This window comes from Cornus florida, unplaced genomic scaffold (genome assembly GCF_030987335.1).
Source record: "Cornus florida cultivar Cherokee Brave unplaced genomic scaffold, ASM3098733v1 CherokeeBrave_3.0.0_Hap2_Chr02, whole genome shotgun sequence".
NCBI classification, from domain to species: Eukaryota; Viridiplantae; Streptophyta; class Magnoliopsida; order Cornales; family Cornaceae; genus Cornus; species Cornus florida.
Window position 1 is genome coordinate 36,914,776 of NW_026775572.1, and position 144,179 is coordinate 37,058,954.

A 144,179-nucleotide genomic window follows, 5' to 3' on the forward strand; every position below is an offset into this window, starting at 1 on the left:
GTTTAATCATAATTACTCCATAATAAATTCAAACATCCACATAAAGAGATTCATGAGTACTAAAAGTAGTGGCACCAAATATGTGTACACCTAACAATCATAATTAAAATATCAAGCTTCAATCACTTAATTAATAATCACACTTAGCAACAAATCGAATTTGGCTTTAGCAAAACAATTAATTAATCTACAATTGAATCAGTCACATCAAGCTAGCATATATATGGGAAGATATTAATAATGACTAATTAAAGTAAAAGAAAGGAAGAGAAACAAATGATAAACACTAACAAAAGGTCAGAAGCAAAGTCTAAATTAAAGATGCATTATCCTTGTACAAAGAAGATTGATAAAATAAAGTAATATGTAACGAAAATATTATTCTTTTTCAACTTTTAGTACCAAGACAAATTTTAAAAGTGAATCTGCGTTATCAATGACGACACATGATAGGTTGTCGAGATTTATATGGACAGTTTGTATTAGTAAAAGATCAAACAAGAAAATTGACACGAATTTTGATACAGTTTCGACGAGTCTCTATCATCGTCTTGTGAGGAGGTAGTAGTTATTTTATTGATTAAATTTTTTTAGAGATTGTGTCATAATTAGACTTGTGTTTAAAATTTTATCATCGACATAAATAGTAATATCTTCTTGCAGCAGAATTCGTTTCCTTCTTTTCCAATTTTAGTGAATTATGAGACTCCTTTTAAATACCCCTTTTAATTTAACTGTAGTTTCCTCAAATTAGACTCTCAGTATCACGAAGTATCTTATTATCTTATTACGCTTTCTTTTATAGTGGTAACTAACAATTTGAATCTTTGTCGAGACAAATGAGTGTTAAGAGTTTATTATCATATAAAAAACAATGTAGTGTTGAAGACAAATATTTATTGACTTTTTTTTTTTTTTTAGTCTGACTTTGGCATTGTCTGTCCCAAAATAATTGAATGTTTTGAGATCGGTGACTTTAACATACACCTCGGTCCCAAAATAAAATCCATGCATATATCATCAAATCATTCACATTAACGTGTTATACACGTTTGTTTATGCGAGTTATACATGCGTAATAATTAGGACTATTGAGTTATTATATATATAGCTAGCTAGTATGTGTATGTGTGTGTGTGTATAATTGGGGTATGAAGCAACAGGTGCCTAACGATCCCACACAAATGCATGAAACTTTCAACGATGGTGACACCACTTTCAGCTAAGCAAAGCCTTTTAAAGGAAACGCGACACAAATCTCTGCCACTATCTTTCCCATTGAATGGGCACTTGACACACACAAAAGCCATTAATTGAAGAACCAGCATTTTCACCTTTTTTTTTTCTCTTTTCTTTTCTTTTCTTGCTTTCTTTCTTTCTTAGACACCACCAAAAAGGAGATACCATAATTGTGTCATCAAAGGAAAGGAAAGAGAGGAGAGAAAGGAAAATTTAATAATATTGGGTTGGTTGGAATTCTATTTCACTACTCCAAGGTGGTGGATATATCACCATTATAACCTTCACTTAACCACATTATTTCCTCTCATATCACATTAATACTATATATATATATATATACACAACATATTTTATATTAATATATTATTATATATATATGATTAATTACTATATATTATGCACAAAGAATATTAAGAAGAAGAATATGAGCCTAATGAAGCAAGATATTATTCTCCATGGAAGGCTTTTTTGCTGTCGATGTGGTATAAATATGGAACCCATTCACATCTATACCTCTTGCTGGCCTAATTATAATTAAAATCAGTGCTTAAAGTTCAAATTCCACAAATGATTAAAATTTGTATTCCAATCAAAAGATTGGGTACATAAATTTGTGGTGTTTAGGGGCACTAGCTTCCTCTACTATGTGCCCTCAGTGAATATTCCACAAAACGATGGTTATCATCATATTATAATTTTCCCTACTTATAATATTTTACTAATAATTTAAAGTAATGTTTGACTAAATATATATATATATATATATATATATATATATATATATAAATATATGATAAAAAGTGAAAAAACAAAAAAGGAGGACGCGTCATTAATACATTATACATCTCCTCTAGACACTCTAGTACTTGTACGTGGTCTCTAGCTTTGTACAGTAGTTTTTAAGGCTATATCATGACTCACACAATGTGCTTGGCCTTCTCGTGCCTTCTTCACTTTAAAGCTCACATTGCTTGTTTATGCATGTGAACCCTTCTCTTCCCATTTAAAACCAACTCATTCAACTCTCTTTACTTATTCACTTCCATTTCATCTCTAGCTTCCTCCTCTCTTTCTCTCTCTTTCTTTCTTTCTTTCTTTCTCTCTCTCTCTAACTTCTTGAAATGATGCCTCCTGAGCATGAGACTCGCATCACCGGCTGTCCAGCCATTGTTCTTGCAAATAATCGGACCGATAACATTTCAGTCTACGCTGAGTCCATCGGCTCAGCTAGTAACGTGAGCCCTTGTTTAGATGATGAAATGCCAATTCAAGAAAAACCAACCCCAGTTCGTTTCTCAGTTCTACGTGAATCGTTACGCCCCGTGACACTAAGGGTACGTGCCATTAATTGTTTTCATACAAATATATGTTTGTTATGTGACTTGTGTGTCCTGTTATCATATGATCACTATTAATTGTTTTCATACAAACATATATTTCTTAGGCTAATAAAACATACCATTAATATTGTTGTACTTAAGTATAAGTTTTTTTTTTTTTTATATATGTCCAATTATCATATGATCCCTATTTATGATGTTGATACGATATGTATATGTTGCAGTTTGAAGACGTGGCATATAGTATTAACTTGAGAACTACAAAAGACAGTTTTCTTTGTACGTCAGCTGCTGAGGCCAAGCCAACTCGAACCATACTCACCGGTGTGAGTGGCATAGTTCGACCCGGTGAGTTATTATCAATGCTCGGTCCATCCGGTAGTGGCAAGACCACCCTACTCACCGCCCTTGCAGGAAGACTACCCGGGAAAGTCTCCGGCACTATAACATACAATGGACAACCATTTTCTAGCTCCATGAAGCGAAAAACCGGCTTTGTTTCCCAAGATGATGTGTTATACCCTCACCTCACCGTGCTCGAAACCCTAACCTTTGCAGCTTTGTTAAGGCTGCCAAAAAAGCTCACTAAAGAAGAGAAGATTGAGCAAGCTGAGCTGATCATAATTGAGCTTGGACTAACAAGGTGCCGGAACAGTGTAGTTGGTGGCCCACTTTTTGGGGGTGTTTCGGGTGGTGAGCGGAAAAGGGTTAGTATAGGGCAGGAGATGCTGGTGAACCCTAGCTTGTTATTGCTCGATGAGCCAACGTCCGGGCTCGACTCGACCACGGCTCAGAGGATTGTGGCGACGCTGCGAGGGCTGGCTCATGGGGGTAGAACGGTCATTATGACTATTCACCAGCCCTCCAGTAGGCTGTACAGGATGTTTGACAAGGTGGTGGTGCTATCGGAGGGTTGTCCTATTTACAGCGGCAATGCGGGTCGGGTCATCGAGTATTTCGGATCGCTCGGGTTCGTGCCCGGGTTTAATTTTATGAACCCTGCTGATTTTCTTCTTGATCTTGCTAATGGTATGAAGTTTCTTCTAAATCACTTTTGTACTTCAATACATTGATGCTGACTTTCTACTCAGTAAGTAGCATATCGTTACGTGTAGTAACTAATAACTAAATTTATTAATATGCGAATTGTCTCATTCAAAGTCACGAGAGTCTTTTAATAAAAAAATATATCTTTGGCTGATTCAATTAAAGTCGAACGCCAAACTTGATGCAGGAATCATCATAGTTGGTGGACACCTCATCATTTTTGTTTCGACACCAGCCAAAATCAGCCCAAAAAACATGGTTGTTTATAATACAATGTTTAAATAAAAAAATCAATCACATAATCAGATATTCAACCAAGCATTAGAGTCAGTTGAAGCTTGTCCATATATATTAAATCTTAAGTTGTTCAATCAACTGAATTAATTTTTTGTCAGCCAAAATTGCATCAAATTAAAGATTGTTTAGAAAGCTATTATAGTCGTTAATATTGAATTAATTGTGCTCTACTCTGTGAATTCTCTATCACTTGAAGATGCCTATGTAAAATTATGAGGTAATTTGTAAGATAAGTTCTTTTCCATGAGTTAGAACACACGTTTATCTACTGTCACACACAAAAGAAAAACTTATATGTATTTAGTTATCCTCAAATTTAATTAAGAATTGTAACAAAAAGACTAGAAATGAAGGAATTAATTAATTAGGCTAAGTCGACTAGTTATACAGAATATATTGGATGACTAACCCTTTTTTTTTTTCTTTATTGATGGAAAATCTATGTAAAAAGTGTAAAAGAGAGTCAATCAACTTTAATGGCTAGCCAGAATTTTAGTTTTTTTTTCTCCTTTTCATTTAGCCTCTTTCTCTGACCAGTAATTAAAGCTCTATAGATTGATAGCAGCATTACACCTTTTGAATTATTCAACTTACTTTTTTTTGGACCCATTAAACTTCATTATTAGTTGTTTTATGCAGATCCAGTTAATCTTTAGATATCCAACTGTTTAATGTATGGTTTGAAAATGACATCAAATTACTAATTTTTTTCATAATATTATGTTTCTTTAATTACAATAGACTGTTACATTATATTTTATATCCTTTTTTAAGACTTGTAATTGCTATGAATAAATAGGTGTGGCTCCTGATACAAAACATGATGACCAACATGAGTCCCATGGAAGACCAGACCACCATGAAGATCAAAACTCAATCAAACAGTCCCTAATATCATCATACAGAAAGAACCTGTATCCTGCAGTGAAGGATGAGATTCACCGAAGTTGTCGCGACGCGGTTCGCCCTGCAACTGGTCCATCACCATCAAGAAGTTAGTGAGAAAAAAAAAAAAAAGAAAAAAAAAAAAATCTCTGTCCTTCTCCAGTTTCATCTGCCTGAGTGTTACACACTGCTCATGAAGTGCCCGTGGTGTCGCGTTACGCCACATTAAATGAGCAAATCACTTTTCTGCTAATTTTTTCATGCAGCTATATTGAAATAATTTGTTACTGACCACTAATTTGGTGTTTGAAGCTTGTGAGAATCAATGGACCACAAGTTGGTGGATGCAATTTAAAGTTTTGCTGGAAAGGGGACTTAAAGAAAGAAAGCACGAGTCCTACTCTTGTCTAAGAATTTTTCAAGTCATGTCTGTTTCAATCCTTTCTGGACTTTTATGGTGGCATTCTGATACATCACACATACAAGATCAGGTATCTCTGGTTCTGCTCTGCCTCTCAATACTTTAAAAAAAATACTTCGCTTGAAGAATAAATTCCAGGGGCCACTACATTTGCTTGAAATAGTCAAAAGTAGAGGTCCGAGCAATCATCCAATAGATGAGATGGTGCCACGTACGTCACCAACTCAAGTTCGTGCGATATGACACTATCTTATCCGTTGGATGAATGCTTAAACTCTTCGAAACTGCAGGGACTTGGATCCTCCTCCATTGGAGGTCCGAGCAATTATCCAACGGATGAAATGGTGCAACGTCATCAACTCAAGTTGATGATCTGACACTTAGCTATGATATAACATGTACTATCTTATCCGTTGGATGAATGCTTAGATCTCTTGGAGGATATAGGGATTTGGATCCTATTTATTAAATGAGAGGTCTGAACAATGGTGCCACATCACCACTTCTAATTGATGATATTACACTGAGATGTGGTATGACACTATCTTATCCGTTGGATGAATGCTTGAATCTCTTGGAGGCTACAGGGATTTGGATCCCTCTCTATTAAAAGAGAGGACCGAGCAATCATCCAACGGTTGAGATAGTGTCACACCACCAGCTCAAGTTGATGATATGATGCTGAACCGTAGTATGACATTCTCTTATCCGTTGAATGAATGCTTAGACCTCTCCTTTAGTGAAGATAATCCCAATCCGAGGATGCTGACAATGTTTTGGTCTTAATATAGTGATTTCAGGACTTAGAATTGTAATTTTTCTGGTTAATTACTTGAAAAATGTACATTTTGGTTTTTGTTGTAAATTTTTTTTTTTTTTAACAAGAATGGACTTTCCAACAGGTGGGACTTTTGTTCTTCTTCTCCATATTTTGGGGCTTCTTCCCTATGTTCAGTGCCATATTTACATTCCCTCAAGAAAGGCCAATGCTAACAAGGGAACGTTCCTCGGGCATGTACAAGCTCTCCTCCTACTACTTTGCTCGAATGGCTGGTGACTTACCAATGGAGCTTGTGCTCCCAACAATCTTTGTAATCGTCACGTATTGGATGGGAGGTCTCAAGCCTTCAATTGTCAATTTCACCCTGACTCTCTTGATCATCCTTTTCAATGTGCTAGTCGCTCAGGGACTAGGGCTAGCCCTTGGTGCCATTCTAATGGAAGTGAAGCAGGCCACAACCCTTGCATCCGTGACCATGCTCGTGTTCTTGCTAGCCAGTGGATACTACATTCAGCACATACCACCTTTCATAGCTTGGTTGAAGTACATCTCATTCAGTCACTACTGTTACAAGCTCTTGGTGGGAGTTCAGTACTCAGAAAATGAGCTTTATGAGTGTGGACGAGGGGGTCACTGCAGGGTGTTAGATTTTCCAGCAATAAATTATCTAGGTATTGATAATATGGTTTGGGATGTGGTTGCTTTGGCTGTAATGTTTGTGGGGTATAGGGTTTTGGCTTATGTAGCCCTGAGGATGGGGCAGCCAAAATGACCATGTGATGGTACAAGACTAGAGGCTGGGATATATATTTATTGAAGCTAAAGAAACTGATCAAGATGTGAAAAATTGATAGTACAATGACAGATCTTGTTCACCAGCTTTTCTAAATGTAAATAAATTCTAATTATCTGAATTTTATTTTATCCAGTTGTTAGGAACTGGACAATATATATGCAGATTCATATGATAGGACTATTTGGTTTGTACATTTCCAGTCCAAATCTCTACCGGTGACAACTTTCAAGTTTCAACTCTAGCAAGATCAAGGAATCAAAAGGCTAGCAGGCAAGAAAATTCAGCAAAATGTGAATGCATGAGCAGAAAGAAAGTGATATTAATCTCTATGGTTTCATTAGGCCTTAAAATGACAATCATTCCAAATCCAGGCAAATTGCTGCTGTTTTTTAGTGAAAAGTTCATAACTAGATGGTTTCAGTAGGCCTAGAAATGATATCAATCACTAGCTGAAATCATTTCAGTATTCATCACCGACGAAACTGCATAGAAAAATTTGCTGTCTGCTTCAAACTTGGTGAAGGTATGATATTACAATTAAATTGAATCATAGACTCTATTTTACAAGTGGCCATCAACTTTATTCACCTTAGCCTTATCAGACTTGCATAAGGTTGGACTTGAATCCAATTTTCCCATTTCATTCTTATGGCGAAATATATTAGGACTTGAAATTTTTTCCCCTCACATTCGCCATTAGCCTAATAGAACCCGAATAAACTGAGGTTTTTGACCTAGAAGTTAGGATGTTTAAGTATTAGTTTTAGATATTTCCTGAAATGAAAAACAAAAGGGTTTTTGTACCCTTTTCTTTGTAGTCAGACAAAAACTAATCTGCTTGATCAAATAGGCCATTGATAATTTGAAGTGAATGTAAATTAGATGGGAAATATGGAACTCACCAAAAAGAAAGGGTTAATTAATTCATAGTTACCGAAGAAATATGATTAATTTCCTAACAAGGGAAAAACACTAGGGAGTATTAACCGAAAGCCCTTAAAAATTCTCATACTTCCACATCAAATTGTGTCTTGAAACTATGCCGAAAGATATGACTCAACAATATCTATAGATGCTTTAAAGATTGGCCACATATGAGGTCATTTGGACCATTCCTAAGCACATAGTATATGGTTCAGCATCTCCCAAGAGGCCACTAGTTCACATATTCCATTCCCTTGAATAGATCATGATCTGTCTATTTCAATCTAGTGTAAGCAATAATTCCAGTTCCTTGAGCTGGTTTCGGGCTCAAGTATAAATAATAGTGTTTTGATGGAGCTCATACTCAAGGCCAGCAAAGTACACACAAGTTCAAATCTCTTTTTTGTGAAACATAATCAGAAGAATGGCATCACTCAAGGCTGATAAACCTGTTAGCTCTCAACCAACTGTGCAGGTCAAGAAAGAGCCTGCCAAAACTCCGGCCCCCAAGCAGGCCACTGCGAAGCCTGAGCAAAAGCCCCGTGAGCCTAGGAGGAAGGTACATGCTTGCATATATACATATATACATGATCGATATTTTTATTGCATTCTAGACATTTTTGCAACTTAATGTTGGACATGTAGTTTTCTTTGAAACTGAATTCTTTGCTTATAATCTGTATAATTCATTTGATTGGAAATTTTTATGTTGTTTCAGCCATCCGGTGGCAAGCCAGCAGCAAAGAACTAAGAGGAACGCGGACGAGTAGCAAGGAACTAAGATGCTGCAGATTTTAGTTGGTCCTTGTTATTTTTATCGATAGGATGCAGGCACTGCCTTGTAATTTACATCTATGTAACCCTAACTAGGCTTGCTTAATATTATAATAAAAGATACATAAAACTTTGAAATATGATTGTCATTTCCTCTTATAATTTTCTGCTTTATTCACATATTTAAGCCTTGGAACTCGAGTGCTAATTCATTGTGATGGGCAATATCAATTTGAACGATGATCCGAGTAATCATTCAGAGTTGCTTAATTAGTTCTGAAAGGAAATAGGAGTGACAAGAAAATGTTCCAATCTCAAGTAGTTGCAAAAACTTGGAAAAATATTGAAATGCATCAGAAACTCTTCTGACAGACCTTACATAGAACTGTAATATCATGTTTTTATTTCTCCAAACATTCTTTTATCAAACCTCACAATGTATTCTCTGTTTTCTGGTTAATTATTTTATCATTTATTACTCAATTCAAACATGATCCAAATCCAGCATCTTCCATTGATCATGTTATGTAAATTTGATCAAAACTAAGCTATCATCAAAATGTCTGCTTCATATTGTATTCCATCATGAGTTCAATTCAAGTTTTGGAAATAACACACTTGAAAATCTAATTGATGCCGATTTGTCACTGTTTCTTTAACTTCAAAAACATGAGATGTCTTTTTATCATTCTTTTCCGGAAATCTAAATATTTCTCTAGATTTTCTCTTCAACATTGAATTGGACCATCTCGCATACCTATGAAAATTCTGAAGGAAAAAGAAATGATTTCTTCTTTGATTCATCTTCGACTTGAGCATGAATGCCTTTCATTGATCGATAAGGCTTTTGTGAACATCTAAGCAGCCCTATGTCCAGCTAGAAAGGTGGCAAAGTGAACTCCCCTGTAACCATTTTTAATTGGAAGAAGTGAGTTGATTGAATGAGTAATCGGATGTATAATGAAGAATTATACACCAGTCTTAGCAAGCAGTGGCAGTTTTTTTTTTTTTTCATCTGATTGTTTGTCAAAATTCTATTCAACACAAAAGCTAAGTTTAGAAGTAAGCAGCGCCAGTTGCTTAATTAGTTAAGTGGGCTGCTTGGGTTAGAATAGATTTGATCAAAAACATGAATTTTTGGAATTTTCCCAATGATTGCTAGCTCTCGGACATGGAAAAATCTGTTGAGACACAGAGAATAATTCAGAATGTAGTTCATACATAAAATTGGCAATGGGATTGGCCTTTCACTGTCTCAAGCCGAAGTCGCAACTATTATAAGCAATTGCCATTGGAATTGGCCTTTCACTGGCTCTACTAATCCTGCAAATTTCAAACTCAATCAAGGTGAGGACAGTGTAATTTGAACTACTACTGAAGGAAAAAAAAAATTTCTATCAATTCAGATTGGAATCTCATAAGGCCGAAAGCTCCAGAAGTCGGTAGGTGGGACATAGTTTGGTTTCAAGGTGCTATTTAAAAGCAATCTTCTGTTCTGTAGACAGCTATTCCAAACAAGGTTCCAACCCAATCTAGATTGTGTCAATGGGGTATTCTTGTTCAATCAAAATGTGTGTTTTGCAGAGCTCATAGTGAATGTAGAGACCACCTTTTCTTTAATTGTCCAGTTACTAACAGATTATGGAGGTGTATTTCTTCTAAGGGTACCTTTTCTTTTTTCAGTTGGCAAAAAAACACACTCACACACCAAAATTCCGGCCCTAAGGGACTTGGACCCTTGACCTTCTACTTTGGAAGGCGAGGATGTACCACTAGGCTACAGCCTACTTTGTTATGGCCTAATACTGGCATCATCTTATAAATTGGGCTGCTACAACTCTCAGAGGAAAAAAATTGATATCTGTTATTGACAAATTGATCCTGGCTACTGTGGTCTACTCTATTTGGAGGGAAAGGAACCTCAGAATTTTTCAAAATGAGTACATGGTGAGCATTAAAGAACATATTGTGGAGTTGATTAGGAATAAAGCTTTCTCATTGAAGAAATTTGAAACTTCCCAATCAAACCAATGGATTGTTAAGGAAGAAAGTTCCTCCGACAAGTTTGGAAGAATCATATATGTTTAAAAGTGAAAATCACATTTTATATTCATGATTAGTGACAAATTAATATGTTATTTTGTACCTGTTTAAGATGCTATGATCATATATTCTTGTAATATTTCCTCTCCCCTTTTTAAATGCAATGGTTGATTAGACACCTAAGTTTCTTATACCTTGACTTGACAGTGGTAAAGAATATCAAATTTGAGTGTCAACTTCATCCTAATGGTAGTTTTTCCTCTGGTTTTTACTTTTTACAGTTTGTAAGTATTGGACCAACTTCATCTTAATAACATTTGTTCAGATTAGATATCTTAATCTCACCAAGAATGCACCTAATCCAACTATTATCTCATCAACAGTTCAAAGACAATTAAACTACATCAGATTTCCATTAATTACTTTCCTTGTGTAAGGAAGAGATGATTGTTTCAAAATGGTAATCTTTACTCATATATGAGCCAAAAAAACAGTGAAAATGAATTGTGATGCCAAAGAATTATAAAATTTAATTCCAATTCCTCTGATGAGCTATGTATTGCTGTGTGTTTTAATGGCCATTTTTCATTTTAAATTACATTAACATTCTTACATCAATTAAATAGATTGAATGAATCAATTGCCATTAACTTCTCTGTTGTCACTTCTTTATATTTCAAAAGTTCTGTAAAAAAAAAAAAAAAAAAAGGGGGAAAACACAAACAAAAACAAAACTTTAGCTTAGGTAAATATCTAATATATATATTTTGTGATTGTAGCAAATATGTTATATTGCACTATTTAAAAGTAAAATGATAATAATCATAATATATATAAAGTCATCAAGTAGTGCAAGAAATAAATTTAGAAGCATCATTTTTTCAAAAGAATGAAGTTCTCTGCATAATTGCATAGCATATGCTTCAAGATTGGCCTGTAATAATCCAGAAGAGAATGCTGAGCAAAGCATCTGATACCATATCCCTCAAGTGCTATCCTAATCAGTTATTCCAATTCTCTTCTATTGCCACCATCTCTCCATTTCACAGACGTCGTGTCGAACAACTCTCTATAAATAGATTTGGTACTAGCACAGATGGTAATCGAAGCCAACAAGTTAGATAAGCATTTTGCATAGCTATATTTTAAGAGCTTCAATCAGAAAAATGGCATCATTGAAAGCTGAAAAGGCTGTTGGCACACAACTGTTTGGGCAGGCCAAGAAGGAGCCTGCCAAAACTAGTGATGGTGCATCCAAAGGTTCCGGCTCCAAGTCGGCAACAAAGAAGTCTGCAGCAAAGACTCAAGAGGCGGCGCCCAAGAAGAAGGTAGGCCATGCATGAACAACATGTGTGTGTATGTGTGTGTACATGAGTTCATTTTTGTTGATTATGGGCATGTCTAATTACCATTTTTTCTATTGATTTTGTAGGGCAAGGGTGGAAAGTCAGCAGCGAAGCACTAACAGTAATGCTGAACGCATGAAGGTTCGCGAAAGGAGCTAAGCTACGTATATGAATTTAAGGGATGAATTATTATTTGGCTTGTTATGTTATTTTGAATATTAATTAGTGTGACCATGGTCATGGGACCTTGGTGTGTTTATGTATGTTGGCTTGCTTTTATGGAGTAATAAAATAAATTAATACATATATTTCTGCATCATGTGAATGTATTTTTGAGTATTACAGAGTAGGAAGAGGGACTGCAGTCACCTCAAGAGTGCAATCAAGAGTTAAAATTCGAAATGGTGGTATTATGAACTGATTTGAGTTTCTGATGAGAATAAAATATAAGAATTCCATGGTGAACAACCAGAGCCTTGTTGAGCCAAGATGGTCCTTTGATCAATGGGGTCAATTAAGACTCTCACCTCACATCGGAGAGGACAAGAGCTCAATTTCTTTGGGGTCATTCCTCGAGAATTTTTTAAGTAACTCATTACTACATGTCAAGGGGCTCACGCCCCGTTAAAAGAGGTAGGGCCACATGGGCAACACGCAAGCATTGAGGAGAACTCTGGCATCTGATTTGTATGTTTAGGAAATACGGTTCTAGTGTCTTCCTTGTGTAGAGAACTATGAAGTGAAGTAGTATATATACATTAGGCTCCAAATGTTATTTTGAATATTAATTAGTGGCCATGGGACCTTGGTATGTTTACGTATGTTGGCTTGCTTTGTTGGCCTAATAAAATAAATTAATACATATATTTCTGCTGTTGGGAAACGTGCTAGTTTTTAAAACTTTTCGAGGGATTTAAATTCATAGATCTTGATTCATCACATAGAGACAAGTTTTATGCAAAAAAATAAAATAAAATATGATGTATTATTCAACTAAAAGATTGAATACTTACATCAAGGTTTGAGTAAACCTCAGATCTCTCCTCTAAAGTGAATGTTCTCACTTATTGTAGATTCCTTTTGCTAGACATCTTTTCCATGGATCTCCATCTTCTTGGTAATGGTCTTGCCTTTAGGAATCACTCATAAGCCTCCTTGAATGACCTTGGAAAACTAGGCTTGTGGGAGCCTCCATCAGATGAGAACATAAACCCTAATTTTCTAGAGAGAGAAAATTTATTCCTTTTTCCTTCTCATAAAAATCACCCCCTAAAATATACATAGACCATGTATATTTATAGGCAACATAAAAATAAAGAAAAGGAAACAACAAATCATTCTCCATCTCTAATTCATATGTCTCAAATCTAATATGATTCCAATATCAAGTTGGGCTATGAGTGAGAATCCATTGGGCCTATTATTTTATTGGCTACAATGAATTAATAATTGGCCCGGTCCATGGACCCAATTCAATTAATTCATAAATTAATTTCTACTCCACTAAAAGAAATTAATTGAACTCCAATTAAATAATAAATAACCTATAAGTCAATATTGCACTTTGACCCCTCTATTCATAATTAGTTATCGGATAAATATAGTCATCAATCCGACTACTTAATTAATATATTTATTTTGGTACCTTTGATTATTTCTGGCTCGATCACAATAAAACATTTGTTTGACAAAAATAATAATTTAAATAAATAAATATATAATAAATCATTTTGTCTAAAAACACACGAAGGCCTTCGAATTTACTTTGTGATCAACCATAATCAATACAAAATAAATACAAGTAGCAATGATGCAAATATTGAAAATATAACCCTCTAACTATTAATTACATAACTACCCAAAGTGTCGGTCTAAGGATCCCGAAGAATCCGCCGAACAAATCAAAGTAATTATTAATTAATAAAAGAGTTTATACTTTTCTCATGCTTAAGAGTCAAATGCCATGACGGTGATAGGGAGTAATTGCATACGACGGCTCTCACAATATATCTCAACCTAACGCGGATCCAGTTCAAGTCTTAATTAATTATGAGTCCATCCATAATTACCGACTATGAACAATTTATAATTACTATTTATATATCATGCATTGATTGCCATCACATACATATATGTAAATATTTCTTGTAATTACATGGACACTATCAATTTCATAGTGAATCGAAATATAATACATTGAATTCACCAATTATATAAATCATAAATATTTCAGATATGTCAGGAACATATGTCAATACAATCCAGATAGGAATTTGCTATGCCAGGGCATATAAATCCCAACAGCTCCCACTTGCCCTCATAGCCAATTCAAATTGCACCTAACTCCAATGTTATCCAGATGATGATCAAAATTATTGATCAATGACACCTTTGATAATGGATCAACAAAGTTGTGTTCCAATGCAATGTTTTAACTACAAGTGCATTTTCTTGCCGGACAATATCATGTCGAACATGATACTTCCTCTCAGTGTATCTTGTTCCTCTATGGAACCTTGGGTCATTGGTTTGGACTACTTCTGCACTATTGTCACAATATAGCTCGATAGGCAGGCTAGTATGTTCCACAACCTCTAAATCAGTGAGATCAAACCAATAGGCTTATATTGCAACCTTTAAGGCTGCAATATGTTCCACCTGCAGGTTTGAGTCAACAGTTGAAATCTGCTTGACAATCTACCAACTGATTTCCCTTCCATTAAGTGAACATACACTAAGTCATGAACCTCATAGTATCTACTTCTGATTGAAAATCAGAACTAGCATACCTGACTAGGACCATATCATCACATCCATAAATGAGTATGATATCATTGATTCTCCTTAGGTACTTAATGATATTTTTCACAATAGACCAGTTGTCAAGTCCAGTATTGGACTGATCTCTACTGACTATCCCTACCATGTAGCAGATGTCCTGTTTGGTATAGACCATGGCATATATGAGACTCTCATATGCCGAAACATATTGTTCCAGTCTCATTTGCTCAATCTCCTCTGCTAGTCTTGAAAAACTACTTACTAGAGAGAGCGATCCATATCAATAAAGCAAGAACTCATTCTTTGAGTTATGCATACCAAACCTAGTCAAAACTTTATCAATGTAGGATTATTAAGATAAGCCTATTTTCCTTTTAACCTGATCTTGCAAAAGCTTGATCCTAGGAATATAGCTTACATCTTGAAAATCCTTCATTTAAAAGTAATTGAACAATTACCTTATAATTGATGACAAAACTTCCACGTCATTATAAATGAGTAGGATGTCATCAATATATAGAATTAAGAAAAATAATGACATTCCCTTGTACACTCATGATTTATTCACTAAGAAATCTTCTGGTATCTTTTTGTAGATTAACTTGCCTTCCATAGGAATCACCCTACTAGAAAGTTCTACAAGATCCCAGAATTTATTAGAATACATAGATTCCAACTCTGATTTCATAGTAACTCACCAAAACGATCTGTATCCACATCGGTTCACGCTTCCGTGTAGCTTACTGGGTCCAACTCATGTTTAACAGGGATGTCCATAATGGTCTCACCTAAAAACATGATTCTGTCGAATTGGATGATAATCCTCCCACTACATCAATGTACCGATGCAAGAATCTGTGTAGTAGATGATGCTAACGCATCAATAGGGAATTCATATATTATTCTCAATCTCTATAATAAGTGTGTTCACATGTGGTACATCTGGTACTCATACCAAATTCTCTAACATTATGCTACTAGGTATGTGATTCATAATATGATTCTCCTATAGATAAACAGTGAGTGAAAACAATCAACTTTTATCTTTGAGATCATAAAATAATCCATCCTAGTGACATTTAGAGTAGCTATCAAATCTAGCATGCCTATGATCTGATTCCAACTTACTTGTCCATATCAAACGCACGTGTGTAAGACTACCCCATATGTGCATATGATTCAAACTAATATTTAGTCTAAAACACAGTTCAACGGTATCCTTAAGACAGACTAAGATGGAATGCAGTTCATAATGCGCATCGATGTCATTAACGCTAAACTCTTAAATGAAAGAGATAATGTGGCATTACTGATCATAGATCTAACCATGTTAAGTGGAATTCTGTTATTCGACACCTAAATTAATTTAGCGTCAATTGCGGAAAACTGGTACACAACACCCTCATTGACCATATAGTCTTTGCACTATCCCAAGAAATACTCAAATACTCGATCAGATCGAAAGTGTCTTGATAAGTTTACCTAATCTGAGCTCCACATCAGTCTTGACCCTCTCAGAATATACCAAAAGTATAAGACTTGTGTCGCAACAGGTAAATTTATCCAAAACGTGAGTAATCTTGATTGGATGTTCATAAGACTACACGTGTACGTGTGTACCGACTCCAATTGTTCTTTATGTCTATTTCATTTGGCTGATTAAGCCCTTAGAGTTATCTATCCTTCAAAACAAGATTCACAAGTTTGGTTTAGGCTCCTCTGCCTCACTAGGTAATAAACCTTCTTTAACCAATCTTTAAATCTCATTTTGATTGATTACAACCCAAAAATAGACACCAAAAATACAATGAGTCAGGAATAACAAATTTTCTCTTAACATTCAATCTAGAAGATGCAACATTAGTTTCTACATCCTGCAAATCTTAAGAGCTTGTGATTATAGTATATTAACCATCTTTCAATACACCAGAAGCAATCACATATCTATTCAATTTTATAAAACCAGTTTTACAAAATAACGATCTAGTTTTTATAAGCCAAAAGTGAAATAAGAATGAGATTGCGTTTCACTTCTGTGCATAAAGATAATTCTCTAATACAAATATCCTCATACTCTCTAATTTCAGATGTAATACTCCCACTGACTTAGTTACAACCTTGGCATCAGGTCAAAAGATAAATATATACCCATATCATCAAGGCTTCTGGATTCCTGAAATCCTTACAATAAATTGCAAACATGTTTAGTGGCTCCAGAATCTATCCATCAGGAATCAATAGATACAACCACATAACATGGCTCAATGATTAAATATATATTTTCCTATGCCACGTCATTGCTTAGACAGTTTGTCCTTTAGTGTCTTAGTTAACGGCAAAAGAAACAGTTTCATTCGCCATCCACATACACTGCCTTATTCCTTTTAACCTTTTAGATACCTATGTTTTGTGCTAGCCTAGTCCTATTATCATCCTTCTTCTTTGCTTTGCCCATCCACTTGGGCCTAGAAGAAGATGGTATAGACTAGGTTAGATTGATAGGAACGCCCATACTCTTGATTATCCCTTCTTCTGTTACCAATTCTATAAGAATATCAGCGAGTGTGAACTCAAACTGATTCCTTATTTAGTTCACTCTAACAGAGTCGAATGAGTTTGGTAACAAGGCAATAATCATGTCAACTTGAAACTTACCACCCAAGTCAGCCTTATTGATCTCCAGCTAATTTTTAAATAATAAACAATCATTTTCCAAAATTTGATTTCCAACTGGAGTTCATGAGGCTATCTTGATGGTATTTAAATTTGACACAGTACTTAGGCATATGCTCTATCTAATCTCACCAAAATATCTCATTGACATTTAATATGATGCTTGAAGAAAATAAAATAATACAAATGTTAGCTTTGGAGTATATTCGAGCTAAACTCTAGAATATTGCACCAAGTCATATCATTTGCCTTATCTAATTTATTAAAAGCATTAATGTCAAAATTTGGTATCTCAAAGTAAAAGAGATAGGTATAGGAGTAATAAACACATTTTGTACCCTTACGTTGTGAATAAAATATCTAAGTTCATTTTCCAGTCATTATAAATAAGGTCCAATATCATAGAATATGTAAGCAAGTAGATAAACTGGATTAGACATAATTAATCTGAATATAAATGCATTCATACAATATGCAAGGTGAATTATTAATTCTGTCATGCATATTTAAAATTAAAATGAGTTTGTTAACCACATAATATAATAAATCTCAATCGAACAAGAGATCATTATCATTATTGGTGAACAATCCCTTTTAATTAATGCGGGTCCCTCAACTCTGTAGCATAATAAATCAACCAATCAATATGTCAATAACTTATCCTGTTGGAGGAGTTCATTATTACTATTGTTGAGATTCATTTACTATTAGGTGAGCACTTCCATTAAAATAGTATGTGGGTCCCTTAACCACTGCATGAAAAATCGGATAACCAATACACCAATAACTTATTCGGTTGGCGAAGTTCATTATTGCTATTGGCGGGCAAATCCCATCATCTCCATATCTCTTAAGACAATGCCTTGTCTATCTATATGAAATGACTCCCGATTATGTTTAGCCTTTCTAAAATCACCTAGTGTAGACCACTCCGTTGGGGAGCTAACACTATTGATTTTAGATTGAGTGTATAACATTATTAATGCTCTAATGAAAAATAAAACATTAAATATGTTGTCATTATAATCTAGACTCTTTAAATCATGCGTAGGGCCTTATTTTTAAAGATCTAATTATAATGAACATTTAATATTTTTATTTTCATGAGACAACCATTCTTGTAATATTAAGACTCTTCAAATCATGCGTGGGGCCTTATTTTTGAAGATCTAATTACAATGGTTTTAATAACGAAGGCCATGGGGCAATGTATAAAAATCCCCGCTCCCACTCAATTTTTAATCATTCATAATCAGGGTTTTCATTTTATTCATTTACATGATATAATGCATGCAAAACGTCTTGATTTTAATCCAATTAAATTTAGAAAATATTTGGACTTTAAACGATTCACTAATATTTAACTTGAGGTACACTTCAAAAATAATTTATAAAAATAATTTTTCGTTTCCCAATAAGTGCCCTCTAATTAATTAGTAATATCAAGCCATTTAAACAAATATCATGGATCCAATGCATGAACAATAATAATTAGCAATTAATTATTTCATGCATCTCATACAACAATAAATAACAGATAAAGCAAATAAAATGGCCAATGGAATCAGCTTTTAACATTTAATTGCTCTAATCACTGCGCGAAGATCTTCCATCAGCTTGCAAACACCCACATAAGGTTGGTACGCACCAGGAGAAGCAAAACACGGCTTGGAACGCGACTGGAGGGCCCCACACGCGCTCACACGCGCCTGGGGCATGCTGCAGGTGAAGCCACGCGCCCCCACGCGCTGGCACGCGCCTGGGGCGCGTGGGACGCGCCCCCACGCGCTGGCACGCGCATGGGGCGCGTGGGACGCACCTCCACGCGCCTGCACGCGCGTGGAGGCCATACACATTTGGCTGGCGCGTGCAATGCACGCGCCAGCAGATGTCACCTCCTGGCGCGTGTTCCTCACGCGCCAGGCTCACCCCAGATGCACTACACTTGATTCTAGCCTCCTCCGACGTCTCTTCTCGCCGCCGGTGATGCTCCGGCCACCGGAAAAACGCCGAAAAATCCAGAAAAATTAATAAAAATTTCCAGAAATTAAATTAGGCCTTAAAAAATTCCAGAAAAATTCCGGAAAATTGCTAAAAAATCCCAGAAAATTTCTGAAGCCTAATTTAACCCTCTTGGACCTTCTTGAAGCTTCATAGCATCCTTTGACGAAGATTACATGGCTTTAAAAATATTTACAATTTGAAATACAATGGAAAAAATTAAATTACATCATTGAACTTTCAAACGGCTAAATCAAAGCCTTAATTACATTCATCCAAAGATAAAATTACATTAATTTAACCTATAAACTTCATCCATGGCCCAACCATACATCATCATTCATTCACAATCATTCATACATCATTATGTATCAATATATATCAACATATTAAATCATACATCAACATACATCAATAAAAATATATATGAATATAATTTTGGATCCATGAATGATGATTTTCATAAAATCATGATCTCTAATAATGAATCAAACCATGCTCTGATACCACTGTTGGGAAACGTGCTAGTTTTTAAAACTTTTCGAGGGATTTAAATTCATAGATCTTGATTCATCACATAGAGACAAGTTTTATGCAAAAAAATAAAATAAAATATGATGTATTATTCAACTAAAAGATTGAATACTTATATCAAGGTTTGAGTAAACCTCAGATCTCTCCTCTAAAGTGAATGTTCTCACTTATTGTAGATCCCTTTTGCTAGACATCTTTTCCATGGATCTCCATCTTCTTGGTAATGGTCTTGCCTTTAGGAATCACTCATAAGCCTCCTTGAATGACCTTGGAAAACTAGGCTTGTGGGAGCCTCCATCAGATGAGAACATAAACCCTAATTTTCTAGAGAGAGAAAATTTATTCCTTTTTCCTTCTCATAAAAATCACCCCCTAAAATATACATAGACCATGTATATTTATAGGCAACATAAAAATAAAGAAAAGGAAATAACAAATCCTTCTCCATCTCTAATTCATATGTCTCAAATCTAATATGATTCCAATATCAAGTTGGGCTATGAGTGAGAATCCATTGGGCCTATTATTTTATTGGCTACAATGAATTAATAATTGGCCCGGTCCATGGCCCCAAATCAATTAATTCATAAATTAATTTCTACTCCACTAAAAGAAATTAATTGAACTCCAATTAAATAATAAATAACCTCTAAGTCAATATTGCACTTTGACCCCTCTATTCATAATTAGTTATCGGATAAATATAGCCATCAATCCGACTACTTAATTAATATATTTATTTTGGTACCTTTGATTATTTTTGGCTCGATCACAATAAAACATTTGTTTGACAAAAATAATAATTTAAATAAATAAATATATAATAAATCATTTTGTCTAAAAACACACGAAGGCCTTCGAATTTACTTTGTGATCAACCATAATCAATACAAAATAAATACAAGTAGCAATGATGCAAATATTGAAAATATAACCCTCTAACTATTAATTACATAACTACCCAAAGTGTCGGTCTAAGGATCCCGAAGAATCCGCCGAACAAATCAAAGTAATTATTAATTAATAAAAGAGTCTATACTTTTCTCATGCTTAAGAGTCAAATGCCATGACGGTGATAGGGAGTAATTGCATACGACGGCTCTCACAATATATCTCAACCTAACGCGGATCCAGTTCAAGTCTTAATTAATTATGAGTCCATCCATAATTACCGACTATGAACAATTTATAATTACTATTTATATATCATGCATTGATTGCCATCACATACATATATGTAAATATTTCTTGTAATTACATGGACACTATCAATTTCATAGTGAATCGAAATATAATACATTGAATTCACCAATTATATAAATCATAAATATTTCAGATATGTCAGGAACATATGTCAATACAATCCAGATAGGAATTTGCTATGCCAGGGCATATAAATCCCAACATCTGCATCATATGGAATGTATTTTTGAGTATGGCAAAGAAGAAGAGACTGCAGTCACCTCAGAATGCTGTCAAGAGTTAAAATTTGAAATGGTGGTCATCTGAACTGATTTGAATTTCTGGAGACCAAAAAAATTGAAATAAATGTAAGAAAACATGGTAAAAACCTTTATTATTTACCTTTTTGTACAATTGTCTTTATATATATGTATATATATGCTCATGTTGATGGATTCTTTAGTTTTCACCATTATTAAGTTATAATTGAAGTAAAGTAAATTGAGTTTTAATTGAATTAAAATTATAGAATTTAAGTTTTAGTTAATGTGTAAAAGAGAAATAAGAATGGTTTAATATATGGTTAACTATATGTTTGTGTGTGTGTGTATATATATATATATATCCATAAACAAAGGAAAGAAAATTTTTGAAAAAAAAAAAGAAAAAAGAAATGGAATAATCCATTCACATGAGTGTTTTTTTTTTTTTTTTTCTTCTTCTTTCTGAATCGTTCACAAACTTCACATAATATTGACGGCACAAGTATATATATGTATGAATAAACAGTTTTTTATTTTTATTTTTAACCAATATGAATAAACAGTTAAGAACTATTAAAAAAAATTTAAAAAAATAAATGCTAGAGCCAATATGAATAAACAGTTAAGAACCATTAAAAAAAATAATAATAAAATAAACATTTTTTTTTTTTTTTTTTTTTTTCTTCTTTCATGTTTCTCTCATATTTTTTATTTTTATTTTAATTAAAAAAAAATCCTAATAATGCTCCCCTGAATCAAATTCATGAAGTGCATGATGAGATTCCATCCAGTCTGCAGAAATTCAAAATTACCACATAGTTAAATACCCGACTTTCCCGACCCGCTCAACCCTAATTATTGAAATAATTGATTCAGAAATCAAAAACAAAAGAAAACAGAGAACAAAATGGGTATCCATTGTGACAAATAACACTAAAAGTTTATTATTAAAAAACAGAGAACAATCTTTTATAAAATTGACAATATTATTCAGACCTATTGTATACAAACTACAAAAACATGAAAAAAAAAAAAAAAAAAAAAAAAAAAACATACTGTTCATATCCTGTTCTCCAACTTATCACCGGCACAGAGTGGATTTTGCTTGGCCAAAGCAACGCGACCGGCACACTTGTAGTCGAAAGTGCAGGAATGTGTTTCCGGGTATCTGTGCATACCACAGAACATGCCTCCACACCTACACCCGAATCCTGTCACTCCAACTCGTTTCTGACAACACTGACATCGATTCTTCTTCTTCTTCTTCTCTGCTCTCAAATCACCCACCGAGTTATTCACAGTACCATCATGATCATGAGGACATAAACATAGTTGTGCTGTTGATGAGGAGGTGGCGGAGGAGAGCTTTGGTTTTTCCATGCATATTATGTTGCCTGACTTAGCCAACTCTTCTTTGAGGTAATCTTTGTAGCACTTGGAACAGAGGTTGTGAGTCGCCGATGATCCGAAGAACCCACAGCCATTAGCACACATCTGCGGAGTTTCTGGTTGATTCATTGATCCTTTCTGTCTAGCTTGTTACTTCTTCTTCGTCTTCTTGATACTGCTTCAAAATTTTTAGATAACCACGTACAAGATTGTCTCTCATGCATACTTTATATAAAGGCCGGGGGAGGCTGACAGTTATAGCCCTACTTAGTGTCAGATTTGGAATAGTCCGGATACATCCCCATACAATGTCATCTCTTACAAATAGTTCTAGAACTTTCTTAGCTAATTATTTATCATTTTTCTTTGAAATATAATACATCTTGGTGTGATTATGCGAGTGAATAATTAATGACCACATCATTAAATATTATGATATCATAATGATATTATTTCTTATTTATATCAAAATAAAATAAATAATTAAATAGAATGTGCCCAACTACTTTTTTATTTTTAACCTCTCATATAAACATATCAGGCAGATGCCTCGATAGCCCAGTGGGTAATGCCTTCGGTGAATTTTGAGAGTGTCAGACTTTGACTCTTTACAGCTATTAAACCCTTCTTGCCTTGTAAAAAATATATATATATATATATATATATATATATATAAACATATCATTAATTAAAGTAGGGGTGCACAAAAAATCGATTGAAGTGATAGACACCAGTAAGTTTGATTTAATTTTAAAATATGGAATCGTTTATAAACCGTTCCATATGTTTTGAAGTTTTATAAGACTAAATTGAACCAAATCGTTTTATAAATTGCATATATATTTATATATTTTGTATTATATTTTTGTAATAATTTATATTTTATATTATATAAATAATAAAATAATAATATTAGTCTTTTAACCACACAACTATATATCTTAATATATAATAAAAAAATCACTGTTTGAACCTAGTTAACATTTTCATCCCATATGTAACTAAAATTAAACATATTAATTTACTCCGTATATTTTATGTATACACACGTGGAATCCACGTCATACATGTCTAGACACGTGTATACATGATGTACATCTTACTTTCGATATGAAAACAGGGCACCTCCGTCGGCATCAAAATTTACTTTACCCCACTACCACTTTCGCATTCATCACCAATGGCTGCTACTGCACGCGCCACCTTTCCTGCTATTTCTTCTCTCTCCTGCTCCTCATCCGCCACCACCGTCAAAGCTCGTGGACCCATTCGTTCCTCTCCTTGTCCCAATTTCTTCATCCCCAATTGCGGTTACAAACCTGCTATCAAACCCTTGAGGTCATCAAATCATTTACCCTCTCTTGGGCTTTTTCAATTTTTCTTTTATAATTTTATCTAGGTTTCCTTTAGATTTTCATGTCTTCCATATATTGAATTTTATATAATTAATAAAAATGTAACCTCTACTCTCTCTTTTTTTTTTTTTTTTTTTTTTTTCCAGACTCGGTGTTTCTCGAAGAAATATAGCTCCGAAGCTTGTGTTCCGGGTATCAATAGTTTCTTGTATTGATTTTAATCCTTCTGACGCAAACCCAGATTCGAAACTTTCTATTTCGGATGATTTTAACTCGGTTTGTGATACCATTGATTTTTATTATTTTTATTAATTTTTTTCGCTTTTTCGTATTAGAATAACTATTTGTATGCTTATTGCTATTGGGTTTTAATTATTCATTCATATTGAATGTCAAATATATGCTCTTTATATCTGCTATGTAATCAGTTGTAGATTATGTGAAATTGCTTTTCCATTAATGAAGAATATGGGGCTTTTTTTTTCATTAGGTGACTTGGATTTTAGATTCCCTAATAAGACTATCATGAACAATTTGATGAACTTCAAGGAAAATTTTGAGTGCGCAAGTAATGATGCAATATTAGGAACGTTTGATTCGATGTGTATGCATCCACCCCTTTACAATGAGTAAACTAGTAAGTGCTTTCGAGATTATAAAGAGTGGCAGCATAAGTGTATGCCTTGTAATCATGTGATTTTTTCTCATTTTCCTTTTCTTAATGTGGCTTGTAATATTTTGATATTATTTAGTATGGAGGCCTGGTGGTTTCTAAACTGAATATAGACTCGTTGTTAGAAGCTAGAACATTTGTGACTTATCTTCTTGTTCTAGCGGAAATTGAGTGTGTTGTGTCCTTAGAGACTCTAATCTGGAGTGTATGCACGCACGTGTGTGCGCCATTACGTCCACAATGTATGTTTTACCACATTTATAAGTTGCATGAAATTATTTGCCATGTTTCGCTTTGATAAGCATGTGCCTTGGTCAAAATGATTGGTTTATTTGGTGTGGAGCGGTGGTGGCTTTCACATTGAATCTGGACTCATTCAAAGAAAAGCAATGGGATGATTCTAGTACTATTGCGGAACTTTTGGATGTCCTGTGAATATTAAATGGCGTCATTGTGTTTCACATAGAAACTGAATATACAGTTCCATCAATTATTGTAACAACTATTCCATAGACCCAGTATTAGAATTACTAGAAGTGCGCCAGTACTAGTTTCACCATCTTTTGTGATAATGGTTGTCATTTTTTTCTTATGGCCCTATTTACAAAACTTGGACTTGTAGATAACATTTAATGTAAGCACAATCACCTTCTTTTTGTGGGAGATTCAAATGAACTATTAAGTGTTCCAAATAATTTAATAATTGTAAGTAACTTTGGTAATTTCATCGATAAGTTTGGAATCATTGAATTTTATTCAACAAATTCAAACTTTTCTTTGCTCGACAGAGTAGTTTTTATCTTGAAACTAGGCCAAAAAAATATGCACTTCTATAGATTCATATTCCGTATGCTCAAAACTTCCATCTTTTTTTGATAAATCTAAGAACCTTTACCCACGGTTCAATTAGACTTAGAGAGGGTGAATAGGATTTATGAATATTAATTTTTATATAGCTAACTATTCAAATTTCCATTAATCCTTTTTCAATTTTTGGTTAGTTAGTTAATCACGTGTCAAAATAAACCATACAAAGGCATAAAGCAACAAACAAAATAAAGCAGAGACACAGAGATATTTACATGAAAATGGAAAAACCAAAGGACCTAGTCCAGTCATGAACAATCCACTGTGAAAGAGTTTACAACTAGGTGACACTGATTACCAACCGTAGAAATTCTCTAGTTTCCTCTTGACTCAAACTTATGCTAGATGCTTCCTCTAAGTTCCTTGATGCTGTCAGTTAACAAGCTTGATCGCCCACAAGCTTGCTCTCTATGGTTGTTGACTCCTCAATCTTCTAGTTTGCTTTATTGATGCTTTGTTATATGATTAATCAATGTTCTCCTTACTTTGAATCTCTCAACCACATAAATTAGATGGTCTGTGGAAACTCTAGATAAATTTCAAAGTTCTCTCTCTCTAAAAATGAAATTTTTCATTAAGTTGTAGAAATGTTCGAAATATTACTGTAGACTGACTGTAACCTCATAGTTATTGCCAATATAGGAATCCATATAAAATAGGAACAGAGTTCCTTTTAAAAATCTAATTTGAGAGAGTTTACAGAAAAATGGTTTTGCACAGTTTGATCGATCGAGAAATCGATCAAATCTGGTTTTGATTCGATCAATCAAGCATTCAGCCAGGACATCGATCGAGCATTTAGCTGGAGCCAGGTTTTGGTCAATTGAGTTTTTGATTGAGGCATTCTAAAATCGACCTAACCATTTTGGTTTTTCAAATATCCCCTATTTAAAAACTCTTTTGAATTCTTTGAAAAATCTTAGGTCATAAACGGTCTATCGATCTCAAGTCTCAACTTACCTTACCTTTAGATATGTGATTGAGATTGGGAGATTTTTTGTTTGTTCTATGCTGATCTTCAGCTCTATCATCTTCTTTCGGTGGTAGACAAATGACTCAAGACGTTTGACACACTACAGTTAAAGTTTTGAGTAGGAATTTGCCAACACATTATGACTCGTTAAATTCTTTAGTACAATAGGGGAAGATATGAATGATACGAGAGTTTAACTCCTTTAAGAAAGCTATCAGAATACTACAAGGCAGGCAAAAGTGCTGATCACATCAAAGAGTTGCATGAGCTGCACTTGGATTTCTATTGGTTATTGCACGAATCACTCATCATTTTTTTTTTTTTTTGATAAGTATCACACGAGTGTACTCGTGTAGAAGAAACAATAAAATGCATTCTTAATCTACTGGTATGTTTGGACATCCCATAAAAATTGACATCCAGTTTGTTTCACATAGCATTGTCGTTGCATCATCCATCTTGAATGGGGCTGGGGAAGAAAACTGAAGGCATCATCATCATTTATTCTCTAAGATCAGTTTTAGGACTTAATGATGCCATTGGTTTAAATTTTCCTCTCATTGGCACCTATGGCTTCCATTTCTTCAAGTGTCCCAATTCACAAGGTTCTAAACATGAGATACATAAAACATGATGGGACAATTTTGATATTATTAAGAATATTGTTAGTCCTATCATTAATTCTGGAATTTTTATATTGTTTAGGACAAATTCAGGTTTCCTTTACTTGATAGAAAATTCAATAAATGATGTCGGGAAGAGAAAACAACTATTACACTTTCACTGGGGAAAAAAAAAATTTCTTTTGCTGCACAAATATTTTGCAGTGATTTGACCCTAGATAGATCCAAATTGTGGAAAAAGATCTACGGAGTCAACCGCAAGTAGTTCGGAATTAGTTCTATGTTGAGTTCATTTATGTGTTGATTATGTTGAATGAGAATTATAGGTCACGAAACATATAGATGTATTTATTTTAAGGGTCGTGGGCAATAAACACCCATATAGTATGCATATAGGGTATATAACCCGCTGTAGGTTCTTAAAAGTCCCTAACCTTTACTTTTGGTGCGAACAAGGGCCTGCTGTCACTGAAGTGATTAAAAGACAAAAGTGCCCTTATTTATTTGAAAAAAAGGTGAAAAACTAAGTAAATGTGAAATGACTAAAATGCCCTTATGGGTTTGTAAAATGAGAGGGAAATGTGATTTATATATAAAATGGTATAAGGGGCATTTTGGGGAGAGCAAAAGGGTGTTTTAGGAATTTTATAACTTAAAATAATCATGTGCCACACACATGACTTCTTAAAGGTCATAATCTGACAAAATATAGACATTAAGCGATTCGTTGCCACATTTTTCAAACTTAACGGACTTATATACCCAACATAAAGGATAGAGGTGTTTTTTGCCCAAAATGTAAACATTAAGGGTATTTTTCTCACTTTGCCCTTATTTTAATTATGTAACAGTAGACTTCGTGACATGTATTGTCCGTTACTTATATCGTAAATGTTCACTTTCTTATTTTAACTTGATTCTGTTTACCACATGTTCATTCTGCAGGAAGCAACTATTGACCTACAACTCCCTAGAAGAAGCTTGTTAGTGCATTTTACTTGTGATGCGTGTGGTGAAAGAACGCAAAAACTCATAAACAGATTAGCCTATGAACGGGGGACTGTTTTTGTGCAGGTATATATATATATATACACATATATTTCGATTTAATGTAAATGGCAGGTACAATTTTGTTAATTATCATGGTAAATTTCTTTTGTTATGATTTTCAATAATGACACAGGTATATCTACCCAATAAAAAAAAAATGGTGTCTTTATTTTAGTAACTAGGAAATGTTTTCTAGTTTCTTCCAAGGATATTTAACATAATGTTTCATATTTTATGTTCATAAAAAATTGACACCAGTAATATAAAATAGATCCAAGTGGTAGGTCCTGCATACTGATCAATATGTGAATTCAATATTTCTACCTTTTAGGGAATCTGTAACCCAGAATTTGGCTCTGTATAAGAAGTGATTATAAGCATCTTCTTTTTCCCTATGTGAATATAGTTTGTTTCCTTGTCATAAAGAAATTATTAGTTTGTGATGGACAAAACATTTACAATTGTCTTGAGTTGATAGCTGCCGCATTATTTCTATTGAACTCTGTTCAGTAGACAGACTGTAAAGTGCTGCAAAAACCAATACAATGGTCTTTTCCTCATTTTTAAAGGAACTTTTTAATAGCAAGGACAGACAAATGACGGAGTGTAATGTCAAAATCTTATTTGTATTCATAATTTGTAATACATGAAAACCAATTTGAATATTTAAGATTTAGGTGCACAATATGTTATACCATAAATATAGCATTCTTGTCCATGGATCCAAGTTGTTCAGTTGCTTGAAAACATTCTCTGCCCCCTGACAGTCCCACTGACCTATCAGAGTTGTTTCTCCTTCAAAGCCTTCTAGTTCTGCCATGGTTTCTTGTTTTTCCTTATTATCATTTTTCTGCTACTTTATGTGTATAACCTAATCATTTTCTTGTATGTGATATGGAATTTTTTTGGTCCCCATTGCTTGCTTTATTCGTTTTGATTTGAATTTCTCTCTTTTGCGTAAGAGTTATGGTTATTCACTTATTTTGTATACATGTAGTTAATCTAGATTTGATCACAAGAATTCACGACTTCTATGTAGCATGCCAATCATTTCAATTGCACTCATGTCCAATACTTTGATTTGATGTTTACAAACATCCTCTCTTTAGTTTCTTCACATACTTGTCCCATCAACCCTCTTCCTATATGTGTTCTGTACATTCTCCTACTTGATGGATATGCCCAAATGCCCAATAAGCACCCTGCTGCCAGCAATTCCTTTGGCTGTCTCATGCATCAAAACCACAGACGTGGGATTTGCTACATAATGCTGTTTACTAGATTGTTGGACAATTATCAATTAGGACATAAGTTAATTAACTAGATCTCCAGCTTCATGGGAGAGGATAAGCTTGTCCCCTCACCTCAATTCAACAAAGCATTTTCCTATCTACTTTGGGTCGGCTGCATGAATCCTATTTTTCCTTCTATTCTATCCAATACTATAGTCTCAGTCAAACTACATGTTGTCATATCTTTCCTTACTTTCTCAAGCTTGTTCCCTCACGTGTTTAACCAAAAATAACCCTGTTATTTGAGTTTTAGCAAAACCAACTATGAGGCTATCGATGTAATTTAATAGGATCCCACTTAGAATTAATTAATAGACAAATATGTCCCTAAATTATCACCACAAAGTCTTTTGATAAGGGGAGTAATTTGTCATTTTACATTTTCAAAAACTAACTTCTGAGTTTTAGGGTGAAATTCCCTTTCCTAGCTTGTGTCATTTATGGTAGGCAGCATACTTCCAAATTTTGATCTGTGATGGAGGGATGACCCTCCTGCGGTGACCAATGTGGTCTATAGTTCTAGTCAAGGCAATGAAGCACCCATTAATCTTGATCTTTAGGTCAAACAATTAGATAATTTCAAACCCTTTCTGCTTTAGATGAGTAATCTAGGTACCCACTTTTGGCCAGTAATGGACACAGTGGGCCTGGGCGGCCGTATTGTCTGTCACCTAGTTTTTTTTATTTTTTATTTTTTATTTTTATTGTTTTCGGTAAATAAATTATGACACCATTTTGTTGCACCTTGGATTTGAACTTGGGACCTCCTGGATGATAATTTGCACACAACACTTCTCTGTCACCTAGTTCCATGAACACTAACAATTCCCCATATCTCTCGGTTCCTTCACTTTCCAATTGCTCTTCCTTATGCACCTACCTTTGCCTTATGCTGCTTGTGTATGCATCTGTGATATTGGTTGAAATCAAAGTTCCCTTAGAAGAACAAGCGAGAAAATTGAATGTAATAGTAGGAGTGTTTGGAACAAAATAGTTGGCAAAGAGAGTATGACTTCATCGATTATTATATAATTTATGCGGGGAAATCAAAGTTCTCATAAAAGAATAGGAGAGAAAATTGAGAATAGTAGTTTTGTTTGGAACACAATTGTTGGAGATGTGAGTGATGAAGTGGGTTTTATATTACATGAATGACCTCACACTCTTTCCCCCGGCCTCTTATAGGTACTCTCTCACACATGAACCCAATCGGGCTTGAACCCCTAACTTTCCCTTTGGGGAAGTGGAGGAAATACCACTCAAGCCAAGGCTCTGGTGGTTGAATGACCTTCTTGTTCATTAAATAGGAGGGTTATTATAGGATTTTAATTAATATTTGGATATACATGGTCATTCTTATGTGTTCTTTGATATATATATATATATATATATATATATATATATATATATATGGATGTGTACTAATGTCTGAAACCTTGAGGATAAGTTTTCAAGCATTTACTTGGCGCAAAAAAAAGGGTTTTCAAGCATTGCATGTCTACCACACCATGCTGGATTTTATTTGAAATTTTCTTGATTAGGAATATCTTCGGCCTGTATAAATTTGAATGGTTACACTTTAATTTCTTACATACTGCAAAGTTGTTAATAATTCTCAAAGCTTAATATCACTGAAATTTTTAAGTTCAGCCTCACCAACTGCTGGTACCTCTTGCTAGTGTGCAGGGTGTTTCCAGCATCACAAATTAGTTGACAATCTTGGCCTTGTGGTTGAGCATGACTTTCGGGAGGATAGCGGAATGGAACAAAACTGAAGGTCAAGTTTGACATGTGAAATTGAAGTTTAGTTGTTTTTCTAGATTTTATGCTTGAAAATTAATGTTGTTGTGCGATTGTGATCATAGTTTAAATTTCTTGTTCATTAGTGTTTTTTTTTTTTTTTTTTTTTTTTTTTTTTTTTTTTTCTAATGTATATTTTTCATTAGGTGTTGATCATGCAAGAAATAGTAAAAAGAACATGAATATGACTAAAATATTGAAAGTTTTTGAATCATCTTTTGTTTTATTCTTTTCTATATCTACAAACAGTTTGAATCATTTTCATGTATAAATCATCTCTTCAAGTAGAACCAAGTAGAGCTTTAAGATCATAACTCATCCAATAGTTTCTAAATAGTGTAGCCCATGAAAGCCAGCAGAATGGCAATAGCCACTCCCGTCCTCATCCACATTCTGGATCTTTCTCCATGCTGCGGGATCCCTCCATTCTGTAACCAAAAGGAGGCAAAGGTCAGTGATAATATAAAATTGATTCCATGCCTTGCACAAACTTATTCTGCATTTAGAAAAAAATAGTTTGATTAGAATTTAGAAAATAGTTGGACATATACCAAATTCTGAGATGGTGATGGTGCTGGTGTTGTATCATCTGTTGTAACTGTAGGTGGTGCTGGGGGGCTTAGGAGAGTTGTCGTTGGTGCTGGTGCTGGTGCGTGATGATGATGCTTCTTGTGCTTGTGTTTCTTATGTTTGTGCTTGCCCGGAGCTGGAGCAGTTGAGGGTACTTCTGGTGTTGGGGCTGGGGGCGGGATAACCGGTGCGGGTGCAGGTGTAGGTGGCGGTGATGTAGGCACTGGTGCCGGTGCAGGTGTCGCTTTTGTAGGGGCAGGTGCTGGTGGCAGTTGGACTGGTGTTGGCGATACCTGCGGTGGAGGTAAAGCAGGTGGCAGTGGCGGTGGTGTTGGTGAAACAGCTGGTGGTGGCGGTGGTTTTGGTGAAGCGACTGGTGGTGGCGGCAATGCTGGTGGTAGGGAAGGACTTGAGATAGGTGGACTTGGTGGTGGGACTTTAGGGGGTGGAACAGGTGGGCTTGAGGATGGTGTAATTTTAGGCGATGGTGATGATATAGGAGGAGGGGTTGCGGAAGGGGTTGCTGCTGCAGTCGTGGGTGGCGTTGCTGCTGCAGTTGTGGGTGGCAGTGTTGCTGCTGCCGGTGGTTTAGAGGACGGCGTTGCTGGCGTCGGCAAAATAGAAGGCGAGGCAGCCGGTGATTGTGCATTGGCAATGGCTAGTAGAAGGCAGAGGTAAGCCAAAATACAACCCCATAATAGTGATGCCATTTTGTGGTGATGGGAATTGGTTGGATATGATTGGTGGTTATATACAGATTAGTGTCCAGAGAGAGAGTTTTGAAGTTACAAATTTAAAAGGGCTGTTTAAATTTTGGTAGGAGAAACGTAATCTTCAGCTGAATGCTACATCTCTTCTAATGGTTTGGCGAGTGAGATTATTAGAATGAGGAATCGGGGGTCAAATGGGCTCGAGGCTTAACTAAATTGTCATAATTTCGACTTCATATATGTTGGCCCGCAAGCTACAAATCATCCGTTGCTCTCACCTGTCACCTGTTTCTGGATTTGGGGATGAGAGGCCTCTTCCTCGGAGTCTCGAGGACGCAATCTGGGTGAGCTCAGAGGTCAATTGAAGGTGTGAAATCTTATTACCACCGTCTGTGCCCTAGTGGTAACTCTTTTCAAACTAACTAGTAGAGGCTTTGAGTCTCTCCAAAAAAATTGTGTGTCAACCCGAGCATCGTTCAAATTTGGAGACTGGGTTGATCTCGGTTAAGCCCCAAGTTGGATTCATTTTAGATTGTGAACTCAACTTTTAAGTGATTATTTTCCCAAAAAAATTAGATTGGAGTTATTTTCGGATTTAAATTTTTAAATGCAAGTCCAACCCTTGCTAAAAAGTCGTAGTTGGTCCATTCAAATTATATATTTTTTTAGCATTGCAGATAAAATGCTGGACTTAATACATGACGGAGTTCGATCACGATCACGTTTGATTATATTATACGTATGAATAATCATAATCATTCAGTGATTGCACTTAATCAAATCTTTACATGACAACTGTGGTCCCTCTGTTGCACCTTACGGTTAAGGTTGAAATGATCAGCCAAACAATCATTTCTCAAATCAATTTTAGTATAGAGATGCATGTACAAGAAATGGGTGCAACTCACATGTGAGATATAATTTTAAAAAAAACATGTACTTATCTTGGAAGGGAAAGAGGAAGGAAAGTATTCATTTTCCCTCGCAAAGAAGTGAAAATCATTTTTAGAATTAAAAAATGAAGTGAAATTGAGATGGATGTGATGGGAATACTAACGCCAACAAACTCAACTACTCTTAGGTGGGCCACAATATTGGTTGATCTAAATGCAAGACCTAATCATTGGTGCGACGTCTCAATCAATTTGTACAAGAAAACGGCAACGTTGAGTTCTATCTGGTGGCTTCTCATATACAGTACTAAATATTTTTGTTTGTGACCATTTACTATTCTTTGATGCTTCTAAGTCTCACTCATCGTATCGAATGTGGGTCATACCTAGTACTGAATTTAATGATAAAATGTTTGAGCCTCACCCGTCACATTCTTCCTACTATTTACAAATACTATTTTTAACAGGATCGAACACACTCGATATCTCACTTGAAATTTTAAAATCAATTTTTTCTGAGTACGAGTTTATCTTATTTTTTTAAAGTTGTAAAATAAAATTAATAAAAAAAAAGAGGGAAAAAAACAAACAAGCACATAAACATAGTATATAGTTGCATATTTGGCCATGGAAATTAATTGCAAAAAAAGTCCTTATACTATATAAGTTTTGGCAAGAATAGCATATCACATGCTTCAATTATAAGAAATTGTTTCAAGATAAGAGGGTGTCTTGCAACACTTTCAATACTTGAAGGGATCCAATGGCACAATTTTTAAAACTTGTAAAATAACATGGAAGAGACATTTTTTAAACACAATTTTTTTTTTTGGTCCCATCAAATAACTGATGAACCCACTTTTTGACCTGTAAGATAGAAAAGGTACCATTGGGTTACCACTTTTCGTTTTTAAGAAACAGCACTCTTCGATTCTTCAAATGTTCTAGTTCAGTCATTTCTTCATTTTATAGTTACATTATAAATTTATAAGTTATTTTATTATTAAATTTTTTTCTAAAAAATATTTTACACCCAAACAAATCAGTCTTATTTCGAAAAATATTACGTAATTTATTGAATTTTTAAATTTTTTATTTTTTGTTGGCACAGAGACAAACGGCCCAGCGTCGTGTTATTAACGGGCATGCCGGCATTATTTGGCCTGGGCCAGAAGCATGCCAGCCCAAGTATTGCTATCCCACCATACATGAACCCACAATACAATCTTTGAGCAATCGTTTCATGTGTACAAAGTTGTTGTTTGGTTTTTCATTTTGCATATTTGGGCCCACTAATTTGAAATAAAGCCCCTTAAGTTTGCACTAATTGGGCCCACTAATTTGCATTAATGGGGCTTTCTTTCAAATATCAATTAATCATTGGGTTTTGGGCCTTTGTGGGTGTTAGGCCGTTCAGCCCTTTTTGGGTCATCAGTCCAACACACCCAAATATTAATTGAACTTTGAAAGAAAGCCCCTTAAGTTTTCAAGATCTTTAAAAATATATATATAGGTGCATGCAGCTCATGGTTCACCGTATCGTCCGATACACGACGTATCGGTCGAAACGCAACATATCAGTCAAAACGCGACTCTTTTTTAAGTCCGATACGAGATTCGTATCGTTCAATTTACACTGACTATGTCCGAGTCCGTTACGCCGCAACGTGACCGATACTGCAAACCATGATGCCGACTGATAAACATTGTTTTTCAGAATTTTGCACAATCTCTTAACCATTTGTTCATCGTAGTTGAGTCGAGCAAATATTTATGATCCTTTGCTGTGTAAATTATTAATCATTTCTTAAGATTCTGATAGTATAAGCTCTCCGTTTTTTTTTTTTGGAGAGGTTGATTGTTTGAGTCTTGATAAAAACAAAAATAAATAGTGAATGTGTATTAGCCTGAACTTTGAAAAAAAAAAAAAAAAAATGCCATTGTAAGATCTCCCGAGAAAGGGAGGGCATCACAGTGAAAGCACCACTTTAACAACTTCACTAAATGCAAAATTAATGAAATTGTGAGACACGCCACAGAAATAATAAAGTTGGACTTTTTTAAACACAGTATACCAACCCAAAAAAAGGAAGGCTAGTTTATTTCCAAATAGAAGTTTGTATTATCAACTCAACCAAACAAAGCCTTGCTTTGAGATTCTACAAAAGCAAATTGAGCTCACCCTTTCAAGAAATCCAAAATTAGTTGCATGTTTGTGGTGATAATTGAAATATCTTTTATATATTATATTGATTGAATTGTATGAAAAAAAAAAAAAAAAAAACAGTTGATATTACCTACCATTATTCTATGTCTTGTACCAGTATTCTATGTCTTGCCGTTACGCTTGTTCGATCGAGACTCGGAGAGAGGTCAATTCCTTAATTTTCATAGTGTGAGCAGATAGACGTGTAGGGCTGTCTCATACACCATTTGATGTGGTTAGGTTACTACTATAATCAAAATCTGATTGCAACTAAACCACCAACAAACCCCCGTAATCGTAATTTTCTCCAACCATGCATAAAATAAATTAAAACTTCAACATACATCAAACACTAAAAATAACAAAATAAGACAAGAACATCTATATTTACATAGTTCACTCAATCTAAGATAGTGTCTATAAAGGCAATAATAAAAACAAAAGAAATTATAAAAAGCTCAACATCAACGAAGATGCACACTGTATTTACACATTTTTAGGGTTGCGTTAACAAATGCAAAATTATCATAACCCTCAATAAATATTCAAGGGCGTGTCCCAGAACCCCCACTTTAGAGAGAAGAGAACACTACTTTGTAACTCATCTCCAACAGAGAGTCAGAGACGGATTCAGAGAAATACATGAGTGGAGCAACTTTTAACAATATATATATTTATATTGTGAGGGCAATAATAAAAATTTCTATAACAAATTTTAAATTTTATAGGTATATAAATAAATAACAAAATTAGTAGGTATATAACACAAAAGGCAAAAAAATTCAGCGGAGAGAATTGCTCCCCACCGAGCCTACATTGGGTATGTGCCTGGTCACCTTACTGTATGTGAAACTAATTGGATTCACGAACATGAAATAAAAAATTATAATATTTACAAAGTTCTTATTTTCAAGTTATAGACACAATAATTTTTGAGAAAAAATAAATAAATAAAATCACATGAAAGCTAACCAAAAGTCTTGGTCTAGGGCTAGAAGCCTAAAAAATATCAACTTTGTACCTTCTTGAATATGTCCAAATTAAATCATAATTATTTTTTTTGTATATCTGTCCCTCTTTCTCAATTTGATTTAATTAGTGGGTTCGTTGGCATGTCTTACTTGTTTGAAATTTCTAAAGTTGACCATCTTTATTAGGTGACTAGATTGGGTTAGTTTGCGTCACACACACTTTTATTTTTAAAAAGAATTTAATAAAAATATATAAAATAAAAAAGACCTTAGGTTGTAATTTTCCTAGTACGTACGGAATGGTTTGTTAATAATTTTGTTTTCTACTGTGATGATACACAATCATCAAAATATCACATTTGTCTAAATGTGCCTTTGTTTTCCAAAATCCAAAATCACTCTACGACAGTTGGAATATGTTAAAAAATAATAATAATAATAATAATTGTGTATATATAGCATAATTACACTGCCTGTCTTATTCATTCAAAATTTACTTTTTAACATATTTGAGTGTTGGCCCCAGGCCCAACACATTTTTTCATTATTTTGCTTTCTAATCTTGAAATATGTAACCACTCAATGATATTAATTGTTAAATATATAAAAATATTTAAATATGCTTTGAGAGGATGAAGTACTAACCACCCAAATCAAAACATTGTTAAAAAATTAATAAACACCTTAAAATTTGCACAAATTTTAAGGACGGTGAATGTAATTTATCCTAAAATTTATGTACAATATATTTACCAACTAAATCTTACTTGCTAGTTTGTACTAACTATGTAAAAAATACACTCACAGGCCTATAATATTTTTATGAATACTTGAACCCTCGACTTTCTTTTTTAAAATACGAGAAAGTATCACTAAATAAAAGCTTGTAGGCCCATCGAACTGGGCTGGGCCTAACATTTTTGTCCGACCCGATCCATTTAATTGAAGCACAGCTAGTCCAAAACCCGAGAATGCCAAATGGGTGACACTCAAACAAATATCTAAGACCTGCTTGGTTCAATCTTATGTTTTTTGGTAGAGGAGGTTACAAGGTAGAATGGGATACATGCAATCACCACCCATATCTTACATGAAGGACTCTGTACGTTCTCAATTAGTCAGTGCAATTATATATATTATCCAAATTTTATAATTTTAAATATGAAACCACTTATGCTTTCCTAAAGTATCGACCACACTAGTGGATTGTTTGATTCAATCCTCAACATTACTAACCCAAAAAGAATATATTAATTATAAGAATATTACTAACCCCAAAAGAATATATATATATATATATATATATATATATATGAAAAAACACTAAAAAGAATTTGGATGTATTCATTGATGGCATGGCCCCTACGTAAAGTTAGGGGAACTAGTCAAAATGCATGATGTTTCATTTGTCAGTATATTATGGTCTATGATGTTTTAATTTAGATTTTTAATAGTGAGGGAGACATCCTCTATACCTTTACTTTTTATATTAATTAAATTACTATAATACCCCTCCCCAACATGTTTTATGGTGAAGTGTTTGTATCAAAGGTTGTATTGTTATAATTTATCCACTTTTGGAACTTCGACAAGCCAATCTCAACTCAAATTTAATTTTTCACTAGTAAGTTCATCATGTTTGCTCGGTTGAAACACTTGATCTAAATTATAGTCAATTTGGGCAACTCTTTTGTTAACAAAATTACTATCTATAAATTTTTTTTCCCTAATTTGAACCTATTAATCCAAAATTAACCTACCCTAATTAAAAATTGAGTGGGTGATTTGAATTATTGGAATATGAACATTGACAGGCGCTAATGTTTCAGTTGGGTTGCTTTTAAGGTGGGATTTGATTTCAAGTAATAAGCGTGTATTAGGAATATTAACGTCTTGAAAGGAGCAAATGAGGTATTATTCCATGCATTTTGTCTTTGCCCTTTTGTGGACATCAGACTCTTCACATATATATTCTTTTTGCATCCTTTTCAAATTACACATTAATTTTCAAATAATGTTCGCTGTACGGTTGTTCACATTATCAATTGCGGTCGCGATTGTAATATAATAGACTCAGTCAAAATCAATGTATTATTCCATACATTTTGTCTTTGCCCTTTTGTGGACATTAGACTTTTCACATATATATTCCTTTTGCATCCTTTTCAAATTACACATTAATTTTCAAATAATATTAGCGTATACAGTTGTTCACATTATCAGTTGCTGTCGCGATTGTAATATAATGGACTCAGTCAAAATTAATGTAAACTAATTTATACAAGTCGCATATAGAACGATATTAAGAACTGTACCATCACCTTCTTATCTATTTATCCTTTTTGTAAAAAAAAAAAAGGATTCCTTTATTCCATTCGGTTTTTCTTTATGGTATCAGGGATATCTTCATCCTTTAGAATCAATCGAGGACCATTTTCTAGGGTTACATGTCTACATTTGTCATATAAATCAAGAACAAATAAATAAAATATTCAATATATCCAATTACTTCAGTCCCCTACGTTATTATTTTAAGGATTAGTTGCAGATAATTACTTTTGTATTATTATTCATTTTTGGCACTTAAGGCTGCTGCACCATTAACAGTCATACTATATAATAAGCGTAAATAAATATATAGGAGTATTAAATTATATATTTAATTATAATTTATTAAATATTATTAAATTATATTTAATCTGATCAATTTATTTTTACTTAATTTCATACTTAGTGTGAAAAACCGTTACAGTTGTTATTCTTTATAATATTGTGTGTGTGTGTGTGAGTGAGTGAGACTTTTGGAGAAGCTTTTATCTCTCTATTCTATTATTTATAAGTTTTTCTTCTACATCTCCTTCTTACTTATTGAGTTTATGGGTAAGGAGACTTATATAAATTTTGATGTAGTTTTTTTGTGATTGTGCATATAAAGGAGACGTAAGCTGATTGTGTTGTTTCTTTGAGCTGACTAATTTTGTCAATATCATCAGCCTTAAGTAATGTAATTACACATGCATCCTTTATCAGGTTAGCATTTTCTTACTTATTTTATTATTATCAATTTTTTCAAATTTTTATTATTATATTAATTTTCTATTGGATGAGATTGAGTGATTATAAAAGGTGTAATTGTGGTATATATAATACATGAACTTGTCTACTTTTATAATCAAACATGCATGTCATATGGTCATTGCATGATTCTGGTACAAAAGGTTATCTATCCTAGTGAGGCCACGTGCATGTATGGGTTGTTTTCTTCCTTATTCTGGTACATGGTTTTTTTATTTTACTCCATCATGACATTTTGAAGTGGTCCAAAAAATGGATCGGTGCCAAATTTTTTGTAATGGGAAAGAACCATTTGGCCAAATTGTAAAATGAGCTTAATTTTAGGAACTTAAAACATAGTGTTTGAGGATATACATATAATTAATTTACAATCTCTATAATTAGAAGATATATATGTATATACACAAGTATACATATCTAATGAAGCTATAGGGTTTTTGATTTTGATTTGCCTCTTTGTATGCAGGACAGTGTGATCACTTATGTTGTGTAAGGTTTGGTCTAGGGAACTTAATATTAACTAATTACTAACGAGCCAGTGGTCTAGTGGTATCAGTCTCTTACCTTCCAAAGAGAGGTCGGTTTTCAAGTCTCAAAAGAAACAAGTGTGTGTGAGTACCAACTAGAAAAGAAAAAAATATATATATTGACTAATTTGAAAGTGTAATTCAAAACTATTTTTTGAAAAATATAATTTATTTATTTATTTATTATTATTTTTTTTTAATGTTTGACCAACTTGTCCCAAATTTTTAAAATTGAGCCTAAGGTTTCAATTTTTTGGCCAAAAAGTTAGCAAATGATATTAGATCGAATAAATTCCTACTTTCAGTTTTTTCTAAATTTTATTGAACATTATGAAATTTTAACCAAATCTTTGTTAATTTTTTGAACTCGAATTTTGGTTGTTTAGTTGAAATATAAGCAGAGCTAAACAGGATTAATTTTGGAACCAAAGTCCCAACCATGTCTCACATGAGATCCCTCCATTTGTATTAGTAAAAATTATCCTAACTCCTACACCTACAATGTGCAAATCAGAAGAGAGGAGTGTTTTTTTACTTCTTCCGTTTTGTTTGTTTTTTTTTGTTTGTTTGTTTTTTTTTTATTTTAAGAGACGAGCATTATCAACAAGTGATCAATGAAAATTAAATCGGATAATATCATCTCTAAAACAGAGGTTGAGTGTGACACGCACATGTGTTACACGGTATTATCATTTTCCAATTAAAAAAAAAACGATATATTAGTCTTAGTATTAAAGTGAATTTATTTATATTGATTTGACGTAAACCAAAATCCATTATGAAGAAGAATAATAACCTAACCAGCAAGAGTAAATAGGTTGTCTCTTCACATTTATGTATAGAAATTGAATTGAAAATTTACGGAGACCATTAAAGAGAGATTGACTAATTTGTGCTATAAAAAGGTAAGGCCTCAATGCTCAACATATGGGTTTCAATTGTCTCAATTATCACAGTTAATTATTCTATACATTATTATGATTCGTTGTATTACCCTATCATTTAGTTCGTAATTCTTTTTTCAAGTCCGAATATATTATATTACTATCACGAATAATTCTCATGATTGAGATACGATTGAATCGTAAACTTCCATTAACATAAAATCAGTAAAATCGTTCCACCTAAATCATTTTCCTTAGAAGTTGTATCACTTCAGTGCAAATTGCGCACACACACTCTCTCTATGTGTGTGTGTGTGTATATACACACACACGTATAGACGATGGAGCTTATTTATGATGAGTTATGAAGAGGTGGCAGAGGATGAATGGTATTGGTATGTAACACAGAGATGGCCTGCCATTTCAATACTTTCAGTTGACTCAATCGTCCTCTGTTTCTTTCACGAAACTAGACGGCTATTCATTCAACTTGTTCAGAGCTTGACACGTGGGTTCACTGAGGTCACGTGAACTTATGCTCCAATGGTCCAATGTCCATCAACCAACTGCTCATCGATCACTTTTAATGTTTCTCTTCTCCAATTTTTGGATCCTATAATTTTGCTTAAGCTTTCAAGGCTCGACTACATTTACTAGGCATTTGGCACAAAATACCTCAACTCTTTTTTATTTTTTATTTTTTAAATAAGGAGAAATATTAGCACTCTTAGAAAATAAAATAAAATATGTATACGAAAAAGAGAGACCTGGTCTGTTGTCCTCTTCAACTTCAAGCAATTCATATGGGATGGAGATGTTTATTTGGAGGGTTACAAAAATAATGAACTTACTGTTGTTATTTTTGTTTTACAAGATTTGAGTTTTTAAAAATATGACTAAAAGGGTTCAAATTGATATTTTTTTATAAGTTTCAAGAGAACACAAGTTAAATTTATTTTTTAACTCTCCCAAACCCCCTAGTTGCTCTTGTGAAAAAGATGTAAAAGAGAGAAAAAGAGCGAGTAGTAAATTTTCAAGAAACTGTCATCGTGACAAGAGTCATTACCCCTTTTTGTTTAAATATTGGATTGTGATAACTTTTGAAGATATATTATAGACGCTTTATTCTGCCTTCTCATAAAAAGTTAAGTCTACTCAATAGGTATATCAAGGACGGATGTAGAAAGTTGTGGACAGTGGACAGGGGCAAACGTAAATTTAATGTAAATTTTTTTTGTAATTTTAGGAGGGACAAATTGAAAACTTTATAGGTATATAATAAAATATATATATATATAGCTGTATATAATGGTTAAAAACAATAAAAAATTCAGTGATGACAATTACCCCACTCATTGTGAAGTGGCTCAGTCCCTGGTATAATTGGATACTTAGAGTTTTGTTTGAAGAAATAGAAGTAACGCAAAATGTGTTAAAATATGGTATGAATATTCTACCATAATAGGTATTCAAGAATAAATGAAATTTTAATGAATTTGAAAGAAATTATATTGAAAATTAATCGATCTATATGGAAACCACAACAAAAGTCATATGAAATATTTTATAATTTTTTTAATTAAAGGGTTAAATAAAGAGGGTCATAAATCTTATTATGAGAACTTAGAAAGTAAAAATACTTTTATGAAGTAATCGTCTTCGTGTCTGATATCGACACTCCTCGAATATGTGTCTAATACTTTATATGTTTATAAATAAATAAATAAAATTCTAATCTTAGACTGACAATTTCAAATATTTCTAAAACAAGATTGCCCTGTAAACTTGAAAATAATATGAACACGTTCTAAATTTTAAAATGTCTAATTTTTTTTTTTAAAATAAACGTTGGCATTACATACATGATCACAAGTGAAGTATAAAATTGATTTCAGATCAAGCAACTCTTAGTATAAAAATTAGAAATCAATTAAAGTTTTATAATACCATTAATCAATAGATGTATATAAATAAAAATTAATATTTATATATAATAGTGTTCATATTATACTTGTATCCTAAGTTTTTTAAATTTGGCATATTAATGCAGCCGTGTTAATGAGAAGGCTCTTAATAATATTACACTTCAACACGCTTTACACAAAAAAGGACAGCTTTGAATTTCACCACCAAATTATGGCACAACTATTTTATAATGTTAGAAGATTAAAGAGATGAATGTGTTCATTGCATTAATATAACATAATTTCTTATTTACTTTTATAATCATATTTCTGTTTATAAACTTCATAAACATCATTTCCCTTTCTAGAATTTTGGAACAAAATAGTTTATTATAATCTTTAAACCGCGTGATTTAATTGTATTGATTAGACTTCTTGATTTTGCGAACGCCTCAAATCATTCCTTCCTTCTCGAACCTCATGTCAAAGTGTGCTTCTTGTATAGAAACTTCCAAAATATGAAGATAGTTATTATCTAGTAGATGGGATCAAAACAGTATTTGATCTCTCTTAATACTCCATAAAACACAATATACATATAGTCATATCAAAACAGTATTTGATCTCTCTTAATAGTCCATAAAAGACAATATACATATAGTCATATGTGTATCTATATATCTATGTATCTATTATTAGTTGTTACTACGTGAGAGGGACATACTTTTAAACGTTGGTCCCTCCTCCCAATTTTGGTGATATCTTATTGGCCCCAATTAAATACTACCCATCTCTTATTTAACTTTACCCAATTAAATTATAATTAAATTACTAATGTTTCTTTTCTTTATCTACGAAGCATGAATGTTTTAAAAAATATAACTGTATTTGTGTCGTGTCGAATACCGATACTTATGGGATATTCTTTAAACACGTGTTCGACACTTTATATATGCATTCGTAAATAAAAGTAAATTTTTATTATTTTGTACACTTTTCCGATTAGATATTTCGTCGACATTTCTTAGACACTTAAGTCGACACTTCAAATTTTCTAACACAAGTTTAACCGGTAATCTTGAAAATAATATTAATACATTATAAAGTATTTAACTTTTTTTTTTCGAAAAAAAATTTACATTATATACATATGATCAAAAGCAAAACATTAAATGATATTTGTTCATTTAAAATAAAAATACTATTATGACAAAGTAATGTAATAACGGTGTGTGTGTGTGTATATATATATATATATATATATGATATAAAAATCATTATAATTTTTAATATAAAAATTAGAAATGAATTAAGTTTTTATTTTAAATTTTTTATAATACTATTACTCAATACATATATATAAATAAAAGTTCATATTTAAATATTACCGTATCTAAGTTGAACTCGTGTCTTATTTTTTAAAAATTTAACGTGTCGACGTATCTGTGTCTATGCTAAGTAGATAATTATCTATCAAACTTTTAGTATATTGATAATTTGATATATGCAATGACTTTGTTTTTATCTTCCTTCCCAATTTTCTATAAAGAGAATTTTCTATATTCAACGCACACAAACACATATAATCATTTTATTTACTGTTAATACTGAAATATGCAAAGCTTTTGCCTCTTCTTATTCCTTGCTGCTTCTGTGAAGCTTCGTACAGCAATGAAGACAAGCCCCAGAAGACAGCAACACACGCCATTGAAACATTCTTGAAAACTTCCCGCGAAAAAAAAAAAAAAAAAAAAAGACCTTTGTGAGTGTGAATCGATTCAACTGAGAAAACCCATTGACCTTCTCTGCTTCAGCTTCTATTGTTGATTTTGTTTTTTTTAGAAATTTCAATCTCAACGTTGGGTTTTGATTTTAAACACGAAGCTTTTGGGGTTGTTTACATGTTCTGAAATGTTCAGCAGTTGAAATTTAAACCCTTATTGAAGCCAATGCGCGTGGGACATACGACGTTTCGTGAAGTCAAAATATGAAAGAGAGAGATCCAAGTCTACGTTCAAAGCTTCAGGGCCAAGAGAAAAATCAAATACCAGATTATTTCTAAGTATGTGTTCTCTGTTCTATATGGGCTATATATATGCGAATTTGTATGTTCTGTGATTATCATTATAGTTTTAGCTGATTGTGTGGAATTTTTGTTTCTGGGTATATTTCATTTGGAAAAATTTTTTTAGTTTTGACTGAAAAATTTGTAGATTTTAGAAGCTGGATTTGAGGGTTGTGAGTGTCATTTGTCTTGTCTGAACCTGTGAAACCCTTCTTTTTCTGTGTCTGTCTGTTTATACTCCTTCAAGCTTTATTTAGTGAAATATAACTTCTACCTCATTTTTATTTTTAATTTAATTCAAAAATTTTGGGGGTTATATATCGTTAATTTCCGGAATTACTGGGTTTATGTTCTTTGAAATTATTTACTTTTCCTGGGTGTTTTAAGGTTTTTGTACTTTTGGGGTGTTTTTGGTTCAGGATTCTTGAAGAAATTGCATTTATCAGTGAGAATTTGCTATTAGGAGTAACAAGATTTTGTTATTGGTACTGGGTTCATTTGGGGTTTAGAATTGGGACTATTTTGGGGGCAATAGTGATACTAGTTGGAGAGAATGAAGACTGGAAGAAGAAGGAAGCTTCATTTTAGCAAGCTTTACTCTTTCAGATGTGGGAAAGCATCTCTCGTGGATGATCATTCACAGATTGGGGGACCGGGATTTTCGAGGGTAGTTTATTGCAATGAACCACTCTGCCCTGAGGCCGGATTTCGGAATTATGCAGACAATTATGTGAGGACTACAAAGTATACACCTGCATCTTTCTTTCCAAAGGCCTTGTATGAGCAGTTTAGGAGGGTAGCCAATTTTTACTTCCTCGTCACTGGCATCTTGGCCTTTACAGATCTTGCTCCTTATAATGCTGTCAGTGCTGTATTCCCTCTAATTGTTGTGGTTGGGGCGACAATGGTGAAAGAGGGTATCGAAGACTGGCGACGAAAACTGCAGGTATTTTCCCCATTTAACTAAATTGCTTCGATGGATAAATCTAGGATCTTTACTTTTGTTCTTAATTCTCTAAACTATAACATAGATTCTATATTTGCAGAGGACTTCCTGCAATTTTTTGTTGCTTATTAACTTGGGAATTATCTGGGAAATTTATGAATATAGATGTTTCAATTAATTATAAGACCTCAAACAATTGTTAGGTTCAGATAACAGAATGGGTATGAGGGAAACTTTTAGCCATCCAATTAAATTGTTAGCATTCAATCACTCACAACTGCCAAGGTTAATTCTGAATCGTATGAGTTGTTTAGGATGTTAATATTCCACACTTGAATGTAATTGGTTTGTCATATAGTAAGCTCAAATCACAAAAACTTTTGAAAAATGGCAGTTCAATTTATGATTTGCAAATAGAGATCCAGTATACTAGGAATCACTTCAATGTTCTGTTCTTTCAATTTCATTGTGATACTATGCCATATTCTCTTGCTTTCTCTGAAGTTATGCTATGAACAATTTTAATTTTATGAACTAAATTGATAATTAATTTACATATTGCCCACTGTTCTTTAGCAAGTTGTTGCCCTTAGCTATAATTTTATTTCCTGGCAAATAACTCACCCCCCCACTTTGCCCTATGGGGACCTGAACCCCTGCAATCTATTTTGGGAAGTAGAAGAGTTTTTTAGGTTAAAGCCCTTGGTCTCAGCTACATAATTTATGTTAGGATAATGCCAAATTCTATCTTTTCTATTTTTAGAGTCGTGTCTTATTGTGTAATTTTTCTGATAACTCTTGGCAATCCTTGTTGAACAAGGAGTTGAGTATTGGGCTCTATAAATAGTTACATAGGTTATTGTTGAGAGTTATGACTTATGAGTGGAGAGATATGTAGTCCGTAAGGTCAACCTCGTGAGGGTGTGAGTACAATGGGTAGAGAGAGTTTACCAGTCTCTACATTGATATAGTGAAATATCCTCGTCCTTGAGTTTGGGTGAACCATGTAAATCTTGTGTTGTGGTTTGGAATTACTTTTCTTTATTCTTTTTTAATTTTGCTTCCGCAATGTGTGGAATTTTTCAGGATATGGAGGTGAACAATAGAAAGGTTAATGTACATCATGGTAATGGAGTTTTCAGTCGTACTGAATGGAAGAATTTGAAAGTGGGAGATGTAGTGAAGGTGGAGAAGGATGAATTCTTTCCAGCAGACCTTCTCTTGATTTCCTCCAGTTATGATGATGCAATCTGCTATGTTGAGACCATGAACCTTGATGGGGAGACAAATTTGAAACTAAAACAAGCATTGGAGGCAACTTCAATCTTACACGAGAACGCTTGCTTCAGGGATTTTAAGGCCATTGTTAAATGCGAAGATCCAAATGCAAATTTGTACTCTTTCGTTGGGGGTATGGAATTTGAAGAGCAACAGCATCCTCTTAACCCTCAACAACTTCTCCTTAGAGACTCTAAACTCAGGAATACAGACTACATATTTGGGGCTGTTATCTTCACCGGTTATGACACAAAGGTTATTCAAAACTCTACTGATCCCCCCTCAAAGAGAAGCAAAATTGAGAAGAAAATGGATAAAATTGTCTACTTCTTATTTTGTCTCTTGTTTACGATGGCTTTTGTTGGATCAGTTTACTTTGGCATTACAACTAAAGATGACCTAGATAGTGGCAGAATGAAGAGGTGGTATCTGAGGCCTGACAATTCTAGAATTTTCTTTGACCCGCAAAGATCCGTAGCTGCCGCAATTTATCATTTTCTGACAGCAGTTATGTTGTTTTCTTACTTGATCCCAATCTCCTTGTATGTGTCAATCGAAATTGTTAAAGTTCTTCAGACCATCTTCATCAATCAAGATATTCATATGTACTATGAGGAAGCTGACAAACCAGCTCATGCCCGCACCTCAAATTTAACTGAGGAACTTGGCCAAGTCGACACAATTCTTTCTGATAAGACAGGAACATTGACTTGCAATTCTATGGAGTTCATCAAGTGCTCTGTGGCTGGAACAGCTTATGGCTGTGGTGTTACAGAAGTTGAGAAGGTTATGGCTAAAAGAAAAGGATCTCCTTTGGTTCATGAAATGGAAAATGGTGGAAGCCAGGTTCAGGATTCTCCTGATACAAAATCACTCATCAAGGGTTTCAATTTCAAGGATGAAAGGATCATGAATGGGAATTGGGTTAACGAGCCCCACGCAGATGTCTTACAGAAATTTCTTCGTTTATTGGCAATCTGTCATACTGCCATACCTGAAGTGGATGAAGATACCAGGAAAGTCTCATATGAAGCTGAGTCGCCAGATGAGGCGGCTTTCGTGATTGCTGCAAGAGAACTTGGCTTTGAATTCTACAATAGGACGCAAACAAGTGTCTCACTGCATGAGTTGGATCCCTTGTCTGGAAGAAAGGTTGAAAGGTCAGTATCTCTATAATGTCCACAGAAAAAGTTTCCTGATTTCGTGCTCTCTCTCTTTTCTTTTCCTTTTTTTGATTAAAGAATTCTGTGCTGCACTCTTTAGCTGCCACTTGCATGTATGCATAATCATCTGGACAGGTCAAAGACCAGTCCACAAGCCCCCTTTATAGGCAACATCTAGAAAGACGCTTCACTCTGGTGCAGAGTATTCATGAATTGTACCTTTTGATATGATTGATGGGAAAACAATATAAAAAACAACAAGAGCTCTGCTCCCTTGTTTTCTTTACTAAGCCTATAATTTTTCCACTAATGATGCTGTTGAAGTAGTTGAATATTTCATATCCTGCCATTATTTCAATTTTAAAAGTATGTGTCTATAAAAGTTCAAAGTGTGCTCTAGTAGATGTTATCACTTTTTAGATGATGTCTTTAACATCCTGATTATGTGTGTTGTGATGTGATGTTTGATGATGTGAATACCATGGTGATTAAGATGGTGCATCCGTGTACAAACATGTGCGTGCACAGGCACATATTTCTATGTATTTGTGTGTGTGCTTTCCTACATAACATTGATTTTGTTTTCTAAAATTTGAAGTTATAAACAAATATGTTTATATATTGGAAATGAAAATCTTCCATTTTTGCAGGTTGTATAAACTTTTGAACGTTTTAGAGTTCAATAGCTCAAGAAAGCGGATGTCCGTGATAGTAAGAAATGATGAGGGAAAGCTATTATTACTATGTAAAGGTGCTGACAGGTTTGTAATTTTGCAACACAATTATCCTAAAACCTCACATTCATGAAGAACTATTTGTTTCTATTTTCGGTGTATTCTAAACCACCATAGTTTTTTCCCCTTGCTTTTTTCTTTGCAGTGTCTTGTTTGAGAGGCTTGCCAAAAATGGTAGGGAATATGAAGAGGAAACCAGGGACCATGTGAATGACTATGCTGATGCAGGCTTGAGGACATTGCTACTTGCTTATCGTGAACTCAGCGAGGAAGAATACAAAGAGTTTAATGAGAAATTCACAGAGGCCAAGAACTCACTTAATGCAGATCGGGAGACAATGATTGATGAAGTGACAGAGGAGATTGAGAAGGATTTGATTCTTCTTGGTGCTACTGCTGTTGAGGACAAACTCCAAAATGGGGTAGGTCGATAAATTTTAAGCAGAACTCTTGAACCTTCTTAGAGACTGTAAAAGGGAACTGGAATTGATTTTTCTTCTGTTGTGCCTGATAGGTTCCTGAGTGCATTGACAAACTTGCCCAAGCAGGAATAAAAATATGGGTCTTGACTGGAGATAAGATGGAGACTGCCATCAATATTGGGTATAATTTATTGTCTGGCTTGTGATAGTTATTTTTCTGAGGTGTGGTTTACTGCTCTAAGAAATTCTGACTCAAAAGTTAAATTTTGCAGATTTTCGTGTAGTTTGCTTAGACAAGGAATGAAGCAAATAATAATAAATTTAGAGACACCAGAAATTAAAGCACTGGAGAAGGCAGGGGATAAGGATGCTATTGCTAAGGTGCATCTCTATTCTGTTTTGCGTGCTAGTTAGTCGTTTGGGATAATTTATTTGTTATGAATGATAAAGATAGTTCAGTTAGATGAGCATGGAAGTACAGACTGAAAGTATGATGGCTTTATGTGCTCTTAAAATTAAATGATAGTAGCGTGACTATATACCATGCAACATACTATGTTAATTGTTGATTAGTTTAAGATGGATAATGTTCATCAAATAAAAGCCCTGTGGTATATTTAATTAAGAATTATTGGTGGATTTTAGCTCTTATGGAATACATTCTTTTTGTTTTTTGAATTTTACTTTTATTCTTCCTTATTGAGACATTAGTACGACAGAAAATTGAGATTATTTGCCAAGACTTCAAATACCATGAAGTGAATATCTACTGACTCTTTTGCTCCTCATTTCTACCAAGACATTAGTACCAATTTTGTAAAATGTTCACCAATATTCTGTTCTCTCTCATGTGGTGGGATGTTGTGGATATGTCTTTATAGACTTCAAAGGAGAGTGTTCGCCTCCAATTAAGTGAAGGGAAGGCTCAGCTTACTGCATCAAGTGGAAGCTCTGAGGTGTTTGCGTTGATCATTGATGGGAAATCTCTTGTATATGCTCTAGAGGATGACATGAAGAAAATGTTTCTAGAACTAGCAGTTGACTGTGCATCTGTTATTTGCTGCCGTTCATCACCAAAACAGAAGGCTCTGGTGAGTTTTCAATCACTCCTAGATTTTAGCCCATATCTGCTCCTTGAATTCTCTTTTTATTTTTGAAGCTTTCTTAAGAATAGTTAATTTAAAAAAACTGCAACCTGGAATACACAGGTAACCAGACTTGTTAAAGCTGGAACAGGAAAGACCACATTAGCAATTGGCGATGGGGCCAATGACGTTGGGATGCTACAAGAAGCTGATATTGGTATCGGAATCAGTGGTGTTGAAGGAATGCAGGTGCTCAACCAATAGCTGAATACATTTATCATTTCTTAAATATTTTTCTTGTTAACAAATTTTTACTTCATTTCATCTGAACCTCTGTGTTTTACAAATATCAGGCAGTCATGTCTAGTGATATTGCAATAGCTCAGTTCCGATTTTTGGAGCGCTTGCTTCTGGTGCATGGACACTGGTGTTACAGAAGGATCTCAACAATGGTAATGACTTTTATGTGCTTAAATTTAAATATACTCAAGGTGTGAGATTTTCTTTTTCGTTGTGGTTCCTTCCCTTCACGCCTATTTGAATCCTTGTAAAGATCAAAATGAAATCCCTAAAATTTTAAAATTTTTCTTGGTTTGAAATTTCTAAATGGTTTAAAATCTAAATGGTGTATCTACACTTTCAATATTCCATCAATTGACTTTCTCCTATTTGCAACTTGGCAGATATGCTACTTCTTCTATAAGAATGTCACCTTCGGTTTCACGGTTTTCTTATTCGAGGCAGCTGCATCATTCTCTGGGAAGCCTGCATACAATGATTGGTTCCTGGCCCTCTTTAACGTCTTTTTCTCAACACTTCCTGTGATTGCTCTGGGTATTTTTGACCAGGATGTATCAGAACAGTTTTGTCTCAAGGTATGCCTTTTATCAAATCCTAGTTGCAGCTGTTTTTGATTTTTATTAGTGGTAGGGCGGCAAAAAAAATTACAGCTACCACTATGTTAGCATCTGCTGAACATAAAGTCTGAAAATTTGTGAATAAAGCTAAATCGTGAAAAATAATTTGTTGGCACAGCTACAAGAATTATAACAAGCCTTTGTTGGGTTCAGTTGAATTCTAAACCTGCTTTTCTCTAACTTAAGCTTTGCTTTTTAACTGACAAATAACTATTAAACTTGCTTGCTCTCATTATTTTAATTTCAATGAAGATACTAATTGACACGTTTTGGGTTTTTGTGCTAAATGCTTATTCTGATTACTTCTCATTCTTTGTGGCAGTTCCCTTTACTATACCAACAAGGTGTGCAGAATATCCTCTTCAGGTGGCGTCGTATACTCGGCTGGATGTTCAATGGGCTTTGCCAAGCCATCATTATCTTCTTCTTTTGCACAAAAGCGTTAGAGCCTCATGCCTTCAATGAGGACGGAAAAGTTGCTGGATTGGACATCTTCGGGGCAACAATGTATACATGTGTTGTTTGGACAGTGAACCTCCAGATGGCCCTCACTGTTAGTTACTTCACCTTGGTACAACATCTCTTCATCTGGGGTAGCATTGCTTTCTGGTTTCTTTTCCTCTTGACATTCGGAGCCTTGTCTCCCAGCATTTCCACCACTGCTTACAAAGTCTTCATCGAATCTCTTGCCCCATCCCCCACTTTCTGGCTTGTCACGCTCTTCGTGGTGATCTCAGCCCTGATCCCGAATTTCTCATTCGCAGTACTTCAAATGCGGTTCTTCCCAATGTACCATAATGTGCTACAGCGGATGAGGCTTAATGGGCAATCCTATGACCCTGAATATTGCAGTATGGTACATCAGAGATCCGTAAAACCGACAAATGTGGGTTTTACAGCACGTTCAGAGGCAAGAAAAAATCGCCCAAAAGACAGGATTCACACCCACAGATGAAGCTCGCGTCACTTTTTGATGGTTAGTCATCAAAGAGTGTGGACTTGTGTACATCTGCTGCAGTATCAGAAATCTTCCCATTGTATATGATTAGATTGAAATTGGCACTGCTTCTACTTGAATCCAGAGTTTGCCCCGGGATTAAAACTCAATTACACATCTTGTGTATGGATATATTATTATTCTTCTGTGCCAGTTAGATGGGTAGAAAAGGCCCCCAAAAGGTTGTAAATCTTGATATTGGGGATGTATAGGGCAACATATATAATTTATCTTTCATCAGGTTTCTAGTTTTATTGCCGAATTTTTCTGTACAGAAGTGAGATGGGTAGTGTTCCTTCTTCTGACATGAAAGAGGATAGATTTCTTCTATGTTTAATACAGAACTTTCTTTTTGTAATGTGTTAATTGTTTTCTTAAATTTTACTATATCAAGTTATTTTTGTGTAAACAATAATGCAATAGTAGATTTGATCCTTCAAAGAATGAGTACAAAGCAGTGTTCAGAATAAAGTTGAGTTCAAAGGAATTAACCTAAAAACAGTGTCCGGTACTTCTCATGCTAATAAGAGAGACTTACTCTACCTTCGATGGTAGGATCACTGTTAGTTCCTTCATTTTCTCACGGTCCTTCCCGCCGGGCATCACCGAAATCCTTCATCAGCTCAGATAGAATCAAATGGAGGCCTAGCTTCCCCATCAATGTGAATTTACCATTGCAGTACTCACCTCGAAATTCCTCTCCCAACACATTCCATCACTCCCATGGCCTCACCTTTTATGGTCCAATCCTTTCCGTTACCAAACATTTCATTCATTCAATTAGACTTAATTGTTACCTTGAATAGAAGAAGATGCACATCCTACTTGAATAAATATTCCAGATGTATGCAAATTGTGTAATTCAGAGCTAGAGACAGACACATGAGTTCATCTTTTTTCAGGCTTCCCGGGCTTTGTTGAGGGGCCAAATGAACTCGGATTTCGACGAGCCACCTACCATTGAAAAGCTTGTTGAGTCTACTTACTAGGGTTGGTTGTTTTTTTTTTTTTTTAGTATGTATAATTGTGCGTGATCGTTATATATATATATATAGTTATACACAGACACACACACGTACAACCGCTGCTATCACTATTCAATACTTAGGTACACCACATATCAAGCTAGGGTTAAATTTGAGCAAACCACTTCAGATGTCAAATATATATATATATATATATATATATATATAATTGTATCTTTAATATTCTAAATGGAAAGTTCGCAAACTTAATTCATAAGGATATCATATTTTACATTTGAAATATTCACCAATTCACACATTCTTCACCCACGCAGGGTTTTCATTTGCTTTAGATGCAAGCTACAAATAGTTACTACAAACCCAATATATATATATCTGTATACAATCTACAAAATCGACAAATATGCTATCTCTAAACACTAGCTTTCCTTTATATAAACATACAACCACCACCAATACATATATATGCCATATATCTATCTCCCACGTACGTACATTGAAACCCCAACCCGGCCAACAACCTACCCTCTTCTCTCTGCTATCCTATCTATCTCCCACTCCTTGAAACCCTAGCCTTCTCTGTTTATAAATATACAATTAACCACCACCTATATATGCTATATGTCTCCCACTCAACCCTTGTCTCTCTAGTCCATCTTTCTTCTCCTTTTTGTTCTTCTTCTTCTTCACACTTGCGAGAAGAACAGGAAGGGCAAGAAGAAAGCAATATGGCATGATCCGGAACCACCAACAGATCGACATGCCTTTAATCACCGATCAGATGCATGGTTCTGAGATACTACTAGTCATACAGAAGGTCTTGTTAATTTCAAACTAGTTGAAGCAAGCTGATCACAATTGTTTGTCGATACATGTACATGTACATGTACATGATGTTGTTTCTGATAGAAGATGAGATGGCCTACTTGAAGACGCGACACGGAGGAGGGAAAAAATATATGCACCGGAATAGAAGCTTTGCTGAGTGATCCAGAACTGAAGGAATTTAAAAAAAAAAAAAGGAGTTGAAGAGGTGGGACATGCCGAAGAATTTGGTCATTCTGAGTTTGTTCAGAGCTTCGCTTCCCTGCCACTAAAGTAGCCAAAACTCAGCCAGAGGAAGATAGTGCAAAGCTGCAGCAGATAGATTTGGATTACACAGAAAGTATGGTGGAAGCAGCTAGCAGACATGGAACATGGCCCAATACATGGCTTTTGATATGCAAGAATACGGTTCTTGATTTATTTTTATTTTTATTTTCTGAATTATTGGGATCTTGAGTTATTCCACTTTGATGATTTTTACATATATAATCCTATATATATGTAAGCATATAAACCATCTTACCACAAGGTAATTTGTTTCTTTCTAATTTGTTGATTGTTATTCCTGATCTTTCTAATTTGTTTATTTAATGGAATTTTTTACTAATTTAATGGAATTTCCAGTTAATTGATTTAATATGATTATTACGTATAGAGAGAGTAATCCGTAGGAAGAGTCTTGCCTTCATTAGTATAATAGATGGTTTGTTTGTGGCAAGAGTTCCACAAAATTTAACCCCCTTGTTAGCTCAAGTGCTAAGTAGCCTCATGAAGTAACACAATTAAAGTACTTCTTTGGTGTAAACAATTTTTTGGGGCAGAAGAAAAGGCTTGAGCTTTATTTTATTAGTGTGAAAGACACTTTGCACGTTGTCTCAGAGAATAGTTGGGGCAAAGCTAGCCTCGGACGTTAAAAAAAAATAAAAATAAAAAATTGTTCCATACAAGGGGAGGTTGGGTGGACAAGCCCGATTTTTATTTTTTATTTTTCTACCGAGAAAGTCTACAACACACCGTTGGAAATTTTATGAAAAATTCATTAATTCATATACAATGGAATAAAATATTTTATTTCGCTAGAATATGAAACATAATACAAAGGTAATTTATCATTTAATGAAATATCATCAAGAGACTAAAATTACAACATGAAGTTTAAAAGATACAATTAACAAAGAGTATAACTTGAACACCAATAATAAGATGAATAATACATCAATTTGAATCAGTAGAATGAACATCATTTTTCACTACAAGAAAAAAGGTCTTTTACGAGTGCCCAAACACCTCGTGAGAACATATACACGGCGCACATGACTCCCTTGTCTATTATGCCCTTATAAATGCACTTAGGTTTTTTACGGGGACTAAAAGTTCTCGCAAAATAGGTACGAGACACCAGGCGTCTCGTTAATAACTAATTCACGAAGAGTAACTGACCTCGTTAATAATTAATTTACGATGTTACTAGCCTCTCGTGAATAATGAATTTACGAGTAACTAGCCTCTCATTAATAATTAATTTACGGTGTTCGTAGCCACTAGTTAATACATATTTACGAGATACGCTGCAAGTCGTAAAACACTTTTCTACAGGAAAATTCTCTCCTTGTAAATAATGTAAAAACTTTTATTCCCAGGTTGTGAATGACCCATAAATAACATATTTATTTATTTATATTTAATAAAAACACATTCAATTAATGCTACCCAATCATTCACATATAATCTGTATATTGGTCATAATTTTAAATAAACGGTACTTCATAAAGTTAACACTTTCCACTTAATATCAATAGCCAAATATACCATTAAATATATCAAAAGACAATTTTACAATTCACCAATTCATACACCATTAAACATATCAAAAGACAATTCATCATAGTTCAATGTGCCAACTTGCAAAAGAAAATTCAATGTTTGTCAAAAACATATCAATAAGTCAATCTTCACATTGTTCTTTAATCATGGGCACAAGTTGACTTTCAATTATTCACACTTCCTCCACCTCATTGTCCATGGTACAAAATCCAAGCAGGTACCTACATAAAAAAATAAATAAAAAAAAAAAAAGATGATGATGAATGAGGTGAAATTAGAAAAAAAAAATATATATATATATGATTACTACTACAGTATAGCCGCTGAAATGCCTATGATCAATCAAATGAGACTTAAAAAAAATAATAATAATAATAATAATAATAATTATTCTCAATTTCATATCTTCAAAATGTGACCGCTAATAGTCTACTAGCATAGCCTTGTGCCAATCTAGTTTGTAACACACTCACATGTATCATTACTTTAATTTCAAAAGTAAAAACATGCTCATCAATTTTATTCCTTCAACAATTTTTTGTTCTTTAACTATTACCAGTTCAAGTACTACCACTAACTCTTTCTTAGTTATCAAAAGGTGAGGGCCTTACATATATAACACTGCATCAAGCCTTCACTTATATACTGTTTTGGAGTTCAGAAAATTAGAGAGCAAGAAGAAGTACTGTGTTATCTATAACAATGGTGTTGAATAATCTTATTTGGAAGTTGATTTTATCTAAGTAGTTTGGCTTTTAAACATGGTACTGTATTCCTGCTTGGACCATCTCTCTTAGAACATAAGATGCTGTAATTGTTTTATCGGATTGTGGCAACTAGAGTCAATAAAATTGCAAGGCAAACTGATAGCCACTAATAAGGCGCAATAACATATCAAAATTTACAGCACCAGCTTCTATATCTTCTTTAATAATCCTTAATGATGTTATGATATGTATCCTTTTGACTCTGCTATATGTAACACGCCCTTCCCAGGTAAAAAAAAAAAGAAAAATAAGAAGGCACATTCATACTCTCTTTTAACGGATGCAAAACGGAGAATATTGACACTCCAAATTCTTATTTGATGAGAAAAATTGGTTAACAACACATCAGATGAGACAGCTGATTGGACATAGTTATCATCGAAAGCCATAATAGAAAATGAAAATTGCATATCTGTAATATTCAAAGTATAAGCAGGTAAGGCAGTTGGCAGGGTGGGAAATTTTTTTTCTAGACGGTACAAACAAATGCCATGTTAGGGAGATATGAGCATCTATATAATATGTGGTGCAAGTGGTGGAAGAACAGAATGGAACATACTTGATCTGTATCTCCTTCAAAGTCAAGAGATATGTCCGAGCATCTAGAATACCTTGTGTTTGTGTTTGAATGGTGTATGAATTCGTTGAGATTCCGAGAACAATTCTGCCCTGAAAAGACAAAAAATTTCAATAAATTAAATAATTAACTAAAGGTACCAATTTTTAATATTTTACCTAACCTCTTTGCTCTTTTCTTTTGTAACATAGACAATTTTTAATATTTTACCTAACCTCTTTGCAAAGAATTGTCGAGCCTACTCTGTATTTTACCACTATAGATTACTTATCAGGAAAAAAGGTAAAAAAACATACATTCTTATTTCTCAAAATTAAACAAAAGAGCTCCAATTTCTCATCAAGGAATGATTTTCAATTTCGACCCCATTACTGGTGTAGTGCCAAAGTGGCAGCAATGTCAGGATTATGTGGATGTCAATGCCTAGTAGAAGACCAAGGGGTTGTCTTGAATTAAGGCTTAGAATGGAAGACTTTTCATTCAACTACCCATTTATATGTTTTAGTAGTTTGTGTCTGGTAAGTTGTGTTGCTTTAAATTTATATTGATCTTTGTGCTTTGTGTTTGAATTGGAAGCTGTATCCGTATATAATGTATAGAAGAAGTTAAAGTAACATATGTTGAGAGATGGAGGATGAAGTTGTAGCTTAACTTTTGTTTATCCTTCTCCTTCTCTTTGTTGTCTCTTTTTGTTCTATATTCTTCTTCCTCGCTCTTCTCCACCCACGTCAATACATACCAGTGAGTGAATTCTAAGGTATGAGCATCACTATCTTTAGAATATCATATTTTGTACATAATAGATCATTATTTGTAGTCTATTTCGAACCCCTTTAATCAATTCATTGTATTACTGTTTCACAAGTAACTATAGTGTAATAAGGTGTGGCGATGTTGCAAAAGATATTGTTGAAGCTTCTCCAAATTGTAACCTTCGTTTACATAGTCATCTAAAAATATTTCATAGGCTGAAGAGTTGTATATTAATGACAATAAGATTTTGCGCATTTTTTCATTTATTTGTTAAATGTATTTTTTTCATTTATGATTTATTTGTTATTTTACTTTAGTTGCCTATCAAGTGTTAAAAGAAGAGAGAACATCAGGCAATTTTGGTCTTCCTTTTTTCAGCTCTCTTATGGCGATTGATGCGTTCTCCAGCTTCTAAACAACTTTGAGATTTTAATATAAAGAATTGAAATTCTATAAAATAGTTTAACATAGACAAAAGAGGTTAGGTTCGACAATTTTCTGCCTATTCCATGACTCAAAAAAGAACGAGACAGTAGACAAAAAAATAGTAGAAAAGATATTCCAATTTTCATTGTTAAACTCTTATGTAGTGGTATCCCATTTCATGTTACCAACTTACCACATAAAAGGATTCAAGCTATAATCTCCAAATTTAAGATATTCCTATGATATTTTACACTGAAATATTTAATCTTATCACGCGGGTTTTAGAAAAAAAAAATTATAACATACGATAAATCTATGACTAAAAAAATCTTGCACCAAAGTTCAAACTCTAACATTGTCGGACTTTAATCTTAAACTCACAAGGATTAATTTGATTGCATTGTTCGAGTTCATGTTCCAATGTGGACCCAAAATCACAATTTATGAGAAGATGGTCTATTTATGCACATTATGTGAAAATGGTCACTTTAAGGCACTTGACCCCTAATACACCGCAAAATTGGTCACTTTAGGCATGTGACCCCCTATACACCGCAAAAGTGGTCACTTTAGGCATGTGACCCCCTATACACCACAAAATTGGTCACTTTAAGGCATGTGATCCCCTTAACATGAGTACAACATGGAGGTAGAAATATATAATCCATCCAAATATATAATTGACAATTTATAAAGAAAAAAAAAAGACAACAATGAAAAAATGGAACCTATGAGTTAAATATATTACCTTTGAGCATGCTCCTAATGACTTTGTGAAAATTAATCTTGTGAGGAAAAAAAAAATTACAAATGTAATGCCAACAAATCTAAAAATAACATAAAATCATATAATAATGACTACTTAAAAAAAAAAAAAAAAAGGTACTTACTGATCACCTCTACAATTTTCACAAATTTTCTAGGCCAAACAACTGCACTTGTGTGAGCATCACGAAGATAATACATTCCAGATAGGTTTTATCGATATATTTTAGAACTTTACTAAAGTGTTCAAATTAAGACGAACAAGAAGCGGAATCCAATAAATTACAAGGTTATACAAAATTTTGTAGCACTGCAAAAATTACTTTTCTTGGTGTCGTATAATAACCACTGTCAACTCCAGTATCCCGACTCACTAGAATGAAATAAAGTAATATAACTTCTTTTGCCAGCTAATTCAATTGGGATCAAGGATTATGATGATGATATTACATAGTACATAGTGATTTGTTAAATCATGTAAGCGGTTCAACAGAAGACATCACAATTAGTTACAAGTGAATGTACCTCTATTTGGTACTACTATAGAAAAACCAATTCAAAGGCAGAAAAAATGAAATAGAAGGGGAAAGAAGGAGGGGGAGGAGGAGGGGGAGAAAGAGACAGAGTATCAACACTGAAACTCAAACAACTACAAATTCTAACTAATTCACAATTTGATCATTAATTTAGACTCTAGAATGCATGGAACGTGTGCACTTGTTTCAATTAGTTCAATACTTTCTTATATAATCTGATTGATTGCTTAGAAGAAATAGAAATAGGCTAAGAAATTATATCCTAGAATCCTATAGAAAGTTGGATTTCTGCAAATGTTGTAAGTTTCCAAAATTTTATTTTCTCTTGTTAGACCTTTTTAGATCATTGGTGAAATTTTTTGTCAGATGTTTCTTGAAAGGGTGCCTCTATATAATTCTATAAAGATTAATTCTTACAACGTTTCTAGAATACGTGCATACCATAATAAATTTTGAACCAGAAGTATAAAGATATAATTTAGATTTATAAGAATAAAAACACATATAATTTTTCAATAAAACAACATGCTTGTTGATTCATACAGAAAGAAACCTACTCACTAATCACAAAAAACTGCTAAATAAAAAAAGGAAAGCAAATCGAATACAAAAATCCCTAAATACGGGTAAAAAATCTTCAGTTAGGGGAGTCAAAACAAAGTGACGTTAGTGTTGGCTCGGCGAGGTCCTTTGTATTCAAGGCGCAGACAGAGGTTAAAAACGTTTGAGAAAGAGAGATTGAAAAAAACCCTAAAAATGTTTGAGAAAGAGAGATTGAAAAAAGCCCTAAAAATGTTACAGAAATAAAGATTAAAGAAAGCCCTAAAAATGTTTGAGAAAAAGAGATTCAAAAAAGCCCTAAAAATGTTAGAGAAAGAAGGATTGAAGATTACCTAAAGAATAAATGTGTGTTCAGATCCTTGGAGGGTAGAGAGAAGGTTGAAGATATAGCTTTGCCTTAGTTTGGGTCGGAACAGGTTGAGATGGTTTCTCCCTCAATTCTCTGACTTCAAGCCTCCTCAGCAGAAATCAAGGAAGAAAGAAACTGATTAGAGCCTTGATCTGGGTTGACAGTTGTTTGACCTCAAATGGAAGCTCAATTTCTCCGGTGGGCGTGGAAGGTTCAGAGGCTGCTGCTGTGAAAAAGAGACAAAGGCAGAAAAAGGCCGGCTAGGGTTTGGGAATGAAAATGGAATTCTATTTTTTCCCTCATGCGCTTTGGTTGACTATTAAGTTTGGCGCGTGCGGGAGTGGGAAATTCTATCGGCGGGAAAATGATAGTGAAATTTTATCCCGTGAAATTGGGTGGGAAAATTTTAGCCCCCTTCATTGCCGAGGCGTTTAACTCCTGTTAAAGTTTACCTTCATTGACGAGGCACTTATCTCTCGTTAAAGTTGACCCATTGATGAGGCACTTATCTCCCGTTAAAGTTGATATTCATTGACAAGTCGCTAATATCTCGTTAAAGTTGACAAATGCCTCGTTAATATATACATATATTAACGAGTACTTTTGACATCTCGTGAAAGCATTGTTTTACGAGGATTCTATGCCAAGCCTCATGAAGCGTGTGACAACTACAAGGAATATTATTTTGCCTCGTCAAATGTAGTTTTTACAAGGTAAAATAAATAAACTTCGTAAATATTGGTCGTAAAAACCCACTTTTCTTGTAGTGTTTCAATAATAAATGAAAGAATTGCATCGAATATTATTTGATCGACAATGGTACAATGTGTATCAACTCCACCATGTGTATCCTCTGTAACACTGAATTGGAATCTCATAACCACCTATTCTTCACATGCTCTTTTGTCAAACCCTTATGGCTCTTTTTACAAGCACGTTGTGGGTATCATATCCAAACTTCTTCCTGGGCAGGGCTTATTGTTTGGGCATCCCATCATTGGAGAGGCAACTCTGAATTCCACAGCAATACAATCTCCAAATTGGGATTGGTATCCTTAGTCTATCACATTTGGAATGAGCGGAATAGAATGATCTTCAAAAAGAAATCTTTCAATGCCAACTCAGTGCTGCACCTCACTTTGGAAACGATCAGAACCAAACTGCTGTCTTCTTCTATATCAGACTCCCTCAATGCTAGAAGAATTGCAATGGAATGGGAAATTCCTAAATCAGTAATCCGTCCACCAGAGAAACCACCAAATTCAAGGCGCTAAGACATAGCATTTGATGGAAATTTACTCCATGAACATCGGACTACTAGTGTTGATTTATTACAATCAAACACATCTGTTTCTTGGGATTTTTTCCCATTGAGCCTCCATGTTTATAGTAGTTAGCATTGGGCTAATTCCTTTTGGGCTGTACTATGTTATCCTTTATTCAATTGAAAAAAAAAAAAAAAAAATACAATGGTACAAGGAAATTGAACTCGAACATGATAAATAATATATTATAATCATATAAATAAATTAAAGTTAAATTAGATAAGAGTAAAGAAAAACTGGTCTTTGAGATTACGTCTCATTGCCCATAAACACATCAAATATTAAAAGTAAAAATTTGTAGAGAAGTGTAGAGATTGAACAGCCACACTTATGTGAAAAAAAATCGATTATACATCCTTCTCCTTCTCATATTGACCATATATATATAATATTGTATTTGTAACCGCTATTGGTCATAATATGATATAATTAACTCACTAATAATATAAGTGATAATGTATAATAACATACACTAATAAAATGGATAATAAAATATAATAGATAATAATTTTTATTAAAATATCTTCAATAATCCCCATCTATTTTAATAAAAATTAAAGTATATATAATCGGACAACTTTATACCATGCAATGGGTTTACCTTCTAGGTTTGAACCTAGACTTAGTGTTGATAGTCTCCAGTGAACAATGTCTTGAACCCTATTCCTTGAGCTAAATTTTAACATATCACTCACACGGTATTGATGATAGACTTCGGTTGCAGGATAACTATTAATAGCCATGCCCTTATATCTTGCTTGTCATGAGAGCTCTAGAGATTAAACCAAATCCCATAGTCAAGGCCTCGTGACACGGAGAAGGGAAAAAATGCAACCGAATAGAAGGTTTTATTGATTGATCCTGGAGGAATTTTTTTTAAAAAAAAATAGTTAAAGGGGTGGGACATGCCGAAGAAGAGAAACTAGCTCAGTGTATGTACTCGTAAACCCTTGAAAAAAGTTGTTGAGAAAAACAATTTTCCTGAATATATATGTGGTTGTGGAAGTTTGGTCATTCCGAGTTGGTTCAAAGCTTCAGTCCCTGTCGTTAAAGTGGCGGAAACTCAGCCAGAGATGCAACCATGCAAGCTGCAGTAGACGTGGCTTAGACACAGAGACAAAAACTATGTTGGAAGTAGCAGACATGGCGTAGACATGACCCAATACATGGCTTTTGATATGTAAGAAGGGTTCTTGATTTACTTCACTTAGATGATTTTTAAATTTTTGTCTTTCTAATTTGTTGATTTAATAGCATTCTAGTTTGTTGATTTAGTATGATTTCGCCACAAGTGTTTTTCCCCATCTTTCTAATTTGTTGATTTAATGAAATTTCCAGTTAGCTGATTTAATATGATTTTTACATGTAGAGAGAGCAATCCATAGGAAGAGTCTTGCCTTAATTAGTACTATAATAAATGGTTTGTTTATGGCATGAGTTCCATAAAATTTAATCCCCTTATTAGCTCAAGTGCTAAGTCACTTGGGCATAATGTCTCGTGAAGTATCATGTTTAAAGCTTGACTCCTCTTGAGTGCCAATAATTTTTTTAGAGCACGCTCGATGATGAAAAGCCCGAGATTTATTTGAATCGTGTGAAATAGGCACTTTGGCACTTTGCACATTGTCCCAGAGAATAATTGGGGCAAAGCCTCGGATTCCCTGGTGAACCAAAAAAAAAAAAAGTTACATAAAGGAGCGGTTGCGTGATTGAGCCTCGGTTGTATTTTTGCTTTATCAAAAAAGTCTACAATACCCTAAGATGGTACCCTTTCAATGACTACTCTCTATGTATCTTATAAATTATCCTTTATTATTAATGAAAACAGAGAACATTAATTGGGAGCAGTGTTAAATATATGACTCAAATTGAGGTTGCATACTTCAGCTGGGGACCACTAATTTGTGTGATCAATAAGCATTTTTCATCACCACTTACCTCAGCACCTTGGCAGCTAAGGAGTGTAATCAACAAGCTATGTATGTGTGGTCACCAAGAAGTAGTTTTATACGTGGACAACAAGTATGCTTGATGAGCAAGATATATTGATGTTTTCTTAGCTATAAATAGCCTATGACCATGGCAATCCGAATCATCCAAGATCATCATCAGTTTGAGCATTTTTGTAATATCAGTTAGAGTGAGAGAGCTTGTGGGTGTAATTGGATTTTGGGTGTGAGCCACTTTGCCTTGTGTCTCTTTATTTTCACAGTGAAATATTGTTCTGTCTTCTCCCCGTGGATGTAGGCATAGCCGAACCACGTAAATTCTTGTCTCGTTTGTGTGTGTGCCTATTTATTTTCTTGTCATTTATTTTTCTCTTGATCTCATAAACTCCTATTCGATCCTTATTTCATAACAAACTGGTATCAGAGCTCGGGTTCGTGTATTGTGTACAGATACTGTTCACACATATGGTACTGTTCACAGATACTTTTCGGGTACTGTTCATAAATACGGTACTATTCACCGAGAAATTTTTGGGGGAGTTTTTTGAGATGTCGACCAGATATGAAATTGAGAAATTTGATGGCAAGATTAGTTTCAGTCTTTGGCGCATCAAGATGCAGGGGTCTAAAAAATGTGTTGTTCGGGAAGAACAAGTTGCCAACAACTATGTCCGATGAAGACAAGGATGAGGTCGATGAAAAGGCGCGTAGTGCGATTATTCTGAATCTAGCTGATAAGGTGCTGTATGAAGTTATTGATGAAGACACAGCGGCAAAGTTGTGGCTGAAATTGGAGAGTCTGTATATAACGAAATCTCTCACCAACAGACTTTACTTGAAACAGAGACTCTGCACCCTTCGTATGAAGGAATGTATGCCTCTTAAGGAGTATATTGATAATTTCAATTCTATTATTATGGATTTGAAAAATACTGATATTAATATTGATGACGAGGATCAAGCCCTTATTTTGTTATGTTCTTTGCCTCCTTCCTATGAGCATTTTGTTACCATATTGCTCTATGGAAAAGACACTATTAGTATGGAGGATATTAAATCCTCATTGAACTCTCAGGAGTTGAGGAAAAAGGTGTCTGGGAATATTGAAGATGAACAAGCCGAGGGTCTATTTGTAAGAGGCAAAGTGAGACAAAGGGTTTTGGTAGTAGGGGCAAATATAGATCTCATAAAAATGTGAAATGTTATTACTGTCACGAGATAGGGCACATCATCAAGCACTGTCCCAAACTAAAGGCAAAGAATGGGAATGGCAAAGAGAAGGTTCAGGACGCAGCTTCCGTGGTAACTGCTACAACGAGTGATTCGGAAAGTGACGATTATGTTCTCGTGACAACCTTGTGTTCAGGTATGTCATTTAATGACAGTTGGATTCTTGATTCTGGTTGTTCCGTTCATATATGTCCCAGTAGGGATTTTTGCTCTTCCTATAAAGAGGTGAAAGGTGGTTCGATTTTGACGGCGGACAGGAAAGCTTTCAAAATTTTGGGAATTGGAAAATCAAGATCAAGACGTACAATGGGTTGGTGAGAACATTGTCAGATGTGCAACATGTACCGGATCTGAAGATGAATCTTATTTCAGTGGGTGTGCTAGACTCCAAAGGTTACAAGGTTGTAACAGAGGGTGGAGCAATGATGGTCATGATGGATTCTCTTGTAGTGCTACAGGGCACCAAGGTGAAAATTTTGTATCTTCTCCAAGGGAATACAGTAACAGGTGGAGCTTTTACAGGGTCTTCTACAGTTAGCAGAAATCTGCATTCAGGTCTTGGCAAAAGAAGAGTTCGAAAGATGAGTTACGATCCTAGTTCTCAAAAGAGTTGTGAGGGGACTACACAACATGGTGGGATAATGAAATCAATTTTCAGATGGCAACCGAAATTGCAGCAGTCCTTACAGGGAGGCAAACCCATGAGGACATGTGTGATATTGACTTGCAATAATCTTGGTGGCAATGAGATTGTTTATTCGAGTGCCATTAAGATGTGTGGGAGGTAAGTAGTTGGTCACAACAGAGATGCGAGGAAAAGTCAAGGACGTCCTATTCTCCAAAAAGGTGAGAAGATGACTTTTCATTACCAGCCGGTGGTTTGTGGGCGGTTGGAGAAGGTTGCTGAAAGAGATGTCAAACTTAGAGTTTCTGATGATATTTTTGGTAAGCGCTTAAAGTTTGATAGAAATACTGGAGGTATGCTTATGGCTGCGCAAGACATGCATAGGTTGAAGAATGAGAGCCCGAGGGTTAAGTTTGAGGATGACTCAAACTTAACTAAAATTCTTAATTAATTTGTTTTGTGGAGAAGACAGGTTGTTTGGTAGAGATACAGTAGCTCATTTGAATTTTCGCCAAGGTGGAGATTTGTTGAATATATGGCTCAAATTGAGGTTGCATACTTCAGCTAGGGACCACTAATTTGTGTGATCAGCAAACATTTTTCATCACCACTTACCTCAGCACCTTGGCAGCTCAGGAGTGTAATCAACAAACTGTGTATGTGTAGTCACCAAGTAGCAGTTTTATACGTGGACAACAAGTATGCTTGATGAGCAAGATATATTGATGTTTTCTTGGCTATAAATATCCTATGACCATGGCAATCCGAATCATCCAAGATCATCATCAGTTTGAGCATTTTTGTAATATCAGTTAGAGTGAGAGAGTTTGTGGGTGTAATTGAGTTTTGAGTGTGGGCCACTTTGCCTTGTATCTCTTTATTTCCACAGTGAAATATTATTCTGTCTTCTCCCTGTGGATGTAGACATAGCCAAACCACGTAAATTCTTGTCTCGTTTGTGTGTGTACCTATTTATTTTTTCATCATTTATTTTTCTTTTGTTCTTATAAACTCCTATTCGATCCTTATTTCATAACAAGGAGTATTATGTATCAACGTACCCACTTGGGGTATTATAGAGTACTTTTTCTGCTTTACCATATAAAAATAAATAAGATATTTTTTTTTTTGAAAAGAATAAATAAGAGTTCATACAAGTAGTATTGTCTTAAGAGTTTCATGGTCGAGACAATTCAATATATTTCTTTCACAATAGGTTAATTGTTACAGGGATGTGGGGGCTTGGCGGCACCTGTTAATAACTAATTTTGTACCAAATGGGCATCGGCCCGGTTAGTACAAACCCACTTTCCCAAAAGGGAGTTCCCGTCTCCTAGAGGCATGTGAAGTTGATAATTATGGTAAGTTTGCTATAGCATGTCATTGTTTCATTTATATTTATAATTATAATATACACATATATGATGGAGTAAAAAAAAAATAAAGATATATGTACTTTTCTTCTCAGCCATTTTTGTTAGATGGTTTTTAGAGGAAAAATTATCTTAAATTATATATTTAATCTCCATTTGTAAGTTTTTGGGGGTAAAAAAGGGGAAAATTAAAGTTTTATGATACTAATATAACAAAAATAACAACAATGATATCATATATATATATATATATATATATATATATATATATTGTTAGTTATTATTTGTTAAATAAAATTTTATAATTACTTCTTGTATCAGTTATTAAAGTAACTATAAACATACAAATTTTTTTAAAAGCATACAATTGAGAGAGCCAAAGTATTACTTTTTTATTGTAAAAGAGGGGAAAAAAAAATAGTGTAGTAGACCTTGGATGCTAAACGAAAGAGACATACTTGCTTGAAACCAAAGAGACGTTGCTGCCTGTCTTGTCATTTTCAAAGTTTCATTAAATCCTTAGACAACTTCTCTTTTTCAAAAATACTCAACTTCTCCAAAACGCTAAAAACGTTTTGTGGATTTATATGCCGTTTTAAAGAGTTTGGGTAATCTTATACAAGAACTTTTGACTTTTAGAAGAACGTTTTAGACAAGCCCACACTCGAAGCTTTCCAAAACGCAATTTAATGAAATTTCAAAATGTTGCGTGTACCTTTTCTTTAGGCAGTGAAAAAAAATATACAACCTATGTAATTATAAAAGACGCAATTTTATTCTTTAACGTTAACTGAACAACAATTTTAACGGGTAACAAGGATCCTATCTTTCTTTTCACACCAGGACTGTCTTTTTTGTTTAGCAGCCTATCCAGTAAGTAATGCTGGTTGCTTCATAGGTGTGATACTCTCTCAATTCTATGTTTATAGTTGCAATATTTTATGCACTCTTATATACCGTTCTATGTTTATAGTTGCAATATTTTATATACCATTGATGCATAGTAGTAATCACCAATGTTGATTATATTTTTGTATGTGAATGTTGGATTGAATCTATATAAATATGATCCCCAATGTTAATGTAGCAAACTGCACGTGGTGTGTAGTTTTAAGTGCCCACCTAACGTGGTGTGTAGTTTTAAGTGCCCACCTATTTTTTATTTATGCCCTAATCACATTTATGTTGGGTCGTTCATTTAAATAGCATGATACATTAAACAACTAATATTTTTGCATTCTATGTAAATAGCATGATGAATTAAACAATCATGCATTTTTGCATTAACAACAATTTTTGCATGAAATATGCTGACATATACCTATAAACAAAAAGAAATTCTTACAACATTTTTATAATCAATGTATACTTTTTATACTGTTACTTGAGATATTGGAAAAAACTTAAATAATAATTCAAATATGATCTTTTGTTTTTCTATTGTGCGAGTGCACTGCATTATTGATATTAATGTCAATTCCATTTTTATATATAAATGCTCGATTCAATCTTTATTTTTTTATATTGCTTATATATGAATGTTTAATTCAATCTCTATCTCTTTATATTGCTAATAGCATTATGATATTTATATTATAACCCATATCCTATTTGATAACAATACATTTAAAAAAAAAATAGAAGATCAACACTAAGGTAAAAGATTAATATACTGTTATCCTCTAAATGTTAATCTTCCGATGGTTGTAATAGATGGAGTTGTTATCTTGTATGATATAAAAATGTGGTGCCCTTTGAAAGGGATACATATCTAACTCATTAAAAAAAAAAAAAGTTAGGGTGGTTTCTAAGTTCTAATGGTTATACTATACGAGTTGTAGCTTATTGTTGAATTTGGTAATATATACTACAACACAAATAAATATTTAACAAATAATTTGCCAATGCCTCGGGAAAGAAAGGCAAGTGGTAGCTTGCCCTTCTCTTTCTCTTTATAGTTGGAAGATAAAGAAACTCTAATCTTGGTATCTTCCATCTCTGGTATCTTTTATTTGTTTGCTCTGTTTTTTTAGGATTATGCATTCTCTTATTTGGGGTGCTCTGATTAATCTTTCACATCAGATAGGTCTCTTTAACTATAATATTATTAGGTTTGGTTTCATCTAGATTTGGAAGAAATGTGTTTTACTGACTTTTATGACATATAGGAGAAAATTCAAGAATGAAAATTAATTTTGAAACATATATTTCATAATTTTAAAATTTGGTTGTCAAAACTTTAAAAATTCAGTAGAACTATGCCTGATTAAGTTGAGTGGTCTAAGCGATTGGCTATTTAAATATGGAAAGCTGACATGGATAATACCAAAAGGAGGGATATTGTTTTGCACTTGAGAACAATTTGGAGCAATTTCAAACATTTAGGCCCTTTGGGGCAGCTTTCACTTTCTAAAATTCCTTCCACTGAATAGCTTTGAAAAATGTATTTTGATGAAAAAAATTTAAAACAAAAAAGTTGTTTGGTGGATAAATTTTTTGAAGCTCTTTTAACTATTACTATAATTTAACTTGACAATTATATCCTTAATAAATCATGAATAATAGTAAAGAGTTAAATTGGAATGTACAAAGAAGGGAAGAAAAAAAAAATCATAATTAAAGTAATGGAGTGAAATTGCTAATGATGCAGCAACAATTAATTGGCATAGTGAAGATCTGGCTATACAAATTTAACCTAATCTACATCGTAGAATTTTTTTTTTCTTTGACTACAAGATAGAAGTTGAAAGAGATGAAAAAAAAAAGAAAAGAAAAATAAAACGAAAGAGAAAGATAGTAACAAAAATATTTTATTTTTGTTCTTATTTATAACTATAAATCACTTTAATAGCGGAGAAAAAAGAAATTATATATATATATATATATATATTTTGTGTGTGGGTGTGTGTATATATATATATATATATTTTAGAGACAAAGAAAAATTATTTAGAATTCTACATAGGATTGAATTTTCGATGAGAGTTCATAAATCTTAGAACTCTTCAGACTTTGAAGTCAAATATGATTCAATAGTATTTTTTTTCCTGCAACTCCTCAATATTTTTCTTCTTCTTTTGTTGAATCGTTTTTCAACAATATTTTTATTTTAATAAAGTTCTGTGAAATTTTGCTCAGCATTATTATTATTTTTTAATTTTTTGGGTAGAGAACAAAGGAAAAAGATGATACAAAAATAGAAAGATAAAAGTTTGCAATGAAATTTAGAAATGGAATAGGTTAAATAATAGACAATATAGGAATTTTATATTTATTAATTAAAAAAGTGCGTAGCTTGCGGAAAGTTGATTAAGAAGCATGTTTTATTGGCTTTGGTCAATCGGACTTTAGAAATTTTACTAAATGCTCTTTATTATTGGCGAAGGACTTTTTGGACTTGGAAGCCCGTTTTGAGACTACAGGAAGCCCAACCAAACAGGGCCTTAATTAAGGACTTAATTATGTTTCTTGCTAAGGGTCATTGTTGATCTTGATGTTAAATTATACATCGGTTTTATTGATTGCCTCCTAGATTAAATAGATTCAAAACAAATGATTTTTCATGGTTTCTGGTTTCATAGTAATAATTTTTTTTTTTTTTTTTTGCACGAATTAAAATATAAATTGAGGAAGTATCATATGGATTTTTGCTTTCGGGTGGTTGATACTCTGATATAATTGCCTTTTATTTTTTATTTTCAGGATTGTTGATTAGTATTAATAAATTTACAATAGAACGTTATCAGAAATTGAAAATCACAACAGTTTGCTTTTGCAAATACTGGAGGTCTTCCCCACTTGTAAACAACTGAAATGCTTCCCACCTCGCATGTTTAACTGATTTTATAGGAAGTTTCATGTATATTGAATATTTGAAATTGATACTTCTAATTTCAAATTCTTAATCATAAATGGTGTATTCGAATTTATTTATTTAAAAAATGCTCTAACATCTAAAATGATAGATGTTTTTGGTTGTTTACCACAATCAAAAAATTGTTTTCACCTCCAATCATAAATGAAACTTCCATAGAAAATTTTATAGAAAAAATTTTGGATAAATAAGATTCGAGGTATCCTTTTTAACTGATAGACAAAAGAATTGATAGAACAAAATTTTTGAAAATTTTGCAATTGGGATGTCGTTTTGTGAAGGTGAGGTAGTTTTAGAGAATTTATTAATTGCGAAGAAAATCATGTCTCTCAAGTCTTAATCGCCTTTTGTTTAGTTATTCGGAATTGCTTTTTCTTTAAGCTTTAGAAGCCTTCTTCAAATGCCTGAACTGAGGGAGGATGCTTTGTCTGACCAGAAGCTCTTCCTCTTAATAAGGTGTCTGTGAGTCCAATTAACCCAAAGGTTGTCTTCTTTTTTGCTGAAGAGTTTCCAAATATGGTTCAGATAAAGACTTACCAAGGTTACCTTGAATTTAAGTCTGCGCACAGACTGCCATGCAACTTTTGCCCCTGAATATTTTAGAGCATGTCCAGACCATAAGAAGCATCCGAAAACAAGATTCACTACACTTGATCCAACACTTTCTTAGGTAGCACAAATGTTTGGGACCAGTATGATTGAATAGCTGCTAAGATTGATTTGATCAATCTACTTGCAAATGATAAAAATCTTGCAGTCCAGCTCTTCACGTACTCTAGCAGTTATTCTCTCTACTAGAGATTTGCAATCTCTTGGTACGTGTGATGTGATAGAAAACTAAAACTACAGATGACGGAAATTAGTTGGTCAGAAAGTAACACATCAATTGACAAAGCTATCAACTGAAAAGGTTCAGGAGTCCATGAGCTATATTTGACCATATGCAATTTGAGAACCCCTGCAGTATTAGATTGTTGAGCTCCTTATTACTCCCCATTTGCCCAAGGATGTGAATAGAAGCTAGCCTGCATCTGATGGTCTTTCTATCTGATCAATGATGCTTCGAGAATGGAGGGTGAGAGTTTTTCCCTATAAAGGCTCTAGCATTTATCTCCCTCCAATTGAAATAAATAGTTGAAGTGAGGATGAATGAACCAGGAAAGCATTTGACTTCGAGTCGAGTAAACAACAGTTGACAAGTTCAGGCCGGTTGGTAGGGGGTCAAATGAAAGCCTGCAATAGCAATATTCTTGAAGTGATCGATTCCAAATTGTGGAGGTGAAATAGCATTGAAAGAAAATATAGATGATGAATGGACTCCAGCCCTTGATGAGCAAATATGACAAGCATTGGGAATATGCCAATAGACAACAACAGGGCTATCAAGAGTTTTTAACCTCTCTCTCAAAGCCAACCAAGAAATGAAGCTAAATTTGGGAACATGGAATTCGAACCAAATTAGGTGAGGCCGGATAAAGGTAGTAGAGAGTGTGAGAAAGTGAAAAGGAAGAGGATGGTGACGGAGTCCAGGAGACCGAGTTGTCTTCATCTGTGGTGGGAGAGGCAATGGAGCTGAACTGATCGATGAAGATTGGATTGTTAAGAAATGGAATGGGGTGAGGCGTCAGAATTGCCCATTGATAATTGAAAATTAGGCTATCAACTTTAACATACAAGTTTGGATGAAGAATTCCCATATGAGTGAGCGGTATTTGGTTTATTAGTGGACCATATGTGAGCCAGTAATCAAGCCACCCCACTTTGTGGCTCGTTGGTGAAAAACCCGTACTTTACGTGACCCATGTGGAAGGGTTTCGGGGTTACGTTGATACATATATCCTTTCATTTAATGCCTCCTAATAGAGAGAGGTACTATGCCTCCTAATGGAGAGAGGTACTATGTGTCAACGTATCTCAAGAGTATTGTAGACTTTATTTGCTTTAGCATTCAAAAATAAATAAGAGTTCATAAAAGGAGTCATGTCTTATGAGTCTTATGGAGACAATTCAATATGTATATATCTCTGTCACAATAAATTGATTATTGCTGCAACATATTATTTTTACATTTATATTTAAATAATATACACACATATGATATTAAAAATAAATAAAAATACATGAACTTTCTTTCTTATGCATTTTTGTTACATAGTGCTGTGACATATTATTTTTACATTTATATTTAAATAATATACACACATATGATATTAAAAATAAATAAAAATACATGAACTTTCTTTCTTATGCATTTTTGTTAAAGTTTTGTGAAGTCAATACAATAAAAATAATAACATGCTAATATTCTTAGTTATTATTTGTTAAATGAAAATTCTATAACAAGCTACTTCTTGTTTGTAATGTTACCGATTTTTCCTATTTTCTAATTTCTGGAATTTATTTGATTTTCTGGATTATTTTAATCCTTAGCTTGTTTTGCGTGCCACGCGGGCCCTGAGGGGCGTTTTGGTCATTCATCGAGTCAAGGGTTAAGTCAATTACAAGTGACATCATTATTTTTAGAATTTTTTAGAAGTCGGGACGATTTCCGGACTCGGGAACTTCTCCCGATTTTGTCATTTTAAGAAAGGAGCATAATGGACTTTTCTCATATATGTGTATACATCTATATCTATATATTAGAGGTAGGTATTTGTGGGTAAGAATGGCATTTCATTGAAAGATGAGGGGCATTATAGTAACTTAGATTGAATTAGAAATCACTCAAATTGTGACACTTGGCACAACCTTGGCCATAGAAGATGCAAAACCACCACTTTACCCCTTTCTCCTTCTCATTTCGGGCACCATTTCTTTGTCTCTATCACTTTCTCTATCTCTTTCTATATTGATACACAAGCACACATTTATGTCTTCTAAAGAAAATGCTTTGATTTGGAGAGTTTAAAGTGGGATTTTGAAGGAGAGGAGGAAGAGAGGTTGGAGAGCTTGGCATGAGCTTCAAATTGAGGCCAATATTGTTAGGGTTTTAAAGGATTTCAAAATTTGGGGCTTGCTAAGGGCTTGTTTGGCTAATCATCTTGAGGTAGGGAAAGTCTAAATTACGAATTTCCTATGATTTTAGTGAATTTTATGAATTTTCTTACATGAATATCTTGATATTGTGAAACATGCTTGGTTGTATATTTTTGGTTGTGATGTTAAGCATGAGATAGTTTTGATCTAATTACTTGAGTTGAGAATATGATGGTTTTTCTTGTATTTGTGCCAAGCATGCTATTTCTTTTATGAGAAAATGTGAAAGTATGATTTATGTGATCAATTTTTGTGTTTGAATGTTTTAATATAATTATGATGTAAACCATGACTTGTATATTGATGAATGGTTGTATGACATACATATTCTTGGAATGGTGGTGAGTTGAGAGGATGAAGGTTGATATGGGAAGGAAGGTTAGAAAATGAAACGGTGGTTTGTGTGGTAAGTCAAGGTGATAGTTAAGAAGGTTTTAGTGAGGTTGGGTTGGAAAGAAAGAAGGGAATATTTGCATTTCATTTTTAATGGTATGGTTAATGAATTTGTGAAATTCATGTATGATTGATATGGCTTATAATCCCATGATCTCTTTTCGTTGATTTCTCTTTCTTTGGTTGTGGCTCACGGGATTTTTAGGAATGTACTTTAGGCTTTCTCTACTGAGTTGTTGAGCTCACCCTATCATTATTAATATTTTTTAGGAACTCGGAGATGAGCCGGTGAATGATAGGCATCAATGGATAATGATGTAATTATTATTTTAATTCATTTTTATTAAAGCTATGTAATTTTGGCAATAAAGGCCTCAGTTTTGTATTTAAATCTTTTCAAATTGTATAAAATGAGACTTGTGTAATTCGGTCTTCAAACGATGTATTGGACTTGTATTCGGTTTAATTGAAGGCACGGGGGTTTAATTATGTTTTTACACTATTAATTGCATGATTTGGGATAGGTTTGGATGATAGGTCCGGTCACCAAGGGACCAAATGGGTGCCTATAGGCACAAATGTACATTTTTAAGCTTTCTAGGCTGATTTTAAGGTTTTGGCCATTTTGAACCAGTTCAGCCCCATTGAATCGGTTCAAAGGGGGTGCTTTTGGTTCTTGAATGGGCACACTGCCCATCTTGAACCGGTATAGCCTCACTGAACCGGTTCAAGTCTCCCAGTGTGTATTTTTCTCTTGTCAGCTTATCAACTTTGATTACTTAATTTCGAATGGTTATAACTTCTTCATTTCAAACCCAAATTAGGTCATTCTTGAGTCCATTTTTAAGGATTTTGAGTTCGTTTTCTAATGAGACCAACCTCATCTTCAAATTCCATTCATGTTGAGAGTTATGGTGGTTTTAGTAGAACAGTATCGGAATTAACCTTGAACCGAGTAAGTGCGCTTTTGGAAATTCATAACCGAAGACCGTAGATCTTACTAAATGTCATGGAATGACTAGAATGATTGTTTAAACTTCATTTGACTAGTTTAAGGGCATATTAACCTCTCATATTGTAAAATGACCATTTTACCTCTAGTGTGTCCTTGAGTTTGGGTAAGGACCCGGTTAATGATCCGAAACCCTAGTTTGGGTTGTTATATTGTATAAATTATTAAATTATTTCTCCATTTTTGTTCAAAACAATCGCGTTTAATTAAAATTTTTGGGATTTTATTCGAGTAGTATGTTTTTATTTTTAATCCTTCATCAACGTTATAAATTGTTATTTTTTTAAAAAAAATTAACATTTAATTACAAAAATTAATGTGCATTAACAGAAAATGTATAATTTCTCTTTTTAAAGAGTACGATGAATTTTAGAGCCCTCTTAAAGGTAATATTGCAGGTAATGATATATTTGTCGGAATTTTGAGAAAAAACAAAAAGTGTTTTTTTTTAATGGTAACAATCAATCAAATTAATCAATTGAAACAGCAGGTAAAATAAATTGACTATTTATTAAAATAACTTGAGACACAGCCGAAACTTGTTCAAAACTTCAAATAATAAGAGAAGTGTCTTCTATTCTCGTTAAATTCGCATCTCTCAACAGAAAATCCATTGCCCCTTCTCTCTCTCGTCCGGCGAAAGATAGTTTTGACAGTAAACGAGCTTGGTCTCTTCGATTTCTGGTATCTTTTACTCCGTATTTGTTTGCTTGGTTTTTCATACTACCAAATTAGGGTTTACGTATGTTTATGTCAGCTTATGCATTCTCTTATTGGGGTGATCTGATTAATTTTTCAAATGGGTTTGATCTCTTAATCTATAATATTGTTGGGTTTCATTTAGATTTTGAAGGAATGTGTTTTACTGGGTTTTATGACATATAGAAGAATTCAAGAACAAAATTAAATTTGACAAATACTTCATTTTCTTGTATTAATTCAGTAGAACTATGCCTAATTAATGCATTAAGTTCAGTGCTCTAGGCGATTGACTATTTAAATAAGAAAAGCTGCCATGGATGATTGTTTAAGAATGGCATGTTGTTTTGTCTTCTTAGCTTCTCTTTCCTACCAAAATTAGGGATATTGTTTTGCAATTCAGAACTATTTGGAGCAATTTTAAACATTCAATTGAGTTTCTTGCCTGGTCATTGTTGATCTTGATGTTACTTTATAGATGAATTTCTTTAATTGCCTCCTAGATTAGATTAAATAGATTGATGAGAAATGGGCTTTCTTGCAATGGGTTTCTCGCTCGGCTTGTGAATTTGAAAAAACAGAATGGAACAATGGCATGATAATTGATTGCTTGAACAAATAGTTATTCTGAAATAAATCTGTGTGTATTTTTTCTTTTAGTACTGCAGAGTTGCAGAATCTGGTTGATCACGGTGTTAGTTAGAGTGTTGTAACTATATCAAATAGATATTATGAATAACTCTCTGTGTGAATATTTTCTTCTTGATACTGTAAATATTTTCTTTCAAATATTATGTCTTACTGTTCCTTTGATTTGTGCTACAAAGTATAATAGAAGTTAGAGGTAGTATTATATAGACTCCTGCTGTCGGGTGGCTTGATTTGTGTATTTTGATTTTCAGGATTGTTGATAATTGTTACTAAATGGCCGATCGAAGTGAAAAGAAAGATAATCATCCGAAGATTGCTAGAAGTTCAGCCACTGATATAATGAGTAACCTTCCAAGCGAGGTAACGGAAAACATACTAATGTTGTTGCCGTTGCGAGATGCTGTGAGGACAAGTATTTTGTCAAGGAAATGGAGGTATAAGTGGGTCAACCTCCCACAGCTTGTCTTTGATGATACATTGGTCAAAGATTCAATGGAAAACGACGATCCGTTACTCCATAGCAAACTTTTCAAGATTATATTTCAAGTGTTATTACTTCATAATGGACCAATAGTGAAGTTCACCCTCTCTATTTCTGCACTAAAAATCTGTTCTGAGATTCACCCGTTGATGGTTTTCCTGTCAAAGAATGGCATTAGGGAACTTGCTATAGATATTTGTGATCTCAATGGCTATAGGTTTCCTTCGTCACTCTTTTCATGTGAAGAACTAAGACAATTGTATCTCAGTAATTGTTCATTTGACCCTCCTCTTACATTTAAAGGATTTAGTAGGATCACAAGTCTAGAGTTTATCTTAGTGGACTTTGGTGATGGTGTACTTGAAAAGTTGGTTTCTAGTTGCCCACTACTTGAACGGCTGAAACTGGAAGGGCCCATGTATTATGACAACCTTGAAATTGACGCTCCAAATCTCAAGTTCTTAAGCTCAAATGCCAGATTCAAATATATTCATTTCCAAAATGCCCCTCTTCTTGCAGTAGTTTTGATTACTTCAGATGATGATGAAGAAGACGGAAAGGCGTATCAAATGATTGATGTTTTTGGTTGCTTACCTGTAATTGAGACTTTGCAATTGGGACGTCGTTTTTTGAAGGTAAGTTAGCTTTAGAGCTTTTATTTCGTGAGTTTGAAATTGCAAAGAAAATCATGTTTCTTAAGTCTTTATCTGCTTTTGTTTAGTTCTTGACTGTGGGTGGTGTACCTGAGAGGCTCCTGTTTACCTTAGACCACCTCAAAGTTCTTCAACTAGATGAAGTATATTGTCGAGAAATTGCAGAGGTCTCCTTTGTTCTGTGCTTGATTAAAAGCGCCCCCAACTTGAAAAAACTTGAAATTGAGGTAAGCTATTACAGTTCATTGTTGCAAAAGTTCTTATATTGTATGTATAATATTTGATTGAGGTGTTTCCACTTTCTTTCTAGATGTTTACCAGCAAAGATGATGATACAGGACCTGTTTTAGAATTTTTAGAAATGCAACTCTACTCAGATGTCTCTTTCAATCAACTTCGAGAAGTGAAGATGCAATTCTACTCTGGCACAAGGCCCGAATTGGAGTTTATAAAGCTTATATTAGCAAAATCCCCGATGCTAGAGACGATGCTTATTGAGTCCTCAAAGGAGGTTGCTGATAATGGAGAGTTGACACGATTTCCACATGTCGCACCTAAAGTAGAAATTATCCGCAAAGATGCAGATAAAAATCGTGTCACATATCTGGCAAAAGGCCTGAATTGGAGTTTGACAGAGGGTGGCGGCTGAATTGGAGTTTATAAATCTTATATTAGCTAAATCCCCAATGCATATTGAGTCCATCTCAAAGAAGGTTGCTGATAATGGAGTGGTAATACTTAGAGAGTTGACATGATTTTGACGTGTCTCACCTAAGGCAGAAATTATCGATGCAGATGAAAATCATGCTTAGCGTATGGGTTTATATCCATTTTGATCATTTTAAGGCCTTTAAAAGGGATTACATATAATCATATTGATGGGTTTTTCGTTTCTTTTTTTTTTTCCCCTTCAGGAGGCCTAATGTGTCTGTTTTTTTCTTAATTAGAGGTGTTAATAGATAATTGATTCTGTTAACTAGAGAATACAATGAGTTCTTTTTTTAAGTAATCAAATGACATTGTTAGAAGTTGTACAAGTAAAAAGATGGGATTATGTGTTTTTGTCCTTGTTGAATGTGATGTTATTTTTGTTTGAGGGTATTCTTTTTTTTTTGTGGTACTTATGCCTCTCTTACAAATTCACAGAACTTATCTTTGAGATTGTACATATTCAACAACTCACATAAACAAAATGGAGATGGTTTGCACTGCCAATCTTTAGGGAAGAGTAAGTCTTTATCACAAGGACCTCTCACAATGAGTTCATTCATAAGAATGTAATTTCATTCAGAGCATCTTCATGAAAGCTCTCTTTTAACACTTGTAAGTCGATATTGTTTCAAGGTTTAGCTTTTACTCTTCACATTAGAGCACCTTAGTGATTCATGGGTCTGATTCACATGAATCACTAAGAATGCAGGTGCTCAACCAATAACTGAATACATTTGTCATTTCTTATAAAAGGTGCTTGTTTACAATGTTTTACTTCATTTCTTTGAACTCTATGTTTTACAAATATCAGGCAGTCATGTGTAGTGATATTGCAATAGCTCAGTTCCGATTTTTGGAGCGCGCGCTTCTGGTGCATGGACACTGGTGTTACAGAAGGATCTCAACAAAAATGGTACTGAATTTTATATAATTAAATTTAAATATACTTGAGGTGCGAGATTTTCTTTATCATTCTAGTTCCTTCCCTTCACACCTGTTTGAATTTGTCAAGATCAAAATGAAATCCCTAAATTTCAAAAAAATTATTGGTTTGAAATTTCTAAATGGTTTAAAATCTAAATGGTGTATTTACATTTTCAATACTTCATCAGTTGATTTGCTCCTATTGCCAACTTGGCAGATTTGCTACTTCTTCTGTAAGAATGTCACATTCGGTTTTACGGTCATCTTATATGAGGCAAATGTATCAATCTCCGGGAAGCCTGCATACAATGATAGGCTTCTGCCCCTCTATAACGTCTTCTTCTCATCACTTGCTGTGATTTCCCTCGGTGTTTTTTGACAAGGATTTATCAGCACGGTTTTGTCTCAAGGTATGCCTTTTATCTAATAGAATATATGGTTGAAATCCTAGCTGCAACTGTATATGATGTTTTATCAGTGGTAGCAGTATGTTGGCATCAGCTGAATCTGAATTATGTAAAATCATGAATAGAGCCAAATCATGTAAAAACAATATAGCGGCACAGCTACAAGAATTGTAACATGCCCTTGTTGGCTTCAGCTGAATTTTAAACCTGCTTTTCTCTGACTTAAGCTTTGATTTTTTACTAACAAATAACTATTAAACTTGCTTCTCTCTCACTATTTTAATTTCAGTGAAGAAACTAATTGGCATGCTTTGGGTTTATGTGCTAAACGCTTATTTTGAATTTTTTTTAATAGCTAAATGTGGTAAGTTGTATTGAATAAAAGAGGACTTTACAAAAAAGTTTCTCTAGGGAGACAAACAAGGCCTATAAGGCATGCATCAACAATAAAACTAAAACTACAAATGACCAACATTAGTTGGTCAAAAAGTAACACATCAATTGACAAAGCTTTGTGCTTGATTAAGTTTCTAGCCATGCCTCTAAGCTTTAGAAGCTTTCTCCACATACCTGAACTGAGTGAGGATGCTTTGACTGACCAGAAGCTCTTCCTCTTAGTAAGGTATCTGTCAGTCCAATTAACCCACATGTTGTCTTCCTTTTTGTTGAAGAGTTTCCAAATATGCTTCGAGATTTGCAACTTTGTTGACAAATTCTAGATCAGGAAGTTCAAACCCACCTTGAACTTTAGGTCTGCGCATGGATTTCCATGCAACTTTTGCCCCTAAAGATTTTAGAGCATGACTAGGCCATTAGAAGCATCTGAGAACTTGATCCAACACTTACTTAGGTAGCACAAATGTAAGAGACCAGTATGATTGAATACCTGTTAATATTGATTTTATCAATACTGATCTACCTGCAGATGATAGAAATCTTGCAGTCCAGTTTTTTTTTTTTTTCCTAGTTCAGTCCAGTTCTTCACTCTAGCTGTTATTCTTTCCACTAGGGATTTGTAATCTGTTGGTGAGAGAGGAGACGTTAGAGGGAGTCCTAGGTAAGTGATTGGCAACGAGCCAGGTTCAAACTGGTACAAGTTTAAAATATCTTACTTTGTTTGGGTATCAACTTCTGCAAAGAAAGCTAGGCTTTTTGAGTGGTTAAGGCTCAGGCCAGAAAGAGTGAAAGACTGGTTCAAAGTCTCATGAGGGTTTGGACAAAATCAAGGTTGCAAAAGAATGTCATCAGCAAAAGGCCTGACAATTACACCCAAGCTTTATCTAGGTCATGGATAGATCACTCGGGTTGAGGTCTATAAAAAATGACAATTACCCTATGGGTATGTTTGGCAGCACCGGATTGGAGCTTTGGTATTGTGATTGAAAGTCCCAATACCAAATCCGTTGTTTGGATATCATAAACTTAGAATTGGGATTGCATTGTAATCGCAAACATTCCAAATCAGCGATTTGAATCCTATGGTTCAACTAAAGATTTCCAACCAAAACACGCCCAATCGCAAACCTCTCTCCCCGTCGATCTCGACCGCCATGATTGATAATAGCTCTCTTTCTCTCTCTCTCTTCATCGCTCACTCAGACCAACATGATATACTTCTCCATGGCTCGCATTCGGATCTTTGATCGTATCATCTCAATGGAACCTTACAAACCCTAGGTCAAGCTCAGGTCTCTCTCTTTCCTTCTCTCTCTATATCTGTGTATTGATTTATTTATTTATATATATATATATATATATATATATATATATATATATGAATTTATATGTTGATTTACACTGGTAGTAGTTACTTATCAAAAAAAAGAAAAAAATTTACACTGGTAGTAGTTATTTCCAGGTTAAAAACGGCAATTTTGAAAGCTTTATTTTCGCTTGAAATTCTATACATAATTTGTGGTGTTGGCTAGTTTTTGGGTTTAATGATTAATTGGAGTTTAACTATCCATATATATATAAATATATATAATATGTTTAGTGGTTTGTGTGAATCAGTTTATATATGTAATATTCTTAATTTTAAAAGGATAGTCTCGATATTTATTTATTTGTTTTAATTATATTTTTAATTGTTTAATTAATTATTTGACTAATTGTTTATGTGTTTAATTGAATTAAGTGTTATTTGATTAATTGGCTATTTGTCTAGGTGTTATTTGTATTATTTGTTTATTAGATTGTGTGCTTAAATGATATATTTGATTAATTGTAATTAATTATAAATTAAATGATTAAATGTTTTATTTTATTTTATTTTATGATTATAGTTAGTAGTAATGGGCCAACCAATTAGGTTCTATGGATTACTTGGATAGGAGGTTTAATGGGTATGGATAATTACCTATGAATAGTTGTATATATATATATATATATAAAAGAAAAGTAATTTATTAATTAATATTATGATAACTTTAGTATTAATAAATAATCTGATGTATATATTTTATATATTTATATAATAAGGATATACACAGATTATATACGTATCGTATTTTAAGTTACAGTTTAATATTATGGTAACTTTAGTATTAATAAATAATCTGATGTATATATTTTATTTATTTAATAAGGATATGCATAGATTATATATGTAACATATTTTAAGTTACTTTTTTAATATTTTAATTTTATTTTTTTCTTTATTAAGTTGACTTGGATTGGGAAAAAGAGTGGGGTTATTATTTAGCTTATAAATATATAATTATGGGTTTGTAAAAGGGGGTTAGAAATATATCACGTGTCTAAAGGTTCTTCTCCTCCTTTCTTCATCTTCCTCCTTCCCTCTCTAACTCTCTCTGTAAAATGTATCACGTAATATATTTTACAGAGAGAGTTAGAGAGGGAAGGAGGAAGATGAAGAAAGGAGGAGAAGAACCTTTAGAGAAGAAGATCACGGAAGAAGAAGTTTAACTTTCGATCCGAAAGTTTAAGATAAGTTTTTCTTTTATCTTTTTCCCTTTGATTTGTGTTTCTATACATACCTAGAAAATTTCAGGATACTTAAACATTAAAATTGAATAATTTTGCATGCTTAAATTGGTTTAGAACAGAGGGTTTTATGTGTTTACATATATATTCTTGATTTAAATGATTCTTGAATTTTGATGTGTGATTTGGTGTTTAAGTTGGATCTTTACATGTTAAATCATCTAAAATAAATTAATATGGATTACATGTGACTTAGATTGGAGCTTAGGACTCTTAACAATGAAGAACAGGCTTACAGTTGGATTTTCTGGGCTGATTCGCGTAACAGTACTCAAGCCTTGGAAGTAAAGCTTGAGCCATAAATAAAAAGCTTGAGCCTTGGAGGCAAAGCTCGAGCTATTGATGCAGAGCTTAAGCCATGGATAGAAAGTTCGAGCTATCAGGATAAAAGCTCGAGCTTTACCTGGGGAATTTTCGTAAACAGTGTTTAATTGACCTTAATTGATTTTGAGGGGTCCAGAACATTGAATAGGGACTATGTATGAGTTTAAATAAATTTTAAATAGATTTGATTATAACGATGCATGCTATTTGAATTCTTTAAAGAATAATGGATTTAATCTTTCTAATTTGTTCTATCAATTGAGATTAAATGTTTAGCATGAATTGTATTTGGAGAATGTTTACTTGGCTGTGAAATAAAATATTAGCATGTTTAAGGTTAAGTTTGTGTGGGATATATGATAAAGGAAGCTGAAATAAGTTATAAGTCATTCTTATTTGGTAATAGCATGATATTATGTTGTTATGTTTATTTATAGATTATTTGATGTGTTACTTTATTTGTTAAATCAATTATTGAATTGTATGGATGTAATGCACCAGTATGAGATGGTGACATTTTATGGACGGATTAACCAAAGAAGTTAAGTCCTATCTATTTATATTATAAGAGAATGAATTAACCATAATGTTGAGTCCTATTTATTCATATCATGTCAACTGAATCAATTGGACGATATACCGGATATTTTATTTTATGTTTTAGGATGGATTTTATATATATATAGTTACGAGCCATGATATGAGCTTGAGTCTCAGGATTTATGGTTAGGGTTCGTATATTGCCAGGGATGTGTAGCTAGATATAGTGTAGTTGTGTGCTTTAGTAGGTCTAGGTACTCATACTCACTATATGTGCGTTTTGCATGTTGTTTACTATTCAGGTTGAGGTAACCTTATAGTCTAGTGAGGTTCCTTTAGTGTGTATTTATATATATATACTAGTTATTACTAGTTATTGTTGGATTGACTAGAATGTATACGTGTATCGGATCTTTGTTTGGACTGTAGTAGAGTAGAACTTGTTTGTGGGCCTGACCCACCATTATTTTTCAGGTGATTGTCAGGAGTAAAGGTTGTTCGTGCCGAGTAGGGATCAGTCTACTTCATTTTTTCGATTCTATTTAGGAGTTTTGTTCAAGTTTCAGTTTTCAGACGTAAACATTATTTCAGTTATTTATTCAGTCTGGTTTTTTATAGGGGTCAATAAGTACTTAATCCAAGTTATATTATTTTGGATGATTAATTGTATTAGAAGGATTTATTAATCAATGGAAATTTATTCTGAGATTTTTATAATGGATTATTATTCTAGTTCCCATTTTAGCATATTTATTTATTCTTTTTGTACTCTGTGTTCGATTATTACCGATTTGTTTTTGATATCCTCGGGTGTTCGGGCGTGGGCCTAGCCAACCCGCATTCGGAAATCCGGGGGATATCACAGTTAGTATCAAAGCACTCCAAGTTCAAGTGTCCTTAGGAGTGTTTTTCATTTTGTGACTTCTGCGTTGCGTCTCTTAAAATTTAGAGCGTATATTAGGATTCGTTATACTCTATTTACGGTTCGTTAGGAGGAACTGATGTCAATTATATTCTATAGTCACAGTATGGTTGGTACTAGGAAGAGGATGGGGTCCAAGACGAAAGCGATAAAAGACCCAAAGAAGTAAAGGAGTACGTAATCGATTTCTTTGACCAGATGGCATAATTAGGGATCGAAGGTTTAGTTTTGGTTGGTGCTACTTTAAAATATAAGCCAAGGAAGGATTTAAGTATGTGTGATAGGTCACCGCGGCTTGGGGCTTACACGACTTCAGTTATTCTCAAAAAAGAGGAAAGCGAAGAGGATGAGTCCGAAGAGGATCCTAATGAAGGAGATTGTAGAGTATAAAAGAAAGAGGGTGCTAAATTTTGAAGATGAGAAATCGCGCGAAGGCGATCTTATTTGCTAGTATTATAGCTAATGATATTAGTAAAATTTGTGTTGATCAATCTACATATAATTAAACTTTCTTGTCATCTCTAAAAGAGGTATATAAGAAGTACTCTTCAGGAGTTCGGGGATACGATGGAGTTCTTATCAGAACGAAACATATGATTTTATATCACATTCAGGAGAACATTGGTATTACGTTGTGACGTTCTAATTTGCTTTATAAAGTCACGTTAGAAAGTTTATATTCTGCGTATAAGGAGGATAAGGGTTAAGCCCTTGGTATTTGCTTAGGCAAACATATGTTGATTTTAAGCTAGGTTTAAAGGTTATGTTTCAAGTTTGGATGATTACTTATGAAACTATAAAAGAAAATTGTGTAAAACAATTTTGCAAGTTGACTTCAGAGGAGATTTTTCTAGAAAGAACGATGATTTAAGTAGGTGTATTTTTTTGTGGTATTGTGTTTGTCATACGTGTTTTAATTTCGTTATTTATTCGGGATATTGGTATGTGGTTTAGTTGGGGGTACAAGTGTGTGATCAGCCAACTACTGTTTTAACATGGAGTAATAACGTTATTTACCTTAGGATTGTGAGCGTGTGGTCATAGGATTTGGTAGATATACATAATTCTAGCAAATCTATTGGACCTGGACATGCGTCATTATGATATGTTATTTTGGATGGGATAGTTAAACCATCACTATAAGTCGAATAACCTAATACGATTAGTTTGATATACTTTACGCTAGGTATGGATTCATATCATATTACAACGCAATGATAAGAAGGTTGATAATGTTTCTGTATTCGTGTGATTGTGGTAAATAAAGATCACAACACCACGATGATTTTTCAGAGGTGCCAGATTTGCAGAATATCTTTTTGGAAATTTTTAGAAGTTGTTATTAAGTCGGAAGGAGGATTTAGTACTGGATTAAGTACTTATTGGAATGACACCGAGTGAGGATAGCAGACTGAATAAATTTTCATCAGTCTATTCTTAATTGAGAATTTATTCACGAAGGTGTGTCATTAGGAGGAGTTACCGGTGTTGCATACGGAGGAGGAAATTAAGTCTTTTCACTTGCATAAGAAATATGAAAATTTATTTTCACAATTTGCAACAATTAGTTGTTGCTAGGAAATTGATGATTTATTGGACAGATGTAAAGGTTCCATATTCTTTTGGAAGTTTAATGGATACTTATTTTCATTAAAGAAACGGGGTGTGTCAAAGACAAGATAGCGAGACCCATCACCTATTTAATAAAGAAGAGGTGCACAGGGTGTATGAAAAAGTTGTATTTAGTTGACTTTTGATGAATTGAATTACCAATTGACTTTTAATATCAGTAAGTTTATCATAGATCAGTGGTGCATGGATTTAGTTGCAAAGTTAACTTTTGACGATGCTCCAATTTAAACAATGGGTGCAGACGAAAACTGTTGATACTAGACTATTGGTATTTTCTGTAGATAAATTGGATGGAGGATGCAAGGACTGAGATTCACAACTCTTAGTTCTCTAGTTATCCAGGTGGAAATACGATGCATCACGATATGAAACAGATGTTTAGAGCACAGGCAGGAGGAGGGACATATTGATTTTTTTTTCTTCTCCAAGTGTAATATTTATTAGATAGTAGAGATGGACCATCAGAGATCACCAGATCCTTGCAGCCATTTCCTATACTGAAGTGGAAATGAGAGAGCATTTTACGGATTTAGTTAAGGGATTGTTGATTTTACACAAGGGTCAAGATTCTGATGGGATATTGGTTGACTGATTAAATTAGGTCAGCTTAATTCTTGTCTATTTCGAACTGGTAGGACTTTAATTCATATGAATAGAACGGATCACGAGACGGTTTAGATGGATTAAAGTGGTGATTCACACTTTGCATCAAGTTCCGTCTGTTAGAAGCGAAGGTGGAAATGTATGTTCTCAACAAACGATAGAATATCGGAGCTGACCTTGGAAAATGTGTTACTTTACTCAGATGGAGTTTAAGGTACTGGAGGAGGATTTAGTGGTTTTTATAAATAGTGATATGACGGTCGAGCGACTGAGATGGAAAACTTATAATTTTTCTTGGTGCACTCAAACGGTTAGAAGGTACATCACGATATCAAATGTCGGTTTTGGTGAACAGGTACGGACAGAGACATGTATATAATTGACATAAGTGTAACACCTGTTAGAAAGGTGGAAAGTTGATCATCGGATATCATAGAAATCTTTAGCCACTTCCTATAACTAATATGAAAGTAGGACTAAACAGGAGTGGACGGTCGGTAGGGATTATCGACATTGATTTGGAATTTCAGAATAAGAGTGGTGGATTGAGAAAGTTCGCTTGAGGACATTAATTGGACTGATGTTCATTTTAGAGCTTTATAGTAGTTCTATAGTACAGTGATAGTGGTGTTATAGTATGTGGATGTCCATTATAGTGGATGCTAAGTACTATTTCGAAGGAGCTTTATAAAGATTTTGGAGCAACGTTTCATATCTATAGATAGAGGAATTGATAAAGAGATTAAATTAGACCATAAAAGATATGCTTAAGGCGTATATTCTAGGTTTTCATGGACAATTTAAAGCATTTACTTCGCTTTTCAGTTTTTGTCTGTGGTATTATTGGCACAAGGAGGTTGGGGTGACAACGTTTGAGGTTTTGTATATTACCTCGTGCAGACCTCTCATTTGTTGGTTTGAAATGGAAGTAAGGCTATTTTTGGTGTGAGTGAATGGAATCAAATGAAGGTAGAATGGAATGTATTTGTTTCTATTCTCTTGTTTGGTGTGTCACATTAAAAGTGGAATGGTCATTCCTAGGGAATGCCCATTCCATAAAAAAGGTGGAATGCCCATTCCTTTTTTTGAGAGGTGGAATGACCATTCCATTCCCACCAAGAATTAATAAAGTAATAAAGTAATTTAAAGAAATAATTCACGCATACACACACTATATAATATATAATATGTATATAATATGTATATATATGCCGCTTGTTCCCTCTCTCCAATTTACACACACAAGGATGAGACAAAAATAGTGTAATTGAACTTTTATGAGCTTTTGTGCTTTGTTATATAACTTTCTCGGTCATTATCTAGCCTTCTGTTTCTTTTTTCTCGCTGGAAAAGATGATTGGAAAATTATCTTTTTCCCTTTTATTTTTACAGTTGTCGGAGAGCCCTCTGTTTCTTTTATCTCGTCTATTTTCTCTCTCTCTCTCTCTCTCTATTATCGCTTTCCCTTTTATTTTTGCAGTCATCGGAGAGCCTTCTGTTTCTCTCTATCTCGTCTATTTTATCTTTCTATTATCTCTTTCCCTTTTATTTTTGCAGATTAATTTTTTTAGTTAATTTTTTTTACTAATAATAAAATGTAATTTAAAGAAACAATATAAATTCATTATATTCCAACTTTCTTACCAAACATAGGAATGAGAATGAGATTTCATTTTTATACATTCCATATTTGCAACCAAACGGTAGAATGAGAATCATTATTCCCATTCCATTCCATTCTCATTCCATTCCCACATCCATTCTCATTCCATTCCAATTCATTCCACCACACCAAACATGCCCTAAGGGTTGTACAATCAGACCTTGACTTTATTTAAAAATACGCCGGAGAGAAATACTTTCTTTGTAATGGACTACGCACGGTTCAGAGGCGGCAGTGGGATGTTGTAAATAGTCGAACTCGTATACTAGAGTTTTCTATCAGGGAGTAGTTTGCTTGTTATATCTTCTATATAGGAAGCAAGATGATTTTTTTTATAGAGGTCAATTTTACTTATTATATTGACTTTTAGAGGATTGTGTTTATAAATTGAGGCAGTTATCTCTGGATTAGCGTTACCAAATCATTAACGCTAGGTGCATAGGAGTTTTGTGCATATATTCTATGGAACTTGGAGGAATATAGATCATTACCTTGTCAAATTGGGTGGATTACGTTGTTGATCGATACAACCTATGAATCGTATGATTATTGTGTTTCTTAAATATAGGAACCATTTATACTACTTGATACATTGGAGTTAAGTGGAGCCATTATAGTGAGGTTGCGTCTACTTTAGAACAGGAGGATGTAATTCGCTTATAGTTTTCAGAAATAATGTAAGAAAGTAAGGGCGAATTCCGAAGACGGAATTTCTTTTGTTAGGAGGGAAGAATGTAATAATCCTAATTTTAAAAGGATACTCTCGGTATTTATTTATTTGTTTTAATTGCATTTTTAATTGTTTAATTGATTATTTGACTAATTACTTATGTGTTTAATTGAATTAAGTGTTACTTGATTAATTGGCTATTTGTTTAGGTGTTATTTGTATTATTTGTTTATTAAATTGTGTGCTTAAATGATATGTTTGATTAATTGTAGATTAAATGATTGAATGTTTTATTTTATTTTATTTTATGTTTATGTTTATGGTTAGTAGCAATGGGCCAACCAATTAAGCCCCATGGACTACTTGAATAGGATGTTTAATGGGTATGGATAATTACCTTTGGATAATTGTATATGTATATATATATATATCTATATATAAGGAAAGTAATTTATTAATTAATATTATGGTAACTTTAGTATTAATAAATAATCTGATGTATTTATTTCATATATTTATATAATAAAGATATACATAGATTATACGTATCATATTTTAAGTTACTTTTTAATATTATGGCAACTTTAGTATTACTAAATAATCTGATGTATATATTTTATTTATTTAATAAGGATATGCATAGATTATATACGTAACATATTTTAAGTTACATTTTTAATATTTTAATTTTATTATTTTCTTTATTAAGTTGACTTGAATTGGGAAAAGGAGTAGGGTTATTATTTAGCCTATAAATATATAACTATAGGTTTGTAAAAGGGGGTTAAAAATATATCACGTAATATATTTTAGAGAGAGAGTTAGAGAGAGAAGGAGGAAGATGAAGGAAGGAGGAGAAGAACCTTTAGAGAAGAAGATCAAGGAAGAAGAAATAATCCGAAAGTTTAAGACAAGTTTTTCTTCTATCTTTTTCCCTTTGATTTGTGTTTCTATATATGCCTAGGAAATTCCAGAATGCTTAAACATTAAAATTGAATAATTTTGCATGCTTGAATTGGTTTAGAACAGAGGGTTTTATGTGTTTACATATATATTCTTGATTTAAATAATTCTTGAATTTTGATGCGTGATTTGGTGTTTAAGTTAGATCTTTACATGTTAAAACATCTCAAATAAATTAATATGGATTTTATGGGACTTAGATTGGAGCTCAGGACTCTTAACAATGATGGACAGACTTACATTTCTGGGCTGATTCGCGTAACAGTACTCAGTCCGTTGTTACAGTACTCGAGCCTTGGAAGTAAAGCTCGAGCCATAGGTGAAAAGTTCGAGCCTTCGAGGCAAAGCTCGAGCTATTGATACAAAGCTCAAGCCATGGACAGAAAACTCGAGCTATTAATGCAAAGCTCGAGCCATGGATAGAAAGCTCGAGCTATCAGGATAAAAGCTTGAGCCTTACCGGGGAAATTTTCGTAAACAACGTTTAATTGACCTTAATTGATTTTGAGGGGTCTCGAACATTAAATAGGGATTAGGTATGAGTTTAAATAAATTTTAAATAAATTTGATTATAATGATGCATGCTATTTGAATTCTTTAAAGAATAATGGATTTAATCTTTTTAATTTGTTCTAACAATTGAGATTAAATGTTTAGCATGAATTGTATTTGGAGAATGCTTACTTGCCTGTGAAATAAAATATCAGCATGTTTAAGGTTCAGTTTGTGTGGGATATATGATATAGGAAACTGAAATAAGTTATAAATCATTCCTATTTGGTAATAGCATGATATTATGTTATTATGTTTATTTTTGGATTATTTAATGTGTTACTTTATTTGTTATATCAATTATTGGATTATATGGATGTAATACACGAGTATGAGATGGTGGCGTTTTAGAGACGGATTAACCAAAGAAGTCAAGTCATACCTATTTGTATTATAAGAGAATGGATTAACTATAGTGTGAAGTCCTACTTATTCATGTCAGGTCAACTGAATCAGTTGGATGACATACCGGATATTTTATTTTATGTTTTAGGATGGATTATATATATATATATATATATATATATATATAGTTATGAGCCATGATATGAGCTTAAGCCTCAGGATCTATGGTTAGGGTAGGTATATTGTCAGGGATGTGTAGTTAGATATAATGTAGTTGTGTGCCCTGGTAGGTCTAGGTACACATGTGTTTTTGCATGTTGCTTACTATTCAGGTTGAGACAACCCCATAGTCTAGTGAGGTTCCTTTAGCGTGTGTGTGTGTGTGTGTGTGTGTGTGTGTGTGTGTGTGTGTGTATATATACAGACTACGAGTTATTGTTGGATTGACTAGGATGTATACGTATATCGGATCTCTGCTTGGACAGTAGTAGAGTAGAATTTATTTGTGGGCCTGATCCACCATTATTTTTGATGTGATCGTCAGGAGTAGAGGTTGTTCGTGCTGAGCAGGGATCAGTCTACTTCATTCTTTCGATTCTATTTAGGAGTTTTGTTTATGTTTCAGTTTTCAGATGTAAACATTATTTCAGTTACTTATTCAGTCTAGTTTTTTATAGGGGTCCACATAGTATGGATTCCCGAATTGTATTATTTTGGAGGATTAATTGTATCAGAAGGATTTATTAATTAATGGAAATTTATACTGAGAATTTTATAATGGATGATCATTCTAGTTCCCATTTCAGCATATTTATTTATTCTTATTTATTCTTTTTGTACTCTGTATTCGATTATTATCGATTTGTTTTTGATATCTCCGGATGTTCGGGCATGGACATGACCAACCCGCATTCGGAAATTCGGATATATCACAATATATTACTGAATTGCTGATATTTTTCAATAATAGAAAGTTAGCATTGAATTAATTTTATTTGTTATTATTTTACTCGTTGTGTTTAATGGTTTGTTATTTTCAGTGTCACCCCTGTAAGTGGTACCCCAATGAGCTATTATTGGCCCAGAGTCTTCATTGCAAGAGAGTTGATCAACAATTAGGGGTGCAACATGAAATGGAACAAATTCATAATCTAAATAACCTATGCCTATTTTGATATATAGATTTTAAGTATTATCATTTAAGACTAATATATGCTGCAAGACTTGGTAATCATATTATAGATAATTTTAGAAACATTTTATAATTTCATATAGATAATAAATTATATCGTTATTTTGATGAGAGTCATGTTAAAAAGTTGTATTGCAGGTGAAAAATAATTTAGTAAATGAATGTTGAGCTTCTATTTATTTTGTTGGAGGATTCTGAAAAATAGGTAATCATATTTGAAACCAATGACTGAAAAATAGGAAAATCCTCGTAGATTTGAAGTATTTTGAACCAAACCGGACCTTGCATAGTTTGGTTCCAGTTTCTGAGGATTACTTATTGGTTTGAAAATGAGAAATGATCAAAAATTGATTTGGTAATGAAATGATAATAAATTAAGGGGAAAAAATGAAATGGATAAATTGGCACAAATCAAATCGAACTTTTTAGTGTTCAGTGAACTTTTTCCTATTTTTGTTTCATGGAAATGAATATAGTATATGTTTTTACTATTTTAGGGCGTGGTTGCTTTGCAAACTCAAAGCATTGTTATATTTTATACGTAGCCTTCATCTAGGTTCCGGAAAATCAACTATCCTCCATCTTCCATTATTTCATTGTGCTCCCAACTGCTCCATTTACTTTGCACATCTTAGGGTGTTTGGCAGCATCTCAAATGTTAATGGAAGCAGTGTTAAAGAAGTTGTTTATTGTCCTTGAGAAATGTAGCTATTATAAAATTGAAATTTCAATACAATCTCAATTCAATTTTAAATCGGCCAACCAAACATAGCCTATGAAAACTTGCCAATTGCCCTATGAAGACTTGGTTTTGTTAGGGCTCCAATGAGTTCCCCATCGGCTATTGATTTTAAAATTTGACAGAGATGAAATTAAAATAGTTTTATATTTCTCTTCAACATTAGAATTATTCAAATTGATTATTGGAAAAATCGATTCAACATATCAACTCACATAGTACAGAAGGTATCATTAAAATTTTCATGCTTGGACACTATTTTGACGTTTATTGAATACGTGTTAAAAATTAAAAAATATATTTTAAAATTATAAATAATGGTATCAATATTCGGTCAGTTCTTCTTAACTCTCATAAAATCCCAACTAATTTTTGATTTTTAATTTTTTTTTTTAAGTAAAACAAACAATCCGACACAGTAATTTTTATAAAAGACAATAATCTGATGCACTGTCCTTTTTTTAGAGTATAACTTTTAAAAAATTAATTTGTATTATATTAGTAATAATGAATTATCAAATTTATTTCAAATTTCCTACCAAAGATGAGGAATATTAGAATTGAAAGAACTTGTAATCAGCAACAATGGCAATGACAAAATAAATAAATAAATAAAATCTCTAGCTTCTGCGAAAAGTGGCGGTGGATTGTACGGATAAATACCATAATAACACTTTTTATTTTTATTTTATTTTTAAGAACACTTATTTATTGGCCCAAAAATATTGAGATTGGAATATATATATATATATATATATATATATATATATGTTGATTTAGTAAACCTAAAATAAGGGAGAAGTGTGTTTAAAATATGATCCTTGTACTATTATTATTAGAGTGCTAATCCGTAGTAGCTTCCAATTCCTAAACATACTCGGACAATGAGAACTTGTGAAGACCATACTCTAATTTTAGAAACATCAGGGTGAAACGCAACTCTATTTATAATTAGTTGGTGACTTGCAACACTCAAAACTTGAGAAGACCATGTTTTGAAACTGAGCAATGGGAGAGAAGCAAACAAGAATGACTAATGTTGATGATAGATTCTGCACAATTCAAATCTGATCTGACTTCTTGAACAAAGAGAAGAAAAGGTGATCCTACAAATACCGGTGTGTTACTGGTGGAGTAGGCTCCGACGAACAAGTCAGTGTGCAAAAGAATCTCTCTGGAGAAATCAATAAATTGAGTTAGTTTTTATTGCGTACCTCCAAACGTCGATTAGCTCCCTTTATTAATAGGGCTTAGGTCAGGATGTTACCTATAGTTACCATTGTCTTCATCCTTATCACAATCTATAGGCTTAATCCTTATCGTAATCTGTAGGTTTAATCCTTATCGTAATCTGTAATCATTATCGTAATCTGTAGGTTTAATCCTTTTCGCAATCTGTGGAGCCTATCTCAATCTTATGAGATAGCGTGTTAATTTTACAACCTTCCTTTATCCATGGGTATTTAATTTATACATCCATCAACTAACAACAGCAAAACAAGTGATTACCAAAAAAGAAGAAGAAGAAACCCTCCTCAAAAAACCCAAAACCTTCTTCTACAACAGGACGACCACTTCCAGAAGATCTGATCTTAAAGATACTCTCAAGACTCCGATCCCGGTGAAGTCCCTCTTGAGATTCCGATCTGTTTGCAAAAGCTAGCACGCCATCATCCACAGCCCTTCCTTTATGGATGTGCACTTAACCCAATCTCAAACTCGTCCCCTCTAAATCACTGTGTCTTTCTCGGATTATACACATCAGAATCATTACTTTTATTTTGTAAGTCTTAAAGGAGGGATATTAGTGCGCGCGGTCTGCCTCCTGTCGCTGCCCTGCTGTGACAAGGAAACAACTTTGCCTTGCCGGTGTTATGTTTCCGAATCCCTTAACGTATTAGTATGTTTCTACAATGGTAATAATGTCTATGCTATCAACCCTAGCACTCGAAGATTCAATACCCTACCGGCAAGTGATTACAATTATAAAAATTTTAAACTTGATGATTATGAATATTATTCTAGTTATTCTTTCTTTTGGCTGTGATCCTTCAAAGAACGAGTACAAAGTGTTGCACATAATGGTACGTGTCATGAGCCCATCAAGAGGTTATCTGACATGCAATGTGAGGTGTTCACAATAAAGGTTGGTTCAAAGGAACCCAAACAAGTGTTTTCTCGTGATAATAATAATAAGGATAAAGTACAATAAACCCCCTTTAACTATACCCAACTGTAACTTACCCCCCTCAACTATAAATAATCCCCCTCAACTATGGTCTTGGTGTAGTCTTAGGACAGAGAATGTTTTTCCGGTCATCTCCTATCACCGAAAATTAAAAAAGTCTATTTTACCCCTCTCATACAAGGGGTGCCACTGCACAATAAAACGTCACCATTTTCCTTCAGTAACTTAAATGAACTTAAACAAATTTAATAACCAATTATATGGTAGGGAGAGTGAAAATTGTGAAATAGAAGGGTCAACCCAACCAAGTTCTCTCTAGCAGATTGAGGAAAACGAAACAGCCAACAAATCTGACAACAACAAAGAGTTGGCGAGGAATATGACAGTGACAGATTTGGATGGCCACAGTAGGAATCAGTCCAGTGGAGACAACAGTAAAAGCTTAACCAACTACGATAAAAGGCCTGATCAACGGCGATGGTTATGAGAATGTTGTGATGGTGTTTCGATGGCGAGACCTGTGATACCCCTCGATTCTAAAGCCACGGGTGATCAACTTCGAGCACAGATCCGAGGGATACCAACTGTGAATATGTAAACAAGCAGGAATACAAAACGAAATAAAAGAAAATAAATAATAAGCTGAGTAGAAATCTAAATACGAAAAACCTCCAAATAAAAGTTTAATAAAATTTAAACCTTTAATTCCGTACAACTCGGGAATCCAACTAGTGGACCCCTAATAATCCCAAATGATAAAACTTTACAGAATTAAAATCCAAAACTAAAGTCAGAAAGAAAATCCTATTTAGTCGGAAGAGTGAGTGACTGTATCTGCATCATCACAAACAAGCTCTAAGTCTGGTACTGTCGAACACCTGAAAAATAAGGGTGGGTCAGGCCCACATGCAAGTTCCAAACTACTACAATCCATACATAAACCCAATACGCAGATACATCATAGATAGCTCAACAATAGCTAAAATAGTCCATATAGATATAAGTACACACTATAGGACATTCACCAGCCCACATAATCCGTCTCAACCTGAGTAGAACAACCAGGGAAACATCATCAGGTCTGGTTATCAATCCTAGGCGATATACGCACCCTAACCGTGATCAGGAGACTCAAGCTCGTATCATGGTACCATAAGTATATATATAAATTCCTTCCTAATGCAAAAAGATAAAACAACCATCCGTTATGTCGTTCAACTGTTTTAGTTGACAGGACATGCATCCATGTAGGAGTTAACTGTTTTAGTTAATCCATTCCGTATGTATGAAGGGGTAGGACTTAGCTTTTTGATCTAAACCATCCCTGATATGTCACCATCCCATACCGGTACATATAATGCATATGATCCAAGAATGATGCACACTCCAAATGAACATCAAGTAAATCCAGAAACCAACATAATAGAAATCATATATTGATAAGATCCTATCATGTATCCAGTATATGATTATAATCATAAAACTTCCATTTAAATTGTTAAAGCATTGATAGACAATTTAAACCATCCATATCCATCCAATTGACAAAATAGAAATTTCAACAATTCATCAATTAACACCCACACCATGGTATAATGACTATCAGAAATATGAGCTGAGCACATTATACTAGACATCCCTAACCATACTCTCATACTAGTTCATTTAAATTATTAAAACAAAGACTAGTAATGGAAATCCTCCTTAATCCCTGACGGCATGAAAATTATCGTTTCATTACATGACGTCCTTTTTAATCCTCCATCTTAAAACATGTGCCTAACATAATATGTCAACTAAGAAGTCTCACTGCACATTATATAAAACCCCAACGGTATTTTATACTTACCCAAACAAACTGGTTAAAACAAACCGGCAAATAAAAGCTCATCCACTCCTGATAGCATGCAACCCTGTATTTAAATTACATGACATCCACATCCACAACCCAACCAACCCTCATGGAACTTAAATATATCATAACTGTCTTTGATATAAAAGCCTAGAAATACCTGTTATCTTAGTTCATTGAATTTGCTAAAACAACTGGCAATACGGTCCTCCTTCCTTCCGACGGCATTCACATTTAATATTTTATAATTCATACCGTCTACTCCAGTTAACCCACCAACTTATAATAACTGTTTTAAGGGTCTAATAGGTTAATTTTAAGTATTTACAACTTCCAACAACTTTCCAGAAACTCTGTTCAAGCCCCTGAAGTCAGAAAACTACCAAAAATACCCCTGAAGGAGTTCTGTTCAAGGGAGCCGCCTCCAATTTTAGGTTGAGCCGGCTCCACCCACATTGGAGCCACCTCAACCTCTTGTGGAGCCAGCTCCACTTCAATGGAGCCGCCTCCATTGAAGGGTGGAGCCGCCTCCACTTCTCCAGCCTCCGTTTTCCCTTTCTGCTTCCTCTGTTCTTCGTCTTCGCTTTCGGCGAAAATTCTAATTGTCTGTTCTAAGTTTCTTAAGGATTTTAAAGGTTCAATTTAAGCCCTAAAACTCCTAGAAACTCCTTTGATTCCACTACCAATTGATTGACAAAAATCTAAACAGAAATAGAACAGTTTATGCAAGAACACTAATCACAGTTAACTGAACAAACGACTAGTTTAAAGTCTGTTCCCATGCATCAAAATTCTGTTTTAAAGTTTAATTAACTTCCTAACCATCCTAGCAACTCCTTTTAATCCATAGTAAATTAATTTACAAAGGTTTAATACTCAATCCAATAGTTTGTGCAAGGAAAGTAAACGTCAATTATTTTTACGTTAATCAGTTTACAGTTCGGCAAACATGCATCAAACATCAGTTTTAGAAATTGAATTAATTCCTAGAGACTATACAGAATGCACAGAACACAGGTTTACAGGAAGGAGATAGAATGAAACTTGCCTTTAGGTTTCGGTTTGAAATCTTACAACACCGTCTATGGAGTTTCCGACGAACGGACGACTACCGGCAACCTTCCTACTGCTTAGTTCTATCTTACAGTAAACCATACCTTCCTTCTTGACATGAGCTTCAATCCATAGCCGAAAACCTTTCCCAGTTCCCTTCATGTTTTCCCCTCAACCTCTCTATTTCTCTTTTCCTCTAGTTACGGGGAAAAGGGCTTGTTTTGTTTTTAAAACCCTTGCAGACACCCAGTTTATATATATATAGGCCCCTAGAAAAATCCTAATCCTAACTCCATCCCAAGTATAAGTCGGCTAACCTAATTATGAAATAACCCTAAACTTAAGTATCCGCAAACATTGTATTAACAAATGACCAAACAGTTACGTCTATTACAACTAAATAGATAATTAAATAAAACATTTAAAACAAATAACCCAAGGAAAACAAATAAATAAATATAATTAAAGAAAACATCCCAAACACGTCGACAATTAAAGTAAAATAATTTCTAATTAATAATTAATTTAAATATACAAAAATAATCAACAAATCAATTAAGCAAATACACATAAACCAAAATCACCATTAATCAATTAGAATCCAAAACACAAAAGTCACATAATTAAATAAAAATGCAATAAAAACAAAATTAAATTCCCATTTTATCATTTAGAAAACTAGGGGTATTACAAGACCCGCCGACGTGGTTGTTGTAGCGGCAATGGTTTCAATTAATGTTCTGTTAATTATATGTACGTGTTTGGCGATGATGGGGTTATGAATTAATGTTTGCTTGGTAATCAGCCACAAAGATATTGATTGAGTTTTCCTGAAATTCAAGAAATCGAAATTCAAATTTCAATTTAGGGGTTGGGTCTGTACTATAACTCACCGGATTGAGCGATTACGTTCCCGTTCTGAACTAAAACTCTCCGGTCTGGACTGAACTTCACCGGACGGTTGGTCATTGTTCTAAACCTTTTCCGATTTAGGTCGCTGAAATTTTCAGGTGACGATCATCCCGTTTTAGGCTTTTAGCAGCGAACCTTCTATCTTAGATCACGTCGGCCGCTATCTTATTCTCCTTCAACCAGGGCTCCGGCGGCGACCTGGTATATCCTATGGATGGCGACGGTCATTGTTGTGATACCCTCGAATTTTCGAATGCGGGTTGGCCAGGCCCACGCCCGAATACCCGAGGATATCAAAACAAATTGATAATAAACGAACACAGAGTACAAAAAAATAAGGAAGAATAAATAAAATGCTGACAAGAAACTAAAATGATAATCTAATAATAAACCTCATAATATATTTCCATTAATTAATAAACTCTTCTGATACAACTGATCCTCCAAAATACAACTCGGGAATCCATACTGTGTGGACCCCTAGAAAATCCAAACTAAACAAATGACAATAATCTAAAACAAGAAACTGAATCATAAAGGAACTCCTATGTAGCATCGGAAGAATGAAGTAGACTGATCTCCGCTCAGAACGAACAACCTCTACTCGTGACGAACACCTGAAAAATAATGGTGGGTCAGGCCCACAAACAAGTTCTACTCTACTACAGTCCAAGTAGAGATCCGATACACGTATACATCCTAGTCAATCCAACAGTAACTAGTAGTCCGTATATATATATATATACACACTAAAGGAACCTTACTAGACTATAGGGTTGTCTCAACCTGAATAGTAGGCAACATGCAAAACGCACATATAGTGGGCATGAGTACCTAGACCTACCAGGGTACACAACTACATTATATCTAACTACACATCCCTAGTGATATACGCGCCCTAACCATTGATCCTGAGACTCAAGCTCATATCATGGCACCATACTTATATATATATAATCTAGTAACCATCCTATTCAGTATAAATTAATCCTCCATAAGTCATTCAACTTGTTCAGCTGACCTGACTTGAATATAAGTAGGACTTAACATTTTAGTTAATCCATTCCCTTATATAATAAATTAATCCTCCATAAGTCATTCAACTTGTTCAGCTGACCTGACTTAAATATAAGTAGAACTTAACATTTTAGTTAATCCATTCCCTTATATAAAATAGGTAGGACTTAACTGATAAGTTAATCCATCCCTAGAATGCTACCGTCCCATACCAGTGCATTAAACCACACAATCCAACAATTGATGTAATAATTAAGAAAATACATCAAGCATTCCATAAATAACTATGATAAATATGATATCAAGTTATCACATAATAGGAATGACTTATTATTTCTTTAAACTTCCTATATCATATGTCCTACACAAACTGAATCTTATACATGATGTTATTTTATTATACCGTTAAATAAGGATTCTCTATATCCAATTTATCATACACATTTAATCTCAATTGCTAAAATATTTTAAAAGATTAAATCCATTCGTTTGTTTAAAACATTCAAATAGCAAGCATCATTATGATTGAGTCTATTTAAATTTATTAAAACCCAAACCTAGTCCCTATTTAATGTTCAGGAATCCTAGGCATGTTTTTACGTTCCATCATTCCACAGATATGAAAAATACATAATTTAAACATATAAAAATTCACATAAGAAATCAAATCAAAATCATACATTTTATCAATTTATAACACAAGAACAGATATGAACCAATTTCATAAAACCTATGTTCTAACCCAATTAAATATGCATAATTATTTAATTTTATATATTTAATAAATTCTGGAATTTCCTAGGCATGTACAGAAACACAAATCAAAGGGAAAGAGATAGAAGAAGAACTTGCCTTAAACTTTCGAATCGAAAGTTAAACTTCTTCTTCCTTGATCTTCTCTCTACAAGATTTTTTCTCCTCATTCCTTCATTTTCCTCCTTCCCTCTCTAGCACTATCTCTTTAGTATATATCACGTGAATATTTCTAACCCCCTTTTACAACCTATAGCTATATATTTATAGGCTAAATAAAATAATTCTAATCCTTTTCCCAATCCAAGTCAACTAAAAAAAAAAATGAAAATAAAAATATTAAAAAGGTAAGCAAAATATGTTACGTATATAATTTATGTATATGTTTATTAAATAAATAAATTATACACATTCCATTATTTATTAATGGATTATCCAATAATATTTAAGTTACCATAATATTATAAAGTAACTTAAAACATAACACGTATCAAATCTATGTATATTTTTGTTATTTAAATAAACATATACATCAGATTAAATATTACTACCCAAATTACCATAAAAGTAATTAATAAATTACTTTCTCTTTTATATATATATATTAAAAAGGTAAGTAAAATATGTTACGTATATAATTTATATATATGTTTATTAAATAAATAAATTACACACATTCCATTATTTATTAATGGATTATCCAATAATACTTAAGTTACCATAATATTACAAAGTAACTTAAAACATAACACGTATCAAATCTATATATATTTTTATTATTTAAAAATAAAAATATATTTTTATTTTTATTATTTAAAAATTAAAACATATACATCAGATTAAATATTAGTACCCAAGTTACCATAAAAATAATTAATAAATTACTTTCCTTTTTATATGTATATAATATATATCTATATATATACATACATTATCCATGGGTAATAATCCATACACATCCAACCTCCTATTCAAGTAGTCCATGGGACCTAATTGGTTGGCCCATTACTACTAACCATAACCATAAAAGAAAAATAAAATAAAATAATAAAAGAAAAGAAAACATTTAATTTACAATTTATCAAAACACCATTTAAGCACTTAATCTAATTAAACAATTAACACATAGACAAATACAAACAATACATAGACACATAATCAAATAATCAAGTAATACCTAATTCAATTATAGACATAAGTAATTAGTCAAATAATTAATTAAATAATTAAAAAATACAATTAAAACAAATAAATAAATACCGAGACTATCCTTTTAAAATTAGGGGTATTACATTCTTCCCCCCTAATAAAAGGAATTCCGTCCTCGGAATTCGCCCTTACTTTCTTCCATTATGCTTGGAAATTGTGAGCGAAAAACATCCTCATATTCCCAAATAGACGCAACCTCACTATAAGGGCTCCACTTAACTCCAATATACCAAGTGGTATACAGAGTTCCTATATTTTAAGAAACACAATAATCATACAATGCGTAGGTTGCATCAAATAACAACGTAATCCTTCTATGTCGACAAGGGAATGATCTACATACCTCCAAGTGCCATAGAATATACGCACAAACTCATATGCACCCAGCGCTAATAATTTGGTAACGCTAATTCAGAGGTGACTGCCTCAATTGTGAAACACAATCTTCTAAAAGTCAATGTAATAAGTAAAATTGACCTTTCTCCAAAAATCGCCTTTCTTCCTACATAGAAAACAGAACGAGCAAATTACTCCCTGATAGAAAAACTCTAGTATACTGGATAGGATGGTTACTAGATTTTATATATATAAGTATGGTGCCATGATATGAGCTTGAGTCTCAGGATCAATGGTTAGGGCGCGTATATCACTAGGGATGTGTAGCTAGATATAGTGTAGTTATGTACCCTGGTAGGTCTAGGTACTCATGCCCACTATATGTGCGTTTTGCATGTTGCCTACTATTTAGGTTGAGACAACTCTATAGTCTAGTGAGGTTCCTTTAGTGTGTATATATATATATATACGGACTACTAGTTACTGTTGGATTGACTAGGATGTATACGTGTATCGGATCTCTGCTTTGACTATAGTAGAGTAGAACTTATTTGTGGGCCTGACCCACCATTATTTTTCAGGTATTCGTCACGAGTAGAGGTTGTTCGTGCTGAGCGGGGATCAGTCTACTTCATTCTTCCGATGCTACATAGGATTTCCTTTATGATTCAGTTTCCTGTTTTAGATTATTGTCATTTGTTTAGTTTGAATTTTCTAGGGGTCCACACAGTATGGATTCCCGAGTTGTATTTTGGAGGATCAGTTGTATCAGAAGAGTTTATTAATTAATGGAAATATATTATGAGGTTTATTATTAGATTATCATTTTAGTTTCTTGTCAGCATTTTATTTATTCTTCCTTATTCTTTTGTGCTCTGTGTTCGTTTATTATCAATTTGTTTTGATATCCTCGGGTATTCGGGCATGGGCCTGGCCAACCCGTATTCAAAAATTCGGGGGTATCACAGTTGGTATCAGAGCACTCCAGGTTCAAGTGTCCTTAGGAGTGTCTTTCGTTATGTGACTTCCGCGTTGCATCTCTTAAAACTTAGAGCCCATATTAGGATTCGTTGTACTTTATTTACGGTTTATTAGGAGGAGCTGATGTCAATTATATTCTGTAGTCATAGAATGGTTGGCACTAGAAAAAGGATGGGCTCAAGACGAAAGTAATAAAGACCCAAGGGAGTAGAGGAGTATGTTATCAATTTCGTTGCCAGAAGGCAGAGTTAAGGATTGACGGTTTAGGTTCGTTTGGCATTACTTTAAAAGTATAAACCAATGAAGGATTTAGGTGTACGTGATAGGTCACCGCATATTGGGACCAACACGACTTCAGTTGATCTCAAAAAGGAGACAAGCAAGGAGTAGGAGCCGAAGATGATCCTAATGAAGGAGATTTATGTGTATCCAATAGAGAGGGTACTAAATCTTGAAGAGGGATGATTGCGCGAGGTGATCTAAATTGCTAGTAGTATAGCGAATGTTATTAGTAGAATTGGGGTTGATCAATCTACAAATAATTAAATCTTTCTTATCATCTCTAAAAGAGGTATATAAGAAGTATTATTCAGGAGTTTGGGGATCGGATGTGTTCTTATCAGAACGAAATATATAATTTTTAAATCACATACAAAAAGGCATTGGTATTATGTTGTGACGTTCTAATTCGATTTATAAAGTCAAGTAAGACAGTTTACATTCCGCATATAAGGAGGATGAGGGTTAAGCCTTTGGTATTTTCTTAGGAAAACATTTGTGCTTTTAAGCGATGTTTTAAAGGATATGTTTCGAGATTGAATGATTATCTACGAAACTATAAAAGGAAATTTTGAAACAATCTAGTAAGGTTGATTTCAAAGGAGACTTTCTTTTCTAGAAAGAACGATATCCTAAGTAGGAGTATATTTTGTTCTATTGTGTTTATCATACGTGTTTTATTTTATTTTTTTGTTAATTACTCGGGATTTGGTATGTGGTTTAGTTGGGGACATAAGTGTGTGATCAACCAATTATTATTTTAATAACATGGAGTCATAGCGCTATTTACGCTAAATTTGTGAGCATACGGTCATAGGATTTAGTAGATACACGTAAATCTAACCAATCTATTGGACCTGGACATGTGTCATTATGGTGTGTTTTGGGATGGGATAATTAAACCATTATTACGAGTCAAACAATCTAGAACGATTAATTTGATTTACTTTACGTTAGGTATGGATTCGTATCATATTACAATGCCATGATATTGGTGATTGTTAATATTTTGGTATGCGTGAGGTAGTGGTAAATAAAGATCACTAAAACGCCATGATGATATATCAGAGGTGCTGGATTTGCTGAACATCTTCTTGAAAATTTCAGAAATTATTACCAAGTCAGAAGGAGGATTTAGTACTGGATTAAGTACTTATTGGAATGACACCGAGTGAGGATAGGAGACTGAATAAATATTCATCAGTAAATTCTTAATCAAGAATTTATTCAAGAGGGTGTGTCATTGGGAGGAATTTGCCGGTGTTGCACATGGAGGAGGAAACTAAGTCTCTTTATTTCCATAAATAATATGGAATTATTTTTTTAGTCACAATTTGCAACAATTAGCTGTTGCAAGGAAATTGATGACTTATGTAGAGGATGGGAAGATTTCATATTCTTTTGAAGTTAGATAAAGAAGTCGGATTGTCATTAACTTGTCTTAAAGAAGCAGGGTGTGTCAAAGACAAGATGGTGAGACCAAATACTTATATAAAGATGAGGTGCATGGTATGTATGGAAAGGTCGTAGTTTGTTGACTTTTGTTGAGTTAAAGTCATAGTTAACTATTGATAAATTGAATTACCGATTGGTTTTTAATATCAGCAAGTTTATCACAGATCAGTGGTGGATAGATTTAGTTACAGAATTCGCTTTTGAAGATGCTCCAATTTAAACAATGGGTACAGACGAAAGCTGGTGGTACCGGACTAACGGTACTTTCTGTAGACAAATTTGATGGAGGATGCAAGGATTGAGTTTCACAACTCTTAGTTCTTTATTCACCCTAGTAGAAACATGATGCTTCACAGTATGAAGTAGATGTTTGGAGGACAGGCAGGAAGAGGAATATAATGTTTTTTCTCTAAGTCTAATATTTATTAAATAGTAGAGATGGACCATCAGAGATCACTTGATTCTTGTAGCTATTTTCTATACTGAAGTGGAAATGACAGAGCATTTTCACGGATTTAGTTGAGGGATTGCTGATTTGATGCAAGGGTCAGGATTCTAGACGGGATATTGGTTGACTGATAAAATTAAATCAGTTTCATTTTGTCTATTTTGATCGAGCTGGTAAGATATCAGTTCATACGAATATAACGGATCACAAGACGGCTTAGATGGATGCAAAGTGTGAATAATAACACTTGTTATTACCAATGTAGTTCAGGAGGTCAGTTTTGAATATCGGAGCTAACCCTAGAGAAGGTGTTACCTTACTCAGATGGAGTTTAAAGTACTGGAGGAGGGGTTAGTAGTTTCTATAAATAGTGATATGACTGTCAGGCGACTGAGATGGAAATTTATAATTTTTCTTGGTACACCCAGACGGTTAGAAGGTACATCACGACATCAAATGTCAGTTTTGGTGAACAGGTACGGATAAGGACGTGTATATAATTGCCCTAAGTGTAAAACCTGCTACAAAGGTGGAAAGTTGATCATTAAATATCATAGGAATCTTTAGCCACTTCCTATAACAAATATGGAAGTTGAACTAAACAGGAGTGATAGTTGGTGGGAAGAATCGACATTGATTTGGAATTTCAATTTTCCATATGGAATCTGAGTGGTGGATTGAGAAAGATCGCTTGAGGACATAAATTTGAGTGATGCTTATTTTAGAACTTCATAGTAATTATATAGTTCAGTGATAGTGGTGTTATAGCATGTGGATGTCCATATTAGTGGATGCAAAGTGCTATTTCGAAGGAGCGTTATGAAGATTTTGGAGCAGCAGCTCTACTTCATATATATAGACGGAGGAATTAATCGAGAGATTAAATTAGACCATAAATGATATGTTTGAGGCGTATATCCTAGATTTTCATGGACTGTTGGAAGTGTTTACTTCACTTGTCGGAATTTTGTCTGTGATATTGTTGGCACAAGGAGGTTAGTGTGACAACTTTGGAGGTTTTGTATCTTTCACAATGCATACCTCTCATTTGTTGGTTGGAAATGGAAGTAAGGGTTGTACAATCAGACCTCGACTTCATTTAAAAATATGTCGGAAATAGACACTTCCCTTTATATTGAACTACGCGCGGTTGGGAGGTAACAATAGGATGTTGTAAATAGTTGAACTCGTATACTAGAGTTTTTCTATCAGGGAGTAGTTTGCTCGTTCTGTTTTCTATGTAGGAAGAAAGACGATTTTTGGAGAAAGGTCAATTTTACTTATTACATTGACTTTTAGAAGATTGTGTTTCACAATTGAGGCAGTCACCTCTGAATTAACGTTACCAAATTATTAGCGCTGGGTGCATATGAGTTTGTGCTTATATTCTATGGCACTTGGAGGTATGTAGATCATTCCCTTGTCGACATAGGAGGATTACGTTGTTATTTGATGCAACCTACGCATTGTATGATTATTGTGTTTCTTAAAATATAGGAACTCTGTATACCACTTGGTATATTGGAGTTAAGTGGAGCCCTTATAGTGAGGTTGCGTCTATTTGGGAATATGAAGATGTTTTTCGCTCACAGTTTCCAAGCATAATGGAAGAAAGTAAGGGCGAATTCCGAGGACGGAATTCCTTTTATTAGGGGGGAAGAATGTAATACCCCTAATTTTAAAAGGATAGTCTCGGTATTTATTTATTTGTTTTAATTGTATTTTTTAATTATTTAATTAATTATTTGACTAATTGCTTATGTGTTTAATTGAATTAGGTATTACTTGATTATTTGATTATGTGTCTATGTATTATTTGTATTTGTCTATGTGTTAATTGTTTAATTAGATTATGTGCTTAAATGGTGTTTTGATAAATTGTAAATTAAATGTTTTCTTTTCTTTTATTATTTTATTTTATTTTTCTTTTATGGTTATGGTTAGTAGTAATGGGCCAACCAATTGGGTCCCATGGACTACTTGGATATGAGGTTGGATGTGTATGGATTATTACCTATGGATAATGTATGTATATATATAGATATATATTATATACATATAAAAAGGAAAGTAATTTATTAATTATTTTTATGGTAACTTGGGTAGTAATATTTAATTTGATGTATATGTTTTATATTTAAATAATAAAAATATACATAGATTTGATACGTGTTATGTTTTAAGTTACTTTGTAATATTATGGTAACTTAAGTATTATTGGATAATCCATTAATAAAAAATGGAATGTATATAATTTATTTATTTAATAAACATATACATAAATTATATACGTAACATATTTTACTTACCTTTTTAATATATATATAAAAGAGAAAGTAATTTATTAATTACTTTTATGGTAATTTGGGTAGTAATATTTAATCTGATGTATATGTTTATTTAAATAATAAAAATATATATGGATTTGATACGTGTTATGTTTTAAGTTACTTTATAATATTATGGTAACTTAAATATTATTGGATAATTCATTAATAAATAATGGAATGTGTATAATTTATTTATTTAATAAACATATACATAAATTATATACGTAACATATTTTGCTTACCTTTTTAATATTTTTATTTTCATTTTTTTTTTTAGTTGACTTGGATTTGGAAAAGGGTTAGGGTTATTTTATTTAGCCTATAAATATATAGCTATAGGTTGTAAAAAGGGGTTAGAAATATTCACGTGATATATACTAGAGAGATAGTATTAGAGAGGGAAGGAGGAAAAGGAAGGAATGAGGAGAAAAAATCCTGTAGAGAGAAGATCAAGGAAGAAGAAGTTTAACTTTCGATTCGAAAGTTTAAGGCAAGTTCTTCTTCTATCTCTTTCCCTTTGATTCGTGTTTCTGTACATGCCTAGGAAATTCCAGAATTTATTAAATACATAAAATTAAATAATTATGCATGTTTAATTGGGTTAGAACATAGGTTTTATGAAATTGGTTCATATCTGTTCTTGTGTTATGAAATGATAAAATGCATGATTTTGATTTGATTTCTTATGTGAATTTTTACATATTTAAAGTATGTATTTTTCATATCTGTGGAATGATGGAACGTAGAAACATGCCTAGGATTCCTGAACATTAAATAGGGACTAGGTTTGGGTTTTAATAAATTTAAATAGACTCAATCATAATGATGCTTGCTATTTGAATGTTTTAAACAAACGAATGGATTTAATCTTTTAAAATATTTTAGCAATTGAGATTAAATGTGTAGGATGAATTGGATATAGAGAATCCTTATTTAACGGTATAATAAAATATCATCATGTATAAGATTCAGTTTGTGTAGGACATATGATATAGGAAGTTTAAAGAAATAATAAGTCATTCCTATTATGTGATAACTTGCTATCATATTTATCATAGTTATTTATGGAATGTTTGATGTATTTCCTTTATTGTTACATCAATTGTTGGATTGTGTGGTTTAATGCACCGGTATGGGACGGTGGCATTCTAGGGATGGATTAACTTATCAGTTAAGTCCTACCTATTTTATATAAGGGAATGGATTAACTAAAATGTTAAGTTCTACTTATATTTAAGTCAGGTTAGCTGAACAAGTTGAATGACTTATAGAGGATTAATTTATTATATAAGGGAATGGATTAACTAAAATATTAAGTCCTACTTATATTCAAGTCAGGTCAGCTGAACAAATTGAATGACTTATGGAGGATTAATTTATACTGGATAGGATGGTTACTAGATTTTATATATATAAGTATGGTGCCATGATATGAGTTTGAGTCTCAGGATCAATGGTTAGGGCGCGTATATCACCAGGGATGTGTAGCTAGATATAGTGTAGTTGTGTACCCTGGTAGGTCTAGGTACTCATGCCCACTATATGTGCGTTTTGCATGTTGCCTACTATTCAGGTTGAGACAATCCTATAGTCTAGTGAGGTTCCTTTAGTGTGTGTATATATATATATACGGACTACTAGTTACTGTTGGATTGACTAGGATGTATACGTGTATCAGATCTCTGCTTGGACTGTAGTAGAGCATAACTTGTTTGTGGGCCTGACCCACCATTATTTTTCAGGTGTTCGTCACGAGTAGAGGTTGTTCGTGCTGAGTGGGGATCAGTCTACTTCATTCTTCCGATACTACATAGGAGTTCTTTTAGGATTCAGTTTCCTGTTTTAGATTATTGTTATTTGTTTAGTTTAGATTTTCTAGGGGTCCACACAGTATGGATTCCCGAGTTGTATTTTGGAGGATCAGTTGTATCAGAAGAATTTATTAATTAATGGAAATATATTATGAAGTTTATTATTAGATTATCATTTTAGTTTCTTGTCAGCATTTTATTTATTCTTCCTTATTCTTTTGTACTCTGTGTTCGTTTATTATCAATTTGTTTTGATACCCTCGGGTATTCGGGCGTAGGCCTAGCCAACCCGCATTCGAAAATTCGGGGGTATCACAATTGTCCTCTATAGCTTGCTAGGTTGCTACAGTAGCGACCCCATCCTCTAACATGTAGTAACCCAAAAGTTGCTACCATCCACGGCGAAAACAAGGTCACAAAAATAACCTGGTCATATTCTTTCCCGGCGTTGCAAAAATCGCCGTGGTGTTTCGATCAAGGCTATCGCCGAAGTTCATGGTGTAGAGATGAAGCTCTTCATTTTGGTCTTCAATGGAGATAGAGAAGAGAGAGAAAATTGGGTGAAGAGGATAGAGAGGAATTAGGGATTTTAAGTTCAATGGGTAACAATATTATAATATAAGGGTAGTATGGTATTTTTGTATGACAAGGGTTGAATGGTCATTTAATTTAAATATGGTACTGAGGGACTCAATTTTACGGCCAAAAAATTAGCCGATGGTCGGATTGGGTAAATTACCACAAACCCCTAAGGCCATCTCCAATGCTAAAAGCTATTTTTGCATGCCAAATTTATATTTTGACAGGTGCTAAATTGTCAAAATACTACATTTTAGTAATTCTGCTCCAATTGTGCATTTCTTAGAAAATGCTATTTTTTGACATAATCACCATTCATTTTGAACTACCATTCTCACCATTCATATTTGCATCAGTAATATTAATATTAGGCACATTCCAAGTCAAGTTGTAGACATTAGAAGGAAACTAAAATTAAATTTAAGTAAAAAGATGCAAAAAATCTAAAATATTTGGTCAAAAAAGGACAAAAAAAAAAAAAAAATCAAATATTTTATAAATTTTTTTATCCCTATTTGTGAATTAATTTTTTTATATAATTTTTTTTTCTTTTTTAAAAATTTATATATATTATATATACATATGTATATTATATATATTTGATTATATTATTAATAAAAATATATAGATTTTTAGGGCAAATCATTTCAGCCTCCCCAATCACCTCCATCTCTATTTTCGTTCTCAACTCTGAAAACTTGCGCTCTCTCTCTCTCTCTCTCTCTGTAATTGCAAACTACAAAATCTACAAGAATCAGAAGTTCAAAACCCATATATTTCAGTTTATCTATCTGTCTGCAAGAATCCAAAGTTCAAAACCTATTACTTATATCAGAACCCATATCGGCATATCATTTCAGATTGATCAAAAAATCAAAACCCATATCTTTCAATTTCCATCGCACGCTGTTCCAGTTCGCTGTTCGCAAGCTTCAGCCGCTGTCTCTCAACTATCAAACTTCTCTCTCTTTACAACTGCTAATCAAGGTCTGTAGGGGAAGAGAAAATACAAAAATCAAACAATAGAAGTAGGAGGTGGTGGTCGTCGCTTTTAATCGCCGGTTGCCGTCAATAATGGCTGGTCGTTGCAGATGGATGAGAGAGAGAGAGACGGTCGTTGCAGATGGATGAGAGCGAGAGAGAGACGGCAGGCAACAAAATAAGGTAAATAGCTATTGTTATTTGTTTTGTTAGATTTGGCACCAAAATGGCAAAGGCAAATTTTAGCAGGCCATATAGCAGCCTATTGGAGAGTCCAATTTTAATCCACCTGCTATATTTTGAATTGGCAGCCCATATGACAGCCCTATTGGAGATGCCCTAAGTTGAGGGGTGTTAAATGCTACTTTAGAAATTCAAGAGAGTTTTGTGCTCATTGAGGTATAGTTGAGGGGGAGTTATTGCACTTTACCCTAATAATAATAATAATATGTCATGGAGAAAAATCACCCATGACCCACCATATCCTTATATGTTCAAAGAAGAAGGTGTTTGCGTCAATGGCACGATATTTTGGATTTGCATTAAGGCTCCAAGTGAAGTTGTTCTGGTGGTTTTCGATGTTGGTAGCGAAAAGTTCTGATTGTTGCCACTTCCTGATGGTGTCTGTCCCAAGTATAATTTGACAAAAATTAGACGGCGTTTGGCTTTATTGAACTATAGGGATTATGATGGCAGTGCCACAGATATATGGGTATTAGAGGATTGTCATCACATGTGGGTTCAGAAGACTGTTGTGGCTCCATAAAAGTATAAAATACTTCACCTTTTTGTTATATTCTAGTCCTGTGCATGAATTTATTTATTGGGATCACAGGAATAATAAGGCGGCTTCTAGGCCTATTAGAATTAGAATTGGTTAGGAACCTTTTTGCTTTAGTGGTGGTGGTAAAAATGTTAGTATCACAAATCTTGTGGATAGTGTCATTTGTTGTTTATCTTGATGCTTGATCGTTGTAACAAATGAGAATCATAGGAAGAGAATTACTAATTAATAAATTCCATTTTGAATTATAATGCAATTTTTTTATTCTGAAATTTTTAGTCACTTTTGTGTTTTTCATTTGTTGAGTATGGTTCAGGTCAGATTTTAAAGCACGTTGTTACCGAAATTTACTGCCTTTACTCATAGACATTGATCCCATCCATAAAAACAGTGCAGCTAATAGAAATAAGAAACATCTCTTCATATGGGGTAGCATTGCTTTCTAGTATCTTTCCGCTTAACATACAGAGCCGCGCCTTCCAGTATTTCTATCACTGCGTGAATCCCGTACTTCTCATTCTTAGTAGTTCGATTTGTGTTAATCAAGTGTCCAAAATAATAAAATTTATTGTTAAAATATGAACACGGTTATGAAGTGTGTCGACCGGGACACATTTAATGACAAAGATACAATCTTCTCAAGTTTAAAAGGTAAGAATTACAGTTAGATTTCAATCTTCTCATACACACACACACACATTATTCATGATCATATCTTATTTGTTGCATGGTAAAACCTATGATATTTATTTGTTTACCAACGCCGGAGTCTGTTGTGGTACATTCAACAATGGTTCATTTGTATTCGGTACTGCCCCAAGATGTTAACGGAATCATATTGAAAAAATGGCCTGTGAATCATTAAAATTTGCCAATATATTGTGTATTGTTTCGAGTATTCCATGGAAATTACAGTTAGTAGTTTCCATCCAAGTGCCCCAAATTTTTTATGCTGTCTGTCAACACTTTATTATTTGATTATTGATTCATTTCGAATTTGACCTCTGAATTCAAGTTTTGTGATTTTGAATAGGTAATTGTCAAGAATTTGGATTTTTATTATTATTATTTTTTAATTTCAACACTTCTAATTTTTATTGCCTCTTATTTTAGCACTTTCGGCGTCCCACTAGGCATGTTTATTGTTTGATCTTAAATTTTTAAGGGCGTGCTAGAATCTTTCGACCTAAACGGTTAGATAGCGAAACTGTCTCTAGTGTAAATTAAGCTTGGAAGGAAAGGATGACCTATTTCTTCGGTTTTTCTATATCGCTTCAATTAAGCATTTTTCAATTCCAACTTTTGGAACATACTGAGAGGACAAATCAAACTGTCCAAGTCTCCATTTACTCTAAGAACGACTTACAAAATAAATTGGAGGGGACAATGAAGTCCAGAAGTCCAATTTTATTCAATAAGTAGTAGCAGTATGCAATACAAGTACAAGAACAGCGGTTTGATGGGTTAATTCCACCTACACCCCTGACGTTTGACCATGTCTTATCTATACCACCTTTAGATTTTAATATTCCACTGAGGATGCTGAAAATGACTTGGGCCGGGTATGATCCAGGATGTTGTGAGCGGACCGGACAAAGACCATTGTTATGGACCGAGTCTTTACTAATCGAGCCCAGGGTGATAAAATTAAGAAAAAAGCCCGGTTCTAAACGGAAAGAGCTGAGCCCATAATGAAAGAAAGCCCAGAAGAACAGCCCAGTTGAAGAAGTTAGTTAGAAAATATCTAGAAGGTTTGTAACAGTCTATAAATAGGCTAAAAACAGAGGGAAAAGGGGATTGAAATTTTTTTGAAGTGTGGATTTGTTCTTTCTAATTTGAGAGGGAGAATTTCATGTATCTTCAATTGGATTGGGGCCGTCTGTGGGAACGACGAAGATTGATTTACGATAAGCCAAAAGTGATTCGATCGTAAGTGATTGGTGAGGAAGAAGGTTGATCTCTAGAAAGTGAATCAGGATCGTGAGTGATTCGTTGTTTGTCTTGCCGAATTCCGATTCTGATTGATTTTAAAGAGATTCGCATTCGATCTACGTAGTTCCGATTTGTTTCTGTTCAATCGATCTATGCGATTGTGTTTTCTTTGTCAGAGCTAGATCTGACAGGTCCACGGTGGAAGAAATTCGAATCCGGTCTTGTAAGGTCAGAATTTGGCCAATTCAAGTCTAGATCTAGTGTGATTGCACTAGCGAAACTGAGATCTGTCCAGAAAATTACGATTGATAACTTTGCTTCGATTAGGAATGATGATCGGCGGTGAGAGCTCAAATCCATTAGATAATGGCCAGCAGTCGAAGCTCAATGAATTGATGAGTGTAATCGAAGCACTAAAGAGAGAGAATGCAAAGTTGAGAGCTAGAATGGAGCGTCGCGAGGCTTTTACTCTTCTGAGGCCACCTCTAATAATAGAGGGAGCTGTGCCATCCAATGCTGCCCATCACGATGATCCGGAGGGAAACAATCGAATGGATTTTCATCGCGAGGAGATTGTGCTAAACGATTTACCTCCAAATGTCCATCAGGTGGAGGAATGGGAAGGATCTATCCACTTGGATCCGCATCGTGAACGGATCATGCGAGAAGAAGAAGCCGCTTTTGATCTAACTCAGGGAAGGTTACGGCGTGATGAAGCAATGAAGTTTAGCCATCATGGAGCTCCATCGCTATGGCATAGGGAGTTCATAGATGATAGATCGTTTGATCCACCCTACCGGTCTTCAATAGCGACATATGATTACAGGAATTCAGAAGGAAGATCTGCAGATCTGAGGATTCCACTGCGGTTTTCAAGGGAGAATGAAGCACTCCGTTCCTCCGTAAGAACAGTTGCATCACCGTTCTCTAATGAAATCCTGAACGCTCCGAATTCGAGGAAGTTCTCCATGCCAGTGTTCATTCTGTTCGATGGAACGACTGATCCGATCGATCATATTTACCACATTTAGTTGAAAATGGCCTTGAATACGAACAATGCCCCTCTGATGTGCAAATACTTCCCTATAAGCTTATCAGGGCCAGCCCTCAACTGGTTCAAGAATCTAGCTCAAGGTTCAATTACTAGCTTCCAGGACTTGTGTGATAAGTTTATTAGCCAATACTATGGAAATAAACGCCCGGCTAAAGATGTGTCAAGCCTGTTTATAATGAAGTAGCACGAAGATGAACGACTCCAGGCTTTTCTCACCAGGTTTGACCTAGTCAAGAGTATGGTTATAGTGTCATCCATCAACAGCAGTTCAAGCGTTCAAGTTAGTAATGAACTGAGGGACACCGTTCCACACAAGTTTGGTGGTGAATACGTCAAAGACCATGGATGAGCTGAACGAGAGAGCTGACGGTTTCGTGCGTCTGAAAGAAGAGGGAACAGCTAATGCAAGGAAGACATCTATTATCTCTACAGAGGAGAAGTCCCAAGCCAAGATTCGGCAAAAGCAAGCTCCACAGCGTCAGACCTCCTGGAAAGCAGAGAAGAGGCCTCGAGAGGAGGAGTCGTTTATTCCACTCAAAGTCATTCTGGCAAGGTTATTCCAAGAAAACAAAGATAAGTTCCATCCCCCTTTACCAATCAGACATCCTCCCGAACAGAGAGATCAATCTAAACATTGTGATTTTCATAGTGATTTTGGTCACCAGACTAATGAATGCAGGAATTTATGGAGGCAAGTGGAGATATTGATCGCTAGGGGAGAGTTTGCAAGATATGTTCAAGGGCCAGCGCAGGAACAAAATCGGCCAGTTGAGCAAGTTAAGAGAAATCAAAAGCCGAATCACCATAACACTCAGCCCTTTCGGATTATAAATGTAATTCATGGCTGTCCTGAATAGACAACAGAATTTGAAGAATTACTCCGAACGCGCCTTTGCCAAGCACAGATAAAGAACTGAATAGGCAGTGTCAACACTCTGCACCATCAGAGCGCATTAACGCAGATAAGGTTTGAGAAGACAGACCTACTGCGACTTCAGATTCCTCATGAGGACCCTTTGGTTATTAGTTTAACAGTGGCGGAATGCTTAGTACGAATGGTGTTAATTGATCCAGGGAGGAGTGCGAATGTCATGCCAAGGGTCACCTTCGATCGGCTAAAAATTAAGCCAGAGGCGCTTAAATGTATTGGGAATCCATTGTTGGGATTCGATGGAAAGCGAGTCAAACCGATCGGCACAATAGAATTGCTCGTTCGAGCGGCCGAGAGGGAGGTTGTCGAAAGCTTTGTAGTGGTGAAGATCTATCCATCCTACAATCTGCTGATAAGGATAGGATGGATTCATAGAGTTCAAGGAATCCCATTGACCTTGCACCAAGTGATGAGATGTCTGAGTCCTGATGGAAATAAGGTGATTAATATCCATGGGGACTAGGTTGTAGCAAAGGAATGTTACTTGGAGACTCTGAAGGCCATAGGGAAGGGAAAAGCTCCCATCCAATCTGATAGCCCACAATAGCAATTACAGAAGCCTCCCCCCAGCACGAACGGGGAGGAGGATACTCCGGTGTTGACTGAGGAATCTCTAGCTGATGTTCAAATTGATCATTTGAGGCCAGACCGAACCACAAAAATAGGTTCAGGACTTGCTGAGGAAGAGAAGCACCAGTTGATTAATTTCCTTTCTCGGAACGCGAACGTGTTCGCTTGGAGCCATTCGGACATGCCGGGAATCGACCCCTCTGTCACTTGTCATTCCCTTCGTGTAGATCCGAACGTTAAACCTGTACGGCAGAAGTAAAGAAGGTTCCCCCCAGAGCGCAACCAGATCATTACGGATGAAATTGATAGATTGTTAGAGGCTGGGTTCATCAGAGAGGGTCAGTACCCGATCTGGCTGTCGAACGTGGTTGTAGTGCAAAAGAAGAATGAAAAGTGGAGGGTTTGCATTGACTTCACCAATCTGAATAAAGCCTACCCGAAGGATAGGTTTCCTCTTCCAAAGATTGATCAAATGGTGGATGTTATAACGGGATATGAACGATTAACCTTCCTGGATGCTTATTCAGGTTACAATCAAATTCCAATAGATCCTAATGATGAGGAAAAGACCTCTTTTGTCACCGAACGAGGGACCTACTGCTACAAGGTCATGCTGTTTGGACTGAAGAATGCTGGAGCTACGTACCAAAGGTTGGTCAGCAAGATTTTCAAGAATCAAATGGGCAAGACTGTTGAAGCTTACATCGATGACATGGTAATGAAGAGTAAACAGAAGGACCATCATTTGCGACATTTATAGGAGGTGTTCGATGTACTGAGGAAGTATGAAATGAGGCTAAACCCAACCAAGTGCTCGTTCGGCGTAGGATCTGGATAATTCCTTGGCCACGTGGTTAACAACAGAGGGATTGAAGTTAGCCCAGCCCAAGCGGAAGCTTTACTAAGAAATGCAGAACCAAGCACTGTCGAGGAAGTCCAAGCCCTCACTGGACGCATAGTGGCACTAAGTCGATTCATCTCTAAGTTGTCAAACCGATGCAAGCCATTCTTTAATACAATAAGAAGTCACGGAAAATAATCCTGGGGGGATGAACAGAGGCAAGCCCTGACAAAGTTGAAGGAGTATATGCGAAATCCACCAGTCCTGAATGCCCCAAAAGTAGGTGAGAAACTTTTCCTGTACCTTGGAGTTTCCAACGTTGCAACTAGTGGTGTTCTGATACGGTGTGAAGAAGGTAAGCAGTTCCCAGTTTTTTATGTCAGCAAAACGCTGACCGAGCCAGAGCGAAGATATTCGAAGGCCGAATGAGTAATATTATCTTTGGTAAATGCAAAGAGGAAACTCAGGTATTACTTCAAGTCCCACCCAATAGTTGTTCTGACCACGCTTCCCATAAGGGCGATCCTGTATAAGCCCGACTTGTCTGGATGAATGACCAAATGGGTAATAGAGCTGAGTTCTTTTGACATAACGTATGACCCCGAAAGGCCATCAAAGGGCAAGCTGTGGCTAACTTCCTATTGGAATGTGATGTGGAAGAGCCAGAGGAAAATCTTGAAGACTATTCGTGGAAGCTCTTCGTTGATGGTTCTTTGAATCAGATGGAGGCAGGAATTGGGGTCAAGTTACAGACACCAGAAGGTACCACACTAAGCCAGGTGATCAGACTTGAGTTCAGAGCAACTAATAATGAAGCAGAATATGAAGCACTACTGGCTGGATTGAAGTTGGCCAATGAGTTAAAAGTCAAAAGCTTAGTCGCTTTTAGTGATTCGCAACTAGTAGTTCGGCAAGTAACTGAGGAATATGGAACTAAAGATGAAACAATGGAGGCGTATCATTCAGCTGTTATGCAGGAGGTTGAGAGTTTTGATCAGATCAAGTTCATCCAATTGCTAAGGGAGCATAACGAGGACGCCGATCGGTTGGCATGCAGTGCGTCGAGTTCTGAGGAAACACTAACAAGGGTGATTCCAGTCGGTGTGTTGTACTAGCCATCTATCCTTGAGGAGGCGTCAAGCTCGGATCCTTGGCAAATGAATGTCATACCATATGAGCCGAGTTGGATAGATCCAATTATAACATACATACGGGATGGTGTTTTGCCCGAGCAAAGGGATGAGGTAAGGAAGATCAGATCAAATGCTGCGAAGTATGCCATAGTGTACAACCAGTTGTACAGGAGATCTTACTTAGGGCCTTACTTGAAATGTGTAACCCCACAGAAGCTTGGCAAATACTGCGAACTATCCACGAAGGTGTGTGTGGTAACCATTCAAGGGGGAGGTCTTTAGCACACAAAGCGATGACACAGGGGTATTTTTGGCCGAACATGTCATAAGATGCACAGGAATTCTCAAGAAGGTGCGATAAATGCCAAAGGTTCAGACCACTGATTCACCAACCACCGGAAGACTTGTACGTAATGGCCAAACCATGGCCTTTCGTGCAATAGGGGATGGATGTGGTTGGCCCCTTACCAACCGCCAGATCACAGAATAAGTTCGTTCTGCTTGCAACAGACTACTTTACCAAATGGGCAGAGGCAGAACCATATCCCAACGTGACTCAGACTCATGTAAGAAGTTTCATTTGGAATATCATCTGTCGCTTTGGCATGCCAAGGTCGATCGTCATGGACAACGAGACTAATCTCGACAGTAAGCAAGTGATGGAGTTGTTTAAAGAATACGGAATCAACCAAAAGTTAGCAGCGGTCAGCCATCCACAGGCAAATAGTCAGGCTGAGATCACGAACAAAGTGATCTTTGCTTATATAAAGAAGAAGCTTGAAGAAAAAAAGGGAAATGGTTGGATGAGCTCCCAAACGTCTTATGGGCCTACAGAATGACTCCGAGACGACCAACCGGAGAGAGCCCATTCACCATGGCATATGGGACTAAGGCAGTAATACCGGTCGAGCACCTAGTTCCTACCATTCGAAGTCTAGTATGGAATCTGAAGCAGAATGATCACATGTTGAAATTCAACCTCGATCTACTTGAAGAGAAGAGGGATACAGCGGCAGTAAGGCTGGCATTATATCAGCAGACAATTATGAATAGTCACAACAGAAAGGTGAGGCATAGAAACTTTGCACCTGGTGATTTAGTTCTAAAAAGAAAGATTGGAATTGTCAAGAAAATGTTGTCAACTTGGAAATGACCGTATAGAGTTGCAGAAGTCATAGGGAATGGGGCATATGTCTTGGAGACCATGGTTGGAAGGCTGGTAAACAAGCCATGGAACGCCACATCTTTGAAAAGGTATTACCAATAGGAAATTGAGGAATGAGTTCTAACCTGGTCAGTGTTTATTTCCAATTGTGTGCTTACAAATGTATAAAATTTCAAAAGATCTATAAAGAATGTTATTTTCTTCCAAAAAGGTGACCGAGGGTGAAGTAAGTGGCAGCTGGCACTAAGAGCCGAACGCCAAACACTTGCTAAAAATAAAAAGCCAAGTGGCAACTGGCATTCAGCCAAGCGCCAGGCACTTAGTAAAGTAAGTGGCAGCTGACATTATGAACCGAACGCCAAACACTTGCTAAAAATAAAAGACCAAGTGGCAAGTGGCATTCAGCCGAGCGCCAGGCACTTATTGAAGTAAGTGGCAGCTGGCATTATGAGCCGAACGCTAAACATTTATTAAAAATAAAAAGCCAAGTGGCAAGTGGCATTCAGCCGAGCGCCAGGCACTTAGTGAAGTAAGTGGCAGCTGGCACTATAAGCCGAACGCCAAACACTTGCTAAAAATAAAAAGCCAAGTGGCAAGTGGCATTCAGCCGAGCGCCAGACACCTAGTGAAGTAAGTGGCAGCTGGCACTATGAGCCGAACGCCAAACACTTACTAAAAATAGTGGCAAGTGGCATTTAGCCGAGCGTCAGGCACCTTAACCGAATGCCAAACACTTGTGATAAATGATAAATGATAACTCAGAAGCAATGATGAAGAAAGTACTATAAGACATGAATTAGTCAAAAATCCTCCATTCTATTAAATTCATATTCATTAAACATTTACAAAGATAGTTCTGGTGGAATAAGTAGAGTATACAAAAGAAGATTATACATTTGCAGTTGATTATTCAGTCATGTTCACACCCTCGGTCTCTTGTTCGCGCTCGGCATTCCCCTCACCTTTATTGACTGTACTCTCCTCTCGGGGAGGAGAGTCAAGTTAGATGATCGTTCTATCCAGCTGGGTTCCGCCCTAAACGACAGGTGCAAGAGGAACCATGGTGGAAAGAGGAGGAATATCCAGGGGTTGAATAGCTGAGGGAATAGGAATAACTCATGAAGAATCAATCTCCTGGCACTCGCCAAAAATACGCTCGGCAGGAGTGGAATCCGGATCAACATAAACTCCGGGGTGATCGATCTCCAGTTCCTTGTCAATATCATCTGGATTGGCGCCTGAATTGGTTTAACCCTCGACAGGAAGACGGTCACTGTAACCCTCCATGTACCCTTCAGCATACCTGAGGGCTCTGATCCCGGATAAGCGGCTATGCAGAGCCGTCACTCCGCTGTTAACCTTGCTGATGACGCCGAGCAAGGCCTTGCGCTCATCCAGAGCCCTCTTCTCAAAGGCCATATGCTCTGCTTGTTCGTCATGAAGCAAGCGCTGAAGATTGTCTCTTTCAGCCTTAAGCTATTTGCGTTCGGTCTGCCAAACGCTCTTCTTAATCTGAAGGGCGTCCCTCTCATCTTAAAGGGAGTCTGTTTCTTTCTTCAGACCGTCCCTCTCATTTTCAGCTTTATTCAATTGCACCCTCAATTCAGCGTTTTTGGTGCCAATGATATTATTCTCCTTGGTAGCTGCGTCAAGGCTATTGGCGAACTTCCGTGCCTTAGCATTGGCAGCCTCAACATGCTTTTGCATGGCCATCATGCCAAACTGAGTCTGCAAAACAATACATAAGTACTAATTAAGCCGAACGTATATCCAGAGGAATTATAATATGAGGATATTTTTAATGCAACCAAAAGAAGGGTAGGGAATTACCTCCATAGCAGCCAGAGGAAAGCTACTAAAGACTTCTTTTTGAGACAAAGATTTGGCAACCTCAATGTCTTTGGGAGACCACATGTTCTTGTAATAGGCCATGGCGGTTGGGCCTTCTCTGAACATGGTCTCGCTCGGCTTAACAACTGAGCCATCCGCTCGGACGAATCGGGGGGTCCATGGAGCCCTCCAGAGGGAAAAGCAGTGGCTGTGCCGTACCCAGAAGGAACAGTTGGTCTGATCTGAGGAGGGATAGGCACGTTCGGCCCAAAAGTTCGAATCTTCCTTGTTAGAGGAACATCATCAGGGTTGCCTTCACTGTCAGGCTGAGGCCTTTTTCCTTGCTCCTTATCCTGAACTGATGCAGTGGGGGCAGAGGGATTCCGAACTTGAGGAACAGTGTTTGGGTTGGCAGGTGGGAAGGTGATGATCGGACTGGCAGCCACCACGTTCGGAGTAGTGTTGGAGGTAGTAGTAGAGGAGGATGCCGAGGCTGGAGAAGAAGTGGCTGCAGAAGCAGCAACGACCCTAGGAGGGTCCTTCTTCCTGCTGAAGGAAGGGATCCGGAGTTAGCTCATTGTAGTGCCGAGGAGTGAAATGTCACTAAGATTCTCGGACGTAAGAAGCTCCGAATAAGAGGGGACGTTGTTTAGTACGTGTTCTTTCAGATATGTAATCTTATCCCTGCAAATGCTGTAACTGAGTTCGTTATTCAGTGAGATACCCAGAGATTTGCAAAGAAAAGAACAAAAGCGGGGAGTGCAAATTTCACAAGGGCAGTCGGTAGAATGGTTCTTGAACTTTTTGTAGGAAGAAATAGAACATTCACCAAAGGCGTTCGGGATAGGATAATCCTTGGCAGCTGGAGCAAACCAAGCCCCCTGAACCCCAACTACGCCCTTCTTCCACCCTTTCTCAGATTTAAGTTTGTCCGTACAGATGGATCTTTTATCGATAGGGTAGAAATGGATATATGACTCTTCCAACTTGATCTTGCTGACCTTGTAGCAAAGGAAAAGATCAATTATAACAAGATCTAGGCCTCTGTCACGATTCAGAAGCAGGAGAATGGATATAACCCTAAGAAAATTTGGGTTAACTTGGAGAGAGGAAAGATTCAACTTATTAAACACGTAGTAGAAGAAAGGGTGTAGAGGGAATCTAATGATGTTTAGGTGATGAAGGGAAAACAAGGTTTCGTCGGGAAGAAGCCAGTACTAGTTTTGATGTTTACGTCTTTTGGGCATTCCCTAAGATGAATATTGTTAGCAAGTCGAAGTTTCATGCGAAAAACATCCAAATCGATGGGCATAATGAGAACGAGTGCAATCCATAGGGAAGTAAACAGAGATTTTAAGAAGGAAAAAGGCAGCAAGACTAACCTTGAGGGATTGAAGGCTGCAAAGAACGTTGCGAGATCGCTGAAAATAGAGATTTACTTGCAAGAATTCGTCGGGAAAAGTTTGACTTGTTTGAAAAAGATGAACAAGGGCTTGGTTGACAGCAAGATGTGATTGAGATGATAAAGGAGGCTGATGGTACCTCATGAGGGCTTATAAAGGGAAAGTGGACCTGAAAGCCGAGACGCTAGGAAACTGAAGAGTTTTCAAATTTTAAAATATTGAATCCTAAACCGACCGCTCGCTCCCCCACACAATCGTCTTGAGCAGCCTAGTCATGATTGGTTTCCATTAATAATCACTCCCTCATTAATAAGGGAATGATTGGGGGCAATTGAAGATGCAGAAAATGACTTGGGCTGGGTATGATCCAGGATGTTGTGAGCAGGCCGGACAAAGACCGTTGTTATGGACCGAGTCTTTACTAATCGAGCCCAGGGTGATAAAATTAAGAAAAAAGCCCGGTTTTGAACGGAAAGAGCTGAGCCTATAATGAAGGAAGGCTCAGAAGAACAACCCAGTTCAAGAAGTTAGTTAGAAAATATTTAGAAGGTCTGTAACAGTCTATAAAATAGGCTAAAAACATAGGGAAAAGGGGATTGAAAAAATTTTGAAGTGTGAAATTGTTCTTTCTAATTTGAGAGGGAGAATTTCATGTATCTTCATCCACATACCTCCCTTCATTATGATGGCAGTTTACTTTACTAAAGGAATTATGTAATTTTACAAATTTGCCCATCAATTATATATTACTAATATTTAAAAGGGTAAAGTGCAAAAAAACCCCCTGGACTATACTCTCTCTCCCTAAAAACCCCCCTGAACAATTAACCCCCTGAACTATTTTTTTTTTTTTGCAAAAATGACCCACTTGTAGCCTTCCGGCCATTTGTTACCGTTAAATATGCATATGTTGCTGACGTGACAAGCCAAAAAAATGAAAATGACGAAATTGCCCTTATTAGTATTATAATATATTATGCTTGGATTTATCCCCAATTCAGACTTCTGTTTGGCATTTGGAACCCTAAAGCCTTTGTATTGCAAATCGGTTTCTCTCGCTCTATGTATAAAGTGGTTCGATTTTAATTATCTGCAAGGTGGTGAAGATTCACAAAGCAAAGTAGTGTAAGTTACCCACAAACTCTAGTTTTGAATTTGAATATAGGTGAAATTTCTTCGAATTTAAAGTGATAGAAACGAAGGTGGTGTTGAGCAGTGTTTAAGCTTTCTTGATCTATCCTCCTCTGTGTAGTTTTCACTCTATAGGTGGAATTTGTTCAATATACAGTGAGAAACGAAAGAGTTGTTTACCTTTGTTCAAGCTTTCTTAATCTCACCTTTCTGTACTAGTTTGGTATAAGCTCTGTTATGTTGTTGAGGTATGTTGCAAATTTATTTTCTCTTTACAGGTTTTGTTCTCTTTCTGTTTGAATATTTTTGTGTACAGGTTTTCTTCCTCTTGTGTAAGATGACTTCAATGTCCGATCCATCCACGTCTGCAAATCGAAGGGTTTTGTACAATATGAAATGCAAATGTGGAAGAAAGGCTGCTGTATTCATTTCGAATTCTGAGACTAATCCGGGGAAGATATATTACAAATGTGCAAATAGAGTTTGCGGACTATGGGAATGGTCTAATCCACAAGCATCACAAGCAGGGCCACTATCAGAAGAAGGACCACCACCACCACCACCACGAGCAATAGTTGTAGGAACAAGACTACCGATATTCAATGTAGTTGCTTCCTTACTATTTATTGGGAGCATTTTATTTTTCTTGTTATCTGTTGTGGTGTTGATTATTGCGGTGATGCTAAAGAGGTGAGGTTCTGTCTACAATCAATATGCCAGAGATTGTTTTGGTTTTCTTGGAGGAGTTGATGTTTGGTATGGTGTTTGGTGCTTTTGGAGTTGATGTATAGGGTGTAGTAGTATGTGTTCGGGCTAACTCATGTATGAGGGAAAGTAGCAAATTTGATGTTGTATTATTGACCATGTAGTAATAAAAGTTGGTTTTGTTCCTACAATTGTGTTTTAGTGTGTGCATTGTGTTGTTTCAGTTCAGAAGCTCTAAATACATCATGATTTGCAAAATCATCCTGCAAATTGGTCATATATTCCATCATCAATAATAGTACACAGAAGATACTAATAAAGTCATTAAAAGATTGCATATAAAGGTTGCATACATAAAGGTTGCATACATAGTCATTAAAAGGTGCCTCTTAAGCACACTAAGTCATTGAAAGGTGCATCCTGAGCACAGTTACATTACAATACCAAAATATAAAGACTAAATTAGTTTGTAGAAACAAAATGCCCTAAGATTGCATCACAACAATTGTAAAAGAACCTTTTAGCCAAAAAAATGCTTGATAGCCTTAAGATAACAAGCCACAACAACCTAAATACTGCATGTTCTTGACACCAACCAAAATATTGCAGCATAGCAACCTAAATTCTTCATCATATCAACCTAAATACTGGATAACAGCAACCAAAATACTGCATCATAGCAACCAAAATACTGCAGCAAAGCAACCAAAATGCTTCATCATAGCAACCTAAATACTGGATGACAGTAACCAAAATACTGAATTATAGCAACCAAAATACTGCATCACAACATCAAAAACCCTTGACATTCAACAACTTCCTATTCACCAACAAGCATACTCACTTCCCTCATCATTCATCAATGACCTGCAATTATGAAACAAGTGTCATACTTGGAAAATAGACACTAACATAGTCAGTCATTATACATAATAAGATAGTTAGTCAGTATACTTGGATGATGATGCTTGTGTGTCAACCAACTGAGAAAATGGAATGTTGTGAACCTGTAATGTTTAATAAGAGTTTAAATTAGTATTAATGCCAAGTATCAACACCTTTGACAATAATAATTTAATTCATTTACCTCTTGAGATTGTCTAGCTTCCACTGAAGGCCCACCCCATAGCTGCACTGTATGCCCACTACCACCACCTCTTGGCCACACAACATGTCCACCTCTTGCTTGAAATGAACCACTTCTTGGCTGCCTTGAAGTACCACCTCTTGTCTGCCTTGAAGCACCACCTCTTGCATACATTGAAGCACCACCCCTTGCTTGCACTGATTCTTGTGACTCACCATATTGAGAAAATGCAATGTTTGTAACCTGCAAATACAAAATGAGTTAGCACACATAATAATTTATTTTTTTATATATTTTTTTATAAGTAGCACACATAATAAATTACATCTAAAAATTAACTTAGCTACATCTTAACAATATTTACCTCTTCATACTGAGTTAGCTGCACCCAATGTGTATCTGAACCACCCCTTGCACCCCTTCTACTAACCCTTCCACTTCTTCTACCATAAATAGTTCCTCTATTAGTTAATGGTGGTCTTCCTCCCCTTTTTGGTGGAAGTTGCTCAACCACTATTGGCTCATTCACTTTGCATGTTCTTGTATTGTGGCCATACTTATTGCATTTTGAACATTTCAAAGCTTCCCTTGACCTAGTCAGTTTGGTTGAAGTACTTGCCTCATCATTCTTTTTGTTCCTTGCCTTTTTAGGTCTACCAGTTGGTTTCCTATAGGTTGGAGGTTCCAAAGGGTCAGTGGGTTTTGAATTTAAGAGTCTTCTCATAGGAATGGGATGTATCAAATCTGCATACGCCTTCAAATAAGTCTCCCTGTGATAGTATGGATCAACATATATCTCAACAGCTTCTCTTCTTACAAACATGCATGCAATAGCATGATTGCAAGGGATGCCACTAACTTCCCATACCTTACAAGTGCATGTGTTATTCCCAATGTCCACTGCATCACTAACTCCTCTGTATTCCACCTCATATTTATGGTAACCAGCATAGTGTACCTTACAAAACCTTGCACATCTTTTCCTTTTATCTATTTCTTTTTGAATTTCTGGACATAATAACCCAGCCTTTGAATTCATGAAATCTCTCTTATTTTGGAATCTCATCATGAGATGCTTTCGAATCCATTCCAACATGTAGAGTATAGGTTTGTCTCTTGCAAGAAGAATCACTGCATTCCAAGACTCACACATGTTGTTTATCACCAAAGGGCATTTACAATGAAAACCAAAACTAGACCTTGTCCATACCCTTGGTGGCACTCTATTCAGCCATTGATAAGCTTCTTCATTCATCTCTCTGATCTTATTCATATGAAACTGAAAATCCACTTCTGTATATGATTGTGCTACTTCCCATATCTCATTTTTCAATGCTTGTCCCCTATATTTGAGCTTGAAATTTTCATAGAGGTGTCTCACACAAATCCTATGTTCAGCCCCATATAAGATGGTGTCAAAATTATCTACCAGCCCCTGAAAAAAAAAAAAAAAAAAAAAAATTAACTTCAGTAAGTAATGTAAAGTGATATTGGAAAAAAATTAAAGTAACCTACCTCCTAAGTGTACAAAAATTTAAGTCACTTCAAAGTGTAAGTAATGTAAACTGGTATTGAAAAAAATTAAAGTAACTTCAAACTGTAAGTAATGTAAATTGATATTGAAAAAAAAAAATTCAAGTAACCTCAAAGAATAACTTAAAAAAATTTCGAACTGTAATTTAAAAAAATTGAAGTACCACACAACTTACTTTTTGTCTATCCGACATGAAAGTGATGTCAAAATGAGGTTCCACAGCTTCCATTAGCTCTGTCATAAACCATGCCCAAGAGTCTTTCGTTTCAGCTTCTACAACTGCAAATGCAACAAGGAACATTTGATCATTTCCATCACAAGCTACAGCAGACAATAGGTGACCACCAAAAGATCCTTTTAAAAAGCACCCATCAACTTCAAGGAATGGTCTACAACCATCTCTAAATCCCTTCTTCATTGCAGCATAACAAATGAAGATCCTTTGGAAAGTTTTTATCTCATTATCATATGACATGGGATCAACACCTATTGTTGCACGACTTCCAGGATTGGTTCTTTGAATCAATGCACAGTAATCCCTCAACTTGGAATATTGTTCAGCTTCATTACCCTCAATAATGCTTAACGCCCTTTTCTTTGCCCTGCGTGCCTTATGTTTGGAGACATCAATGTCATAATCAGCTGCAATGGTTCTCTTTAGAGACTCATACCCCATGTTTGGATTTAATCTCACTTGCTCTAAGTACTTATTTGCTAGATATGTAGATGTAGCTTGTTGACTATTGTGACTCCACAAGTAATTGTTATGTTCCAGGCTCAATGTTTTGATTATGAAACAATTCTCATTACTTGGTTTACTAGCATGTACCCTCCAGCCACAACCATCCTTGCACACTGCTGAGACTCTATCACCATCATTTCTACTGAACCTGATATCCAACTTTTCCTTAAGTACATGGTCCTTAAGTGCAAGCCTAAAATCTGCAGCTGATGCAAACCTTATGCCAATTTGTAGAGGTATTTTTCCCAGATCCCTTGAAGGCAAAAATTCCCAACTATTAGGGATGGAATGAATAACATTGTCAATCTTATCATCTGAACCAGGTAAGCTTCTCAACTCATCAGTTGGAGCATATACAGATTCCACTTCAGCAAAATCCATATATGCTTCATCAATGTCATCATCATCAGTTGCAGCTTCAAAAGGCATGTCAATCTCTGAATCAATAATTGTAGCATCTACATGACTATTATTGTTTTCTTCAAGATGTTCTACATAGATCTTTTTTCCCATTAACTGAGGTGCAACAATGTACATATTGATTTCATTGACTTCCTTATATGCCTCATGAGATTCAAACATCTTCAACACTTCAACATCAGACCTTAGTTCTTTCAATTCTTCAGCATTAGGCATTTTGTAATAAGCCTCAGTAATCTTCCCATACCCAAGTTGGTCTGCCATATCTTGCACCTCAATGCAAGACATTTTGTCTGGATCTACATTGTCAAAATAAGATATCTTCCCTCTTACATAAGCCATATGGGGTGTTTTCTCAAACATACCCCCATGGTTTAACCTAATGCAATATAATATACCCATCTACAAAAAAATTATTTACTTAGTAATATTTAAGTCAATTATGTTGCAATTATAATGGTAATGTCAATAGGAAGTATGCACAGTCATAATCAATAAAAAAAAAGTTTCACACTTTTCATGCTTCATTATAAAGTAAGAGAGAGAATTTTAGCAGAAAAACCTGTACCAAACAAAGGACACTTTTCTACATAATACAAAATGGGCTAGTCAATATATTCAATACAAAAGGGACCACTCAACAACTAGTCTAAAAGGAATATAAATACACTAACAATTACTTCACATAACTGAACCTTGGTTGGATATTTGAAAAAGAATAAAGGACCACAACAATCGCATCAAGGGAATCTAACATAATAATTTCTACAAAATAATCAATACAAAAAGGGTTAGTCAACATATCCAATACAAAAGGGATCACTCAACAACCACTCTAAAAGGAATATACATACACTAACAATTTCTACACATAACTGAACCTTGGTTGGATATTTGAAAAAGAATAAAGGACCACAAACAATCGCATCAAGGGAATTTAACATAAGAAGACACACATTGTTATCACACCCCTGACATAAAGTTCATTATAGTTACAAACAAACAAATGGTACTCTTCAATATCACATAAAATCTGAAAAGCATATATGAGATCCACGTATAAAAGTTCTCTGACCAACATATAAAAGCTATAAAATCTGTCACTACCGACCATTATCACAGACAAAGCAAAAAACAAACTCAGAACAATATATATATCAGCTACAGAAGTACACATAGACACACATTGAAGGTAAGAAATTGCCATTACAGACCAACAAAGGTTTATACAGTGTAATATTATTGATTTAAGACCAAAATCAAACCTAATATTAAGGCATCAACACCAAAAGCAAACCCAATCTAACCCAATATTAAGGCGTAAAGATCAAATCAGAACCAATATTAAAGAATAAAGACCAAAATTAAACTCAAAATTAACGAATAAAGACCAAAATAAAACACAATTTTTAAAGATTAAAAACCAAAATCAATTATTAAGTTCATAAGTATTTACCCCTTGCGCCAGATAGCTAAACGACTGGGTATTACAGCTACAAAAGGACTGTTTCAGAGTCGTCTTCAGTGCACTAGAATACAAGATGTATGGATCTTAAAGTGTTAAAGTGTAAGGTCTGTTTCAGAGTTGTACAAGAGCTGTTTGTTTCCCGCTGTATACAGACATTGTTTGGCGCTAAAATGAGTGGTGGTTGGGTGATGGTAAGTGATAAGATGATAAGGTTGCATTGTGTTGTCAGCTTCTGATTGGTTCTTTAGATTTTTTTGACACATAAACAACATAATACAAAATCTAAACCAAACGACACCGTAACACTAAAGGGTAGTTTGGTAATCTCATTTTTCCAGCACCGGAAATGGTACTGTTGTCCTCATCTGCAACTTTTAAATAGTTCGGGGGCATTTGTTAAATCAGGGGGGTTTTTTGAAATTGCCTGATAGTTCGGGGTTTTTTTTTTGCACTTTACCCTATTTAAAACAGCTTAGAGTTGAATGAAAAAGACAAAAACACCCTTCCTATTACTCACACACAAATATATACACATTACATACACATATATAAATATATATACACATATACAGCAACAGAGAGCAACAAACCCAGTTGCCCCAAACTTGTAATAGACCCACGGCGCAACAAAGACAGATCCACGTCGGTGACCAGAGAAAGCCCCACACTGGCGATGATGCTAGAGGCAGCATCGATGATAAAGACGACGGGCAACAACGTGGATTCCGACTGGGTTTTCGGTGGCAGTACAGGCTGAATCAGCAAGCAAATATGACGACTGAATAGTCGTTATTGAACGTCGAACAAGGACCAGAAATCCGACGACGGCGATGCTCGACGACGTGGTGGTGATAGTGATCCGATTCTGGCGATAGTGACCAGAGAACAGTGTCGGGTCTTGGCGGTTTGAATGGTTTTATTTGTTTGATGGTATGTTTGTGGGTGTGATTGGTGGGGATTTGGGTTTTGCTAGTGGTTGATTGGTGTAGTTAGAGATTTGATCTGGTCGTTAATGGAGGGAATGAAACGGCCGAGCCGGCGAGCTTATGGCAGACAACGGAGTCAGAGGCAGAGACAGAGGGTAGTGGCTTACGGTTTGGAGAGAGAAATTTGAGGGGAGAAAGAGGACGAGCGGTCTATGGGCTCGGCGAGAATAACGGATTAATGGCGGTGTGAAGGCTTGGGGAAGACAGTAGATTCCCAGCGGACATATACACACACGGACACATATATACGCAGAGAGACACACACACACACACACATATTACACATGTATGAAGGAAAAAATATAAGGGTAGTTTTGTAACTCTGCAATGGCTAATGAGGTTAAAAATGTCATTTTAGCCATTGTGAAGGGCAAAATTGATTTTGTACCCATTTATCCCTCCCAGCATCAGTACTAACGGTTTGTTACCTAACGGTATAAGAGTAACTTGCTACATACAATCAAAGATCAGGAATATGTGTGGAATATTGAAATTTAGAAAGGTTGCGGAGAAAATATAATCAAAGGTTAAAAGGTCTAGGTGAAATTAATCCTAATCTGATTCTACTAAAATTACTCAAACTCCTGAGAAAAGAGTAAAAGGACCAACTACATTGTGTAAATAAATGCCGATGTTTGTTGGGTTGGGGACCTTTTGCACGGGTCTCTCCATTGTCTTTCATAGCATTTTTAATTCTTTTTGAATAAAAATGCTAGAGTTTTGCTTCCAAAATATTTCTCCATCTGTCCATGCATTTCCTAGATTAGTTGCATTTCCTAGATCAGTTTCTAGTTTAAAAATTGCAGCTCTATCCAAAGAATATCCAAAGAATGTTGATTTTTGAGTGCAAACTTACCACTTTTTGTTAAAGCTTGTGGGATTTTATTCAACTAAAGTGGTAAGTATTTTTATTTTTTTATTAATCCTTCATCAAGATTATAATTTTTTTTTTTAAAAAAAAAAAATTGAACTTTCGGAAAACGTATTAAGGTATCATCTCTTTTTAAACGGGGAGGATGATTGTTCTGTTAGAGTAATATTGTACTTCGTATATTTGTTTGAACTTTAGAAAGAAAAAAAAAAGAAAAAAAAAGAAAAAATGTCGAGTTTGTTAGTTTTGAACTTCTCAAAAATAAATTTAAAAGACAAGAAAAGAAAAGATATTACCAAAGAGTTTTGTTATTTTCATTGTTACCGTAGCAAGCGAGGTCTAATAAATTTCCACAGAATTACCTATTTATTTGGAATATTACAAAATTATCTATTTATTAAAATAACTTGAGACGGGGGCGAGAAGTATCTTCACTGGTTCTGTAAGTATTCCAGATTTTCGTTAAAATTCGCATTTCTCTCTTACGTCCGGCGAAGATAGTTTTGACTTAACGAAGGAGAAGGAGAAGGAGATAAAGAATCTCTAATCTCGGTCTCTTCAATCTCTGGTATCTTTTATTTGCTTGCTCGGTTTTTCATACTACCAAATTAGGGTTTACGTATCTTTATGTCAGCTTATGCATTCTCTTATTGGGGTGATCTGATTAATTTTTCACATGGGTTTGATATCTTAAACTATAATATTGTTGGGTTTCATTTAGATTTTGAAGAAATTTGTTTTACTGGGTTTTATGACCTATAGAAGAATTCAAGAACAAAATTAATTTTGACTCATATATTTCAAAGAATTGAAGAACAAAATTACTTATTTATTTTGGAATGACAAAATTATCTGTTTATTAAAATAAATTAGACTAGGCGAGAAGTATCTTCATTCTTCACTGGTTCAGTGATAAGATAACTGTTTTCAAGAATTTCGTTAAAATTCGCATTTCTCTCTCGTCCGGCTAAGATAGTTTTGACTCCAACGAAGGAGAAGAAGAAAACGAAGATAAAAGAGTCTCTAATCTCGGTCTCTTCAATCTCTGGTATCTTTTATTTGTTTGCTTGGTTTTTCATACTACCTTATTAGGGTTTACGTATCTTTATGTCAGCTTATGCATTCTCTTATTGGGTTGATCTGATTAATTTTTCACATGGGTTTGATCTCTTAAACTATAATATTGTTGGGTTTCATTTAAATTTTGAATAAATTTGTTTTACTGGGTTTTATGACATGTAGAAGAATTCAACAACAAAATTAATTGACTCATATATTTCATTTTCTTTTTTTAATTCAGTAGAACTATGCCTGATTAATGTATTAAGTTCAGTGCTCTAGGCGATTAACTATTTAAATTTGAAAAGCTGCCATGGAAAATTGTTGAGGAATTGCATGTTGTTTTGTCTTCTTAGCTTCTTTTTTCCTAAAGGAGGCATTTTGTTTTGCACTTCAGAACTATTTGGTGCAATTTCAAACGAATAAATCTCTTTGTGAATATTTTCTTCTTGATACTTTAAGTTTTTCTTTTAAATATCATGTGTTGTTGTCCCTTTCATTTGTGCCACAAATTATAATTATAAGTTGAGGAAGTATCATATAGATTTCTGCTGTCGGGTGGCTTGATACTTTGATATGATAGCCTTTATGTATTTTGATTTTCAGGATTGTTCACAAGTGTTACTAAATGAAGATGGCTATAAGTTCACCCATGGATAGAATCAGTAGCCTTCCAAATGAGGTAATAGAAAGTATACTAATGTTGTTGCCGTTGCGAGATGCTGTGAGGACGAGTATTTTGTCAAGGAAATGGAGGTATAATTGGGTCAAACTCCCACAGCTCGTCTTTGATGATACATTGATCGAAGATTCCATGGAAGATGATGATCCAAGCGAACTTCTTAAGATTATATTTCAAGTTTTATTACTTCATGATGGACCAATAGTGAAGTTCACCCTCTCTATTTCTGAACTAAAAAGCGGTTATGAGATTTACCCATTGATACTTCTCCTGTCAAAGAATGGCATCAAGGAACTTACACTTGATATTTCTGAGCTCGGTGGCTATAGGTTGCCTTCGTCACTCTTTTCATGTGACCAACTAAGACAACTGTATCTCAGTAATTGTACATTTGACCCCCCTCCTACATTTAGCGGGTTTAGTAGGATCATAAGTCTAGAGTTTATCTTAGTTGACTTTCCTGATGGTGTACTTGGAAGATTGGTTTCTAGTTGCCCACTACTTGAACGGCTGAAACTGGAAGGCCCCATGTATTATGACTACCTTGAAATCGATGCTCCAAATCTCAAGTTCTTCAGCTCAAATGCCAGATTCAAATCTATTGATTTCCAAAATGCCCCTCTGCTTGCAGTAGTTTCAATTACTTCAGATGATGTTGATGAAGAAGGAAAGGCGTCTGAAATGATCAATGTTTTTGGTTGTCTACCTGTAATTGAGACTTTGCAATTGGGACGTCGTTTTGTGAAGGTAAGGTAGCTTTAGAGCTTTTATTTTGTGAGTTTGAAATTGCAAAGAAAATCATGTCTCTTAAGTCTTTATTGGCTTTTTGTTTAGTTCTTGATTGTGGGCGGTGTACCTGAGAGGCTCCTGTTTACCTTAGACCTCCTCAAAGTTCTTCAACTAGATGAAGTATATTGTGGAAAAATTGCAGAGGTCTCCTTTGTTCTATGCTTGATTAAAAGCTCCCCCAACTTGCAAAAACTTGAAATTGAGGTAAGCTAAAACAGTTCATTGTTTCAATCGTTCTTATGTTGTATATATAATATTTGATTGAGGTATTTTCATTTTCTCTCTAGATGTTTACCAGCGATGATGATGCAGGACCTGTTTTAGAATTTTTGGAAATGCAACGCTACTCAGATGTCTCTTTTAATCAACTTCGAGAAGTGAAGATGCAATTCTACTCTGGCACAAGGCCTGAATCGAAGTTTATAAAGTTTATATTAGAAAAATCCCCGATGCTAGAGACGATGCTTATTGAGTCCTCAAAGAAGGTTCTTGATAGGGAGTTTAAACGATTTCGACATATCTCACCTGAAGTAGATATTATCCGTAAAGATGCAGATAGAAATCGTGTCAAATATCTGGCAAAAGGCCTGCATTGGTCTTTGACGGGAGAGGCCTGAATAGGAGTTTATAAAGCTTTATAATGCATATTGAGTCCATCTCAAAGAAGGTTGCTGATAATGGAGTGGTGATACTTAGAGAGTTGACACGATTTCAATCTGTCTCACCTAAAGCAGAAATTATTGATGCAGATGAAAATCGTGCTTAGCATATGCGTTTATATCCATTTTGATCATTTTAAGGCCTTTAAGAGGGATCACATTCAATCATATTAATGGGTTTTTCTTTTCTTTATTTTTTCCCCTTCAGGAAGCCTAATGTGACTGTTTTTCTTAATTAGAGGTGTAAATAGATAGCTGATCATTTTAACTATTGAATCCAATGATGTTCTTTTTATTTTTAAAGATTTAAAGGGCATTGTTACAAGTTGTATAACTAAAAGATGGGATTATGTGGCTTTCACCTTTTTGAATGTGATGTTATTTTTGTTTGAGGGTATTCTTTTTTCTTGAAGTTATAACAAGTTTGACTTGTACCTGTGTTACAAATTCACAGAACTTATCTTTGAGATTGTACGTATTCAACAACTCACATAAACAAATGGAGATGGTTTGCACTGCCAATCTTTAGGGAAGAGTAAGTCTATATCACAAGGACCTCTCACCATGAGTTCGCTATTGTTTTGATGGTTTAGCTTTTGCTTTTCACATTAGAGAACCTTAGTGATTCAAGGTTTTGATTCACACTCCATGTTCTGAGAAACATTTACCATTCGGAAAGACGAAGAAATGGAACCTTAATGTTTCTAGAACCAGCAGTTTACTTGTGCATCTGTTATTTGCTGCTGCTCATCGCCAAAACAGAAGGCTCTCGTGAGCTGTCAATCACTCCTCCAAGATTTCAGCCCACATCTGTTCCTTGACTTCTCATTTTCTTTTTGGAAAACAGGTAACCAGACTTTTTTTTTGAAAGTTAACCAGACTTGTTAAAGCCGGAACAGGAAAGACCACATTAGCAAATAGCAATTGGTGATGGGGCCAGGAATGCTACAAGAAGCTGAAATTGATATCGGAATCAGTGGTGTTGAAGGAATGCAGGTGCACAACCAATAACTGAATAAATTTGTCATTTCTTAAAAAGTGTTCTAATTTACAATGTTTTACTTTATTTCTCTCAACTCTTATGTTTTACAAATATCAGGCAGTCATGTCCAGCGATACTGCAATTGCTCAGTTCCGATTTTTGGGGCGCGCGCTTCTGGTGAATGGACACTGGTGATACAGAAGGATCTCAAAAAAATGCTAGTGACTTTTGTATACTTAAATTTAAATATATTTGAGGTGTGGGATTTTCTTTTTCATTATAGTTCCTTCCCTTCACACCTTTTTGAATCCTTGTCAAGATCAAAATGAAATCCCTAAATTTCAAAAAATTTCTTGGTTTGAAATTTCTAAATGGTTTAAAATCTAAATGGTGTATTTACGTTTTCAATATTTCATCAACTGAATTGCTCCTATTGGCAACTTGGCAGATATGCTACTTCTTCGGTAAGAATGTCACGATCGGTTTCATGGTTTTGTTATATGAGGCAAATGAATCACTCTCTGGGAAGCCTGCGTACAATGATTGGTTTCTGCCCCTCTATACGTCTTTCTCTCATCATTCTTGTGATTTCTCTGGGTGTTTTTGACCAGGATTTATCAGCACAGTTTTGTCTCAAGGTATACCTTTTATCTAATACGGAGTATAAGATATGGGTTCAAATCCTAGCTGCAGCTGTTTATGATGTTTATTAGTGGTAGCATCGCTATATTGTTGTGTTATAAAGGAACATGGAAAAAAATAATTACACATAATTAAATGTGAGAACCATTATTTTGGCTTCAGCTGAACATGAATTCTGAAAAATCGTAAATTGAGCAAAATCATGAAAAACAATTTGGTGGCACAGTTTCAAGAATTGTAACAAGCCTTTGTTGGGTTCAATTGAATTCTAAACCTGCTTTTCTGTGACTTAAGCTTTGATTTTAACTGACAAATAACTATTAAAATTGCTTTTCTTTCACCATTTTAATTTCAATGAAGAAACTAATAGGCATGCTTTGGGTTTCTGTGCTAAATGCTTATTCTGATTTTTTTTATAGCTAAATTGGGTAGGTTGTATTGAATAAAAGCGAACTTTACAAACAAGTGTCTCCATGGAGTCAAACAAGGCCGATAAGGCATGCATCAGCAGAGAAACTAAAACTACAGATGACCAACATTAGTTGGTCAGAAAGTAACACATTGATTGGCAAAGCTAGCAACTGAAAAGTTTCAAGAGTCCGTGAGACATCTTTGACCATACTTATCAAAAAAAGAAAAATGAGACCTCTTTTGACCATATGCATTTGAGATCCCTTGCAGGATTAGATTGTTGAGCTCCTCATGACTCCCCACTTGCCTGAGGATCGAACTTTCAAGCATGTGAATAGAAGCTAGCCTGCATCTGATGGTTTTTCTAATTTGATCAACAATGATTTGAGGCTGAGAGTTCTTCCCTTTAAAGGCTCTAGCAATTCTCTCCCTCCAAATGAAATAAATATTTGAAGTGAGGATGAGCTTTGAACCAGGAAGCTTTTGACTTCCAATTGAGTGAACACCAGTTGACATGTTCAGTCCAGTTGATAGGGTTCATGTGAAAGCCTGCAATATTCTTGAAGTGGTTCCAAATTACAGAGGTGAAATGGCTTTGAAAGAAAAGATGAGCAAATATAACAAGCATTGGGAATATGCCAATAGGCAACAACAGAGCAGCTATCAAGAGTTTTTAACCTCTCTCTTAAAGCCAACCAAGAAATGATGCTAAATTTGGGAACACGGAATTTGAAGCAAAATTAGGTGAGGCCAGATAAAGGTAGGAGAGGGTGATGAAAGGTAGGAGAGAGTGTGAGAAAGTGAAAGGTAGAGGATGGTGATGGAGTCCAGGAGACCGAGTCTTCATCCGTGGTGGGAGAGGCAGTGGAGCTGATCTGGTTGATGAAGATTGGATTGATAAGAAATGGAATGGGGTGAGGCTTGCGAATTGCCCATTGATAATTGGAAATTAGGCTATCAACTTTGACATGCTAGTCCGGTTGAAGAATTCCCATATCAGTGGAAGGTATTTGGTTTATTAGTGGACCATTTGGGAGCCAGTAATCAAGCCACATCATTGTACCTGTCCCACACCCCACTTTATGCTTGATTCAGTATCTAGCCATGCCTCTAGGCTTTAGAAGCTTTCTCCAAATACCTGTACTGAGCGAGGATGCTTTGACCGACCTGAAGCTCTTCCTCTTAACAAGGTATCTGTCTGTCCAATTTGCCCACATGTTGTCTTCCTTTTGGCTGAAGAGTTTCCAAATATGCTTGAGATTTGCAACTTTGTTGACAAATTCTAGATGAGGAAGTCCAAGGCCACCTTGAACATTAGGTCTGCACACGGATTACCATGCAACTTTTTGTCCCTAAAGATTTTAGAGCATGACTAGACCATAAGAAGCATCTGAGAACTCAATCCAACACTTTCTTAGGTCGCACAAATGTAAGAGACCGGTATGATTGAATAGCTGCCAAGATTGATTTCATCAATGCTGTTCTACCTGCAAATGATAGTAATCTTGCCGTCCAGCTCTTGGTGAGAGAGAAGAGGAGGTTAGAGGGAGGCCTAGGTAAGTGATTGGCCCTCGTTGTTAGTTACTTAACCTTGATGAGGCTTAATGGGCAATCCTATGATCCTGAATATTGCAGTATGGTGCATCAGCGATCCATAAAACCGACAAATGTGGGTTTTACAACACGTTCATTGGCAAGAAACACTCTCTTAAAAGACGTGATGCACAACCGCAGGTAAAACTTGCCGGATGGTTGGTCATCAAAGAGTGTGGACTTGTGTCTATCTGCTGAAGAATCAGAAATCTGCCCATTGTATATGATTATATTGAATTTGACACTGCTACTTGAATACAGAGTTTTTTTTTTTTTTTTTCCCGGGATTAAAACTCAATTAAATTTCTTGTGTATAGAATATTATTCAGCTGTGCCAGTGACATGGGTAGAAAAGGCCCCTAAAGGTTGTAAATCTTTGATACTGGGGGTGTATAGGGCAACAAAATTTATCTTTCATTTGGTTTCTTCTACTTTTATTGCCGAAATCTACTGTACAGAAAGTGGGAATTTCTTTTGGTAGTGTTCCTTCTTCCGACAAGAAGAAGTTATTATTATTATTATTATTTGTGGGAACAATAATGCAATAAAATGGCTTTTATTGTTAGTTTGTATGAACAATAAAAGCCATTTTGTGTTTCCTTTTTCGTTCTTTATAACTCTGTTCACTCTCCTAGGCACTTGACTTCCAAGTTCAAAATACTCTGCCAATTTTGATTTTTGGTACAATTTTCAAATAGGTCAGTACTTGTTATTCACAAAGACTTCGTGAAAGATAATCTATTTGTTATAGATGCGTTATGATTTATAATTTACTACATTTCAATAATTTTTAAAAATGTCAGATTTATTTATTTGTTTATTTATTTATTAATATATATATATATTATTTAATTTTCATTTGTTGATTGTTATTTTTGTGATATATATAATGCTGTATATTTGTTATTCAAGTTTTCTCAGAATTTTTTTGATATATCATATATATATTTTTATTATTATTATTTTTAACCTTCATATGTAAATGGTATGTTCCGTATGATGCTATCTTGGATCTAATGTGGGAAGATCCAACAAATTCACGATTATGATAATGGATCAACTTGTCTTCACTGCCCACCATACTAATGTATATTTCCGATATTCTTCGGAACATGCTCAATTGAATTCAAATCACTTATTTATTAGCTCCAAAATCAAGCATTCAATAAAGCTATAAAAAGTGATACAACATAAAAGAATTTTCTTTTTTATATTTTTTAGAATGCTCAAGCAATTTATAGATATAGATAAAATTTAGATAGTTGGGCTCGGCAAAAGAGGAAGCCCAATTTAAGTACAGGTAAAATGTATACAGTGTTGAAAGAGGGAAGTCCAAAAGAGATATTGGACCAAAAGCAAAAATTGGACAAATACAAGCCCAAAGAACTTAAAAGACATCTTCAGATTTGCCTCTTTTGCAACTATTTTACAGAGAATTTGTTTATTTTTATTATTTATTTATTTATTATTATTATTTTGGGTAAGTGATTTTACTGAGAAATTGTCAATTTAGCCCTAAACATAAACAATTTTCTTTTTTTTTTATTTTTTTTATTTTTTTCGGTAAAAGAAATTCAATTCAAAATGAAATTGACAATAAATTTCAAATGCACCATACAATACTTAAGCAACACAATTACGCGTGATTCAATGCATCGATCGATCTAAAAAATTACGAAACCAAAACTCCCAATTGTAGAAATCTAAAATATACGAGAGTGTGTTTGGTTGCATAGAATTGGAATCTTAAAATTGAAGTAAAATTTGAGAATTTTTTATCCTCGAATTTCACCAATTTTAATTCCAAGCAGTCAAACACAACCAAAATTCACTTCCAAAATCTTGATCGGGTGTACTGATTAAATTGCTACTAGAGGAGAAGAATTTTGATTCAAAATCCTAGAGAATGAGCTTTTCTTACAACGAAAAATGATGTTATACCAAAAATATATTGGGATTTTTTTTTTTAATCTTTGAAATCATGTTTGTAAATTTGTGTTTATATCTATATATATATATATATATATATATATGTATTTACCTATGTTATCTAGGAATAAAAACTACTTTAGATTAGGTCCTATATATTCAATAGTTTTTTATTATTATTTTTTTTCCAGGAGACGCTAGGTTAAATTTGAGCAAACCACTTCAAATGCCAAATATATATTTCCGAAATTATACCTTTAAAATGGGCAAACTTCGCAACGTTAATTAGAACATATAAATATGAATTAAGTCAGCCATTCACACCTTTTATTTGCTTGACTTACACGCAAGCAACAAATAGAAACCATATACTTCTTATAAAAAAAAAAAGAAAAAAGAAATTAAATAAAAATCTCACTCAAAATATACAAATATGCTGTTTATGAACCGTAGCTTTCTCTTTTTATAAATACACAATCAGCATCAATGTATAGTACAAAACTCACTCTTAAATGATTATATGATTAGTAAGTGAAATAAAAATAAATTAGTCAGATGATTTGAATTTGAAAAGGTAAATTAGTCCAAAGATCTTCTGCAAAGCGCAAGACAGTCCAAAGACAAAGATCTTCTACAAAAGACATAACAGTTTAGAAGATCAACTTCGAAGGATAAAGATGTGATCTTTATTCAAAGGATAAGTATGAGTAAGAATCACAATTGGATTTCAACTATCAACATTTAAATAGATACATACACATTATTCATGCTATTTGTTGTACAGTAAGACCTATAGTATATTTTTATGCTTACTAACGCTGGAACTTCTTGTTGTAGTGCATTCAACAATCTACGTTCCATATCTTTCAAAAAAAAAAAAAAAACAATCTACGTTCCATCCTTTTAATCCTAACATATTCTGATATAAAAATTGTAGAACAAATGGAGACCATCACTAATTCTTTTCTTCTAAGCTCATTATCAAATATATACTAGTAAAATGGTACAAGTGTTGCATGTTCTAAGCTCATTATCAAATATATATACTAGTAAAATGGTAGATGTGAGTAAAATTTATCTTAAAATTAATATTCAACAAAGTAATTAAATAATGATTTTCTGAAATACTTATTAATGGATTTGAAAATACATTAGATACTAATTTTTAACTAATTTTTCAAACATTGTCCAATTTGTTTGGTCACTAGTCATTTGACCCAAACAGTTGGATAGTCAAATCACAAGCGATTGTTGAAAAGTAAGGATAATCCTTTCTTCAAGTTCTTTAGCGCCAGGAGGACTTTTGATAAGGCGAAGATGGGAACAACACGATTTATTCAAGCATTTTTTAACTCTGAAATTTGTTTTAAGCATTTTTCAATCCCGGATTTTGTAACAAACGGAGTGGATAATTCCAAGAACGACATTCTAGTGATTTGGCAACTGTCATTGCCTTTGAATAACGTTCTTTTAAATGTCTCTTTTCAGTATTTTAATTTTTTAAGAGAATGGATTTTAATATATATTTTTTTGTATTAATAGTTAATGAATTACTAAATATGTACATGAATCTAAATGATATGATGGTTTATTTTTTATAATTTCAATATAAAAAAATTAAATTAATAATATTACAAAAATAGTACCTTAACTTTTTAAATTAAATATTTATTTTAAAACAACTAAAAATAAAAATGTAAACAATTTGAGACTTCTTTGATCCGTAAAGCAATTCATTCTCTCTAATCGGCACATGCCATGGGCAGAATCTAAATTACTTTATCTAGGTCATGGATGGATCACTTGGTCAGGTCTTTTGTTAGCCTCCGATGAGTTCCCTATCCACTATCGATATTAAAATTTGAAAGAGATGAAATTAGAATAGTTTTATATTTCTTTGTACTAAGCTAATTAGAATAATTTAAATAAATTTGACTGAAAAATCAATTCAACATATCAACTCAAAAGGTCCACAAAGTATTTCTGCTTGCTGGTTCGTGTAAGATTATTTATTTAATTGTGACCCACATGATTTGGACATGTGACATATTACTTGGTGGGTAAATAAATAGATATCAATTAATATTATTTACTTTTGGTCAACTTATAATTACCTTTTTGGTAATTACTTATTGGAGAAGTATTTTCCTTTCTTATTACTTACTTTGATGGAAAGTAGAATTATGTTACTATAAGGAAAACTGGTCCTCTCTCTACCTTTATAAAAGTGCATATACTCCATCAATTATGTACAATTAATGATACAACACGTAAAAGTTTTATGTGTACAAAAGGCCAAGAGAGAGAAACCAGTTTCCACCTTTGCCTGTTGATCAGAGTTGCAGATTAGTTCGTGGTTAAAGGATCTAGAAGTTGAATTTAATCTCAACAAGGTTTAATATCATGAATCGAGGTATTTATATCTAACTATTTATTTATGCATTATAGATATGTGAAAATCATAGATATGTGAAAATCATGAAGCTCTAAGATTATGGGATTCATGTTTATTTGTGATGAATGGTTTAACACGAATAATTATAGTTTACATGTGGTATCAGAGCTAACGGTTCAGGAACTCATTATTTTTCATTAAAGTTGCATAAATAATATGTATAATTTTAAAATTAAATGATTGTATAATCCATTCTTTTAGAATCGTATGTTTAGATCAATTCGTGTGGTTTTTGGGTTTAGGTACCTCAATTTCTGAGCCAAAATTGAATTATGAAAGTTGGTTACTGATACATAGTTTATATATGTGTAATAGTACAAACGTATGCATAATGTGTGTAAGACAAACAACTTCAATACTTTAGGTTACTGATTTTCGTGCATGACTAATAAAGAACATTGAATTAAAGTAATAATAATAATAATAGCATTTGTCTTGCTATTGTTTTATAGAAACAGTAAGTTGTGAAAGGATTACAAAGACTCATTATTATTATTATTTAAAAATTAATAAATACATAAAGTTTGTGTATTTATTTATTTTATTAAAGAGGTTTAAATTATTGTTATAAGTATTTGTCCAATGATTTGAAGATTCTGATTTTAATTTAAAATAAATTAAAATTAAAGTTATTGAATACATAAA

General features: G+C 34.5%; 7 protein-coding genes and 1 long non-coding RNA gene across 16 annotated transcripts; 6 read left to right on the forward strand and 2 right to left on the reverse strand.

Moving 5' to 3' along the window:
• The first annotated feature begins 2,166 nt into the window (after positions 1-2,166).
• Positions 2,167-8,647, forward strand: LOC132294701 (ABC transporter G family member 21). The gene is made up of 6 exons (XM_059792653.1): positions 2,167-2,576; positions 2,807-3,611; positions 4,726-4,920; positions 5,124-5,302; positions 6,135-8,292; positions 8,452-8,647. Exons 1-5 carry the CDS (start codon positions 2,364-2,366, stop codon positions 6,783-6,785), a joined length of 2,043 nt encoding a protein of 680 aa, XP_059648636.1. The 5' UTR covers positions 2,167-2,363; the 3' UTR covers positions 6,786-8,292; positions 8,452-8,647.
• Positions 8,648-11,592: 2,945 nt separating this feature from the next.
• Positions 11,593-12,202, forward strand: LOC132294702 (uncharacterized). Its single transcript, XR_009478169.1, has 2 exons — positions 11,593-11,878; positions 11,983-12,202. It is a non-coding gene; the product is annotated as an uncharacterized LOC132294702 (long non-coding RNA).
• A 9,909-nt stretch (positions 12,203-22,111) lies between these two features.
• Positions 22,112-22,848, reverse strand: LOC132296049 (zinc finger A20 and AN1 domain-containing stress-associated protein 5-like). The gene has a single exon (XM_059794296.1). It carries the CDS (start codon positions 22,846-22,848, stop codon positions 22,390-22,392), a length of 459 nt encoding a protein of 152 aa, XP_059650279.1. The 3' UTR covers positions 22,112-22,389.
• Positions 22,849-23,836: 988 nt separating this feature from the next.
• Positions 23,837-31,566, forward strand: LOC132294704 (uncharacterized protein C24H6.02c). Of its 2 annotated transcripts, none has more exons than XM_059792656.1 (4): positions 23,837-24,057; positions 24,221-24,266; positions 28,156-28,284; positions 31,232-31,566. In XM_059792656.1, exons 1-4 carry the CDS (start codon positions 23,900-23,902, stop codon positions 31,325-31,327), a joined length of 429 nt encoding a protein of 142 aa, XP_059648639.1. In that variant the 5' UTR covers positions 23,837-23,899; the 3' UTR covers positions 31,328-31,566. The 2 variants fall into 2 exon arrangements, with proteins under 2 accessions (XP_059648639.1, XP_059648638.1); XM_059792655.1 differs by having other exon boundaries at positions 23,841-24,057; positions 24,221-24,350.
• LOC132294703 (lysine-rich arabinogalactan protein 19) lies at positions 31,556-32,844 on the reverse strand. Its single transcript, XM_059792654.1, has 2 exons — positions 31,904-32,844; positions 31,556-31,780 (listed from the first exon to the last, which is right to left on the reverse strand). Exons 1-2 carry the CDS (start codon positions 32,630-32,632, stop codon positions 31,682-31,684), a joined length of 828 nt encoding a protein of 275 aa, XP_059648637.1. The 5' UTR covers positions 32,633-32,844; the 3' UTR covers positions 31,556-31,681.
• Positions 32,845-44,661: 11,817 nt separating this feature from the next.
• Positions 44,662-53,114, forward strand: LOC132294706 (putative phospholipid-transporting ATPase 9). Of its 2 annotated transcripts, XM_059792657.1 has the most exons (12): positions 44,662-45,154; positions 45,577-46,103; positions 47,190-48,541; positions 49,195-49,305; positions 49,424-49,700; positions 49,793-49,881; positions 49,973-50,081; positions 50,582-50,791; positions 50,909-51,034; positions 51,139-51,237; positions 51,469-51,660; positions 52,025-53,114. In XM_059792657.1, the coding sequence occupies exons 2-12, from the start codon at positions 45,711-45,713 to the stop codon at positions 52,655-52,657; spliced, it is 3,591 nt and encodes a 1,196-aa protein (XP_059648640.1). In that variant the 5' UTR covers positions 44,662-45,154; positions 45,577-45,710; the 3' UTR covers positions 52,658-53,114. The 2 variants fall into 2 exon arrangements, with proteins under 2 accessions (XP_059648640.1, XP_059648641.1); XM_059792658.1 differs by lacking the exon at positions 44,662-45,154 and having other exon boundaries at positions 45,161-46,103.
• A 21,157-nt stretch (positions 53,115-74,271) lies between these two features.
• LOC132294707 (F-box/FBD/LRR-repeat protein At1g13570-like) lies at positions 74,272-92,413 on the forward strand. 4 transcript variants are annotated; one of them, XM_059792661.1, is made up of 7 exons: positions 76,433-76,569; positions 77,487-78,351; positions 78,438-78,596; positions 78,680-79,692; positions 79,892-79,993; positions 80,222-80,414; positions 92,176-92,413. In XM_059792661.1, exons 2-4 carry the CDS (start codon positions 77,509-77,511, stop codon positions 79,016-79,018), a joined length of 1,341 nt encoding a protein of 446 aa, XP_059648644.1. In that variant the 5' UTR covers positions 76,433-76,569; positions 77,487-77,508; the 3' UTR covers positions 79,019-79,692; positions 79,892-79,993; positions 80,222-80,414; positions 92,176-92,413. The 4 variants fall into 4 exon arrangements, with proteins under 4 accessions (XP_059648646.1, XP_059648644.1, XP_059648645.1 ...); XM_059792662.1 differs by having other exon boundaries at positions 78,680-79,597; XM_059792663.1 differs by lacking the exon at positions 76,433-76,569 and adding an exon at positions 74,272-74,490 and having other exon boundaries at positions 78,680-79,993.
• A 38,628-nt stretch (positions 92,414-131,041) lies between these two features.
• Positions 131,042-137,786, forward strand: LOC132294708 (F-box/FBD/LRR-repeat protein At1g13570-like). 4 transcript variants are annotated; one of them, XM_059792666.1, is made up of 6 exons: positions 131,044-132,775; positions 133,999-134,821; positions 134,909-135,067; positions 135,151-136,518; positions 136,622-136,761; positions 136,953-137,786. In XM_059792666.1, the coding sequence occupies exons 2-4, from the start codon at positions 134,021-134,023 to the stop codon at positions 135,478-135,480; spliced, it is 1,290 nt and encodes a 429-aa protein (XP_059648649.1). In that variant the 5' UTR covers positions 131,044-132,775; positions 133,999-134,020; the 3' UTR covers positions 135,481-136,518; positions 136,622-136,761; positions 136,953-137,786. The 4 variants fall into 4 exon arrangements, with proteins under 4 accessions (XP_059648650.1, XP_059648649.1, XP_059648647.1 ...); XM_059792664.1 differs by having other exon boundaries at positions 131,045-132,901; XM_059792665.1 differs by lacking the exon at positions 131,044-132,775 and adding an exon at positions 132,928-133,381.
• Positions 137,787-144,179: the final 6,393 nt, after the last annotated feature.

Bases quoted from the DNA above. Each gene is read 5' to 3' on its own strand.
- LOC132294701 (XM_059792653.1), top strand. From the start codon at position 2,364: ATGATGCCTCCTGAGCATGAGACTCGCATCACCGGCTGTCCAGCCATT. The intron at 2,577-2,806 runs GTACGTGCCATT...TATATGTTGCAG, and splicing joins TACGCCCCGTGACACTAAGG to TTTGAAGACGTGGCATATAG. The intron at 3,612-4,725 runs GTATGAAGTTTC...ATGAATAAATAG, and splicing joins TCTTCTTGATCTTGCTAATG to GTGTGGCTCCTGATACAAAA.
- LOC132296049 (XM_059794296.1), bottom strand. From the start codon at position 22,848: ATGAATCAACCAGAAACTCCGCAGATGTGTGCTAATGGCTGTGGGTTC.
- LOC132294704 (XM_059792655.1), top strand. From the start codon at position 23,900: ATGGCTGCTACTGCACGCGCCACCTTTCCTGCTATTTCTTCTCTCTCC. The intron at 24,058-24,220 runs GTCATCAAATCA...TTTTTTTTCCAG, and splicing joins CCTGCTATCAAACCCTTGAG to ACTCGGTGTTTCTCGAAGAA. The intron at 24,351-28,155 runs GTTTGTGATACC...TTCATTCTGCAG, and splicing joins TTTCGGATGATTTTAACTCG to GAAGCAACTATTGACCTACA.
- LOC132294703 (XM_059792654.1), bottom strand. From the start codon at position 32,632: ATGGCATCACTATTATGGGGTTGTATTTTGGCTTACCTCTGCCTTCTA. The intron at 31,781-31,903 runs GTATATGTCCAA...TTTTGGTTACAG, and splicing joins CATCACCATCTCAGAATTTG to AATGGAGGGATCCCGCAGCA.
- LOC132294706 (XM_059792657.1), top strand. From the start codon at position 45,711: ATGAAGACTGGAAGAAGAAGGAAGCTTCATTTTAGCAAGCTTTACTCT. The intron at 48,542-49,194 runs GTCAGTATCTCT...CCATTTTTGCAG, and splicing joins TCTGGAAGAAAGGTTGAAAG to GTTGTATAAACTTTTGAACG. The intron at 49,306-49,423 runs GTTTGTAATTTT...TTTTCTTTGCAG, and splicing joins CTATGTAAAGGTGCTGACAG to TGTCTTGTTTGAGAGGCTTG.
- LOC132294707 (XM_059792663.1), top strand. From the start codon at position 77,509: ATGGCCGATCGAAGTGAAAAGAAAGATAATCATCCGAAGATTGCTAGA. The intron at 78,352-78,437 runs GTAAGTTAGCTT...GCTTTTGTTTAG, and splicing joins TGGGACGTCGTTTTTTGAAG to TTCTTGACTGTGGGTGGTGT. The intron at 78,597-78,679 runs GTAAGCTATTAC...CTTTCTTTCTAG, and splicing joins TGAAAAAACTTGAAATTGAG to ATGTTTACCAGCAAAGATGA.
- LOC132294708 (XM_059792666.1), top strand. From the start codon at position 134,021: ATGAAGATGGCTATAAGTTCACCCATGGATAGAATCAGTAGCCTTCCA. The intron at 134,822-134,908 runs GTAAGGTAGCTT...CTTTTTGTTTAG, and splicing joins TGGGACGTCGTTTTGTGAAG to TTCTTGATTGTGGGCGGTGT. The intron at 135,068-135,150 runs GTAAGCTAAAAC...TTTTCTCTCTAG, and splicing joins TGCAAAAACTTGAAATTGAG to ATGTTTACCAGCGATGATGA.